The 144,179-nt window shown below is 36.0% G+C and overlaps 1 protein-coding gene across 1 annotated transcript; it reads right to left on the reverse strand.

Annotated features, from left to right (window-relative positions):
- Positions 1–58,671: 58,671 nt before the first annotated feature.
- LOC131037151 (26S proteasome regulatory subunit 8 homolog A) lies at positions 58,672–101,855 on the reverse strand. Its single transcript, XM_057969197.2, has 9 exons — positions 101,543–101,855; positions 87,979–88,076; positions 77,668–77,892; positions 77,451–77,513; positions 77,106–77,269; positions 60,545–60,701; positions 59,887–59,985; positions 59,238–59,348; positions 58,672–59,137 (listed from the first exon to the last, which is right to left on the reverse strand). The coding sequence occupies exons 1-9, from the start codon at positions 101,784–101,786 to the stop codon at positions 58,997–58,999; spliced, it is 1,302 nt and encodes a 433-aa protein (XP_057825180.1). The 5' UTR covers positions 101,787–101,855; the 3' UTR covers positions 58,672–58,996.
- Positions 101,856–144,179: the final 42,324 nt, after the last annotated feature.

Raw genomic sequence — 144,179 nt, forward strand, 5'->3', positions numbered from 1 at the left:
CAAATGACCAGGAACAAAGCTAGTCGGTTCTTCTGATATAATGTTGTCCATAAGAGGCTTCATTATGTTTGTCATGACTTTTAAAAGGATTTTGTAAATTGTGGTGCATAGAGAGATGGGTCTAAAATCTCCTAGGTTTGATGCTTTCTCCTTTTTTGGAATGAGGGCAATAAATGTGTTATTGATTTCTCTGAGTAGTTTACCTGATATTATTGTGCATTCTAAAGCTTTTGTAAGTCCTTGACCCAATATATGCCAACACTTCTTGAAAAAATCAGAGGGGAAGCCATCTGGAGCGGGAGCCTTTCTAGAGGGTAGCTGGTTTAAAGCTTGAGATGCTTCTTCCGAAGAGATTTTCTCATTTAGTTTCTAATTATGTTCATATGTAATGATCTTTGGGATCAGATCCAAAAACTTTTTTTGTTATGTCAGGTGAGAGCCTTCAACATTGTTTAAGAGGTTGGAGTAACAATTAATGATCTCTCTCTTAATCTCTTCACGGTCCTCTATGGTTTGATTTTGATTTGTCTCCAATTTAGAAATCCAGTTGTTACTCCTATGAATCTTTGTAACATTATGGAAGAACTTAGTGTTTTTATCTCCCATTCTAAGCCAATTCTCTCTAGACTTTTTCTTCCAAAAGATTTCTTCTTTTGAAAGGATATCCTCATATTCCATGAGTAAGTTCTTTTCTTGTTCAAAGAATTCTTGATCCATTCCCGTTGAGATAATCTTGTCATTTAGGACTGTCAATTGCCTCTCTAATGATTTTTTGGTTGAGAAAATGTTTTTAAAATGCTGAGCATTCCATTGTAGCAATTTTTGCTTCACTAATTTTAGCTTTGAAATAAAGCAAAAAAGTTTTGGTCCTTCAAATGATTTTTCCTTCCACCATTTTTCAATCATGATTAGAAAATTTGGATCTTTCATCCACATATTCTCAAATCTAAAGGGAGATCTAGAGGTATCTTGGGTTCCTTGGAGCCAAAGCATAATGGGAAAGTGGTCTAAACCTGAGCAGGGTAGTACTGAACAGTCGAAGGTAAAAGGAAAGGATCTAATGTCACCCTTCAGGAAGAAAAAATTATTTTTTTCTAAAATATTGCTAAAGCCTTTTCTTCTATTTATCCATGTGAAGGAATCCCCTGAATCTATTTCTAATAATTCATTCCTTTCAATCCAATCATTGAAATCCTGTTGAGATCCACCTAACTGAATGATGCCTCCCCTTTTGTCTGATGCATTCCTAATGGCATTGAAGTCACCTCCTCTGATGAGGTGTTTATCGGCCAATTGATATATGACTCCATCTAAAGAGAGCTTGAAAAGTCGCTTTTTGTGGGGAGTCACTGGGCCATAAGTATTGATAACAAAAAATGATGAATTTGGTTGAAAATGAGTGATTTTGGCTAACAGCCAATTTCTGGTTGAAGCAAACCCTCAACATGGACTTGAGAAGGCTTCCAAATTATCATTAGACTCCCAGAGGCCCCTTCTGAGGCAACTGTCATTTGCGGGGATGAATGGAACAAGGAGCTAATTCCAATATCAAATAAGACTACTTGTTGACAATCCAATTTGGTTTCTTGCAAGAGGGTGACATCTTCACTAACCAAAAGAATCCTTCTTTTGATCACCCTCTGTTTGTTAGGGGCATTGAGACCCCTAACATTCCAGGATAGGATTTTCATTGTTGTTCAGGAAGGGGATTTCCCTTCCCTACTTTCCAAAGATATATAATTTTTTATTGGTTATCCGCAGCCCCATCTTGAGCTCTAGCTTCAATGAGTGATATGCGGCCCTTCTTAGGGAGGGAAGATCCGAAGGCTGGTTTCTCCATGCCCTCTAGATTCTGTTGTAGACCTAGTTTCCTTTTCTCCTTAATCTAAGAATACAATACTGCTAGGGGAGTATCTAGAACTGAGTCCAAATCTTCATCGTCTTTCATGTAATCTTGGAAAATTTTCTAGGCGTTTTGTTCTATAGTCATTTCCATATCTTGTGGAATTAATGAGGGTGACAATAGGAGTGGATAAGGGAGCTCCACTGATAGATTAAAACATTTATTTGTTGTTAAGGGATCTGTAGAAAGGGGAATCTCACCTTCAAAGAAGAGAGGGTCGTCTACCTCCTCCATATCAACTTTAATATCTTTTACAATGACATCCTCCTCCTGTAAAATGTTAGCTAGATGCATGGGTTTACCTTTGCTTGATTCTATAAGTGTTGGAGCACCCCTTGGTCACTTTCTCCTAGGTTTATTCTTCCTTTTCAAGGCCTTTATGAGATGCTGGGAGAAAATTTTGAAGGCACCTCTACTCAGTGAAGGCGTTTTCTTTTCACCAAACAAGCTCCTAGCTGTTTTATGAGGTTGGATCTTAACAATCGGAGATAAAATGAGAGGAGGATAGCTTGAACTAGGGAGTGGGAGGGTTTGAGATTCCCTACCTGAAAGAGAATGAATTGAATTACCTGACTTATCACTTGGATGCCACTTAGTTCTTGGAGTGTGAAGGTGATGGGAATCTTCAGGAGCAGGAGATAAAGGCAGTAGAACCAAGCCTCTATTTTCCATCTGCATAGTAGTCTCCTTTATTGTAAGAGTGGCATCTAGTACAAGTGAGTTTGTTAGTCTTTCCATTCCCTTGTCCACCCTTCGAGGGTCAAGTCCATCAATGCTTGGATCTGTTGTTGGTTGGAGTGGATTCAAAGCTCCTCTAGCTGCTGCCAGTGAGCAATTTTTAACTATTTGGTTTCTGAGGACGTATTTACCAGGAGTCTCCTTTCCCAATCTCAGTACTTTCTGCTTCCATCTACCCACATCTAAAATAATTTCTATTTCACTGTAAAAACCTTGTTTTAGGTCAATCTCAACATAGATGTTGGATACATCCCCTTTGAGACCATTCAGGAAATCCTCCTCAATCCCCACTAAAGATCCTAATGCATCACCAATCTTCAAAAGAGCCTCCGAGCACCAAAACTCAGATGGAAGACCCACTAGAGAAAGCCAAAGTGGAGACTTCTCAAATCTATGGTTCACCGAATCAAAGCCTAGTTTCTAGTCCAGGAAGTGAAAAGTCGAGCCTTTAAAGAATAACGAGCAACCATTAATTATTGTGTTTTTCAGTGTTGAGTCCACACATTATAAGAAGAAAAAATCATTTTGTAGTAGTCTGACTGAGATCATTCCTGGAGAAGAAGTCCACCAGGATATTATCTCTTTGCTATCCCCTCTGCGGCCACACCATTATGCAAAAAAAGGCATTTTCTTTAAAGCGGTCAATTGTAGGATTTGAAGAGTCTGGAGCTAACACAAACAACTTACTCCCCATGGATTTGATGTTCCATTTTTTAGGCTTATGGTCAAAGGGAGGGATCTGCCAAGGAGGAAAAGGCTTTTTGAAACTCAACGCCCTTTGATCCCTACCTGAAGGCAACATTCTTGAAGTCGGGAGGCGAGCTTGCAAGCTCTGATGATGAATCTGATGTTGATATGAAGGAGCTTGTTTAGGTGGAGTGAATTTCATTTTCCTTAACGGTAGAGGGATGCTATTAGAGCTTGTAGCTACTTTCCTAGCCCAACAATCTAAGCTATGATACTTAAAAACCTCATTAATCATATGATTTTATTTGCAGGCTTGTTGATTAACATCAGAGCAACGATGAGAGGTTGAGCTTATTTGTGGGAGTTGTGAAGGGAATCCAGCCCAGTAATGGCTCTGATTATTCTAATTCCTATGAAGCCCTTGAACTATGTGTTGGTTCTGGAAGCGCGCAAATTTCTGGAAACTATGGTTTCTCTGGGTTTCTAAAATCTTGAGGAGTTTCTTTGAAGTGACAACTTACTCTGAATCCTCTGGTTTGTTCGTTGGAATGCATCTTAACGTATTGCATACCTCTCCATGATTTTTCCTTAATTTGGTCCCGACCTAAAAATTTATGGTTTGAACCAAGGATGTAAGCACTATAGGCAAGAAAAAAATTTCTGGTTTGAACCAAGGATGTAAGCACTACAGGCAAGAAGCCCCACTATTTCTCCAAGGTTCTCCCCAAGGTAAAGGTACTCCATTTTTAACACGGTAGAGATGAACCAATGGGGGTTTGAACCTAGGTTGTAGGCACTACAGGCAAGAAGCCCCACCATTTCACCAAAGGGTCATTCCCCTAGGTGAAAGATATTTTAAGAGCCCTAACTTTAAATAATTCTCAAGGAGAAATGGTTTTTGCCTCTTAACGCTAGATCAAGGTATTTTGAACCAATGGATATAAGACACAACTTACAAATGCAAGTGCATCAATAATCTATTATCTAGCAATAGATTATACAATTTTGGCTATGAATTATAAAATTGATGTACTTACAAGTTATGGCTATTATCTATTGAATTTTGGTAACTTTCATAAGCATGTCATTTAGAGGTTTTATAATTTATACAAAACTAGTAATGAATTTCCTAACAAAATTTATCTTTTCAAAAAATGATTTCATCTCCTTATTGCCAAGCATGCTCAATTTTAGAATAGCCTCAAATATATCTAGATCTATATAAATTCCTCTTTCAAATATTATATGACCTAATAGTCTTTCTTCTATCACTTTAAAATTGTACTTTTTTCAATTTGAGCAACATGTTATGATCTTTGTAATGTTGTAAGACCTTTTGTACATTAACGACATGACCATCCCTATTTTTTAGAAATGCTAATCAAGTCATCCAAATAAATAATTATATATTTTCCTACCAAATCTTTAATACCACTGTATACACATAAATTTGGCTTGGAGAATGTTATTAATTGGATGCAATGTCATTTAATATTATTCTATTATATAGTTAAATTCTTCAATTTAATTATATAATTCACTTTTTCAAATTTCTTCAAAACTTACCATATTTCATTTAATCCACATCCTCCTACCTTTCCACCTCATTGCCACCTCAGCATGTGACAAGTGAAATTAAATATTTTGCAAATTAAAAGGGAGATTTTCCACACTCAATTGAGTACTAGTGACCATGCCTTGGAGTACTTGTCTCTATGCTCATTTAATCCAGGTTGTCTCTTGAGCCCATAACTTGACCATGCTTAGCCATAAATATGAACAACCATTTTCAACCTTCATCTACTTGCACTTCTTCATAAATGGCAATTGCATCCTCATCATCCATTTCTCCAAATTAAATCTCAACCCTTGATTGTTGACACATCATCTTTTTCCTTGGAAAGTCTTTAAATAGAGGCATTTCCAGCATTTTTAGGATCCTTGAATTTTTGTATCCACATAATGCTAGTTTTTCATTTGAAGTTGTGCATCATTTAGCTTTGTTTTAGAAGCATTTTAGTAGCATTTTACTATATTTAGTAGACATTATGGCTTCATTTGTAACTTAATATTTGCATCTTAGTATCCATATTATCATTATAGCTACATCTTAACAATACCATCATTGTCATTTCCTTAGTTTTTAACTTGCATTGCTCTTATGTTAGTTTAGATATATCATCTCATTTTGTAAATCTCATTCTTCAAGTAGTCATCTATTTGAGTCATTGTGCATAATCTAAGAGCACTAACTCAAGACTAAATAGGTCCTTGGAGATAGAAAACAATGGGACACAATTGAGGGAGTTTTCTTGTGTTTTCATGTTTCTTGATTTCAACTGAATTCTCTCGATATAATGTTTCATTAGTACATTTAGATGTTGATTTTCTCTATGTACAACCACATCCACAATTCTCTTGAAGGTTTCACCTACATTGATAAGTATGAAAGGCATCCTCCTATATGCAAAAGTTCCCACTTGGTTGTGAAAATAGTCTTTAGCTTATTTGAATATTTCAAAGACCTAAATATAACCTGAATACCCATCTAAAAATGATATGATCTAATATCCACTAACTATTTGGAGAACTACACTAAGGGAAGATAATAGATAATTGTCCTTTTCAAACACTTGATACATATTTTTGAAGTCAACATTAATTTTGATTTCTCCTTCCTTTTCTCCAATAGCTATCAAATTGGAAACCCATGTGGAATGCCTTATTAGAAATATAGTGAACAATTTTTACCTTTCTTTAATACAAAAGGCTTTGTCGATAAAAAAAAAATTACTCAATTCTAAGGCTTAATATTATGTTGTACATAGTCAACCTTGGTGTGATGTGATAAAAAGAGAGAACTTATATATTGATGTAGACGAATCTCTATGCGTGCAAGTTAGTCTTCAAGAACATGAATTTCTCTCCTATCTCTAGTTCATTAAGATAAATAGAAAAAGAATGACAAAATTTAAGAGGTTGATTAGGAAACACTATTAATTATTTCTTACACCATAAAGTTTATATTCTAATAAAACTCAAAAAAATAAGAAGTAAGCATAGAGCTAAATATTTTATCTCAGTTACCACCAATTTTCCATACCATTATTCCCTATCCTCTATGTTCACCCTTCTCTTTCCTCTATTCCTCTACTTTTTTCCAAACTGAAAACTAATTCCCTAATTACCATACATCCAACTCTAAAAGCTAGTGTAGTTATTCAATTCCTACTTTAAGTCTTCATTCTAAAATTAGAAAATATTGACAGATGTTTAGCACTAATAAAACTATTTAACATTTTAGCTAAAAATAGAAAGAAGAAAACCTAAAACACTAAGTCAACCCAACTGACGACTAGTATAGATTTTAAGAAAGATGTATCACATCATCCTCCCCTCCACTCAAAAGATATGTGCTTCCTATTTCTATAGTTGCTCAAATATGATTCAACAAGTCGACTTTTATGATCTACAAGTTGTAAGATTCTAGTAGCCCTTCCCATTTAACAAAATACAACCTTTAAAAATTGGACCGAGTAGTCATTAGTTTAGTGTCCAATACTCATTCCATGTGCTCTTTGTTCTTCTTTAAAAAATGCTTGACCCAATTATCTGATAGTTCTAATACTTAATGAAATTACAGATCCAATAGCCAACAAGATGAGGGGGGGGGGTGTGAATCATACAAACTTAATCATCCATAAAAACATCAGATTCAACCTCGGTAACATATATATCAGTCATATAATCAAAACTATCAAACATGCAAACTCAAAAGCATATGAACGATATAAACCTCATAACACCAGATTTAATGTGGAAACCCAAATAGGGAAAAACCACTGTGGGATTTCGGACCCACTAAGAAATATACTCTTCTAGAGTATGCTCGGTTAAAAGCAAATCCTGTTAAAGATTACAAACACATTGCTAGATGTGACCCGGTTAAGAGATTTCCCTCGGATCTGGTAGGACCTTCACTTTGTTATAAGTGACCTTATCAAAGGATTTCAAACACTCAATCACAATGTCACCTTGCTAGAGGATTTACATATAAGACTGTTAAGTCCACTCGTTAAGAGATTTTCTGCTACTTCTCAAAATAACAGTAATAAAGATATGTCTGCAACTTCAGATCTAAAATGCTAAAGAAGATTCCTATTTGTTCAATACAATCTAGACATAGAACTAATCTTGTCTATCTATTGGGCATCTATACTCTGTTATTCTAATAGGTCTTCAAGCTTTTGTGCTCGGTGATCACTATGTAGCATCCATGTGCATACACTTGCCTGCATACATTGTTTATCAACAGTTTCCTATTTATAAACAATCTTCTAACCGCTTAATCTCATTGATCACATTTCCCATGATCAATCATAGCCATCAAATCTTCAATCTTGTCCAGGTTCAATGTATTATTCGATCTGAAAATGTTTTACCCCGCCTTGGAACTTGCATTGTCACCTTGGAAATTATGTTAGAGTATTGTGGTTCAATTTGAGCTGTAGATCTTCATGTCGACTTTCCATTGCCTTAGATTCGTTAACAAACTTCTTCCACGGCTTACCAATCATTGATCCGCTCTAGCTCATCAACTTCTTTCATTAAATACCACATGTAAACATTTAATGCATTCTGTTATAGCTCGGTTGTAACTCGGTAAACACTAAACTTCACTCAGTAGACATTTTGCCTTCATTAACTGATAGTGATAACCTTAGGGTTTACCGACTAGGTTCTTTGCTCGGTAACATAGTATAGTATTAATCTTTACATTTTACAATATATGTATGACGTTAAAACAATCTAAAACATCATGATCTCACCATTGTCTGACTCGGTAGTAGTTGCCCATTGAATACCTTATTCATCCCTTTATTCATGATATTCTTTCCTGTGTCTTTTACCGACTTCTTTATAACCTTCGTATCATACTTCTCAAGATATGGCAACATCATACTGAATTAGAAAATCAATTTCTTGACATCAATGACAAAATAATAATATCAAGATAGTAAAACATCTTTAATCAGTTATGTCCATAATCATCAACAACCTTCTCAATATCCTTATTGAAATGTCAACAATCTTTCATTGTCTGTTATACTGTAATATTGCCAACAATCTCCCCCTTTGGTATTGATGGCAAAACTAATTGATTTGACCTTTAAAAGATTCGGATTGTTGTGATTCTAAAATGTTGAAATGCTCTCCCCCATGCATTAGACTTCTCTTCTGTTTTCAGTCTTTATTTCAATCTGTAGTCTTCTCTCAGTTTTCTCCCATAATAATAGTCTTCTCCCCCTTTGGTAGATCTTCTCCCCCTTTGACAACAATGCCAAAAAGAAAAGAGCTAAAACATAATTTCTTTCGGTAAGAAGTTATTTCCTGCTGTTGTATATCAACTGAGTCTCGGTCAGAGCATTTGTCTTCAATTCATGTTCCCTGTATAATTCTCTGTATTATTCCAGTACAATTTTAGAAAACCTTCTAAAGTGTATAAATCAACATCAACTCCTAAAAGATATTCTGTAGAGTCATCGAATTGATGCTTTCACCGAACTCAGTTAGTGAATGGAAGATAGGGGTAGGACCCCTAACTGACTTCTGAGTTATTCAAAAGTGTCCTTTGGCAGTGGCTTGGTGAAGATATCTGCTATTTTCTCCTTTGTACTAACATATTCCAACACCACTTTCCTCTCGAATTTCTTCTCTAAGATAATGATATTTGATAGAGATGTGCTTTGTCTTAGAGTGCATAACAGGATTTTTTGAAATATTAATGGCACTAGTGTTATCATAGAATATAGTTACTGTCTTGGTAACTTGCTCATTTATACCTTCCAACAGTTGTTTGATCCATGCAATGTTGGTACAATTCAATGCTACAGCAACATATTCAGCTTCTGCTATTGACTGAGAAACACATCCTTGTTTCTTGCTAAGCCAACTCACTAGTCTTTCTCCTAAAAAGAAAGCTCCTCCACTTGTGCTTTTCCTGTCATCAATGTTACCTGCCCAATTAGCATCAGTATAAACTTTTAAATCAAAATCATTTCCTTTCTGATATACTAAGCCATAATCTTCAGTGCCTTTTAAGTATCTAAAAATTCTTTTGATTGTCATCATGTGTGTTTCCTTAGGATCTGTAGAAAATTTTGCAACAATACCTACTGCATGTGTTGTATCTGGCCTGCTATGAACAACATATTATAGTTTTCCAATCATGGATCGGTAGAGTGTCTCATCAACAAATGCAGATTCATCATTCTTTGATAGTTTACAGTTGGTAGTCATAGGAGTACTTACTGGTTTTGAATCCTCCATTCCAAATTTCTTCAAGGTTTCCTTTATGTACTTGGATTGAGCAGTATTTGTAAACCTATAAAATACTTTATCTCACCGATTAATGACATCTCAAATTCTTTGCTCATTTCATTTCCAAAGTTCTTGCATAGAGAGTCATTTCCACAAAATATAATATCATCAACAAATATGGCTAAGATTAGTATTCCATTTTCATCATTCTTCATGTACATGTTGTTGTTCTCACTTGTCCTTATAAAACCAATCTTAATCAAATAAGAGTGCAATCTTTCATACCATGCTCTTGGTGCTTGTTTCAAACCATATAAAGCTTTGTTCAACTTACATACCTGATCTTTATTATTGTCTTCAACAAATCCTTCAGGTTGTTCAATGAAAACTTCTTCTTCTAATATTCCATTCAGAAATGCAGATTTGACATCCATTTGATATACCTTGAAGTTCTTGAAAGTAGCATAGGCCAACAATGTTCTTACTCTTTCAAGTCTAGCAACAGGTGCAAAAGTTTCACCATAATCAATTCCTTCTTCTTGTGCATAACCTTTGCAAACTAGTCTTGCTTTGTTTCGAATGACCTCCCCTTTTTCATTTAGCTTGTTTCTAAAGATCCACTTTGTACCGATTACATTTTTGTCCTTCGGTCTTGGGACCAATGTCCATGTGTCATTCTTCTTGATTTGATCAATCTCTTCTGTCATAGCATTTATCCAATCTTCACTGTTAAATGCCTCTTTCACTATTCTCGGTTCAAATTCAGATATCAAACATGTGTTTTGTCTTAGTTTGTTCCTTGTCATCTCTAGATCATCCTTGTCTCCTATAATCTGACTTGGTACATGATGTCTGCTGACATACTTGGCTAATACAGGCTCGGTAGGCTCTGTATGATCTTCTTCATCACTCGGTAACTAGATATTTCTTTCATTTTCTTCAACAGTTATCTTGGTAGGACTTCTCGGTTGCACATAGACAAATCCTTCATAATCTTCTGGTTCTTTGGAATTACCTTCATCATTTCTTTCTACAAATTCATCAATTTTCACATTTGCACTTTCTACTATTTTGTTAGATGATTTGATCAGACATTTAAATGCTTTGCTTCTAGAAGAATAACCTAGAAACATTCCTTCTTCACTTTTCTGATCAAACTTGCCATTTCTATCATCTTTATGAACATAACATTTACTCCCAAAGATTTTAAAATAACTAACATTAGGTTTCTTATCATACCAGATCTCATAAGGTGTCTTCAAAGCACCTTTCTTCAATTGAACTCGGTTCAAGGTGTAAACAGTTGTGCTTATTGCTTCTCTCCAAAATGTTTGTGGCACCTTCTTCTCAATCATTAGTGTTCTAGCACAATCCACAATAGATCTGTTCCTTCTCTCATCTATCCCATTCTCTTGTGGAATTCTCAGTGCAGAGACTTGTCTTTTTATACCATGATCATTGCAAAATAGGTTGAACTCATCAGATGTAAGTTCTCCTCCTCTATTTGATCTAAGACATTTCAGTTGTCTTCCTGTTTCATTTTCAACTCTTGCCTTGTACCATTTAAACATTTGAAAAGCTTCTGATTTTTCTTTTAAAAACATTACTGACATCATCCTTGAGTAATCATCCACAAATAATATGAAATATTTATCACCATAATAACTCTGAACTTTCATAGGACCACAAAGATCAGTGTGCACAAGATCTAAAATTCCCTTAGAAGTGTAGGACTTACTTGTAAAGCTTGATCTTGTCATCTTACCCATCTAGCATCCTCGGCACATAGCATTCTCAGGTTTTTCAAGATTCGGTAGACCTCTTACTCGGTGCTTCTTACTTATTTTGATCAGATTATCAAAATTAACATGACAAAACATTTTATGCCATAACCAGGTATCATCTATCTTTGCATGCAAACACTTATTCCGAGTTGAGTCAAGGTGAAATGTGTTACCTTTTGTTTGTGTCCCGGTAGCAGCTAACTTTCCATTCTTGTCATGAACTTTGACAATTCCTTTCTGAAATTCTATTCGGTAACCTGTGTTGTTTAGTTGTGCTACACTCACCAAATTGTATTTCAAACCTTCAACCGAATAAACATCATTACATTTAGCATTTTCAAGAAGTGTAATGGATCCCTTACCTATTACTAGGCATGGTGCATCATTACCAAATCTAACATAGCCTCCATCATAATCTTCTAACATAACAAACTTGTGTTTATCTCCTGTCATATGATGTGAGCATCCACTATCTATAATCCAAGAATCATTAGTGTTTATGTGAGATATTAGGGCTTTTTCTTCACACCTTTCTTCATCTGATCCATCCTTGATAGCTGCATAAGCAACTTCCTCTGTATCAGTCTCATCTGATTTATCATCATTAGATTCCTCATCAACTATTAGGCATGTCTTTTTATCTCTTCTCCTGAAGTCTCGGTGTCCTCTGTAATGATTAACTTTCTGTCTGTCATCTCGGTAATCTCTCTTTTCAGTAAAATATTTGTTAGGACAGTTAGAAGCCATATGTCCAATCTTATCACAATTGAAACATTTCAAAGGTAGTTTTTCTTTATACTTACCTTTGCCTCTCGGTAACCTTTTGGCCAATAGTGCTTCAAACTCTTCTTGCTTTCTGATTTCTTCATACAGTTTGTGTACTTCTTCCATGTTCTTCCGAAATCTTTCACTTGCTCCACTGTGATCTCCTTCAGAGTACTTATACTTTCTTTCATTGTAATCATTAGATTCATTCAGATGAAAAGAACTAAATGCAGATTCAACTTTATTTACCGAAGATCCATTATTATCAAAATTACTTAATTCAAATGCATGTAGCTTACCAATAGTAGCATCCAAGGAAACTGGCAAATTAGGTACAGACCTCAATTCATTGATTGCAGAGACTCGGATTGCATAGGCAGGTAGAAGGGTTCTTAACAACTTACTTGCTACATCCTTTTCTTCAATAGTTCCTCCTGCTCCTTTGATTTGATTTACAATCTCCTTTAGTCTTGTACTGTACTGGGTTATGTTCTCACCTTCATTCATCCTCAAAGATTCAAGTTGTCCTCTTAGACTATCCACTTTTTCTCTTTGAACATGTTCATCTCCACCATATACTGATATGAGCTTAATCCACAATGCCTTTGCATCAGTACATCCTTCTAGATCATTAAACTCTGAATCGGTCAATGCAGATGTTCTTTCAATCATTGCTTGAATATGTTCTTGCTTTGCCTTTATCTCTTCCATTGTCAATGGATAGATGCTCAGTGTGATGAAATCATTCTCCAGATAATAGACAGCATATTCTCTAACTCCTGATAGATGTAGCTTCATCCTTTTCTGCCATGTAGAGAAACTTGACTTGTTCAGCTTCGGTGCATCCCTCTTATACATCTTTGGATCTTTAACTCAAGTGCCTTTAAACTTTCCTTCCGGAGTCCAAAGCTCTGATACCAATTGATAGTTCTGATACTTAATGAAAGTACAGATCCAATAGCCAACAAGATGAGAGGGCGGGGGGTGAATCATACAAACTTAATCATCCATAAAAACATCAAATTCAACCTCGGTAACATATATATCAGTCATATAATCAAAACTGTCAAACATGCAAACTCAAAAGCATATGAACAATATAAACCTCATAACACCAGATTTAACATGGAAACCCAAATAGGGAAAAACCACTGTGGGATTTCGGACCCACTAAGAAATATACTCTTCTAGAGTATGCTCGGTTAAAAGCAAATCCTGTTAAAGATTACAAACACATTGCTAGATGTGACCCGGTTAAGGGATTTCCCTCAGATCTGTTAGGATCTTCACTTTATTAGAAGTGACCTTATCAAAGGATTTCAAACACTCAATTAGAATGTCACCTTGCTAGAGGATTTACATATAAGACTATTAAGTCCACTCAGTTAAGAGATTTTCTGCTACTTCTCAAAATAATAGTAATAAAGATATGTCTGCAACTTCACATCTAAAATGCTAAAGAAGATTCCTATTTGTTCAATACAATCTAGACATAGAACTAATCTTGTCTATCTGTTGGGCATCTATACTCTATTATTCTAACAGGTCTTCAAGCTTATGTGCTTGGTGATCACTATGTAGCATCCCTGTGCATACACTTGCCCGCATACATTGTTTATCAACAGTTTCCTATTTATAAACAATCTTCTAACCACTTAATCTCATTGATCACATTTCCCATGATCAATCATAGCCATCAGATCTTCAATTTTGTCTAGGTTCAATGTATTCTTCGATCTGAAAATGTTTTACCCCACCTTGGAACTTGCATTGTCACCTTGGAACTTGTGTTTTGCGGTTCAATCTGAGCTATAGATCTTCATGTCGACTTTCCATTGCCTTAGATTCATTAACAAACTTCTTCCACGGCTTACCAATCATTGATCTGCTCCAGCTCATCAGCTTATTTCATTAAATACCACATGTAAACATTTAATGCATTCTGTTATAGCTCGGTTGTAAATCGGTAAATACTAAACTTCACTCGGTAGACATTTTGCCTTCATTAACCGATAGCAATAACCTTAGGGTTTACCGACTAGGTTATTTGCTCGGTAACATAGTATAGTATTAACCTTTACATTTTACAACATATGTATGATGTTAAAACAATCTAAAACATCATGATCTCATCATTGTCTAACTTGGTAGTAATTGCCCATTGAATACCTTATTCATCCCTTTATTCATCATATTCTTTCCTGTGTCTTTTATCGACTTCTTTATAATCTTCATATCATACTTCTCAAGATATGGCAACATCATACTGAATTAGAAAATCAATTTCTTGACATCAATGACAAAATAATAATATCAAGATAGTAAAACATCTTTAATCGGTTATGTCCATAATCATCAACAACCTTCTCAATATCCTTATTGAAATGTCAACAATCTTTCATTGTCTGTTATACTGTAATATTGCCAACATTATCAGCTTCCTACTCATGTCCTCCATCTGATCATCATTCTTTCTATCTGAATATGACTATAGTTCAACTATATTAAAGGTAGGACTAATATCCAACTCTTCAGGCAAATCTATTTGGTAGGCATTCTCATTTATCTTCTTTAAAAAATGTTGTGTCCCAATCTTCTTAGGTTTAAATTTGTTATAAGTCCCTTAGGGATACCTTTCCTTACGGAGATGTACCATGACCATGTCTCCTCCTTGAAATATTTTACTTCTTTGATGCGAATGTACACTCTTCTTATACTTCTCATTCATGCACTGCAATTTGTGCCTAACTTGCTTATGTATTTCTTAGATATTTTCCACAAAATCAGTAGCTTCTTGACTATTATGTGGGTTTTATGGAAGATCAACTAAGTCTACAGTTATTATAAGGTTTGTACCATAAATAATTTAAAATTCATACTTACATATAGACCTATTTATGTTGGAATTATAAGAAAATTTAACTTTGGGTAGTACCAAATCCCATATTTAGGATTGTCACCAACTAAACTCCCCAATAGATTGACTAGACTCTAATTCACCACTTTAGTTTAGTCATTAATTTGGTGGTGATATGTTGAACTTAATTGCAAGTTGTCCATTTTTTTCCACACAACTCTCCAAAAGTGGCTTAAAATTTACATGCCTCTATCATTGGTTATGGTTCTGGTGATGTCATGCAACCTCACAATTGGAACCTAAGGAATAGATGGGTCACTTGACTTGCATCATTTGTCTTCTTAGAAGGTATAAAATGGGCATTTTAGAAAAATGATCCACCACCACAAGAACTAAATCATAACCTCTTTGTGTTTGAGGCAACCCCAAGATAAAATCCATTGAAATATCATTCCATGGTCCCCTTGGCATAGGTAAGGGCATATATAGACCATTATTTTGGCATCCACCCTTTTTTATTTGATACACTCTGCAAAGAGTTGCAAACTTGTTCACGTCTCTCCACGTGTTAGGCCAAAACAATTTCTCTCACTAATATAAAGGTCTTATCTCTTCTAAAATGTCCACTCGAATGCAACTCTCTCACAAGATTTTATTTCCTTGAACCAAGGGGAATGCAAAGTCGAGATCCTTTAAACAAAAATCCATCAATTAACAAGAAGTTTTCAAAATGATATATACATGTATGGTCATGACCAAATAGAAATACATAGATGTTGCCATGACATTACAACTAATAAATGGCACGTCCTTCGTAAAGCATCAAACACTATGCTGGTTTTGCTACTCCTATGTTGCATAAAAAATGTGTAAACCTACATGAATGAATCCCACTTGGTATGCTTATGGGATAGTGTGGCGTCCTAAAATTGCGACACTTGCAATTTCAACTGCATTTGGGTCTTCATGATGGCGGCGCAACGTTGAACCTGAATGGAGACCCCGAAACCTGTTTGCGACATCAAAAAGCTGCATTTTTCTGAACCTTGGCCTGATCCTTCCTTGCACCCTGTTGTCCCGGGAGGTGGGACCATGGCGCCCAGCGCCCTAGTCCCTGGCCCTATTTTGGGCCCAGTCTCTTGTTGGGCAATGGGTCTTTAAGTTTGCAATTCAGAAAATAGTGTTCCTATGTCGGCCTAAGGTCGGAAAAATCAGTCTCTCAACCCTAATTGACAAGTATATAAACTACATTTCCCCTCCCAGAAAAGAGGAGGAAAAATATATGTGTGCAAGAGGCGGAAGCACTAGGCAAACATTCAAACATTCAAACATTCAAGCATTCAAGCATCCCTTCAAGCAATTGAGCATTCTAAGTCTCCATTCAAGGCTAAGTGTTGCATTCAAGACAAGGATTCAACCATTGAAGAGGAGATCACTTACAACATATAACATACAACATCATTACACCTTCGCATGTAAGAATACAAACATTCTTACAACAAGGTATCAGTACTTGTTTACATTACAAACATTTACATTTACAGCATTCTCAATTCTTGGTTAATTCCAAAACCGGGGTTTGACCTAAAGGCAAACCCCTAATCCCTAACCCCCCAATTGTCCTCTCTTTCCTGTGTGTAGGTTGCAGGTACGCGGCTGTAATTGAAGATCTGGAATCCTTGTGCAGAGACGAACAGATCCACCTTCGTTTCGTGGATTTTTCGGAGGACCGTGTGCACTCCGGGCGCCATCGTCCCATCAACTTTCGCTCAAATTTGCAGAACAACATCGTCTCGACATTTTACTACTAATTTCAGGTCCGTAGCTTCATCCTGTGTCCCTATCTCCGTCTACAAGCGAATCTTTCTTACTTTACATGCATTCCTAGTTCAATCATTCTATCTACATTCTTTACAAAAGAGGGTATCCTTGATGTCTTAACCCTTGAAACTCATTTAGAATCCAGTCTTGCGTTGTGTGGGATTGGATCTTGTGGGTTTCAACCCCTCTTTTGAATGTAAATTCTCTCCTAAGTGAAAACCGTCAACCCCAGTGACCTCCCTTCTCTCTCCTTGGGGGGGGGGAACACCTAGGGTTCGATTTTTCCACTTTACAGATAGTTTATATTGTGAATTTATGTATTTTAAGGCTTGATTGTCGATCATCAAGATGAACACTCTATGGAGAAGTTAGTGTAGATCCAATATTTCAACTCTTGTACAACAACACAGAATTCCTAAAGAATAGATGGGTCGCTTGACTTGTATAATTTGTATTCTTACAAGGTATAAATGGGCATTTTAGAAAAATGATCCACTACCACAAGAATCAAATCATGACCTATTTGTGTTTGACGCAAACCAAAGATAAAATCCATTGAAATCTCAGTCCATGGTTCCCTTAGCATAGGTAAGGGCATATATAGACCATTATTTTGGCATCCACCCTTTTCTATTTGACAAACACTACAAGTAGTCACAAACTTTTTCACATCTCTCCTCATGTTAGGCCAAAAAAAATTCTCTCCTTAATTCAAAGGTCTTATCTCTTCCAAAACAACTCTCTCACTGTTGGCATTTGCAGGAAGATTGCGTTAATGATATGTTATGTTGTCATTGATGTCAATTAACCGGTAATGATATTGTTGATATTGTTGATATTGTTGTTATTATTGATATTGTCTTGTAACCGGTAGGAAGAGCTTTGTGGAAGATATTGTAAATCAATATGTAAGTATGTGAGTTGAACCAATAACCAGTATAAGAGGATAAACCCTATCTAACCAGTAAACCCTACCAATTGTTTTTGTTAAACCCTAACCGATTGAGTTTGTTGAGTTGGCTATGTTGGTTTATGATCTGATGTTGAGCGGTAATGATGGTGACACGTATGGTCATTGTATGAAGACAATTTCAAATTGTTTTGGCACATTTGTTTGTTTGTTTGTCTAGGGAATGAGCAAAGTGCATTGCATATAATGAAAAGTGTGTGATGAGTTACAAAGTCCGATGAAGCAGTGCTCAAGGAGCAGTTGGAGTTTTCTTGAATAATGTGTATAGATTGCTATGTAAATCCAACGGTCATACTTGAACTGATTTGTTTGTAATCTCTATGAGAGAATTAGGTTTTTGTTGTGTAGCCAACCTAATTGATTTGTTATAAGGTTGATGAAGTTGTTTTGAAAAATTTGTTGGCAGAAATCAGTTGAGTGTGTGGTTTCCAAACCGGTTAATGAATCTGTAGTTTGAGTAAAGGCAGATTGAAGCTTAAAAGGATATAATGAAACAAGTGTAGTGCTATTCAGATAGATCAAGCAAATCTTGTTGTCTTCTAACAATTATAGCAGAATTAAAATCTCCTAATGAGTAAACTCTAACAAGCTTGGTTACTTCTTAAATCCTCTAACAAGGTGATCCATTAGATTGGATTTGCAAATCCTCTACCAAGGTTACTCCTAACAGGGTACTTGCTTTTATCAAGGCATTTGTTGTAAATCCCTTAACCGGGTGATTCCTAACATGATCAGTTCTTAATAGGACTTTTTGTAAAAGCTTTAACAGGCTTGGCTCCTAACAGGACGAACTTCAAAAGAGTTCAGATAGTTTTCTTGTGAGTCTCATCTCACCATGGTTTTTACCTATTTGGGTTTTCCACGTATAAATATTTGTGTCATGTGGTGAATGTTTTTGTGGTTATGATCTTATGGTTATTTTGATTAACCACATAACTATTTTGATTAGGCATGATAATTGGAAGCATTGAGAAATAAAGTATGCTGACATGTGATAAACCGTTTGGATGTTTACAAGTTTAAAGTTGTTTACTGTTAAGTTGCTATAACAGTCAACCGGTTTTTCTTGCGAGATATTATCTTGACAAAGTTATTTCATTGATAAGTTTAATTTGTGTGATTGAGATTGAGATTGGGAAGTTTGTATCAGTTTTTCAATTTACTGATTCACCCCCCCCCCCCTCTCAGTAGTCTATCGGTTACATATTCTTTCATCATACCATCAATTGGTATCAGAGCATCTCAGATCCTCTAAGATCTAAGCCTAACAGCTTGAGGAAAAGATCTTGTAGATAATAATGAAGAAGTAAGGTCTGAAGTTCAACAGAGAGAACTATAGGATATGGAGCAACCAGAATGAATATTTACATCAAGAGTTTGGGAAGTCACTATTGGGATCATGTAGATACTAAGTATATTGCACCTTTTGGGACTCTAACTGATGATCAGAAGAAAGAACAGCAAGAAAATGATCAAGCAGTAGAGGCTATTATCAGTTCCCTATCTGATGTTGAATATGTAGATGTTCATGGTCTTGAAATTACATATGAAGTATGGAAAAAACTTGAAGAGATTTATGGCGGTGATGAACATGTTAAGATAGCTAAAGAGGAGATTCTAAGAGGAAAGTTTGATGACATTTGAATGTCTAAAGGTGAGAATATCCAGCAGTATGGTCAAAGGATAAAAGAGATAGTCAGTCAAATAAAGAGTGCAGGAGGGAAAGTGGAAGATGCCACAGTGATCAGTAAGGTACTGAGAACCCTGCTACCGGTCTACGCTATTCGAGTTGCAACTATCCAGGAGCTGAATTCCATAGACAAAACTAAGGTAACTCTTGACTCTATCATTGGAAAACTTATTGCTTTTGAATCAAACGGTTATGATGGTAGTGTACAGAAATCAGAGTATGCATTCAAAGCTTCTGTCTCTAACCCATCTATGAGAAAACGTAGAGATACTAGTCATGGTTATGAATCCAAATCCAGCAGAGATGTTGATGATGAAGACAGTTTAGTGGAGCTTGAAGCATTGTTGGCAAAGCAGTTGTCTAGAGGCACTAGCAAATACAGAGGTAAACTACCTTTAAAATGTTTTGCATGCAACAAGACTAGTCATATAGTACCTGATGCTCTATGAAATGGACAAGGTTAGACTAAAACCTGTGGTGGAATAACACACAAAATACAAGAAACAAAGACAAACGTTAGTGTTAATCAACCAAAAACTAGTCTAAGCAGACATATCAAAAGAGACACTAAAAACATGATAAGATATTTAACTATTGAAGCAAATACAACAAGGCATCTCCAAATGCCTTCTACCATGCTCTTAGCTCCTTCTTCCTTGTTCCTCTCCTCTCCAAGTTCCAAATTAGTGTAGCTCTCAGCAGCTTTTTGCACTATGGATGCTTATGGAGGTTCAAGATTGTAGATGATTATGAAAAGTATGCAAATGCAAGCTTAATAACCAAATAAGGATGAGTTATCTAAATGTTATTTGTTAATTTTAACCAAAAGAGTGAATATGAGTAAAATATGCTAAATGCTCTCTAAAATTCTCTATAACTTAAATGCATACAAGTTTTCAGGATCTAGATTATGAAGGAATGGGCTCTATTTATAGGGAAAATGGAGAAATGGATGGTTGAGATTGAGTAATCTCAACAAGGGTCAGGATTGAATGATATTCAATTTATGTGAGGACTTTCAACTCAATCTCAGGATGACAAGTGTCAATATGAGATAGGTTGAGAGGAGAGGGAATAAGCATTAAATGCTTGACATGACCTAAGAGTTAACTTGGGAGTTAAGGTCAAGGTTGGGTTGAGTGAATAAATTCTTTATTCAAAGAATAAAGCTTTTATCCAATGGATAAACTCTTGTGCAAAAGTTAAAGGGATAACCATGGTCAAAGCAATAAATGCTTGAGGAGACACATGAGTCACATGAGGGTCGAGTTAGGGGTTAACCATAAATGGTCATGTAAGAGCCATAAGTGGTTTAGAAGACTTTAGAGGTTAAATTGTTGAACACACAAAGCATTAAATGTTTTTCAAAGACTTTGAAGTCTTTGAGAAGTGACTCCAAGTTGTTTAGGAATGTGACAATAATTAAGAGATGGATTAGGCTAATTAGGAAGGGTTTAGAAGAATCTAGAAGGGGGTTTAGGGGTGAAAGTGGATTTGGTGGGTGAGGGAAAATAGAATTTTAATTAAAATAAAATTAATTTATTTCAACTTGTGGTTGCAACTTGCATTTGTAGAAAAATGCAAGTTGGGGGGAAATAAATGATTTAAATAAATGTTTTATTTAATTTATTTAAAAGAGGAAAGGGGTTTAAATTGAATAAATAGGATTTATTCATTTAATTGATTGTGAATTTGGTTTAATGAATTAATTAAAATAAATTGAATAATTTATTTAATTAATAGGAGAATGTTTGAAGATGAATTAATTAAATATTGATTTAATTAACTGATGGCTAGTGGATTTTTAATCAAATAAATAGCAAATATTCATTTAATTAAAATGGACAAATTTATGTGACTACATTTGCCCCTCTTTGAGACGGTGTGGTTTATCATGTCGTTTCAAAGAAAGAAAAATAGGTGTGAAGAAATGCCCCATAAAATATTAATTTAATGGGTGGTATGCCCCCTTGAGAGACGGGCCGAAAAATTTCAAAAAATTTCGAAAAATCAGGTGATCTCTCGAAAAAAAATGAAAATTGGCAGGCTGGTAGAAGAGAATATTTTAGCAATGCTGGTGAAAAATAGAAGAAATCGGAGGTAAAATGGAGAAATGGGAGGCTCGGGAAGTTCACGGGGATCACGGCGGTGAGCGAGGGAAAAGTAGGGTTACGGCGAAGGGTATATATGGAGGGAAAAGGGTGAAAACAGGCTCATTTGTATTCACGTCCATAGTGAAATTTGAGCTCTGGTAGTGACTTTTTGGAGGAGCAAGCAGCAGTCAGGATGTTGGTTCCCATAGCAAAGTGCCGATTAGAGCGAGTCTATCAATTCCAGCGGCCAGACGACTACGAACCAGCGGTATGTGAATTTGAATTTTTGAATTTCATGCATTTTTTATATGTTTTTTGCTAAGTCCAAGTTGAGTCAACACAATAGCACTAAAATGATGTTTTGGCGCTGTTGTCAACTTAATTAGCGCTATTGTGCCGCTATAGTGCTATTGCATAGTGGTTTTAGCGTTTTTCCCAAGTTTAGCGCTATTGCATAGCTGTTTTAGCGCTTTCGTTTATTTAGCGCTATTGGGTAGTTGATTGAGCGTTGTTGTTGTGAGGTAGCGCTATGGTGTAGTCAATATAGCGCTATTGTTGTTTGAGCATTATTTCCTAGTTGATTGAGCGCTTTTGTTAGGATATTAGCATTGTTGTGTGCCAGATAGCACTTTTGTGAGGAAAATAGATGCCTCAGTTTGTTTGAACAAAAATCTCTCGATGCCAATGATGGATGGATGGAGAGATGAGGTGAGAGTTGTGTTGAACCATAGCAGCCCTAATGAGACTTAGGTCATTAGGATAAATGTTTGTTGAAGTCTAGGTGTGCCATGATTGCTAACCTGTTGAGACCTGAAGATACTTGTTCAAAGTATCTGTTGATAGTCTAGGTTTAAACTTAAGAAAGTTTGAAACAAAACAACTGATGATGATGGTTGATGCACTTGTGTAGGAAGATCTTCACGTCTTACAGTTGTGCGAGAGGCATCCTGCCACACAGGTGTTGCGCGATCGGTTGACAAAGGCCAAGGTGGATTGCATTGCAGCAATAGGCCTGTATGATGTGATGTATATGCCCGTGATTCGGATGAATCATGGTTTGATTACAGCATTGGTAGAGCGGTGGCATAGTGAGACATGTACGTTTCACTTAGCGTAGGGGGAGATGACAGTTACACTAGAGGATGTATGGTGCATCCTGCACATTCCCATTCGAAGAGAGCTGGTGACATATGACCGATCTTGGGGGATAGCAGCTATACAGTGGTTTTTTGAGGAGGATGTGTACATTGATGATGGGTCGATAGCCCGGGAGGACATAGCAGCCTTGTATGAGCCATTACCAGCAGTGCTATCAGGGATTGTTAGGGGACTGCTATGTCCAGATCGACGATCGCATGGACTTGTCATTGGTTGGGGGTAGGTGATCGAGCAGATGATTACAGAGGGGACTCAGTTTGCATGGGGACCGTGCGTGCTATCGCACTTATATTGGGATCTTCATGAGGTAGCATACAGAGGGAGGGGCTCATTGGGAGTGGGGATCACTCTACTACATATTTGGGCATGGGAACACTTACTAGTTACCCGACCAGTCAGTTTGAGATTCTAAGTAGTGGATCAGCCATATGTATACATGTATGGAGGGATGATGAGTCAGCCCCACCTGGGGAAGTTAGAGTGGTGGCGGCAAGCACTGGATGACTTGGATACAGTGATCTGGAGGTCGTATATTGAGTGTGAGCCGTGGGGGGATGATGCGGAGGCATTTCCATATGTGTTCATGACACGGTACCTCATTGGTAGGACAGCCTACAATGTGGAGAGATAGTTGTCGGGCAGGGTGTTGAGACAGTTTGGGCAGAGGTAGGAATTGCCTAGTGGTTCTGGAGAGTATGCACGAGTAGTACAAGAGAGGTACTTATGGGGGCCAGTGCTACCTTATGATCAGGAATTGGTAGAGTTTCGCACACTACAGGCGAGACCATGTCATATGAGGCCAAGGATGGTAGATGATGGGGTGTCAGAGGAGTATACGCAATATATTGCAGCACATCTGATTCCTCGAATATCAGATCCGATAGAGCCGATTCTAGATTTTGAGGAGGAGAGGGGACGGAGATGGAGGAGGAGAGGAGGTCGCGGAGTAGTAGGTGTACGAGGGAGAGGGGATGGAGGAGGGGGTGATGGAGGAGGGGGTGGGGGTTTTGGAGGAGGTGTTGCATTCGGAGGTGGAGCTGGGGGTGGTGGTCGATTACAATGGAGAGGGAGAGGTGGGCAGCCATTGCAGCTATCTCAGGGACCTTTTATGCAGGGAGGCATGAGATTAGGTGGTAGGGATACAGGTGAGGGACAGGCACCTATGGATACAGAGGAGGGAGCCACTAGAGAGGGAGCCACTGGGGAGGCACCTATGGATATGGGGGAGGGAGCTACAGGTGGAGATCTGCAAGATCATATGATACTATTTTTTTAGATGCGGCTAAAGGATATGCAGGAAGAGGTGACCGCTAGAGATGTGCAATTGTTTGCATGAGAGTCAGAGCTGACTATAGTGTTGCGGGAGAGAGATCGGGCCATGGAAAGGGTGATCCAGTTGCAGGAGAGAGTGAGGGTTTTGGAGGGAGTACAGGGACAGGGGCTATTTGTGGAGGCATTGGTGATGGAGGTACGGAGAGCAGGTGGAGAGGTTGATTACTGGTGGGGCCTATATGAGAAGGAGGTACCATCTAGTCGACGGGTACTAAGTTATTCACAGATGCATCGAGAGAGATCAGAGCGGTCTCAGAGGATGCAGAGCAGTGGTGGTGTGATGGGTCCTCCCCGGAGAGATAGATCAGGTGTGCAGGGGCTAGTGGGGGAGCAGGTGGAGATGGTGGTGCAGCCTCTGGTGAGAGTGGCATCTGAGAGAGCATTTTGTATGCATGTTTCTACATTGTTATTTTGGACTATGTCTTGGATGGCTCTTGGTAGCTGATTTATTAGACTTCATTGTACTCTGATACATGTATATTTGTGGCGATATGATATGATATATGAGGAGATCCCATATTTTGTGTTGATATGCATGTTGATGATATGTATGGATGCTTATGCAGGATGATGATCTTATGATTTTATGCTTAGATGGATACTTTATACTTGCTATATGTATGTGTTTTTATGAGATGATTCCTATATGCATGGTTTATGATGATTTATTCTTACACGATGTCTATATGCATTTTTTGTGATGGGATGATAACATGTGGATGCAGGTTGATATGCATGAGGCTAATGTAATGTATTGAATTAATTATTTATGTATGTAAATATGATGATGATTATGAGGGTACTTTGGATTTTGATAAGACAATGAGATAATGACATGCAATGATGTTTATGATATAATGCATTAAATGAATGATTTATTTATGTAAATGCATCTAGATGGTTTTTTAGATGAATGTAATATGGATAAACAAATACAAATGTGCAAATGATGATTTCTAAATGAATGCAAATGGATAATGTATGAACCAATGTTGAGGCAAATGATTTTGTTGATGATTCTAAATGGCGAAAAATATGATGAAGTGATAATGATAATGCAATTTATGAATAACTGCACCTTAATGCAATTTAAAAAGTAGAATAAATGCATTTTTGTAATGAATCCTAAATGAAAATTAAATGAATGAGTATAAAATTATACTAAATGGATAAATTCACTTAGCTAATGCATAGATAAATAAATGTATGCAACGATAAATGATGATAAATGATGATAAATGATGATTGGTAACTGACACTAAATGAATGCATAGTAATGGCTAATGCAATCAAGGACAATTTTATCATATGAATAAATCTAAATGTCATGTTTATGCAATGATGAAATCATATAATGAGACTAATGTTAATAAATGATAATGAACTATATGTAGTTTTATGCAACTAAATGATATGGAATGCACTTGAGGCAAATGCAACTAAATGTAATGATGATGATATGATCATGATAGATGAATGCAAGGTTGTTTAGACTTTGCATGATGCATTGATGATGTATCAGTGTACGCTATCGCATTCTATCCAAGACCAACTCAATTTTCACAGAACTACTCATATTAACTTCATTCATACTTGCACACAAAACTATGTATATAAATAATGAATGAGTAGATGGATGGGCGATATGCAATGGAATGCAATATAAATAGATGAGATGGAATGACGATCCATAGTGCTTTATTTTCATCATTGAGCTTTAAAAATGTTGTAAGAAAATACAAGCAACTTGACATAATGATTCAAGATGACCTGAGTATGCCTTACATGGATTTTGATATAGCAAGTTAATACAAGCAACTTGATATAATGGATCAAGTTGACCTGAGTATTGCTTGTGGAAAAGACAAGGATTATCTCCTTTCATGCATGACTTGGAACGTCCTCCTTGATCTTTTTGCCAATCAAATCCCGAGACAAGCTCATACCGTAGTAAGAGATAAACCATTATCGAGTTTGGATGAGGCTGTTAGGAACCAAAGATGGAGCATTGTATCTGTAGGTAAACGGCATAAATAAATAATAAAGAATATGGACCCTCGATAATGGTTCATGCTCATATGGTCAAGGTATACGCTGTAGTCAGCAAGTCGTAGTGATGTATGACTGTATTTTGCTTAAGATCACGTAGCTTAGTGAACTTCCCACGTAGACACCATTAGGACATGCCCCAGTACTTCATCGGAATAATTCACAGAAGACATACAAACAATTCTTAGGAACCATCCCGGCTACTCTAATCACTTGTGGATATCCCAGAGTAGCGTAGGAATCTGATATATATAAACGAATGAATAACCCACAAATCAACCAAGTTTTTGATAGCTTAAACAGAATTTTCTTGTCAAAGAAAAAGTCATCTTGTCTTTGTTTTGGTAAGGAAGGATGCATCCTTGTTAAGACAGTGTGTGTGGCGATGTTGATTGTTGAGCTGATGTGATAAGTGGTCATCGTTATTGCACAATGTTTGCTTGGTATCTGCTTGAAAAAATGTATGTACCAGGTGTTGCCATGTTTTTGCTTGTTTCATGTTTTCTGATGTTTTTGGATTTTGTGAGATAGTTTTCAAATGTTTTTGGTATTTGGATGATTGTTTTGAATGTTTTTGGAGTTTTTGTGAGACAATTTTCCATATTTTTTTTGGTATTTTGACGAGATAGTTTTCAATGAAGAACTCAGTGAATCACAAAACAATGTAGTATCCACTTCCATCAAACTAGATCAAGGGTACTGCCCCCAATTTAGACATGACTATGAAAAAGCGGGATGCCAGATGCATCAAGTACTTATCCTGGATTGTAGATCAATAACAAGCCATGGTTCGAACAGATGGATGAGTGGATGCAATGAATGTGATCGCAACAAGTCTGAAAGACAATGGAGACATAGCCTTTTTGAGTGGCACCTGTTTGCCAGGTTTTCACCATCGTACTTACCAAAGGTGCCAATGGAGTGGTTGTTCACCGTTTGGATGCATGATTTTTTCTATACTATTTTGATGTTTTTGTATTTTCTTCAAGACATATATCTGAATGTTCTTGGTGTTTTTCTGGTATGTATGGGAGCTTGATGTTTTGTGCAGCTTATATATAAAACCGTTTGAGGTGCATGTTGTTGATTGGATCTACTAGCGATTCTCCTTCAGACGTAGCCAACTGATATGCCCTGGACCCAAATACAGCAGTGATAACATATGAACCCAGCCAGTTTGATTCAAAATTTCCTTGATGTTCTTTGTTTGGTTGGTTATAGGGATTCTCTCAAAGAACAAGATCACCTACCTCAAATGTGCGATGTCTAACTTGATGATTATAGCTTCTGCTCATGCGCTACTAATAGGATTTGAGGTGGTTGTATGCAGCTTGTCATTTCTCATCAAGGAGCTCTAAGTCTTGGAGACGGGATACTCTGTATGCTTCATCATCGATGAGATTGTCCAATCAAACCCGTAGAGATGGTATCTCGACCTCAATAGGTAAGATAGATGCAGCACCATAGACCAGTGAGTAGGGAGTTGCGCCTATAGGGGTTCGAATGCTAGTTCGGTATGCCCATAGTGCTAGATTCAATTGAACGTGCCAATCATGACCGACATCATTGACTGTCTTCTTGAGGATTCTTAATATGTTCTTGTTTGATGCTTCGGCTTGACCATTGCCTTGTGGATAATAGGGAATGGAAAAGCAGTGTTGGATGTGAAACTTCTCACAAAGTTCACAAACATCCTGATTTTTGAAAGGAAGTCCATTATCTGTGATGATGGACATGAGTACACCATACCAGTAGATGATGTAATTAAGGATGAATGAGGCGATCTACTTGTCGATGACTTGGGTAAGTGGAACAGCTTTGATCCACTTTGTGAAGTATTCGGTAGCGGTAATGATGAACTTGTGGCCGTTGGATGAAGATGGATGAATTTTACCCACAAGGCCAAGTCCCCATTGGCAAAAGGGCCATGGTGTTGTGATTGGTTGCAATTCCTGTGCTGGTGCATGTATCAGGTCTCCATGAACTTGGCATTTTTTGCACTTTCTGACAAAGTAGTCGGAGTCTTTTTCCATGGATGGCCAATAGTATCCAGTGCGCAGGAGTTTCTTGGCTAGTGATAGACCACTTGCATGAGCTCCACAAATTCCTTCATGTACATCTTCCAAGGCCTTTTTTATCTCATCCTATTCCAGACATCGAAGGAGAGTACCATAAAGACTGCATCAATATAGGGTTTCAACAATAATGGTATATCGAGCGGTTTGGTGAATGAAGGATTTACATTGGTTATTCGATTGGTTGGAAGGAAGTGTGTGATCACGGAGGTAGGTGTAGAACTCACCATACCATGGGGATTCTAAATCGATAAGGAAACATATCATCTCATATTCGAGGATATCATAAGTGGGAATCCAAAGCTATTCGACCAAGAACTCGTAGCATGTGGAATTTTGTGGAAGATCTAGGAGAGATGCAATGGTAGCCATAGCGTCAGCAGCTCGATTATGATCTTTGGGTATCTACTCAAAGGTGATAGTAGTAAATGATGTCTTTAATTTGTCCACCATTTGTTTGTACGGCATGAGTTTGTCATCCTTGGTCTAATATTCATCTGTTGCTTGCCGAATGACCAGTTGGGAAACGCCATATACTTGTAGTTCTTGTAACTTCCATTGTAGGGCTAGTCGGAGTCCTATGATCAGGGCCTCATATTCAGCTATGTTGTTTGTGCATGGGAATGTGATCCTGTAAGACTTTAGGATGTTGTCACCTTGAGGTGTGATAAATAGAATGCCTGCCCCCAAGCCATGTCTAGTGTATGAACCATCAAAGTATAGTTTCCATGGTTGTGTTGTTGTGATCATGAATATCTCTTCATCTGGAAAATTGGAAATGAGAGGATGATCACCTATGAGTGGTGCATCGGCCAACTGATCTGCAATAACTTGTCCTTTGATAGCCTTATGGTCCACATACTTGATGTCAAATTCACTTAGAATCATCACCCATTTGGCCAAGTGACCTGTCAATGTGTCAATAGATAGTGCCTCAGTTTAGTCGCTGCCAAGATTACTACTAGGCAAGCTTGCTCAATAGGTGTGTAATTGAGTTCATAGCGAACCAGTGTGCGAGAGATGTAGTAAACAGCACACTCTTTCCCTTCTGCATTGTGTTGTGCCAGTAGTACACCCAATGTTGTACTTGTTACTGATATATACAGTAGTAGAGGTCTACTCGGATCTGGTGGGATCAGCAATGGTGTATTCATGAGATAGTCTTTAAGCATCTGGAATGCTTGCTGACATCTGGTATCCCATTGAAAGTAGATGTTCTTGTGTAACAAGTGTGTAAAGGGATGACACTTATCTACCAGTTGTGCAATGAATCTTTGGATGGATTGGAATCGCGCTTGTAATGTCCTTAGCTGACTAATATTCTTTGGAGGTGGCATGTCCATGATTGCTTTGACTTTTGCAGGATCAACCTCAATACCTTTGCTTGAGATAATGTATCCTAGAAGCTTCCCAGAGGTTACTCCAAAGACACACTTCTTTGGGTTGAGTCGAACATGATATTGTTCCAGTCTGTCAAAGATTTGCTCTAATATGTTCAGATGGTCTTCTCTTGTGAGTGAATTTGCCGGTAAGTCATCTACATAATCTTCCATTATGGTATGCATCATGTCATGGATGATGGTGGTCATTGCTCTTTGATAGGTCGCTCCTACATTCTTTAGACCAAAAGGCATTACATTCCAGCAGTATGTTCCCCATGGACATGTGAAGGTTGTCTTATGTTGATTCTCTGGTGCAATCTTTATCTGATTGTATCCTGAAAATCCATCCATCAGTGAAAGCATGGCATGTCCTATTGTTAGGTACACTATTATGTTGATGTTTGGTAGGGGGAAGTCATCTTTAGGACATGCCTTGTTCAGATCTCTGAAGTCAGTACAGATACGGATGCCCCCATTTGGTTTGCCGACAGGCACAATGTTGGATATCCAATCTGCATAATCAATTGGTCTAATGAAACCAACATCCAGGAGTTTCTTAAGTTCTTCTTTGACTAGTACTGCAATCTGAGGATGCACCTTACAAAGCTTCTATTTGACAGGTTTGGCTCCTTCTGCGACGGTGAGGTGATGCATGACTAAATCAGGATCAAGCCCAGTCATGTCTACATAGGACCATGCAAAGTTAATCTGGCACTTCTAGAAGAATTCTACAAACTTAGGTTGTTCCTCTGGAGTTAAAAGAGATGCTAGATGTATGTGGTGAGGAGTTTCAACAGTCCCCACGTTGTATTCTTTGGTTTCCTCGATGAGAATTGTTGACCGTTCCTATCGTGTACTAGAAAGGAGAATGTCAAACCTTTCATCCTTCGGTGCCTCAAAGAGGTTTTCACCATTGGATACGCTCTTTCTTTTTACTTTTGTGGGATCAAACAGTGCCATGGTGTGGTTTTCACTGGAAGATCCATGTTTTATTGTTATATTTTTGCAGCTGAAACGTTTGGCATCTGCCCCAAAGTATGTTGTACTATTAAGTTCAATGGCAAATCTAGCTTTGTGATCCCCGCTTGGTATGTTATCCCATAGTTCCAAAAAGTCAATGATCGCCTCATCGTTTTGGAAGTGGTCAAGGCATGGGGGATTAGGTTGGTTCCACTCGATGAGTTCAGGATGGATAATGGGCATTACTTCATCGATTAGGTTAAGTTCGTTAGATGTGTCAGTGAGGGTTAAGATGTTGTGGTGAAGGTCATTGATAGTACTCTCCCTGTCAGAATCAGGTGTAGGATGTGACGTAGGGTCTGTGGAAGAAGTTTCCAGCTCAGGAACCCAAGAAGTTTTTATCTATGCTTCTCCATAAATAGGGATGTCTTTGCGAGGTGGAGGTGGTGATGTGTCTTCCTCATTTGAAGTATTAAGTTGTATGGAATCGAATTCCCACTCATGTGAGTCAGTTTCTGAGTCACTTTCCAGTAACCGGTTACTATACCATACTAGGATATTCTTTGAGTTAAACACCACAGGTGTGATTGGTTGATGTACCATCGTAGATAAAATAATTGGTGTTGCAGGAAGAATTATGGGAATCAAAGAATCTGATACAGGGAGTGTTGGTAGTGTTGAATTTGCTGCTTCTACTGGAATTGCTAGTGTTGTCGATACTGTTGGGAATTCTGATATAGTTGTTGCTGCTAAGGGTGCTTTTGATGTTATTGTTGATGGGGTTGTTGGTTTGATTGGTGGGATGATTGGTTTTGTGGATGGTTTTGCTGGGATTTTCAGCCTCGATGGGGTAGTTGCCATGGTGTTTGATGCTGCTTTTATAATCAAAGGTGGCCTCTTTGTCATGGGTTGGTATAGAGGTTTGTTGGGTTTCCCTTTAAATTTGAGCTTAGGAAGGACCTCCTTTTTAAAGCCTAGGCCAGTGTTATCTTTGGGCTTCAATTCCGGTTGCAGCGGTTCATGTCTTCCTTGTTTGCAAGGTCCCAAAGCACTCTGACCATCATAACCCATTCTTTGCATAATGAGAAGGCCTTTTCCATACTGATCTGTGGGAAGCTTAGCTTGTGGGATTTCTGTGGTGATAAGTTCTTTATAGATCCATTCTGCTAAGTCCTCATATCTGGTCTCTTCCTCTTGACTCTTTCCAAGGATGAATGGCATCAAAGTACATGTTGGCTTGATCAATGGTTGTTGAAGTAACCATTGAAGTTTACCATGAGTTCTAGGAGAAGTAGGCATTTGTCCAACATAAAAGAGTTGGCTCAAATTGTACTCCCCATAACCTTCCTCTACTATTTTTATTTTGAGCTTCTCTTGCTTGTGTATAGTGGTGTTTGAACTGGAAAGAGAGGCTGGACTAATGTATGATGTGGAGGAGATGGCTTCTCTATTGTTGGGAACGGTAATCTCTGGTTGATGACTGATATTATGACAATATGCAAAGGGATTTGCATCTCCTAGGATTGTGATTTCCACACCATTATGCGGGAACTTGATACATTGATGGTAGGTGGATGGAACGGCTTGCATGGCATGTATCCAAGGTCTTCCTAACAATAAATTGTATGGTAGAGGAAGGTCCAGAACTTGACAGATGATGTGTTTCACCACAAGACCTACTCGAATTGGTAGCACAACAGCTCCTTTGGATGAACACTCTGCATCATCATAGGCTTTGATTGTGATCTTCTTGTGGGGATCCACTGATTCAATTGCATATCCCAATGTTGTGACTAATTATAGTGTACAGATATTCAGGCCTACTCCATTATCGATCAAGACTCACTTGATCCTGTGTTGGTTGATAAACCCTTCAGTGTGGAGTGAGGCGTTATGAGGTTGCTGGAAGGATGTGTTGTCACTTTCAGAGAAAGTGAGACAAGGTGATGACCTTAGATTTCCAACCATGGCTTGGAACTGATCTGTATTTAGGTTTGCAAGGACTGGTGCCTCTTGGAGAGCTTGAACCAAGATTGTTTTATGGGATGGAGATAGGCACAATATCTCTAAGACAGATATCAATGCAGGCATTTTTTCCAACTGTTCCACAAGGTTATACTGCTTTGGGATAGATGGGGTGCCTTGTGGAGCTACTTTTATGGTAATCTTGTTGCGACTTGTAACAACATTGCAAGTGGAGCTGCGATTTTTTATGGCAATACTTGCAATTTGTTCACTGACATCATATAGGTGATTCACAGTGTAATTATATGTAGCTTGCGTATAATTACTAGTGTCTGTGTTTCTCCCTAAAGTGGAAGGACCCCTTTGATCTTGTGATGGAAGTGGATTTTTGAACATGAGATGATCATTGTTTGTTGTTTTAGGGTCATGTCCTTTGATTTTGATTTCACCTCGATCAATAAGATCTTGAATAAGGTCTTTTAATCTGTGACAATTGCTTGTCTTATGCCCTTTCCCTTGATGGAAGCCGCAATGTTCAGTATCCCTCCACTATGAAGGTTTGACTTGAGGTTCATAATTTGATATTTTGGGCAAGGTCACCAGATTTTGAGAAACCAACTGATGTAACATTGTTTCGATGGGTTCCCCTAAGGGAGTATATGTCCGTTTTGGTTTAAAATTTTGTTGAGATGTCTGGGTTCCTCTTGAGGTACATTGCATCCTTTATTTGGAGGAGCAAATGTGGTATTCTTGGGTGGGGGGTTCTATCCTGCAAATCGGACTATAGGTTGTGCACTTTTGATAGTTCTTGCATCCACAACCCCGTCGTTGACGATGTTTTTGTTTTTGTTCCAGAAGTTAGGCTTGTCACTATTGAAGTGTGGGCGAGGGCCATCCTTTGGCTCATTATATATCTTGATAAGCCCTTTTTTCATGAGAGCTCATTCACATTTTAAGCCCTTGGTGATCATGTCATTGAAAGAGTTTGTGTCTTTTACGTCTAGGTGAAATTCTATTTCGTCATTTAAGTTGGAAATAAATATTTCCACTAGTTCTTGTTCAGGTAACTGAAGAGAACGTCTGCTAGACATTTGACGCCATCGTTGCAGAAAGACTGAAAATAGCTCACCTGGTTTTTGTTTAGTGTTACATAGATTAGCCATTGTGATATCACATTCAATATTGTGTGAGTAATGTGCCAAGAACTTCTGGAGTAGTTTTTCGAAGGTCCTAATGCCACCTGGTAATTGGGAAAACCATGATGTGGTTGTTCCTCCCAAGCTTTGGGGAAAAAGTCGCATTAGGTATGTATCCTCATATGCCACTTCGAGGCAAGCTGAATGGAATTCTCTAACATGATCAAGAGGATCTCCTTTTCCTCTATACTTTTCAAACTTGGGTGTTTCAAACCCTCGTGGAAAGGTGGCATATGAAGATTCCTATCAAAGGGATAGGGATAAATGTCATTAAGCGAAAACTGGTTAGTTTTCACACCACTATGAAGTTGTTGGACGAGATTCTCAACTTGTTGCCGCAACATTTCTATTTCATTTGGAGGAGGAGGATGTGGGGGATTACCTTGATGAAGGTTGTATCTGATGTGTTCTCGACCTCTTTCATCCTCATTACGACTTTGGCATTCTGATGCTTGTCTTAGTTGTGCAACATCAAAATCAGAGGATAGTTTGGCCCCTTCTTGAGCAAGTCTTAAAAAGTGAGCATCAGCATTGCTCCTGAGTATTTCATCAAAAAGTCTATTAAAGAGAGGGTTGTGTTGTGCCCTTTCTATTGTTGTTGGAGTAGGAGTGCCTGGATTTTCATCATTTACATTTCCTCCAAGGGCTTCTTGGAACTCATTGATATTTTCTTCCTCTTCCTCTTCAATTTCTTGTTGTCTAGATCTTGATCTGGTATGAGCCATTTTGTTTATAAGTTTCTGTTAAAGTTTGATGAAAATGATGATGAGTTGTTGATGGAATGAAAGATTGATGTGTGGTGAAATGCTTTGCATACGGATCCCTAGCACTAAAGGTAGATGCTACCAAAGTTCTCTCTTGAATTGCTTGTTGTGTTTTGATTGACAAAGTTTGATGTGATAAGGTTTAGAGAGATCTGAGATGTGTTACAGACTCAACTACCTAGTAATGAGAGGATTCACTCATAGACTAGTTTTAACCTACATAGAAATGCCTCTTAGGATGAGTTTATCCTAGATGTAGAGACAATCTAAAAGTGATGTGTTTGTGTTTGATTCAAGCAATATCGAAATAGAACTTAGGACAAAAACCTCTTGATGCTTTGAGAGTTGGAATGGATTGATGATGTGTGAATATGATAATGGATGAAAAGTGAACTTCAATAAAAGCTTTGTGTCACATAGGGGACAAACTCTTCTTCTTCCCTCTCGGGGGTTGGTGGTTCTTCCCGAGCTATGTTATATGTGATACAAATGTCTGGAAAGAAGTTAGGGTTGATCTTGCCTCCTTTGTTTTTGTGATAACTCAAAGCTCGATATTGCATAAGAACTCTGTGGTTCAATGACTCTTGATCAAATTCGTTTGATTTCCCTTAAAGATAAAGACACATGTGACGTAAGAAGGCTCTATGAGAGACAAAGATTTGTCTATTAAGATAGAAGAATTTCCTCCTTTTGATTAAAGCCTTTGAGCTCAATGGTCTTCTTTTCAAGGTGACATGTTGATGAAGATTCTTCTTTCTTAAGATGTGAAGAATGGTCATATAGTTTGATACTCTTTGTTGTTTTCCCTTTGTTTTTGATCTTTTATTTTTGAAAATATTTGTGTTGGATGAATACTTGTTTTGGATTTGGGTTTTATGATGTTTCTTTGACAAGAAAACAAAGCAAGCACACAAACACAAGAATGTTGCCTCAAAAGGCACAAGTATGGGTCTAGATCAACCCAATCTTTTGAACTTTTTATGACCCTTTCCTTCAAATGTATTTTAAGTGTTTTTTTTCCAAAGCCTGAAGTCGGCTCAATTTGCACTGGTCTTGACTCAAAAATGAAAATACGTCAAACGCTTTTTATCCCTAAGGTCAAATGGCCAGTTGCAATAATTTCAGCCCACATCTTGATATTTCTTCGACTTTGGTACTACATACCTTATGAATCCCGTTGTGGCAGGTAAGGATGTGATATACTAAGTCTTGCACGAGTATAACAAATAGATGATCCCTATGATGGGGGAGTCATCACTTTCATCAAGCCACAAGTGAATTTTCAAAAAGCTATGTTTCTACTCAAGGAAATATGTATGGTGAGTATCTTGGGAGAAAAACCATCTATGCTCTTGCACTGAATTTATCACAAATATCCTCAATCAATAGAACGAGTGGGCTACTACTTAAAGGTGTTTAGTAATTTTTGATGTTTTTGGACATAAGTTCATTCTACAGTGACTCACTTAAGAGCCGTGTAACTTGTGGTGGGGCCCATTTGTCCTTTCGGCAAGTTACACTTTAGGAACAGCTATACCCAAGGCTACAGCTTTTGCTCTCACTTGATTTCTATAGCAGCTCGAAGGATTTACCGCGCGAGGTCATTCCCAAGAGTGATCGATCTCTTGGCAGGCCTCTCTTAAAAAGATAAAACTTGAGTGTTACTAACACTTTTCTCTTGCACCTAGGACCACGAGAGCCAAGGGAGAGAATAGTGTGTGTTAGAAGTAGGACCACTCGACAAACTTTTTTGCACAAGTGTGCCATACACAAAATACACTTGTTCTTTTTCATTTGTCATTGCAATGATGTTTTATCTATTTGGAGATGTTGTCCAACAACCATGATGTTCTTTTTAACTTCAAAGGCAATATGTTTGAGTAAACTAGGAATTTTAAAATCCTGGTCAACTGAAATTGAAACATGTATGCATGAAGTAAATCATTTTTTTGCAAAATGAGACAAGTTGATTGTTCTTTTTATTTGCCCCAAAATTGACGTGTGGATTGTGATTTTTTTTACATTTGATACAAGAAATGAGATTTGTCTTGTCTTGTTTTAAGCACCAAATAAAAGTTACTCCTAACTTGCAAGAAATAAAGTTTGTTTTTGTGATTTTTAGAGCACCAAAGATGAAGTTTGAATCCTAACTTGCAAAGAAATGAAATTTGTTTGTAAGTTTTAGAGCACCAAAATGAAGTGGATCCTAACTTGCAAAGAAATGAAATTTGTTTGTAAGTTTTAGGGCACCAAATGAAGTGTTTTTTATTTTTAAGCCAAAAAAAGAGTTAGTTTAAAACCTGCACATGAAGCGAAAAGTTAGTGAAATCCGAAAATATGGTGGGCTTCCACAAGCCTAAAAAAAATTGTTTTATCGATTACATGGCCTTTTTTACAATGTTCTCTTACAATAGCAAAACAGAAGTGCTACTTACACAAACACGCTACAATATAGACAAAAGCACTAAAAGAAAAGATTTTACAATAATACAAAAGTGCTAATACATAAACACAAGTGCTAACTAATGAACAAAAGCGCCATACTACTAGCAAAAGCGCTAATTCTTGGACAATAGCGTTATTGTAAGAACAAAAGCACTAGAATACCAAAAATAATAGCGCTAAAGCATGAACAAAAGTGCCAAAGCGTGACCTATGTGTCAAGCTAAATAGTCAAAAAGTTAGTTTTGTAAACAAAAAAATTTGTTGGGTGCTCGATTCATGTCGAGTTCACCAAATAATGCTCTGCAAAATGGACAAGGTTAGACTAAAACCTGTGGTGGAATAACACACAAAAACACAAGAAAAAAAGACAAACGTTAATGTTAATCAACCAAAAACTAGTCTAAGCAAGCATATCAAAAGATACACTAACTATGGAAGCAAATACAACAAGGCATCTCCAAATGCCTTCTACCATGCTCTTAGCTCCTTCTCCCTTGTTCCTCTCCTCTCCAAGTTCCAAATTAGTGTAGCTCTCAGCAGCTTTTTGCACTATGGATGCTTATGGAGGTTCAAGATTGTAGATGATTATGAAAAGTATGCAAATGCAAGCTTAATAACCAAATAAGGATGAGTTATCTAAATGTTATTTGTTAATTTTAACCAAAAGAGTGAATATGAGTAAAATATGCTAAATGCTCTCTAAAATTCTCTATAACTTAAATGCATACAAGTTTTCAGGATCTAGATTATGAAGGAATGGGCTCTATTTATAGGGAAAATGGAGAAATGGATGGTTGAGATTGAGTAATCTCAACAAGGGTCAGGATTGAATGATATTCAATTCATGTGAGGACTTTCAACTCAATCTCAGGATGACAAGTGTCAATATGAGATAGGTTGAGAGGAGAGGGAATAAGCATTAAATGCTTGACATGACCTAAGAGTTAACTTGGGAGTTAAGGTCAAGGTTGGGTTGAGTGAATAAATTCTTTATTCAAAGAATAAAGCTTTTATCCAATGGATAAACTCTTGTGCAAAGGTTAAAGGGATAAAGGGATAACCATGGTCAAAGCAATAAATGCTTGAGGAGACACATGAGTCACATGAGGATTGAGTTAGGGTTAACCATAAATGGTCATGTAAGAGCCATAAGTGGTTTAGAAGACTTTAGAGGTTAAATTGTTGAACACACAAAGCATTAAATGCTTTTCAAAGACTTTGAAGTCTTTGAGAAGTGACTCCAAGTTGCTTAGGAATGTGACAATAATTAGGAGATGGATTAGGCTAATTAGGAAGGGTTTAGAAGAATCTAGAAGGAGGTTTACGGGTGCAAGTGGATTTGGTGGGTGAGGGAAAATAGAATTTTAATTAAAATAAAATTAATTTATTTCAACTTGTGGTTGCAACTTGCATTTGTAGGAAAATGCAAGTGGGGGGGAAATAAATGATTTAAATAAATGTTTTATTTAATTTATTTAAAAGAGGAAAGGGGATTAAATTGAATAAATAGGATTTATTCATTTAATTGATTGTGAATTTGGTTTAATGAATTAATTAAAATAAATTGAATAATTTATTTAATTAATAGGAGAATGTTTGAAGATGAATTAATTAAATATTGATTTAATTAACTGATGGCTAGTGGATTTTTAATCAAATAAATAGCAAATATTCATTTAATTAAAATGGACAGATTTATGTGACTACAGTAGCTAATTGTCCTAATGGTGAGAATGAACAAAAGAGAGATAAATTCAAAAAGTATAAGGGTAAAGGCAAGAGAGATTGTCTTATTGTTGTTGATAGTGGTATCACTCATGAAGAATCTGATGGTGATGCTAGTGAGGATATTGTGTTTGTAGCTATTAAGGAAGAGATATCAGACCAAATGGCATTAGTATCCAGGATGGATAACTCTGATGATTGGATCATTGATAGTGGTTGTTCGCATCATATGACTGGTGATCGGAGCAAATTTATTTCCTTGAATAAATTTGATGGCGGTGTTGTAAGATTTGGCAATGACTCACCCTGCATGGTTAAAGGTATGGGAGTTATTTCTCTTAATGGGAAGAGCAGTGTTGAGGATGTCTATTGGGTGGAATGTCTAAAGCACAATCTTCTGAGTGTGGCACAACTTAATGACAGAGGATACCAACTAGAATTTAAAAATGGTATGTGCAAAATCTTTGACAACAAAGGTGAATTGATTGCAAGAGGGAAACAAACTAGAGGTAATTTGTTTCATCTTAATTTGAAAGTTAGCAATTGTTTTATTGTAAAAATAGATGATAGCTGGCTTTGGCATAGGATATTTTGTCATATAAACTTTGATAACATTGTTAAAGTGAGTAAGTCAAAGACAGTGAGAGGTTTTCCTTAGTTAGACAAACCGGTTAATGCTCTTTGCAAAGAATGTCAGTTAGGAAAGATGACTTCTTCAACTTTCAAGAGCAAGTCTTTCTCAGCAGAGCATTTGTTAGATTTGGTTCATACAGATCTATATGGACCAATAAGAACAAGAAGCATTCAAGGTGACAGATATTTCATGATCCTCACTGATGATTGCTCAAGAGTGATGTGGGTCACATTCTTGAAGGATAAGACTGAAGCTTTTGGTAAGTTCATGGCATTTAGGGCCTTAGCTAAGAAAGAGAGTGGCAAGAAGATAAAATGTCTGAGAACAGATCAAGATGATGAATTTACTTCTGAGGAGTTCACTAAGTATTGTAAAGAGAACGGTATCAAACGGAAGCTTTCTACACCAAGGACACCACAACAGAATGGTATCATAGAGAGAAACAACCGGTCAGTGGTTGAAGCCGATAGGACAATGTTGATTCAAGGAGGTGAAAAAAAATTGGAGAGAAGTTGTCAGTATAGCTATTTACACAATGAACCGAGATCTGGTGAAAAGAGGTAAGGACGAGACCCCTTATGAATATTGGTATGGAAGATCACCTGATGTTAGCTATTTTAAGATATTTGGAAGCAAATGTTTTATTAAAAGAGGTGATTACATTAGCAAATTTGAAGCTAAGAGTGATGAAGGCATATTTCTTGGCTATTCCACCAAGAGTAAGGCCTACAAATGTTTTAACAACTGGGCACAGAGAATTATTGAGAGAGTTGATGTTCGAGTGGATGAATGTCCTGAAGTTTCAAAGGAAATCAGTTTGGAGAAGAAGAATAAAGATCCTTGCATTTTTCTTTTGGAACCAGAAACTTTTAAATCTGAAACTGGTAAAGCATATCCTGATGCACTTGCTCAACCGGAACAGATAAATTCAGAAGAAGAAGATGATAATGATGAAGCTGAACCTGAAGATAATGATCATGTTATTCCTAGATATGTGAGACTAAATCACAGTCCTGAACATATTATTGGGGATAAGGATGTTGGAGTACTAACCAGAAGGAGAATAAGAGAGAACTCTTGCATGATCTCCACCATTGAACCAAGAGCTGCTAAGGAGGCATTTAGTGATGATCATTGGGTTAAAGATATGGAGGAGGAATTGGATCAAATTGAGAAGAACAACACTTGAACCTTGGTACCCCGACCGGTAAATAAGAATGTTATAGGTACTAAATGGGTATTCAGGAACAAGTTGAATGAAGATGGTGTTGTAATTCGCAATAAGGCTAGATTAGTTTGCAAGGGTTATGCACAAGATGAAGGAGAAGATTATGGTGAAACTTTTGCGTAGCAAGACTGGAAGGTGTCAGAACTTTAATTGCATTTGCAACCCATAAGAAGTTCAAGGTATACCAAATGGATGTTAAGTCTGCATTTTTTAATGGGATATTGGAAGAAGAGGTATACATAGAGCAGCCAGATGGTTATGCTTTGAATGATGAGAAAGACATGGTATGCAGATTTCATAAGGCTTTATATGGATTAAAGCAGGCACCCAAAGCACAGTATGAAAGACTTCATACACATCTGATGAAAATAGGCTTTGTAAGAACCAGTGATGATAGTAACATTTATCTCAAGTCTGAAGGAGATGAAATACTGGTCAGTGAAGTATTTGTTAATGATATCATATTTGGAGGTAATGATGTCATGAGCAACAGTTTTGCAAATGAAATGAAAAATGAGTTTCAAATGTCTTTAGTAGGGGAAATAAACAATTTCATAGGCTTGCAGATACAGCAAATGAAGAATGGTATTTTCATTACACAATCTAAGTATGTGAAAGAGGTTTTGAAGACATTTGGCATGAGTGACTGTAAACCGGTTGGAACATCAATGGTTACAAGTTGTAAGTTGTCTAAGGAAGATGAGTCTAAGTCTATTGATGAAAAGGAATACAGATCAATGATTGGCAAACTACACTATGTTGTTCAAAGCAAATGGGATATAGCCCATGTGGTTGGCATAGTTACTAGATTCCAGAAGAATCCAAAGGAAACACATATGATAGCAACCAAGAGAAATTTTAGATATTTGAAAGGTACTGTTGACTATGGATTATGGTATCCATATGGAGGAAACTTTGATTTGAAGGTGTACACATATGCTAATTGGGCAGGAAATGTTGATGACAGGAAAAGAACAACCGGTGGAGCATTCTTTCTTGGAGGAAGGCTTGTTTCATGGAGTAGTAAGAAGAAGAGTTGCACTTCATAATCGATTGTTGAAGATAAGTATGTTGTAGCTTATATGAATTGCACACAAGCTATTTGGATGAGGCACATTTTGGAAGGTTTTAATATGAAGATCTCAGAACCTATAAATATTTTATGTGATAATAAAAGTGCCATAAATATTTCTAAGAATCTTGTTTTGCACACACGAACCAAGTACATTGAATTGAAGTATCATTTCTTCAGAGAAAAGGTGCAAAGAAAAGATGTTATCTTAGAGCATGTTTCTACCAAGGAGCAGCTTGCAGATATTTTTACCAAACCTCTACCTAAGACTACATTTGAGTGTCTTAGAATTCAACTAGAGGTTGTACCCCTTCATGAGGTTAGTTGAGCATGATGTTGATTGCATCAGTCCCTGAATCACTTGCATAATTTTACAGAAGGATTGGTGTAGTAGTGGAAGCTATTCCATAGGGGGAGCATTTAGTTGCAGTGAAAATTTGCAATTACATGATTTGATTTTCATTTTGCCATTGATGTCAAAGGGGGAGAAGTATTATGTGATTATGAGGAGAACCAGTATGAAGATGATAAGATGAAGAGCATGGTGAATACTTGGTAATGTAAACCAAGATTTCTATTCACTAATCACAACAACAATCATAGGCGTTGATATTGTATTGCCATCAATGCCGAAGGGGGAGATTGTTGGCATTTGCATGAAGATTGCATTAATGATATGTTTTGTTCTCATTGATGTTAATTAATTGGTAATGATATTTATTATATTGTTGATATTGTTGTTATTATTGATATTGTCTTGTAACTGATAGGAAGAGCTTTGTGGAAGATATTGTAAACTGGTAAGTATGTGAGTTGAACCGGTAACCTGTTGGCACTATGGATGAATTGATTATGTGTTGCATTGATGTTTTATCATTGATGTCAACACTAGTTGTTACCTGCAGACATGTTTACACTGGCTGATATGGATGGTTACCGGCAGACAGGCTACCGGTATAAGATCTAGTGTTACCGACAAAAGAGATTATCTGTTGGGCACTTCCGGCATGATTGGATTAGTGAAGTATATTGGATTTCATGTGTTATATGCTCCATGAGCATGTTTTGGTCAATTGGTATTGGTTTGGTAATTGGATGTTATCATACACACTGGTAAACCCTTACCGGCACTGGTTTAAGGCTTTATCGGTAGAGCTTTCAATAAGGAATTATGACAGGATGCATAAGTGGTGTTGGTGCAACTTCGAGATGGATCTCAAGATGTTGAAGATGTTCATTGATCGTGTTTCAATTGCTTGAAGATGTTGCTTTGGCGTGGTGGACCCAAAATAGGTCTAGTACCTATCTAGGTTATGGACCGATATCATGTTAGCGTGTACTATACACGTTACTTGGATGTTTTGAGATGTTTTATGGATTTTCTATTATTGTTTTGGTCTTAAGCCGACATGGCATATCATTGTAAAAAGGAATTATGTAATGATCTTATTGTAATATCTTTAGGTGGCCAACCTAATTGGTTTAGACCTTAGGGTTTGTATAAATAAGAGGTACAAACTCTTTGTAATGAATCATGGTTATTGAAAAGGTCATGGTCGAGGAATGTAATGTACAAATGTTGTAATATCACTCAGGAAAAGGAGTTGATCGATCATTGGTGATCGGATTGGATTCAGAAGAGGATTTAGTCCTCCGGCATAGAGCTTAATTGGGACTGTAATCAAGCATGGTAGATGCTATTTCTAGCAGTTCACTCTATTGGATTGTTGTCCATTTATCTTGAGAAGGTTGTAGCCTCTCTGTAATCAGTGAGACTCTTTTGTAATGAGCAGTACACTCTAGGCAGTGTGCCTTCCTGCAAGTGCAGGCCCCTCATTGTAACACATACTTTCTACAGAAGTATCATCAGATTGTGGGTAGGTTTCCCACCATGGTTTTTTCCTTTCCGGGTTTTCCACATACAAATCATGGTGTTATGTGGTATGGTTGCTTTACATTGATTATCAAGTTAATTGTTGAGTTGTATTGTTAACCGATATATGTTCCTACCGACATCTATTTGTGCTTTACCGATACTTGATTCATTTAAGGTTATATTGTGGATTAAAAGTTATATTAACAAATGATTCACCTCCCCCCCCTCTTAGTTGTTCATCGGTTATTCTAATAATTGGTATCATATATTTGGTCCTCTTTTGCAGAAGCTTAACCGCTTGAGGTAGACCTCATTGGAACTAACACAACTAATCCACAGGCAGCTATTTTCAGAAGAGAAATCCCTAAGCGTAATGGAACAAATTATGGGATATGGAAAATTTGAATGGAGACTCATCTTAGATGTCTTGGCAAGGATATTTGGGAGATCACTGAGAAAGGATACACACCTTATGATCCGGCATCTGGGAAACCTGCTCCTGCAGACTTGGATAAGAATATTGAAAATGATTGCAGAGCTAGAGAAGCCCTCTTGTGCGCACTTACTAATCAGTAGATCATGGGATTAACTGACAAATCATCGGCTAAGGTTATGTGGGACAAATTGAAAACTCTAAATGAAGGTGATCCTACTGTCAAAATTGCTAAACTTGATGGTTACCAGGTAAGATATGAAAACTTTAAAATGGAAGAAAATGAAAGAATTACTGTGTTTATGGAAAGAGTAAATGAGATTGTTATGGGAATTCAACATTGTGGAGGTTTCTAAGTGAAGATGAAATAGTTTCCAAAGTCTTGAGAGCCCTTCCACTGGCTTACAAGATGAAGGCAACTGGATATAATGAGCTAAGAACAATGGCAAACACTTTAGTTAATAGAGATATTCTGATTGGGAAATTATCTTCTTTTGAGTTTGAAGAATTTGGATCTCCTAGAGCTGTAAAGTCTGAACCTGCTTTTCATGCATCATCATCAACATCTATTGGCAAAAGTGATTGGAGAGCCTTATATGCAAAAGAAATGGAAGACATGAGGAAAGAAGATGAAGAGCTTGAGCAACTTGAAGCCTTATTTGCTAGAAGAGTACCTAAAGGACCTACTGGAAGTAAGTATGAAGGAAAAGCACCTTTTAAATGTTTTGCATGTAATAAGATTGGTCATTTTGCATCTAGATGTCCTGAGAGGATGGCTAGGTTTGAGGAAAGAGTAAAGAAAACTTTTAAGCTTAACCAGAACAGATATAGATTCAAGATAAGCAAACAATGATACATAGCGGATGAGGAAGGAGTAACAGATGACTCTGGAGATGAACCGGTAGAAGATTCTGCTTGTGGATCTGGCAATGGAAAAGAATGGGTGTTCTATGCTTTAAAGGAAGATGAACCGAAACCGGCTATCAGAAATGAAGAAAAGGCCTTGGCACCAAAATTTGAAGATAAAGATGAATGGGTAATTGACAGTGGATGCTCACACCATATAACTGGAGATAAAAGGAAATTGTTGTCCCTGCAAGAATACAATGGTGGTCAAGTCAGATTTGGAGATGACAAGGCATGTATGATCAAAGGTAGAGGTATAATTTCTTTGGATGGCAAGCATAATATTGATAATGTCTATTATGTAGAAGGTTTGAAGCATAATCTTTTGAGTGTTGGACAATTAGTTGATAAGGGTTTTCAACTTTAGTTTAAGGATAGAAAATACAAAATCATTAACAAGACTGGTTTGGAAATTGCAACTGGTATTCAGACAAGAAGTAATATCTTTCACTTGAACACTGGTAATAAGACATGTTTGATTGCTCATATTGATGAGAGTTGGCTATGGAATAAGAGGTTGTGTTATGTTAATTTTGATTGCATTTTTAAGATCAGTTCAACTAAGGCAGCTAGTGATATACCTAAGATTATGAAGCCTCGTAATGATAGGGAGATTGAGTGAGAAGTTACTCAATAAGCCTAAATTGGTTTAATTTGTTAAGTGGACCCAAGGATATGGTTTTTATTTTGTATTAAATTAGTGTTTGGAAACATAAAACTCCAACACCCATACCTCTCCTCAAACAACCACCCTATTGTGTGTTATGCAACATTGTTCTAGCTTGCTTCCTCAAAGTTACTCAAATCCTCCACCATAGGTCCACACCCCAAAATGTTGTCTTTGTTGTCATTATTGATTTAATTAGGCCCATTAGGTGTATTTAAACTATCCTTCAATAACTTGGAAGGTTCTAACATCAATGAGGCAATCAGGTTCACTTTTTAGCAAAATAGGGCTAAAAGGCTACTAGCTCGTGGAGGCCTAATTGGAGTGATTTTGCTTGTATAGTGAAACAATGGTTAAACCAACCTTGGAACCTGATTTGGAAGCTTTCTACAAGGTCCAAGATCAAATATTTTCATGGTTTTAGCTCCTGAGAAGATGGTATTATGACTGTCCACAATTTTAGGCAAGAAGAGAGGGTTTTAAGAGGGTTTTGCTCAAGTAACAAAGGATGTCTCCTCTAAACCACAAACCAAGCTTCTAAATTATTGTATAACCTCTGCCCCATCATTTATAACACTTCTTCAACACTGACCTGCATGACATTTCATCAAACACTTGCTATGCAAACTGAAACATGACTGTTTTATTCACTTTTACTGTCAAATTCACTGTTTTGCTGCACTTTGAAAGGGTTAGAACTTCAAGAAAAACTTCACCAAGGTTTGTAAAAATCTCCAAACACTTTTTCAACACTTACCACAAGATTCCAAAGCATGAACATGTTCATTAATCAACTTTAGATGCAAAAGACATTAAATTCCCCAAAACTGGGTACTTGCTACCAGCTATAACTCAACACACTTGCAAGGTGAAATAAGCATTGTTTAAAGATCCAAATGCTTGTAAAAATCCAAGGAAACTAGTTCAGACCTCTGTCTTAAATTTTTTCACTCAATTGACCTCTGAGCACAAACTTATTTGAGTCTTTTTCAAATTTACTAGCCAAGTTCATCTCCAACTTGCCTAGCATGAACTCAAAAACACTTCCTTTGCACAACCCTGACCAAAACATGAATTATATAAATTGTAAATGAGAAATAAAACTTTTCTAATTCCATCCATGGGAGCCCAAACTTGGAATTAGACAAGTTGATGCATTTTGGAGGCCAAAACCCTTGACAGGGTAGCAAAAGAGCCAAAAATGAAACTTTTTTGTACAACCCACTTCCAAACACAAAACCTACAATATAATTACATGAATAGAATTGAAAATACATTAAAATCACTTCCCAAAAGGTACAGCATGAAAATGAGAAGTCCCAGTACGGGTTACTATACAAATGGAGTGCAAAACATGAGAAAAAACATGAAAATTGTTGCTCTTTTGATTGATTATGATAGAAAGTACAAAAGCCAAACCTATACAAAGAAGAGGGAGGTGTATATATAGTATTTGGAGGTATTTATCAATTCATGTATGGACATAAGGCATTTTTATCTTCTTTTTACAAAAAAGTGTCTAAAATGACAACTTTTGTTGCTCCAAATGGCAATTTGAGCAACCTAACACAACCAACCTTCCAAAATCACCTAGAAATGATTAAAAACACTTTCTAAACATTTTTAAATTCTTTCCAAAGCATTCCTAAGCCTATAAGGCAATTTTCCACTTTTTAGCCCTTTTAGGTCTAGAAGCACAAAATTGACAATTCAAGCCTTAAGAAGCAAAAATTGATTTCTCAAGCACAAAATGAGATCAAACACTCATGAAATGACTAAAACCAACCTATGAAAACATTAAAAACCTATTACAAGACTTACAAACACTTAAACATGAAAATACTAAAAATGGAGAGTAAAGCATGACTAGGTGCTCCTACACCACATAATCTAGTATGTAAGGAATGTCAATTGGGTAAGAAAATTAGAAGTTATTTTAAGAGCATACATGATAAATCTAATCATGTACTTGATTTGATTCACACTGACTTATGTGGTCCAGCAAGGACTAGAAGATTTCAAGGTGATAGGTATTTCATGTTGATTATTGATGACTATTCTAAAATGATGTGGGTGACTTTTCTAAGGGAGAAGCTTGAAGCTTTTGATAAATTCAAGATCTTTAAAGCGAAGGTTGAAATATAAACTGGATTGAAAATTAAATGTCTTATATCAAATCATGGCGGTGAGTTCACTTCTCATGAATTCAACAATTATTGTGAGACAAATGGAATCAGGAGACAACTATCTGCCTCTAGGACTCCTCAGTAAAATGTAGTTGAAAGGAAGAACAGAACCATTTTGGATGCAGCTAGATCCATGATGATGGAACCCAAATTGTCTCATATCTACTGGAGAGAAGCAGTGAGTACAACAGTCTACACACCGAACAAAGTTCACATTAAAGGTGAAACCGGTCAAACCCCTTATGAATTATGGTTTGGACATACACCTACTGTTAAGTATTTTAGAATTTTTGGGAGTAAATGCTATATCAAAAGAGATGATTCAATTGGAAATTTTGATCCTAAATGTGATGAAGGAATATTTCTTGGTTATTCAATTCAAAGCAAAGCATATAGATGTTATAACAAAAGATTGCATAAAATTGTTGAGAGCGCTAATGTGAAAGTGGATGAACAGTACAGAAACCATTCTATGTCATATAACAGGGAACCGACAGTGGAAATGATCATAACAGAACCAGCAACACCTCAACCGGTATAGGAAGCTAAAATAGTTACACCGACACAATCAGAACATTCAACTGTGACTAATGATCAAAGCAGTGAACCTGAAGTTCAAAAGACACCAAGGTATGTAAGATTAAATCATTCTGAAGATCGAATTATTGAAGATAGAAACAAGGGAGTTATGACAAGAAGAAAACTAGCAAATGAAGAGGTATTTCTTATTTCTCAAGTTGAATAGGCAACTGTTATTGAAGCTTGTAAGGATAAACATTGGTTAAAGGCTATGGAAGATGAATTAGATTGGATAGAAAAGAAAGAAACTTGGTCTTTAGTTCCCCGACCTAAAGATAAGAATGTTATTGGAACTAAATGGGGTTTTAGGAATAAACTGAATGAGGATGGTCAAGTTATAAGAAACAAGGCGAGATTGGTTTGCAAAGGATGTTCTCAAATGGAAGGAATTGATTATGGTGAGATATTTGCACCTGTAGCCAGAATTGAATCTGTTAGACTATTTCTTGCCTATGCAGCTTATAAGAACTATAAGGTTTATCAAATGGATGTCAAATGTGCCTTTCTAAATGGTGAGCTTGAGGAAGAAGTTAACATTGATAAATCTAATGGATTTTCATTGACAGATGATAAAGATATGGTTTGTAGATTAAAGAAAGCTTTATATGGTTTGAAACAGGCTCCTAGAGCTTGGTATACAAGGTTGGATAAATATCTATACTAAAAGAAATGTTGATAGTAATCTATACTATAAGATCATTGACAATGATATTCTGATTATTGAAGTTTTTGTTGATGATATCATTTTTGGAGGAGAAGATAAATTGTGCAAATTTTTTGCTAACAACATGAAAAATGAATTTGAAATATCCATGATTGGTGAGATGAAATTTTTCTTAGGTTTGCAGATTACTCAAACTGACAAACGGATTTTTATCTATCAAACTAAGTATATGAGGGAATTGTTGAAAAAGTTTGGTATGGAGAACTCCAAACCGGTAAGTACTCCTATGACTACAAATGAGAAATTATCTATCAAGGATACTTCACCGGTAAATCCGACAAGGTATAAATCTATGATTGGTGGTTTGTTATATCTAACTCAAACTAGACCTGATATTATGAATGTAGTAAGTATTGTTTCAAGATATCAAAGTAATCCTAAAGAAAATCATGAATGTGCAGTAAAGAGAATATTTCGGTATTTGCAAGGAACAACAGAATATGGTTTATGGTATTCCAGAAATGATTATTTCACTTTATGTGCATATACTAACTCAGATTGGGCAGGTGATACTGATGGTAGGAAAAGCACTTATGTTGGAGCTTTCTTTCTTGGAAAGAAACTGGTTTCATGGATAAGCAAAAAATAGTAATGCATTTCTTTATCTACTGTAGAAGCTGAGTATGTTGCAGCAGCAACTAATTGCTCTCAAGTTTTGTGGATGAAGCAAATGTTGAAGGATATTAGGGTAAATTGTAGTGAGCCGGTAGTTATCTACTCTGATAGCTCTGTAGCTATTGACATGTCTAAGAATCTGGTATTTGACTCTAAGACTAAGCATATTTCAATAAAGTATAACTTTCTGAAGGACAAGGTAGAAGAAAAGGAAGTCAAATTGGTTTATATGAACACTAAAGAACAGATTGTAGATATATTCACTAAATCGTTGTCTAAGGAATCATTTGAATACTTGAGAGACAGGTTAGGGGTTTCTGCCCCTCCGGCAGAGACTTGATTGATGAATTTTGTCATCAGTTTGGTATGCATTATCAAGAACATTATTCATTCCAACACTGATGAATGGTGCTACCACTCAGGGGGAGTAGTCATCTTTGAGATTCAGAGGTTTATATCATTGCTCTAATATTTTTGTCAGATTTCTGGCATTAATGTCAAAGTGGGAGAGATATTGATGTGAAAATAAAAAGTGATATACATTGGGGAGAGAGATTTCTTCAGAGCCTTACAGAGATATCATTCACTAGGGGAGACCTATTGATTGTTGGTTGTCTTCCATAGAGGGAGACTTGTTTGGCATTTCTTGGTACTTAGATCTTTTTCACATCTAGTGTTGCCATCAATACCAAAGGGGGAGATTGTTGGCACTATGGATGAATTGATTATGTGTTGCATTGATGTTTTGTCATTGATGTCAACACTAGCTGTTACCGGCAGACAGGTTTACACTGGCTGATATGAATGTTTACCGGTAGACAGGCTACCAGTATAAGATCTAGTGCTACCAGCAGAAGAGATTATCTGTTGGGCACTTCCGGCATGATTGGATTAGTGAAGTATATTGGATTTCATGTGTTATATGCTCCATGAGCATGTTTTGGTCAGTTGGTATTGGTTTGGTAATTGGATGTTATCATACACACTGGTAAACCCTTACCGGCACTGGTCTAAGGCTTTATCGGTAGAGCTTTCAATAAAGAATTATGACAGGATGCATAAGTGGTGTTGGTGCGACTTCAAGATGGATCTCATGATGTTGAAGATGTTTGTTGATCATGTTTCAATTGCTTGAAGATGTTGCTTTGACGTGGTGGACCCAAAATAGGTCCGGTACCTATCTAGGTTATGGACCGGTATCATGTTAGCGTGTACTCTACATGTTACCTGGATGTTTCGAGATGTTTTATGGATTTTCTATTATTGTTTTCGTCTTAAGTCGACATGGCATATAATTGTAAAAAGGAATTATGTAATGATCTTATTGTAATATCTTTAGGTGGCCGACCTAATTGGTTTAGACCTTAGGGTTTGTATAAATAAGAGGTACAAACTCTTTGTAATGAATCATGGTTATTGAAAAGGCCATGGTCGAGGAATGTAATGTGTGAATATTGTAATATCACTCAAGCAAATGAGTTGATCGATCACTGGTGATCAGATTGGATTCAGAAGAGGATTTAGTCCTCTGGCATAGAGCTTAACTGGGACTGTAATCAGGCATGGTAGATGCTATTTCTAGCAGTTCACTCTATTGGATTGTTGTCCATTTATCTTGAGAAGGTTGTAGCCTCTTTGTAGTCAGTGAGACTCTTTTGTAATGAGCAATATGCTCTAGGCAGTGTGCCTTCCTGCAAGTGCAGGCCCCTCATTGTAGCACATACTTTCTGCAGAAGTATCATCAGACTGTGGGTAGGTTTCCCACCGTGGTTTTTCCCTTTCTAGGTTTTCCACGTACAAATCATGGTGTTATGTGGTATGGTTGCTTTACATTGATTATCAGGTTAATTTTTGAGTTGTATTGTTTACCAATATGTGTTCCTACTGGCATCTATTTTGCTTTACCGGTACTTGATCTATTTAAGGTTATATTGTGGATTAAAAGTTATAATCTGTTAACAACTGATTTACCCCCCCTCTCAGTTGTTCACTAGTTATTCTAACATAACCGGTATAAGAAGATAAACCCTATCTAACCAGTAAACCCTACCAGTTGTTTTTGTTAAACCCTAACTGATTAAGTTTGTTGTATTGGTTATGTTGGTTTATGATCTGATGTTGAGTGGTAATGATGGTGACACGTATGGTCATTGTATGAAGACAAGTTCAAATTGTTTTGGCGCATTTGTTTGTTTGTTTATCTAGGGAATGAGCAAAGTGAATTACATCTAATGCAAAGTGTGTGATGAGTTACAAAGTCCGATGAAGCAGTGATCAAGGAGCAGTTGGATTTTTCTTGAATAATGTGTACAGATTGCTATGTAAATCCAACGGTCATACTTGAACCGATTTGTTTGTAATCTCTATGAGAGAATTAGGTTTTTGTTGTGTAACCGATCTAATTGATTTGTTATAAGGTCGATGAAGTTGTTTTGAAAAATTTGTTGGCAGAAATCAGTTGAGTGTGTGGTTGCCGAACCGGTTAATGAATTTGTAGTTTGAGTAAAGGCAAATTGAAGCTTAAAAGGATCTAATCAAGCAAGTGTAGTGCTATTCATACAGATCAAGCAAATCCCGTTGTCTTCTAACAATTACAGCATAATTAAAATCCCCTAACCGAGTAAGCTCTAACAAGCTTGGTTACTTCTTAAATCCTCTAACAAGGTGATCCATTAGCTTGGATTCTCAAATCCTCTACCGAGGTTACTCCTAATAGGGTACTTGCTTTTATCAAGGCATTTGTTGTAAATCCCTTAACCGGGTGATTCCTAACAGGATCAGTTCTTAACAGGACTTTTTGTAAAAGCTTTAATAGGCTTGGCTCCTAACAAGGCGAACTTCAGAAGAGTTCAAATAGCTATCTTTTGAGTCTCATCTCGTCGTGGTTTCTACCTATTTGGGTTTTCCACGTATAAATATTTGTGTCATGTGGTGAATGTTTTTGTGGTTATGATCTTATGATTGTTTTGATTAACTACTTAACTATTCTTATAAGGCATGATAACCGGAAGCATTGAGAAATTAAGTTTTTTGACAAATGATAAAGCGTTTGGATGTTTACAAGTTTAAAGTTGTTTACTGTTAAGTTGCTATAACAGTCAACCGGTTTTTCTTGTGAGATATCATCTTGACAGAGTTATTTCATTGATAAGTTTACTTTGTGTGATTGAGATTGAGATTGGGAAGTTTGTATCAGTTTTTCAATTTACTAATTCACCCCCCTCCCCCTCTCAGTAGTCTACTGGATACTTATTCTTTCATCATACCATCATTCACAGTATTTTTTCTCCTTGAACCAAAGGGGAATGCAAAGATGAGATCCTTTAAACGAAAATCCATCAATTGAAATAAGAATTTTTGAAAGGGATATATACATGTGTGGTTGTGACCACTTAGAAATACATAGGTGTTGCCAAAATATGGATCAATGACATATTCACTCTTCATTTCTTCAAAATCAATCAACCTATGACTCATTACAACTAATAAATGACATCTCTTGCTTAAAGCATCAACCTTTACATTGGTTTTGTCACTCTTGTGTTGCATAACAAATGTGTAGACTTATAAGAATGAATCCCACTTGGTATGCTTGTGGGATAGTTTATACTATGAATTATTGTATTTTAAGGCTTGATTGTCAATCATCAAGATGAACTCTCTATGGAGAAGCTAGTGTCTCCAATATTTCAACTCTTATACCATAACATGGAGTTCCTTGTCATAAGTATTATGCTTCTTTTTAACCTCATTGAGCTTCTTATTGAAGAAATTTGCATGCTTCTCATCTTGGCTTAGCACTCCTCCAATAGCTACAGCTAAAGCATTACACTCCACTATTAAATTTTTCTTAAAATCAAGCAAAGAAAGAATAGGTGCTTCAAAGAATCTCTTTTTGAGTTTTTCAAAGCTCACATCAACTACTCTTGTCCAAGTAAAAACCTTTCCTTATTGATGCACTTATGCCACTAAAATTCCTAATGAATCTCTTATAGAAATTCACCAACACATGGAAACTCCTCACCTCAGTAGTAATTTGAGTAGGCCACTCAAGAATGACCTTGACCTTTTTTCAGATCTATGCTCAACCCATCAACTAAGATAATGTTGCCTATAAGCACCAACTAATCTTTGCAAAATTCATCCTTTTTAAGGTTAATAAACAATCTTTATACTCTAAGTATGTCAAGCATTATTCTCAATTGTTCTAAATGCTCCTCCATAATTTCACTAAAAAATCAAGATATCATCAAAATAAACTATGACGAATTTTCCAATGTGCAATCTAAATAGTCGGTTCATGTTTCACATGAAGTAGGGTAGGGCATTGGACAATCTAAAGTGTATCACCATCCACTCAAATAACCCATCCTTGGTTTTAAAGATAATCTTCCACTCATCACCCTCACGAATATGTATTTGATGGTGTTCACATTTGAGAGCAATCTTGGAGAATACCTTGGCACTCAGTAAGAAATCTAATTGATCATCCATTTTGGCAGCAGATATCAATACTTGACCGTGATTTTCTTGATGCCTCTAGATTCAACACACAATATCCATTTTCCTCTCTTAGGGGAGAGCAGGGCAAGTGTTGCACAAGGACTCATGATTTCTCTTACAAACCTATTTTCTAGAGGAGTCATCTTGTAAGCAACTTGGTTTAGAAGTTTGACTCCCAAAATTAGATCAAATTGATGAGTAACATTTCTAGGATACCCAGCTGGAAAACTGGATGGCATCAAATCAAAATAATTTTGCAATAATTTTTGCACCTCTAATGGAATTGTTTGCTTAGCCAATTTCTCCTTTTCTAGAGGACACGGATGATAGTAGACCTCCCTCTAAGATTCTTTAAAAAAAAAATCCAACCCATGGTAGACAAAGGCAAAGTTGTTATGTCAGTCCTTCCTTCATCTTTAAAAAGTTTCAAGATATGGATCTTACCATCATGTTGTATCTCTATAGGTGTTTTCTCTACCATAGTGAGTCACATTTATCATACAACCAAGGGCTACCTAATAACAAGTGACAATCATCCATTGGTGCTATATCACACATTACCTTATCTTCATATGACCAATTTTGAAGTCAACTAGATAAGATTGATTCACAAGCACATTATGATTCTTTGTCAGCCAACAAATTTTATAAGGATTCGATTTTGGAATACAAACCAGATGCAATATTTGCACCAATTTTGTACTTAATAGGTTATTGGTAGATCCACTATAACCACAATCATCTTGTACACTTTCCTTTACACATGTATTGTGTTCAAAACAAATTGTTTCTTCTCCAATCAGCAACAAGAACTTCTTTGTCTCTAACTACTAAGGTTCTATTCAACATCCAATTATGACCCATTTCTACTTCAAATTCTTCTATCAAGGGTTCTTCTTCTTGGGTCATCATTGTTCTCTTTAGGTTTTGAGGGCAATCTGTAGCCCTATGGGTTGCACTACAACTAAACACTTCAAAGATTTCCAACCTCCAAAGGTTTTTTGTCCGCAATCTTTTGCCTTTAAGCCACCTCTTCCTTGAAATTTTGGCTTCACATTATCCACTTGTTCTTCTTCATTGCTCGATTTGATGGAACTCACTCTTCCTTTATTTGAACTACTATTACCTCTTTTGCTGGCCACTTTTCTAACTTTATTCAAGTTTTCCTCTTCTTTTAAGGCTAGTTGATATGATTCATCCATAGTATTCACTTTGAGTAAAGCTAACTCATTTTGGAGTTGGACTCAGTCCATTAATGTGCATGGCCATTACATGCTCATTATCTTCTTACAAACTAGTTCTTATTCATAGCTTCATAAATTCTTCAATATAGGCAGATATGGAGGACTCCTTCAATATTAAGTTTTGAAATTTGTAAAGAGCTTATGTTGATAGTCTGAAGGCATGGATCTAGCCTTCAAATGCTAAACATCATTAGCAATAGTTTAATTTTCTCCTTTCCTTAACTCCCCCTAATGTTTTGGAGATTCTCCCACCATAGAGTTGCATGAGACTTCATCTTTTAAGCTACAATTTTGACCCTTCATGGATTAGCTTCCTCAATTCCTTCTATGGCATAACATTTTTCCAAAGCTTATATTATATCCACGAACACTGCTTAAATCATATCCACGAACACCTCAAGATTTAATTCACCCTTAAAATCACGAACCTTAATCTTGATTCTAGCTTATTATTTGTTGATTGCCTCAATAAGTCTTTCCATTGGATATATGGTTGTTGCTTGTTATCTTTGAACCTCTTGTTCTTCCTCAAAATATTCATGAGGAAACCTATCCTTGAGGACCTACAACCTTCTAAGTACTTCATCCATTGCATTACCTCTCCATCTAGCATTCTTTCCACCTCTTCTTCCCCGGACTGCATGAGCTCCCATTTGGGTCATTTTTCAGTTTTGCTTTGATATCAAAAAGATGCAAACAAATCTCTATACATGCAGGTTAGTCTTGAAGAACATGAATTTCTCTGCTATCTCTAGTTCATGAAGATAAACAAAAAAAATGTGACATAGAATTTAAGAGGTAGATTAGGAGACATTGTTAATTCTCTCTTGCACCATAAATTTTATATTCTAATAATACTTAGAAAAAAAAAGAAGTAAGCACAAAGTTGTGTATTTCATCTTAGTTACAACTAGTTCTCCGTCCCATTATTCCCTATCCTCTATGTTCTTCCTTCTCTTTTCTCTATTATTTTAATTCTATCCAAATTGAAAAACTAACTCCCTAATTACCATCCATTCAACTCTAGAATCCACTGTATTTATTCAATTCCTACTTTAATTCTTCAATCTAAAATTATAAAATACAGCTAGTTGGTCTTGAAAGGGACAACAAGTATATGGACAAGAAGGAAAAAAAGGAAGTAAATATACCAGGTGATGTGTTGCAATGTTCTTTAATTCTTTCTTTAGATATATTATTGATTCTTGGTTGTTGGACTTTGGAGCTTCATTTCATGTCACATCCCATAAAAAAGTATTTTACTATGTTCAAGTTGATTTTGGACAAGTTTATTTGAGTGATGATGAACCATGTAAGATTGTTAGAAAGGGTAAGATATAAATAAAATTGCCAAATGGAAATCAATGTTTGCTAAAATAGATGAGGGATATTTCTAATTTGAAAAAGTAATCTAATTTGAACATGACAACTAAGAAGTGAAGGCTGTACAAATATATTTATAGATAATTTCTAGAAGGTCACTAAATACTCATTGATAATAGAAAAAAGGGAGAAAAAGTGCGCACATTGTATTTATTTATTGGTCATTTTGAGTTTTCTATTTCCTTAGCTTCCATAGGAATACAAACAACATTATGGCTCCACAGGCTTGGACATGAGTGAGAAGGGGATGAGGATTCTCCATTTTAGGAATTTATTGCTAGGTTTGAAGTAGGTTGATTTCGAATTCTATGAAAATTGTGTTCATATAAAGCGAAGTGAGATTTCTTAGAGCTAGAAAAGAAAATTAAAAAAAAAAAACTTGTCCATTTAGATGTATGAGGATCGGCTTAAGTGTCATATCTTGGTGGCTCTTATTACTATGTTACTTTTATTGATGTTGCAACTAGAAAAACTTGGGCTTATTTCATTCCTTAAAAATCTAATGTATTTGATACTTTAAATAAATGAAAAGTTTGGGTTGAGAATGAGAGAAAATAAGCTTGAGTGTCTTAAGATCAAATAATAGAGGTAAATATTGTAACGTATTATTTGATATTTTACTATTCATATCATGATATTCTTAGATAGAAGACAGATCTAGAAAAAACCATTAAAAAATGGTGTGTCTGAAAGGATAAATAAAACAATCATAGAGTGTGCAAGGAGTATGAGATTGTATGAAAGGATAAATAAAACAATCATAGAGTATGCAAGGAGTATGAGATTGTATGTAGGACTGTCATTACAATTTTGGGAAGATGTTGTGGACATTATTGTTTATTCAATAAAAAGAGGCCCTTTAAGTCATTTAGATGGTGGCATTCTAGAGGAGACAAACACAAGTAAAATGGTGAACAACTCATTCTTCAAAACTTTGGGTTGTGAAGCATTTGCCCATATTGATATAGAAAAAAGAAAAAATCTTGAGGCAAAATCTAATTAGTGTGCTTCTTTTGGATATGGAGTAAATATTTTTGGTTATCATTTATGGAATTATGGGAATCACAAAAGCATTAGTTGTAGAGATGTCATATTCAATGAGATCATACACAAATATCAGTTGCATAACAAGAAACAAGGAAAAGAAACACAAAATATACCGTACTTGATGAAATCCCAGAAAAGGGTGAGCGCATGTTCATAGGGTTTTCCATGTCACGTCAGTTTTGCATTAAGAGAATTTGTAATATTGTAAATTTTAAACTTCCATTGTAAATATAATATTGTTAAATATCTTCAAACTTCCATTGTAAACACAATTTTGTTAAATATCTTCAGGCTTCCATATCATTTTATTTTAAATGATTCTCCACAAATTTGTTTCATGTTTTTTATCACGAAATATTAAATTTAAATCTTTGCAACCATCACAGCCATGGATTTCACGTCCCAATTACCTTCAAACTTTATCCAAGTCAATTTGGGTTTGCATTATGGCTAACGCCCATCAAAAGTTTAACCAATTCTCTTATAGCTTAAAATATTGTTCCAAGTTCGCATTTAAGATAACATAAGGGATCCTTGAAATCTTTTCTGCCACCTACTCACGTGTCTAGAGCTTAAGCTAGCCGGACTACATAAAGTTGTGGATTAATGACAAGACAAATGCTTAACAAAAACAAACCCAATCTTTAAGTACTTCAAATATAACTGGCCCTCTTGAATGCATCTCGAGTGCTTGATGCAATCAACAGTTAAACATGCATTATCTCCCCTTAACATTTTCATCCAAAAATAGATCCCTTCACAACAAAGTCGAAAGACTAAGGAATCCATTCAAGACGATGCTGCTGTTTTCTTTAGGCATGCTACACATCTTCATGTGGACAAAAATTTCATTTGAATTTCTGAATATACCATGCATGATACGCAAACAAAAAATAAAAAATACAACCTCGTGCTCTTTGGTAAATGTTATTCATATCAGAACTGTTATACAGATTTAATAAGTTTCCTTTTAGCATGAAAACATCCTCTGAAATAGCCAAATACATTTTCTTGCAGCACAGAAAGCATATTCAAAGCACTTAATTCCTTCAAGAATGAAAACTATCCAATAATTTCCATGTTGCCTGGAAAATAAGATAAATGACTCTGCGTGCTCAATGGTTTCACTGTTAATACATTTGTAACTTGAAATATGGAACCAATAACTGCAACATTGAACTGGAGTACTGGTAGCTGTGGAGATAAATGATTCTTCCACTCATTTCCATAATTTCCTCAAAGACATGTTCTTCTCTGTTTCCTTTTTCATAACCTTGGCAACAGCCATTTCAAAATCCTCCTGTGTCACATGCACCCGTCTTTCTCGCAGTGCAAACATTCCTGCTTCTGTGCAGACAGCCTGCCATAAAGCAAAACACATAATAACTGAACTTCTAGAACACGGAACAAGAAATATGATCAATCTGGTCTACAAATACACGTACAAGACCTGAGTATACCTTAAGCTCAGCACCAGATGCACCATTCATCTTTTCTGCAATTTTCTTTAGATCAATGCCACGCATCAGGTTCATCTTTCTTGAATGGATTTTCAAAATATCCCAACGAGACTGCAATGCACAACGAATGCTGCAATTAGTTAAGATAGTGCTTATTCAAAGGCCTGTGCCTAAAATTGATGCCTCTAACTGAACTCGGATTTGTATAGCTAATCAAACTCTACACAAAATCCATGCAATCAATTAATTGCCAGAGAATAATCCAAATGTAACTCAACATTAAGTTTAGATGAAAGCCTAGACAACATTCCAAGAATTTTCTAGTGAATGTTTAGCCAAACCAGATCCTGCAATCAAATTATAAGGGTGACCAAAATATTTTCCATAAATAATGACCATTTATAACGAGACAAGATTATTCAAAAATAGAGATCAGCTGCTTTAGGATAACTGGTCAGAAAATTTCATAGATTCATCAAAAAAGTTAGTAAGTTAATTTGAGTGACTAGGTTTCTTTCTTTTGTTATTTATGACAGTGTCACTCATACCAGGAGGTCATCAAACCAAAAACATTATATTATGTTTCATGACACTATTGTTTCTCATTACAACATTGCTGTTAGTTTTGATGAAAGTGCAGAGTATAAACCTCTTCATTAGGATTAGGAAACTCAATTTTCCTGTCAATTCGACCAGGTCGAAGAAGTGCTTGATCAAGAATGTCTATTCGGTTGGTAGCCATCAGAACCTGCCAATGATAGGACACGATAATCAATGACCTATACCAACAATTGCTGTTCTTGTATTTCTGTGACTACAAAACAAAAATGTGCATCATTTCCAACACAAAAACATGAAACAGATTAATCATAAAACATCTGTAAATTACTTGACCATAAAAAACGCCCACCACTGGCACAGTAGAGGATAACATATCTAAATTCGCATTAAACAAAATTAATTGCTGACATTTTAAAATAGAAAATAAGTAAATGACTAATATAATTTCAATAAACAAGTGCATTCTGTAGAGGACGTGTGTTAATCAAATAAACAAGCAAAGAATGAGTCTTGATACCATTGTCATCCCAAAAGATTAAGACTAAGTAACCAAATTTATATTAAATAGATAAGAGGCAAATACTCTCATATATAAACAATATTAGAAACAAAAAAGGAAACAACAGTTTGTACTGCCCTCAAATCAATTGATAACATATATAAGGTACTACCAAACAATAGATTAATTTCAAGTTCAACAGATATTTTACATGTAAGCTACCTTGTACTGATGTTAATAGCTGTACCTTAATCTTGTTAGATGCCTCAAACCCATCAAGCTGATTAAGTAGCTCAAGCATAGTTCTCTGGACTTCGCTGTCGCCATTGCCAGATCCAGACTCCATACGAGCAGACCCTATACTGTCAATCTCATCCATAAAGATTATGGATGGGGCATGTTCTCTGCAAAAGTTATGAGAAACAAGTGAGATTGTGACATCTCCAATCCTTACATTGCAATGTTCAGAAATCAAGTAAAATTCATAAAGATAACTCAGGATTCATGCATGCTTCTTCAAGCATCTTCATTCCTATTGTACCCCAAGGAGGTCCGTTGTAGAAAACAACAGAACCACAATATTGATCTGAAAATGATATTCTAGTCGAGTATAAGCTCATAAAGCACAAATAGAAAATTGATTTCAATAACCAGAGCTTAAAAGGATTGCAAACAAAACAAGAAGAAAAGAATGAAAACAACTAAAATATGATAGAAATTACTTATACAGGTACACCATACTTCCAATGCATAGAAGTTATCCTGCTACTGGGACTCCCATGCATAGTAGCAAAAGTCATTTGGGGAAAAAAATCGGCAAACTATAAGTATAAGATTTTTTTGAAAAAATCAGCAAAAAATCAGATTTAAAAAAAAACAAAAAAAATTGTAGAAAAGAGAAAAAAATTATTTTTTCAAATAACTTAAGGGCATTTCCATAGCATAGAGATATAAAGAGCAAATAAAATACAGTTTAACCCATGAATTGTAAAATATTTTCTTCTTGTTTATATTCATATTACTGATTCCATAGGCAAATATTCAGTTAACTTTTTAAGAGGGCAGACACAAAATACACCAAACAGTTGTCTAGGTCTGAGATCAAATATTGCAAATATTCAGTTAACTTTTTAAGAGGGCAGACACAAAATGCACCAAACAGTTGTCTAAGTCTGAATCAAATATTGCAAATATTCAGTTAACTTTTTAAGAGGGCAGACACAAAATATACCAAATAGTTGTCCAAGTCTGAGATCAAATATTAACTAAGTATGAAGTAACGGAGATCAAAAGTTAACAGACAAATAGTAAAAGGAAGCCATTTTGAAGTGAACCAAGAATTTCATTGTGATTGAGGCAAGGAGTTTTGTAGGGAATTCAATACGTTTAGAAAGCTTATCAAATCATATTCCTCAATTGCAATGCTTTATATCATAGTAACAAAAATGAGTAAAAAATTGGATTTTAAGAAATCATAAAAAATTGTAGAAAAATAGACAAACTACTTTTTTTTAAAACTTAAGGGCATTTCCATAGCATAGAGATATAGTAGAGAGTAATAAAATAAAGTTTAACCCATTAATTGTAGAAAATAGATTTTTATTGTTTATATTCATATTGCTGATTACATAGGCAAATATTCATTTAACTTAGATTTTTGTTGTCAAGTCTGAGATCAAAGATTAGCTAAAGTCTATGTAGTAGCTGAGATCAAAATTTATCAGACAGAGATCTAGCTATTGTTAGGAATTTAGTAAAAGTGGAAGCCATTTTGAAGTGATCCAAGACATTCATTGTGATTGAGGCAAGGAGTTTCTAGGGATAGTTCAATATTTCAGAAAGCTTATCAATCCTGATGGCAAATGGTAAGTCTTTTATATGGGGTACAATTCAACAAAAGGCATTTGTTTAGATGAAGTAAAAGATTAGCGAAACCAGTGGCTTGCCAATCTTTTACTTCAGCTAAACCAAGCCACACTGGATATTCAAACCTCTCAAACCAAACCACACTTATCTCTGCATGACAGGAATTGACATGCATTTCACAAGGTCTGCATCTCTCCTTTCTCTACAACAGCGGCAATAATTAAAGAATGGCTTCCAGATAAGCCTCATGACCTGGCTGGAATACTAAGTGCCTCCAGGCTAGAATTCAGCAGCATTGATATCTGAAAACTCGACTGATGTTTCAAACCATAGAACTTCCACAAACCGTCTAACATGAAGACCCGCATCTGACTAATGGCTATCAGGAAAGAAAACCAACGGCAGTAAAATCTCTTTAAAAAAGCCCTGACTCTCATTTCCATGCACACAGTCAACTCAGTTCGCCTTTGTCCAGTAATGAGAAGCAGCCACAAATTGTAAGCTCTATTCTGTGAACCACATAAACCTCACGCTCATCTTAAACCTCATGCCATGAATCCAGGTGCCACGATTTGCTGAAATAATAAGAAGCCACGCCAAATACAGAAGTGGAGCACTCAGAATGTACCAACCTTCCATGCTAATAGTGCTTCCAATAAATTAATCTTTCAGATTTTCAAATACTCCAAGTGCATATGTGCTGAAGCGCACGACATATTGAAGGCTTATATCTAAGGTTTCGATTAATCTTTTCAATCATTTTATTTTAAGCCAAGCTCCATTCCATAAACATAATGTAGCAAGTTTATTTTATTTTGATTCAAATGCCAAAAAATAATCCATGGCTTCAAAGTAAAGACAGTGCTGAGGAGAGTATGAGTCGGACCTGTTGTGAACTTTTCACACATCGCCCCATTGCAAAAAGGGACCCCCTCTTTCTTGCTTTCTACGTTGGTTAGTTTAGGGTTTTGGCAGCATAGTGGGCAATTTTGATTTCCCATGCCCGAGTCTCAGATTTTTTATCATGCCTAATTGTTGTTTAGGGTTTTTGTGGTTATAGGATCAAGCACGTAAAGTTGAGATTTTAAATGATCATAATTTTGTCTAAGTGTAGACCCTTTGAGTGTTAACGTGTTTTTGAACGTCTACGTCGGTGATTTTTTTTTAGTGCTAATTAGGACCTTTTGGAAGTTGTTTTCTCACTCCTAGGAAGTTATTCAAGTTGATTTTGCACTTTATCCCGATAGGTTTCCTTGTGTTTCGCTCAAATTTTTGGTTTCGATTAATCTTTTCAATCATTTTATTTTAAGCCAAGCTCCATTCCATAAATATAATGTAGCAAGTTTATTTTATTTTGATTCAAATGCCAAAAAATAATCCATGGCTTCAAAGTAAAGATAGTGCCGAGGAGAGTATGAGTCGGACCTGTTGTGAACTTTTCACACATCGCCCCATTGCAAACAGGGACCCCCTCTTTCTTGCTTTCTACATTGGTTAGTTTAGGGTTTTGGCAGCATAGTGGGCAATTTCGATTTCCCTTGCCCGAGTCTCAGATTTTTTATCATGCCTAATTGTCGTTTAGGGTTTTTGAGGTTATCGGATCAAGCACATAAAGTTGAGATTTTAAATGATCCTAATTTTGTCAAGTGTAGACCCTTTGAGTGTTAACGTGTTTTTGAACGTCTACATCGGTGATTTTTTTTCAGTGCTAAGGTGTTTTAGGACCTTTTGGAAGTTGTTTTCTCACTCCTAGGAAGTTATTCGGGTTGATTTTGCACTTTATCCTGATAGGTTTCTTGTGTTTCGCTCAAATTTTTGGTAAACTTGCCCAAGTCTAGATAAGTTTTATTGAGTTTTGAAGTTTCCTAGTGGTTTTGAGTGGAAAAATCATCATATTCCTTATGAAAATCCATATTCTAAGGGTCAAATGGTCAAAATTCCAGACTAGAGGTGCTCTTCCCCTCATATTCCTAACTACCCATGATTTTCCCCACTCAAAATCCAAACTGGACATGGATTTCCCTTGAAATCCAGACATGCCCTATTTTTCCCCAACTCAAAATCCAGACTAGGGGCAATTTTCCACCATGATGACTAATTTTTGTCAAGTGTTGGGAATTTTCCTGACGACCTTTGAATTTCCCCTAGGAAGTGTGGATGAACTTGTGGATGACTTAAGTGAGCATTCCTAATGACAATCAATTTTCCACCAGAGCTTTTCATGACGACTTTTTGTGGATTTTAGTGCAGATAGTGATTCCAGACTTGGTGCGAATTTCTACCAAGTGCAAATTGAAAATTTTTAAGTCCGGATTGCTATCCAGACTGGGGTCGATTTTCCCCCAAAAGTGTTTTTTGGCCAAAGTGATGATTTTAGTCGAGATTTTGACTCCCAACTTGGGTCGATTTTCCCTTGAAGGCAATTTTGTGCAATTTATGATGAAAATTTGTCTGGAATTTTATCCAGACATGGGTCGAATTTCCCCAATGTGCATTTTTGAAAAAAAATTAATTATTTTTATTTGGATTTTTCCCATGGGTCCAATTTTGGATAAAATTTTCCCCATGGGTCCAATTTTGGATAAAATTTTAAAATCTTTTTAATGATGTGACCCAAATTTAATTGTTTTTACAAAGTGTGATGATTATTTAAAAAAATAAAAACAACTAATAAATGATTTGCAATGAGCATTTAGTAATTTTCACCTTCTAGAAGCAAATCAATTTTCCCCAAGCAAGTATAAGTACAAATGTTTTATCCCACATTGCTTGTGTGGTGAAAACTCAAGGCAAAAGCAAGTTTACAAGGGGGGTAGCCAGCATTATAATATTATTATACTTGCCAAGTGTGTGTCAAACTCGAGCGATTTTTTTTCTCCAACTCGCGAATTTGGTGAAGTGTCAAGTTGACACCATCGGGCTGAAGATTATTCTCATTGCTTAATTTCCTTCATTCCCAGCCTTGGAGATTTGTTTTGGCTGCCACTAGAGAGCATTTGACATCATTTTCAGACTTAGACGACTTTTTGCAAGGGTGGCACCATCTTTGGAAAGGGACGATTTTTATTTTCGGGAGGTTTTTACCTCAATTTTGAGGTGCTTTCACCATTTGTGACGCCTTGGCTGGGAGGTTGCTAATTGACATTTTCAGACCTGATTTTCTCCTCCGTTCCTGAGATTTTTTAAATCCATTGTTGGCTGGGCACGTCATTTTCAGACATATATTTCATTGACAGATCATTTGTGCCTAAGGCGATTTTGTCTAAGGATTAATTGGAGGTGTTCTAAGACGATTTCCAGAGCTTCTAAGTGCTGTTGCAGGTCTACGACGCCATTGTTGCAGGCTGTCCTCAGAAAAATACCATTTCCAGCCACTTGTCAACATAGACGATTTTAATTTGGAAGCATTCTTGCTTCATTCCGGGCCCATTTTCTGAGTTTATCTTCATTCCTAAGGGTGTTGGTAAGTCTAGAGACTCCATTTCCAGCCCTACATACGTACTCAGATTTACCCATGTTTGCCTTGAGAAATTGATTTACATCATATATTTTGCATTTTGAGTGATTGCAATATGATTTTAACAGTGTTCCACGAGTGTTGGGGACACGGGGACACGGGGACGGGTTTCCAAGACGGGGGGACCTGTTGTGACGTTTTCACACATCACCCCATTGCAAATGGAGACCCCCTACTTTTTTAGGCCCTTCCAGTCTTTTGGCTTTGCTTTTCAGGTCTTTTCACAACAGTCTTAAATCTACTTTTCGTTTGAGCGAGTTTGGTGAAGTCTAGGGCATGTTTTGTCTTTTTGGGGGTTTATGCCTTTTGTTCTAGATTTTAGGGGTTTCTGATAGGGTTTTGAAGAAACTGAACATACGAATGGAATTAGGACCCTAAAAGGAACCTCCCAATAAAATTTGAGCCAAAACGGAGCAACTTTCTATTTTTAGAAAGTTCCTATTTTTTAGGGATTTTACTGAGTCCCGGATTGGTCTAATTTTGCCAAAAATCAAACTTACTATTTTTAGTAAGTGCTTTTCTGACCTATTTTGCCCAAACCTTGACATTTTGAAACACTTACTATTTGGGAAAATCTATTTTTGCCAGGATCTTCACAGGAAAACACTGAAAGCTGAATATCTCTAAAGACGCTGAAAACTGAACGTTCCTGAAGACAATTTCTAAATCCGGAAGAGTCAGAAGGCAGACAAGTTGGATCAAAAAATGGTTAAGTTTGGAACTCCTATTCCAAAAGAGGAAAGCATGCAAAATCATCCAAGTCTAGAAATTCACATCAATCCACCAATGTCATCCTAATCCAAAAATGGCTTGAAATTTGACTAAGTCTGAAAACTTGAAAGATCTTCCAAAATCCAGAATTTGCATTATGATTCCTATGGGCAAGAATCCATCACCTCTATGAAATTCCGCCCTAACACCTGGGAGGGCGCCAAATAGCAAGAGGCATGGAAAAGTGCAAAAGTAATGAATTCCTTACCAATGAAGAATCATTGCCCAAGTCCAAATGCAGGTGCCCAAGTCAAGGTACCAAGGAAGAGCATGGAAAGGATGAATTTCCTTTATCAAAGTCAAAATTCCAGGCCCAGTCAGGAAGTTGAGAATTTTCTAAGGCATGGAAATAATAAAATTCCTTACACCAAGTTGAATTCCACGTTCCACGCCTAAGTTTGAAAGTCCAAGATGGAAATTTCCAAGGCAAAGGAAAATTTCGAGGGTCAAGGAAGAATGGAAATGCAGAAACCCCCTTAGTGGAAATTTTGAAAAAATCTATTTTTAGACACCAGATCTCGTTGAAATCCAGAATTTTTTTGCAAATTTGCACTCGTGAGGGAATTCTCTCTCTCCTAGACCCGAGTCCTAAATTTTAGGAAAGTTCCTAAGAAATAGGAGATGGTGGAAAATCATTAAAAATCTCCTCCAGAACAAGGAAAGTTCGAGAATCTTCAAGAAAATTCTTCATGGATCAAATTCTTCCCAGATAAAGTTTTCTCTCTCCAAGGGTTTCTCGCCAAGTGGCAGATGGGTCAACGCATGAAGAATTAATGGAGCATCTTTTGCATGTAGCCGTCACATTTAAGGCATTATGGCAGATTCTTCTTTTTTTTTGGCATGCAGCCGTCACGTTTAGGAAATGATGGTGCATTTATGGCATTGTTGTGACGTTTTCACACATCGCCCCATTGCAAATGGGGACCCTTGCTTTTTTGCTTTTTAGGGTTTGTTCTTTAGTTTTTTTAGGGTTTTGTTAGCTAGCCTTTGCATTTTGAGTGTCGCCCAGGGGATCACATGGATAAGCAAGTCCGGCTTGAGTGAGGTCCTGATCCTGAAATTTGGCTAAGTCTGGAATGTCCTGATCCTGAAATTTGACTAAGTCTGGAAACTGAAAAAACCTCCAAAAACTAGATTTTGCAATATAACTCCTGGAGGTCTGAAACCACTCTCAAACATCCTGAAAGTATATATGGAATATAACTTAAAGTATAAGTCAAATTTCGCTCCTGTCCTTCACTGAGGATCCAGAGCGAATTTCGCTCCTGTCCCTCCCAGGAGGACCAAGGCGAAGCGCTCCTGTCCCTCACCAAGGGTCCAGAGCGATAATACTTATTTGAGCCATTCCTGACCTTGTTTGGACGAATCGAGACATCAAAGGCATGGTGAAGGACGAAATGAGCATGATAGAGCATCCAGACTTGATCAAAAACAATGAAACGATGAAGTTTTTGCCTAGAGGGTCAAATTCGCTCCTGTCCCTCACTGAAGGACCAGAGCGAAATTCTTCATAAGGTACGATCTGGGCAAAGATCAAGCAAGTTTTATGTTTGAAGGCAAGAAAGGAGATGAATTGAACCCATTGAAGACAAATTGAAGATTATCAAACATCAACAAGGGACTTAAAAATCTAAGTTCGCTCCTGTCCCTCAGGAAGGGACCAGAGCGATTTTTACTTTAGATGATTTTCTTGCCAAGTTACAATCAATCCCAGGGCATGGATGAATGAAAGGAGGTACAACGGATCCGTTGAAGATAATTTGCGAAGATGATAAAGTGAGATGAAGCCCACAAGAGCAAAATCGCTCCTGTCCCTCTCCAAGGGACCAGGGCGATATGATGATTATATTGCCTCTTCTTCAAATTCAAATCACTCCAAGGCAAAGAACAAGGTGCCAAGGACGTTTCGAAGCATCTCCATCAAGCACAAAGTTACAAGGATCGCCACATTGAGGGATTTGCTCTAAAATATCCTAATTCGCTCCTGTCCCTCAGGAAGGGACCAGAGCGAAAATTGCATAAAGGCATAGATTTCGAAAGTTAAACAAGCATCAAGCCACCAAGAAGAATCAAGGGACGTCATTTCACGCATTGAAGGTAATGGCAAGTTGAAGAACGCAAGAACAAACTCAAAACCTTGAGGATCGCTCCTGTCCCTCTCCAAGGGACCAGAGCGATGTTTATTATATTGGCCAATTCATGCAAAAATCACGTGAGGTCAAGGTTTTCCAAGGTCCTAAGAGGTCCAAGGCATGATTAGAAGGTGATATACAAAGACTTCAAACGTTAAATGATCATCAAATTAACACAGAGGCTATATCGCTCCTGTCCCTCTCCAAGGGACCAGGGCGATTTGCTTAGGATTCTTCATTTTCCTTCAAGTTCATGCCAAGTCAAGGTTTTTCGGGATCACACAAGGTATAAGGTGTCATTTGAAGATGATTTACAAAGGTTTCGAATGTCAAAATATTATCAAATGAGCTATAGAGCTTATATCGCTCCTGTCCTTTGGACAAGGACCAAAGCGATTTTTACAAAAACACTCATGCTCCTTCAAAATCAAGACAATGCAAGGATTGGCGAAGTAAAGGACGTCCTTTGGAAGACAATGAACGAAGAACGAAGATCAAGTGTTTGCAAATTTGAGCCAGGACATGGAGATCGCTCCTGTCCCTCTCCAAGGGACCAGGGCGATATTTGCCAAAACACTTATAATCCTTTGAAGACCATGTCAAAACAAGGTTGTACAAGGTTTTAAACATCATTTGGAAGGCGATACAAAGGGAGATGGACGTTAAATATTACCAATTTGTGCTTGAAATGGAGAAAACACATGGATCGCTCCTGTCCCTCTCTAAGGGACCAGGGCGATATCACCACAAAAGGACATTCAATCGCAAGGAAAAGTTAATCAAGCTCGAAGGACCTAACAAAAATGTCGATTTGAACGTGGAGATGAAGACTTTGGACGTCGAAATTGCAAGAATCAAGACCCAGTTGATGGATCGCTCCTGTCCCTCAGCCAGGGACCAGGGCGATGAGGTTTGTTTATTTCATTTTCAAATTTTGGCATTCAAACACATTTTTGAATTTATTTAAATGCTAGAAAATTCGATAAGATTGAAAATTTAATTAAAAATAGCATTTAAATATTGCATTTAAATATTAATTAATTTTTGCCTTGTAAAAAAAAAAAAAATCGAAGTTTATTAATTAAAAACGATGGCAAATTAATTAATTATTATAGAGCGCTTGGTATTTTATTGTTTTATGAAGGTCGGCCTTTATTATTTATTTAAAAATCGTTTAAATTGCTTTATTTTTACAAAAGTCGGCCTAAATGGTGGTGAGAGGTGTGAGCGCTATAAAGGGAGGAGTAGTTTATTTCATTTTCACATCATCATTTATCATCTCTCATATGCGACTTGGAGAAGGCAAAAGAGGAGCGAATTTCATACAAAGGAAGGGCGAAATTATCATTCAAGAGGAGGTGCGAATTGTGTTCAAGGTGCGAGTCTTATCAATAGGAAGACACAAGCATTATCAAAGGAGTTCGAGTTTCAAGTTAGGTGAACTTGCCAAGGACATTGAAGAACACATCAAAGACTCCAAGGGTGGCGAATTGATAAAGAGGACGTTCCTTATCCTTGAAGATCACGTTGAAGGCTTCTAACATTAATTTTGCCTAGGCAATCCTTGTTTTGCATTCTAAAGTTAGCTCTCAAGTGAGGTATGACGATATGGATTTATTGTTTTGATTTTGATCATTGATCGTTATAGCTTAAATTTTGAATTTTGAAATTTTGAATTCCAGTAGCTCAGTCTTTTTTAGGAAATGATTAATAAAGGACTTATCACTAAGTTTCCTAAAAAATTGCTCTCTAATTTATGTTATATATTGCAAAATCATGGTACTAATTTTGAAATGTTGTGTAGGCATCAAATGGAGATCTCTTCAAGGAAAATCAAGCCGGATCAAGGACGGTCTTCGCCAGGACGATCAAGCCAGGACAAGGGTGACCTATTTCAATCCAGCGTTCCAAGGCGAGGTACATCATCATCCTGCGCATCAAGGACACAAGGAGTTGGAACAAGGGCTCGTTGAAGAAGTAAATAGTTCCAGATGAATTAATTAAAGCAAGCTTCTCAACAACATCAAGTTGAATATCTACCAAGTTACAAGTGTCAAATGAGGTGGCGTCCTAGTCATCATTTCTCCAATCAGTGAGGTCCACCTCAGCATGTCCAGATTCAATGTACTTAACTCATGGAAGGTGGCACAAACTCCAGTGTACCTACCCCGGCTATTCATTGGTCGATTTTTCTAGAGAGGACATGTGTCCAAGCAATACAATTTTGTCATTGGTCAAGCATTAAATGTTATGTAATGGTTGTAACAAACCCTAATTAGGGTTTTCATTGTAAAATCTTGGCCATTGATCTTGAATTGATCTAAGCCATCAAATTGTATTGTGGGCACTATATAAGCCCAGGCATTTCATTTGTAAAGGCTAATTGGCAATAAGTTAGAGATAGCATGTAAATAGTTGGAAGAGTTAGAATATAGTTGATAGAATAGTAATTAGAGTAGAATAGGAGGACAAGGCAAGAAATTGTTGCCATTGATTGTAAACAAACTCCATTTTCATTGAAGTAATGGTGAAGTGTGTCGTTTCTTGCAATTTGCATGGTTTCTTGTTGAGTCTTCAATCCTAGATGGTAGATGATTAGATGAATGGAGGAAATGTGATTGATTAATGGTGGAATTCGTACATCCATACTAATAGCAGTTTGTTGATTGCAGACTTGCCTTGCGTAGTCAACTGGAATCATTCAGCCTAAGCTCAATTTCAATTTGTCGCTTTTTCATTGATATGCATCAACTTGATGGTGTCTATGCCTGTGGTGATGATTTGAACATCATAAAGCTTCCCTTAGAAGATCGCACTAGCCTTGTGTAGATGTTCCATTGATGTCAAAACAAGACCTAGTTGGAGTTTCATCAAAAAATCAAATCATTGCTCCTACATTCTTAGTATTAGGAATAGATCCTCTCTTCACCCCCTTCCTTTTTCCCTTTTTTTTAATCTAAGTTAGTGAGAGCTTGTGTTCTAGCAAAGTAGATCGGAAATTCAATCACCAAATGTAAGTCCCCTTGTGATTCCAGCAAATCACATCATACCACGGAGAGCTTATCCACATGTAGAGACCCTACCAAAAGGAACCTTGAAGTCATCCTAACTGATCCTTCATGCGAATCTTCAGCAGTTAGCGACTTTATTCAAGAGAGGATAAGATACCCTTAGGTATTTTATTCTGTGTATGATGGTGTACAAAATACACGTCAACAGGCATCATGGGGCGATTTTGCATGGAGGCATATTTATTGCATTTATGATTTATTGGGCGAGCTTGATGGATGATGGTGCATTCAAAGCACAATGGACACCATTTTTGGCAGGAATGTAATTAATTGTAATGGGATGGAATTAATTGTATATGGGCATGATGGGTTATTAATTGGAGATTCCCACCTTGTTGCATCTTGAGTGGAGAATTTTTTAGGGTAAACCCTAATTAGGGTTTGCATGTAATCATGGCTTGAGGCCTATATAAAGGGGTGACCCCCCTCATTTGAAAAAGGAGGGAGATTTGTATGAAATTGTTGCGATAGGTTTTGAGATAATAACAGTGAAACATTGTTCTCTGATGGTGTTCACTTAAGTTATTTTTTCAAGACTTGCATGGTTTCACCTCCCTCACTTAGAGTAGAAGTAGTATAGTGCTTTGATTTCAATGGAGAATGTAATGGTGTTTGATGAATTTCCATTGTTCATACTTTTTGCATCTTGCTGATTGTAAGTTGCAATGTAAAGTTAGCCTAAACCCCCTAAATTTGTGCTAAGTTCGATTGTAGATGGTTGTTTGGATTGCGTCGTTTTTGGGTATTCAAATATACTTTCTCAATTTTAAAATCCTCTAGCATCCCCAAAAGATTGCACCGGTTCCTGCGGAGTTGTAGTTGATCTTGGCGAAGCAGAGCTTGGTTTATTTGCAATTTGTCCACCAAAGCACTATTCATTGTTATCACTACCCTTAGGAGTAGATTTAGATCCTTCTAAACCCTTTCCCCTTTACTTTCAGTTCATTTTAGTTCGTTCGAAGCAACACAATCGCAGAAATTGTCATATTCGATGATGGAGTTCCAGCCACAACAAAGAAGTGAAAGAATGATGCAAACGTAAGGCCCCTTGGATTACGAGCAATCACATCAGCCAACTAAGTCATGTCCACGCATTGAAGGAACCTTGGAGTTGATTGTTTGAACTTCTTGCAATCTTAGCATGCAATCGCACTTTGATCAAGAGAGAGTGAAGTGATCGTTAGGCAACTTTATTTTGTGTTTGACGCTGTCATAAAAAACACGTCAACAAGACCAAGGGCCTAAGTTTGGGGACGGCGGGTGGATGGTGGCGGGGGGTGGGGGGGTGGTGGTGCTGATATAGTTATACATATACATATAGTACTTGAAAAACTAGTTTTGAAAATATGTATGATAGTATAGCAGTATAAGAATTAGATTTCAAATGAACCTATAGGAAATTTGAAATACTAAATATAAATACTAAGATTTCTTCAATGCTAATACAAATGAAAACATCAAATTGGAGATTTCTATTATATCGAAAAACGAAAACGAAAATGAAAATATGAATATCTGATGCCATTGCAAAGTCTATAATAATAAAGATGATTACATGATTCATCACTACAATGAGTAGCCAAATACAAATACATGTAGCAATAGCATTACAAAAGAGACTAGAGTCAAAGACAAAATGACAAAACTCAAAATGTGGCCAATGGAGGCCTCGAATCATCTGCAAACTCCTTCTCACTGGAACTCTTGGACTCTTGAAGATCAAGATCCCTCAAGCTCACACCAACTAGCCCTACATCTGAAGTGGTAGGATCATCCTCATCAATCTGTAAAGGCTCCTCTGGCTCTACATCCCATCGTGTCACTGGACTCTCCTTGTACACAAGTGTCTTGCGGTCCATGAGACGCAAAGCATTGTGTACAGCCACAAGCTTCTCTGCTCTCTTAGAGGTAAGTTTGTTCCTCTTAAGAGAGTGGATGAAGCTATATGTAGACCAGTTCCTCTCAGCAACTAAAGAACTAGAAACCTGGGATAGCAAACAGATGGCTAGAGTGGTGGTCAAAGATTTCGGGCCATGACAATTCCACCACAAAAGTGGGTCCTCCTGTGTCAGTGTCTATATCCATCTTTGCCGCATCTAAATAACCTCTAAGAGTGGCAAATCTTCCCCACTCAGTGTGAATTGTGTCGGCATCTCTAGAATCAAACATCTTCTCTACGCACATAAAGAAACCCGCCTTCACCTCATCATCCTAAATCGGTGTCACTCTACCCGATCTAGCCTTGTACCACTTAGGATTCAAGGCAAAGGCAGCCATATGCAAAGGAGTGTTCAACTTGTCCCATCTACGCTGAATGATAGGCCGGATTTTCTCATTGTAGAACGCTAGAGAGGGGTCCTTCACTCGCACAGTAGCCCTCATCTGGTCATGCATAGAGTCAATGCACTCATACACCTCTCCAAGGTTAGGTGCATCCCCATCCCCACATCTAATCACATGGGATACTAGAGAAATGATGGAGACAATGTATTTCCCATTAGTCCAAAACACATCACTCTTCACTATCTCCTTCACCCTTCTCTCCTCCTTTGTCTTGGCCTCAGCCCACCTATTCTACTCATTAGTCATAACCATGAGTTGCAATGCCTCTTGCAACTCAATAATTCTCTCCAAGAGAATGAAATAGGATGCATATCTGGTCTCAATTGGTTTCAAGAACTCCTTCGCGAAGATCCCAAAGGGTGCATGTGAAGTGTGGTGGTTGCAGATAAACATTTGCACATCTCTCGCATTGGTGACTCCTCTAATCCAGTCAATCTTCCCCATGTCCTTGAGTGCATTGTTCATGGCATGCACACAACATGGGGTCCACCAAATGTGTCTATAGGCTGCCTCAATGAGTCTCCATGCTGCTCTACACACATGGGCTGCATCTGTCAATACTTGGACCACATTTTGTGGCCCAACCTCCTCAAAAGCCTCCCTGAGGACCTGAAACTGGAAATCAGCATCTTTACGATGCCCTGTACAATCAACTGCTCTAAGTAAGTATGGGCCCTCTACACATGTGACCGTGACGTTGATGAGTGGACGATGACTAATGTTCGTCCACCCATCCATAACTATGCTGCACCCCGATGCCACCCAACATGCCTTCATCTTCTCCATCAAAATATTGTTCTTGGAATAGTATGCATCCAAGATCGAGGTCCTCGTTTTCATCTCCCCTGGTGGCACATAAGATGGTCCTCCCTTTGCCACCATAGCCATCATCTCCCTATAATAAGGAGACCGTGTAACATGAAATGGAATGCCATTAGCAAAGAAGAACTTGCCAATGGATTCATCTATCTCATCTCTTAGCTGCAAATTAAACATATCAGCAATGGGGTTGCTCTGTGGTGTTTGCAACCTACATTTCCCTGCCCCAGCAGCAGTAGAAGTGGAAGTGGATGGAGATCCAAACATCATTCCTCCCATCTGCGAAGCATGAGAATTATGTGGCAGATTCTGGCTGCGCTACAGGGCTGCCCTAGCAGACAAAGTAGTAGGCATTGAAATATTTGTGTCATATGGAACCCCCCAAGCCTATTAAACTCAATTTTGTACTGTATATTTTTAGCTTCCTCCAAAAACTTACAATGTTTCACGCCTTTTCCTCTCCAAAAAAGAAAGTGTGCATTCACCCTACTAATGCTACCAAACCATTCAGTGTCACAAATGTTGCACTTCCACTTCCTTGTTCCCCCACTTGAATGCGATGTGCCTTGTACTGATATTCTTGACGCAATCTGTTTGAGAGGAGACTTAGGATCAAAATGACCCCTAGCATAGCTGGTGCGCTCGCCATAGAACTAGATTGGGCTCCAGGATCAGCTAAATAGGATGATTCTAGTGATTTTAAATGCATTCCAAGAGACTATAGCTGTTTCACAAAATTATGAATCCAACTAAATGAATCAGCTAGTTAAACTCTACATACTTGCAGCCTTAAACATCAGATTTTTGCTGAGTACTTCACTGCTGATGATAAATAACAATATTTAGTACAAGTTCTACCTTAAAATATAGAGGACATATGCCAATAACAACAAAGCAAGATTTATGCCTTGAAGGCTAAATAGTCAAGTCATCGGGGTTCATTAAGGATAGCCACTAAATTTGTCAATGGAAGGAATTACTGATGCTTGTATGGGATAAGCAAAACTGAAACAAAACTAGAGCTCCAATAATAAAATAACAAGGTGTGAGAAAAGGGGTCCAAGTGGTCGAGACGCATCTAGACAGAACATTACATTTACTAAATACTCAAGCTGCAGACTCCATTCAGGTTAGTCCCTAAATTTGTAATGACTAGAGTTATTGGTGCTTTTATAAGATTAAGAAAATTTGAACATAATTATTGCTAACTAAAATGTGTACAAGGAGCATAAATTCACATCAAATGAGGCACGCAAAAAATAGTGCCAACATGTAGGGTTACTTTGTGAGCATAGAATGTCATGCTCCCTAGGATTCATAGCTTGAGATTGGACATCTTGCTATAAGTATAAACACATTACATCAAATGAGGATAGAATACAGTAGAGTACAGAGTATAGGCACAAACCTTTCATAACTACATATAACTAAAACTATCTCCTAGGAGATCTCCAATTAATGAAGTCCTGTGACATGAGATTTCGTGGAAGGCATTCTGAGGTTCTGCAACATGGTAGTGGTCTTCCCACAAGGGTAATAGGGATCTATTTGAAAAGGTAGGTGTGCTCTGCAGGTAATATATAGATTGTTGTTATTCATTTCACACAAATGAGTGGATAATTTATAGTGATATTGGGCTGGGCATCTCTGCATTGAAGTGTGTCAATTTGACACTTACACAAGGGAACGGACATGAGTCCTAGTGTTGGCCTGAACTTAGTGTGTCAATGATTCAACACAAAGGGCACTCTCTGAGATTGGTTGAACCTGATGGTCAATGATCAACCAATGAGCTTGGTATGTATTAGTGTTAGCATGGTTGTTTGTTGGTACACTTAAAACAATCCAATAAGCATGGTGCATCTGTTTTGGGATTTGGCATGTATTCAGGTTTAATATGTATTTGTATTTACAAGTATTGGTGTTGTCTTGCATTAATGTTTATCTTATATTGCTATTCCTTCTATTGTACTGACTACTATTGATGGATGTAGCATCTTGGGATGTTTCGTATGACACTTTAAGTTATCTTGTGAAGGTTTGTAATGTCTTGTGAGGTCTTTTGGTTGTACTTAAAAATCTATGGTGAATTGTAATATTCTTGTTATTGAAATAAGTTGGTAAAGTCAAACTGTTGTTCTACTTATTTCCTAAACTTTTGAAGTAAGAACACAAGCACATTACAGAGACCAGTACTATTAAAAATCTGATGATCTCAGATAAAATCATTAGAAGCACATACAGGTACAAAAACATGTTATTTAGTACATAAACTTAGTATATGAGCACCTTGCCATGACAAAAAGCTCACGAACCATCCTTGATCCTTCTCCTATGTATTTCTGAACCAATTCAGAACCAGAAACTCTGATAAAAGTGCAGTCTGTATGATGTGCAACTGCCCTTGCCAGCAAAGTCTTTCCTGTTCCAGGAGGTCCATACAGAAGTACACCCTAAGAAGAGCAAAGGAAAAAATACATCAAATCAATTCTGACACCAAAGCTTTGAATGGGTAATATAAAATTCATCCTGAGAAAACCAAGACAAATTACAGAACTTACAAGCTATACATTATAGATGAAGTAATGCCTCTGGCATGAAGGTATATGATAACTGCAAACTTGTAAAGCATACCTTTGGTTGTGCAATTCCAAGACTCTCAAATAGTTCTGGATGCTTGATGGGAAGTTCAATAACCTGTATTTGAATTCAAAATGTCACATATATGTAACCATCTTCAAAACACAATCAAGATAGCATCTCAAGATAGTCTTAACCAGCGCCCTACCACCCTGCTGTTGTGCACAAAAAGAGATGTCCAGAAGATAATTCATATATAAAAATATTGTACCTCTTTGATTTCCTTAATCTGTTGATCAAGACCTCCAATCATATCATAAGTGGAATCTGGCACTTTCTCCACCTTCATCAGATTCACTAAAGGATCTACTTTGCTAGGCAAAATCAAGTGAAGAACATAACTATCATTACGAAGAGCTACTCGTGTGGAAGGTGTGATTTTTGTTATGTCAATATTCTTGTCAATATCGACTACATATTTTCCTTCTGGATGTACCTGTCAATATCAATAACTGAAATTAATTTCCATGTCTCGTGTCTGTCCAAAAAGAATTACCAAGCCTATTGTCTGTTTTGTTGAATTCTTACATCATTAGTATGATATCAGTATATTAGTAAGTGAATTAATTAAGAATTAGTTTCTCGTTGGCTAGGTAAGTATTTTATACTAGGAAAATGGCTTTATAAAGCAATTCATTGAAATTTATTAACCATCTTTTGTGATACCTAGTATCTTAGAATTAATATATTACATTAATGATATCAGATTTCCACAATCCATATTACTGTGTGAGAATTTTTTGTATCAACATTTCGATCACACTCCGTGATCCATCATCAAGATAGAACAGAGCTTAGCTGTCTTCTATCTCAATGATGGGATTAAGCTCTCTTCTATCTTAATGATGGATCACAGAGTGTGATCCGAAACGTTGATACAAATAAATTTCAGAGAGTCTAATCCAGAAAGAACAACATTATGAAATTATTAATACATTATATCATATTCAATATAGGTTAAATAAATAAAAGTTAGTAATGTTAATAATTAGTTTGAAAGTAAACTGTTGGGAATAGCTCTACCTTTTTTCAATATGGAATCAGTGCATGTAAAGGTTTTGGTACATTCATTGTAATGAGGTAATCTTTTTGTGAAGAGTTCGCAGTAGAGAATTTATATCAGCAAGTTAGAGAGCCAAATGCAACCTAACAATACGCTAACACAGAGAATTGAATGTTGCAGAGCAGGCTGCCTTGCATTCACACTTTTTTGTTAGCATCCATATAACTATGCTTTTTCCTTGCATCCTGTTGACGTGTATTTTGTACACAATCATACACAGAATAAAATACCCAAAGGCATCTTATCCTCTCTTGAATAAAGTCTCTAACTGCTGAAGATATCACAAGAAGGATCAATTAGGGTGACTCCAATGTTCTTTTTAGTAGGGTCTCTACGTGTGGATAAGCACCAGTGGTCGTTGTGATTGTTGTGTCATCAAGGGGCCTTACGTTTCCGAAGTAGAATTTTCTAAACTAACAAGTTCTCAAAAATATCAAAAGAGTAGGGTTCACAAGAGATCTAGTCTAATCTAACCCTAAGAATGACTCAACGTGGACGAGACTTGGCAAGATTCTACCAACTTCAATATTGCCATAAAATAACAACTCAATTGAAATTGATGCGATCTTCTAAGGTAATAAATGATTTTTCAATTCATCAAGGATCAAGGACACTACCACAAAGGCACATATCAAAGATACAACAACGATTGAAGGTTTAAGCGATTCAAGTTTCTCCAGTTGACCACGCAAGGCGTTCCTACAATCAGCAAGAAGCTAGTGGTTTGGAAAGTGAATCTCGCCAAAGATCAAATCCAACACTTTGTCCTTCGAACTAAAATACTACCTTGATTGAGAATGATTCAAGAAAGTGAACAACCATGAAGATAACCACAAGAATTGCAATAAAACACCATAACTTCAATATTTTATTGATCTCAAAGCCATCATGTACAACAATTGTTTGAAATTCCTTCCTCAAAGCTCAATCTTGCTACAAAATAACTTGCTTCTAATCTCTAATATCTCTAATTTCTCCTTAATCTCTAGTTTTCTCTAGTTACAAAATGAAAAGAAATGAGGGTATAAATAGCATCCTCCATTACAATGAACGGTCCAGATCGAAAAGAAGATCAATGGCCAAGATTATGACACCTAAACCCTAATTAGGGTTTATTACAAATAGCCCCCTTTTTACTAAACAATATTAAATGCATAGCCAAATATTAAATTTGGCACAAAAATCTAGGAGACATAGACCAATGACAATTAAGGTGCAATGTCATCTATAACAACCTCTCATCTAGAATCTTATTCCCTTTCCAATGCTCCTTTTTAGCATATGCAATGAATCTAGATATGATTCCTTCGATTTCAGCAATTGGAATCTCGGGAAGATTCCTCATTCTTTCTTCCAAGTGGATGACCTGATCAAATGCCTTGAGAAGAGCAGCGTCCCATCCAGGTTCAAGTTCTTTGGTTTTTTCAATCAGGAGCATGGTAGCAAACATCTGGTCCCGTTGCTCATCTATGATAACATTAGCATCCTTGCAAAAGATGACCTTAACTCTTTCCTCCAATTCATGTAGATCCACATCTGTCTCAACTTTGATCCTCCTGCCAAGAATAGTCCTCCTGCCAAGAATAGTACGTAGTACTTCAAACACTCCGTCCTGGATCGGGTGGATAACCTCCTCAACATGATTACATCGGGCACTGATGTCCTCGAAGAGAACTTCCTTCATCTGGAGTAAGGTTGACCACTGAAGTAAACTATGAGGTCCTCCATCCATTATCTTTTCCTGTACTAGGACCTTCCTTGATGTTTGTCTGATTACTTGCAAGACATGAATGATAACATCTTTAGTATGAGCAAAGGCAGCTACCGTTATCATCAAGTTGTGGATGATCTCAAGAACCTGGATAGCCCTATGAATAGTCTACATCATCCTTGTTGCAAATTCCATGGCAACTGTATGAGACTTGTCAATCCAAGAGCTCATAAGCTGGACCAAACTCCTGACTCTCTCTGCCTCACCAATTGATTGAAGGGGAAGTGCCTGTACGGGTGATCTTGCTGGATCCTGACGTCCCAAAGGTTGATTGAGATGGCTGAAATATGTTCTCCATGCACCGACCTCTCTCTCAAGCTTTCTATTTTTCTCCATTTCTTCCCTAAGCTTGACTTTCAATGCCTCAAATGAATCGGTGGCCTCATCTAGTGTCTGCTCGGTTGTGAGTGGACCAAGCTCAAATGTCTCTACATCATATTCTTCTGCGAGGATCTCACCTTCATACTTGTCTACTACCAGTGTAGCTATCTGCAATTTCCTGGATCCAGTCTCATCTCGGATCATCTTGGACATCTTAGTGGCCTTCTTCTTCTCTGTCACTTCCTGGGAATTTCCAACAAGGCTCTCTAAATCAATCACATTGTCTTCATCCTCAATCACAATCACCCTTGTTAGTCTTTCCTTTAACCAATCTGGGATGGCAGATCTTGTTTCTCTAACCTGTATCTCCTTAGGCAATGTTTCTTCTTCTCTGGGAGAAGATGTTACTTCGTTATCTTCTTTATCTTCATGCAACTCATTATCTTGGAAAGATCCACCTGGTGACCTTCGAGGTGCCTGTCCTTCTTTATCGTTCTGTACCATTGATTCCATAGACTCCTCTATCTCAAATGTCCTCTTCTCTTGTCGAGAAGATGTGCCAGATGAACGATCTCGGTTGGCCTCTTGCTTCTTCTTGGAAGATTCTCTTTTCTCGGGTCTCTCTTTCCTCTTCGAGCCTCTTAGATGGAGATTGCCTTCACTTACGCTTCGAAGGTTGCCTTCACTTACACTTGCTCCACCTTCAGCTGGTCTCTCCTCCAAGGTGAAAGTCATAGCTATGCCCTGCTCTCTCAACTTCTGATGCTGCACATCAACCCATCCGCGAGTACAAGACAAGACTGGAGCCATCAAAGCATCTAGATCCACATTCCAATCTAACCTTACTGATTTGCTTTCTCGATCACAGGATGATTGGAGATGTCTGCCATTGTCCTGAGCTTGGTCGGCCACTCTGTAAATCTTGCATTTCTTGATGAAATCCAAAGGCAATCTAGAATGCATCTTTCTTTTCACTTCAAGATCATCTAAGAGATTCATCATAAAATCTTCTATCTGAAACTCATGCTTATATTTTCTACCAACTGTCTCCTCTATATACCCATATGGATCAAAGCTCTCTCTCAAGGCAAAGAATGAAAAAGAATACAAAGCTAACTCCTTCTCTGCGTCATCCATGGCTAGAGCATTAGGACATACCTCAACTGAATTGCCTAATATGATAGGTACAGGAACTCCATTCCCATGTCTGTGTCCGAATGCCTTCGCATAAGCTGCCAACTGTCTAGTTACCTCAAGTAACACTATTCTGTCTGTCGGATATCTCGGCAACATGTATGGAGGTGAAGGACATCCATGAACTCTAATATAAGTAAATTTCGGAAATTGGATAAACCAAGCACCGTACCTCTTTACTAGCTCTTGTGCATCCTATGATAGCCTATTGTGAATCCCGCCTTGCAACGTCCTGGTGACGTTCATCGTGAAGGTATCATTGACTAACTTGTAGTTACTTCCTGGCGGATGATACAAGTGAACATAGGAATCACAAACTCTGACCTCGCCGGGTCCTCTTCCAATCACTCCTCTGTGAGGTAGTCCTGCATACTCAAAGCTCCTGATCAAGGCATATATGACGTATGAACTCATGTGGAAGGACTTGGTAGCCTTCAATCTCCTTAACTGTACGTCCAAGCAATGGTTAATCATTCTAGCCCAATGAATTGTTCCTTTTCCCTGAACTATCACTTGGATGAAGTAGAACATCCACTTCTCAAAATAGAAGGCTTGAGGGGCCCCTGTGACTCGGTTAAGTAGTGTTATCAAATCTCTGTACTCCTCCTGGAAGTCGATCCTATGTGGTGTATTTGGAATCTTGCTCAGGCGAGGACGACTCTTGAGTAGCCAATTCTTGTTGATGATGCTTAGGCAAGCATCTGGATCATCTTCGTACATGGACCTGGCTCCTTCTATGCTTTTGTAGACCATATCTCTGTGCTCTGGAAGATGGAAAGCCTCACTTATAGCTTCCTCTGAAAGGTAAGCCAAAGTGTTTCCTCCTTGGACACGATCGTTCTGGACTGTGGATCATAATGGCGAGCACACTCGATCATCAACTCATGGCACTGGACTGCTGGAGGGAAGCCGGCTGCCTTAATGATGCCACTTTCAATTATCCTCCTGGCGACAGGTGATGGCTTGCCAATGTAAGGGACCTCTCGAAACTTCTTCGTACTGAAGTTGCCCAAGTTGGTATCTCCAATGTTGCTCCACTTAGACACAATCTTGGTCTCCAATTCTTCGTTCTTTTGATCTTCCTTCATGAGAGCTGGACGACTGGTGGATGCTCCCGCCTTTGGGGTCGCCATTGTAACACCTACACAACATTTCATAATAAGAAATAGATATTGCAATGTATAACATAGATTAAAGATTAAATTTAGGAAACTTCATGATAAGTCTTTGAGTTATCATTTCCTAAATGCGATTGAGCTACTGAAATTCAAATTTTCAAAATTCAAAATTTAAAATCAAGACCATGATGATCAAAATTCAAAAATTCAAGACAAAAGAAGACTTCGCCATACCTCTCTTGAGAGCTAACTCTAAAAAGATGCAAAATTATGAAAATCGCCTAGGCAAAATCGAAATCTGAAGTTTTCAACGTGATCCTCCTCTAGCAAAGGCGTCTTCCTTGTCAATTCCACCACCTTGGGGTCTTCAACGTGATGATGGCAAATTCGCTCCACTTCAAACCAAGTTCGCACTACCTTTGATGAAATTTCGCACCTCCTTGATGAAATTCGCACTTCTCCTTGTCTTCCAAAATCGCATGTGAAAAGATGATAAAATGATGATTAAAAATGCAATAACTCACCTCTCCTTTATAGGCGCTCACCTCCTTAATCTCCCATAGGCCGACTTTTTTAAAATAAGGCAATTAAAAACAAATTTTAAATAAAAATCAAGGCCGACTTTGTTAAAATATGGAAAATAAAATCCAAGCGCCCCAATTTATTTATTTAAAATAATAATTAATTAATTTAATGCCTTCGTTTTTAATAGTTTCGATTTTTTAAAGGCAAAATTAATTAATTAAATGCCTTGTGCGCACTTATTAAATGCCCATTTTTATCGAAATTTAGCATTTAAAATAATTTGAAAATGATGTTAGCGCCAAAACATGGGAGATGTAAGGGGTACAAACCTCATCGCCCTGGTCCCTGACTGAGGGACAGGAGCGAACTTGACATTCTAGCTCAAATTTGTCACCTTTTAACCTTAACTTCTTGTTCGTTACCTTTCAAATGACGTGTTCAACCTTGTGTAACTTTGATTTGATGTGATCTTTGGAAAGAATGATTGATTTTATGAATATCGCCCTGGTCCTTGGCTGAAGGACAGGAGCGAACTTGCCTCTTTGCTCAAGTTGGTCACCTTTTGACGTTTGGTTCCTTGCTTATTATCTTCTCAAAAGACATTTTCGACCTTGTGCGACCTTGTGCGACGTGGTTTTTGAAAGAAATGACCAATCCAGTGAATATCGCCCTGGTCCTTGACTGAAGGACAAGAGCGAACTTTAGTCCATGGTGCAAATCCTCCATTATATTGATATCAAATAGTCTTCAAGGCGTAGAATGATGTCCTTTATTCCTTCTTGAACGTATGAAATGGGAGTGATATTCAAAATTTAAGCACTCTTAGACATTTCGCTCTGGTCCCTAAGAGAGGGACAGGAGCGAACTTGGGCATTTCCATCACTTTTGGCGGTCTTTGCAACTTCATTTCTCTCGAAGCACCTTCAAAACATCATTGCCCCCTTGTACCTTGGTTTGGAGTGGTTTAAACTTGGAGGGAATATTAAATAACCTTGATTTCGCCCTGGTCCCTGGCTGAGGGACAAGAGCGAACTTGCACTTGTAGGCTCAATCACTTTTTGCCAATGCTTAAAACTATCTCCAACAGACTCGTCATGCTCCCTTTCACTTATCTTTGACATGAAATTTACCTCATCTTGGCAAGAAATTTGTCTAAGGAAGAAATCGCTCTGGTCCCTTGGAGAGGGACAGGAGCGCCTAGGACAATATGAGCTTCACTTGGCGTCTTGCAATCTTCAAATTATCTTCAATGGATTCGTTACGCCTCCTTTGCTTGCCTCAAACTTAACACTCACTTGATCTTCGCCCAAAATTTGTTTTATAAGGAAAATCACTCTGGTCCCTGGGAGAGGGACGGGAGCTACCACTAAAATTCACCCTGGTCCCTGGCAGAGGGACGAGCGATTTTGCTTCTAGGGCCAATTTTCCTCATGATGGCGCTTTCAAATTATATTCAACTGATAAAATGTACCTCCTTTGATCTTCTCAAATCGCGAAATCATTCAAATCTTTCAAGGATAAGGCAATTTTGGATTTCAAGCTCCGGTCCTTCAGTGAGGGACAGGAGCGATTTTGTCTTTGAGGGCAAATATTCAACTTTTCTTCGCAAACGACTAAGTCTGGACACTCTATCATGTTGATTTCACCTTTCATCATGTCCTTAACGCTTTAGTTTTGATCAAAATGAGGCCAAAATGATCCAAGCAAGACATTTCGCCCTGGTCCCTGACTGAGGGACAGGAGCGATTTGGCCTAAAAACTCCAAAAAATTTGCCATTTTCGAATCTCAAAATCTTCAAAGCTTTCAATTTACGTTCAACCGCATCTCCTGGCGACCCTGCACAAGACAAATGAAACAAATTAATAACCAGGATGCATAAAATATCATTTTCGCCCTGGTCCCTGGCTGAGGGACAGGAGCGAACTTGCTTCCCTAGGCCAATATATCATGATTTTAAGGCCTCAATCACTTCACAAGGCAAAAATAAGCCATCTCCAATGCCTAGGATCAATTATTAAGATTTTCAAAATTTGGTCAAAAATCACCCGGACAAAAGTTCACAATTCCATTATTAACACTTAGGCAAAATTTGGACTTGCATTCAAAATTCCGACTGAACCTAGACAGACTCACTTGATCCCTGACAAATTCACCTTATTTCAAAATTGCATCTTACGGGAGGAAGCTCAACAATTCCTTCAAAATGGACTGGACTCTGGCCTGAAAACATCAGAACGGAAACCCTAAGGCTTGACCCTAGTCCAGATGACTGACTCACTAACCCAAAACCCTAAAAAAAGCAGAGAGAAGGACGAGCAAAAAGAGAGGGTCCCCATTTTAATGGGGCGATGTGTGAAATGGTCACAACACATCCACAACTGAGTTGAATGTTGTATTGCATTAAACGTGGTAAGTATTGGAATGTTACTCATTATTATATTTCCTGATGCTTGCTTGGAGTCTTCACTGTGGAACATCTTAATTCCTAGATTCAAACCCTAGTGTATATTTGAAAGATTCACGTGGTAAAACAACTTCTCACTCGCAGCCCAACAAAAAAAACTAAATGAAAATGAAGTGCTGTATAACATGCATGCAGCAATGTCTTCAAGTTTTGGAAAGCAGCTATACCAGGCAAAGAAAAACATTGGAAGGTTGGAAGTCTACCAAGGTGTTGGCTCTAAAAGTTGAACCTCAACTCCCTAAAGACAAACTATGTCCCAGATATGCCAATTTAAGATAGATAGCTTGCAGCTCATGATTGGGCAGTGAAAACAATTGGCCAAGTATTGAGGATGGCTAACTTCTTCTACTTCAGGCTCTGCTTGACCAAGAGGGGTGTTTTTGAGGTCTTTAAATAGAAAATGTCTTGAAGCAGAGAAAACGGCAAAAAATAGCTACTGTAGATGATATCACCTCAAGAGGTTAGGCAACAAAAAGGGACGCAAATGGCCTTTCAAAAGGAGAAAACGATGGGGAAAATTGGATAAAGGGTGAAAAACAGAGATGGATAGAAGAAAAACAAAGCAAAACGGAGCTAGGATAAAGAAATGGGAGCAGAATACATGATTAGGGAGGTAAATAAATAGTAATCAGGAGTAAATTACTACTCATTGTAGCCCTAGTAATAAGTGATTTGGTGAGAAGCCGTGTAATTTCAGGCATGTCTTGTGTCTGTTCAAAAAGAATTACCAAGCCTGTTGTCTGTTCTGTTGAACTATTACATCATTTGTATGATATCAGTATATTAGTAAGTGAAATAATCAATTAAAAATTAGTTTCTAGTTGGTCAGTTAAGTATTCTGTACCAGTAAAAATTACATGAAGGGTTTATTGATTCAGGATCTGAACATGGCTTTTCCTGTTTGTTGTAGTAGCAATGACTGAACTTTATCATTTTCAATCAATTGGAATGCCTGTTCCAAGAAGCTGTTTGACTGAAGTTTCCTGATAGTACCAAGACTTCTCTTCTCTTGTTACCATCTCCGTAATTGTCAGCATGCTACTTTTGCCAATTTCGCTGTTTTTCACTCATCTAAGCTAGATTTGGAAGTCTTCCAGTTTCATTGTTTCTTTTAGAAATATAAAGCCGGTAATCTTTTCTCATTATTTTTATGGCTTTCACAAGTATATTCCTCTTTGATAATGAGGATTCAATCAAGTTCATAATCTGATGAACTAAAAAAGGCAATCAAGTTTTCCATGTCCACCAAACATGTTCACCTACCTTTGACCAACTTCTTACCAATTTAAAAAAAAAGAGAGAATTCAACCAAGAAATATTGAACTCTGCAAGCCCAGTCACTCCATTTTGCAAAAGCACTACATGAAGTGTTGTGAAGCTGTCATTCTGCACATCGTAAATGCACATTGATGACTGTGCAAAAATTGCAAAAAGTGTATGGCAGGCGGTCAGACCATCATCCCCTTTATTTGTGGTGAAATGTCATCCATGACTCAAAGCTATTTCTCATCTCCAATAAATGGAAATCATAACACTGCATGCAGTCATAATTTGTTTCATCTCCAATAATGATTCATTGTCCTTCTGCAGAATCTTTGAACATATTTGCATAGGTAGATTGACTAAGATAGCAGGGAGGTTGGAGATAGACGTTCATCTCCTTCAAGAAAATGCCATGTGCATACCATTTAACTTAAATAAAATATTCAGTTAATTCTATATCTTGATTCTTTCTCAGTTAACTTAAATTATACCTCTGATCATTCTAAAATAGCTTTCTTATGTTTATTATACACCTGGATTCCACCAATTTAGAGAAAAAAAAAGTTAAAACTTGTATCAAACCTAAACTAATGTTGCAGAAAATGTTGACTTGTATATGATTGAAGTAAAGTATGTGTGATATTATTGGTGCAAGTTTCCAATAAACCAATCTCTAATTCAAAATTTACTAGTGAAATTATTAATTTGATCTCGTTATTCATCAACTTTAACATTATCATAAACATGTCATTGTAATTGCATGTATCAAAATCAAGATTAATGAAATCACAGATTGTATTACCTTCACCAAAACTTTAGACTTTCCCATAACTTTAACAACTTCACCTACATATGATCCCGGCTCCTGTAGCAACTGCAACTCTTCCCTCAGCGCCCTTACTGCTCAAAAAAATCAAGAATTTGAGAAATTATATATACTTCCAAATCTAAACTATGAAAAAACAAGGTGACCAAATGTATGAAACTTCTAGAAATAGGAAAAATAAAACATAAATTCATTACAGAAAAATTAGACTCATAACATAATAAGCTCAAGACCAGCAACTTTACATTTCCACTCACAAAATTACAGTGCTATAAAAACAGCTATAAAGCAATTACAGATAAAATTTGTATATGAGATGCTGCTAAATAATATGAGAATACAGAGCTGGACAAAAGGCACAATTTTTAAATAAAGAAATAACCCCAACTTCAATAAAATGATTTCATGTTTACACATTCAAATTTTAAAACCATAAATTTTCTGTAATGTCCCCTTATGTTATTATTTACGAAGTAGGAACATTCAACTTACAAGAATCAATTGCAAGAGACTTCTTTCCTTAATTTCACTAAAAAATAATAATAATAATAATAATAATAAACATAAGAATGAATTGATACACAATGATTTCTACTTGATACGAAGTCAATCTCACTGCTATTTCTGAATAAACAATTAGGTGTATGCAAATGATCTTGATCAATATAGGCCGGCATTAAGTATAAGGCCACTTATGACATCTATAGATGGATTATCTCTGCTTTTCCTGATATGTTCGATGATGAGTATGCAATGATCCATCTTATGAAGATAGCTGTAAAGCTATATAAACTGCTGTCTCAGATATTCCAATGACGTGCAGATGTAAATATTAGTATCACCTTGCTCTGATACGTTGCTGTTTCTGGTGTTAAGTTATATGCTTGCAACAATTATATGATATGATGCTCCTGATTTTGGCAGTGAATATTTGCAATAATGATGGGGCTGTCTCTGATATACATCTGGTTGGTGTATGCACCCGATTATTGGGCCTTCGGCCTGGCTCTCCTTGAGCTCTTCCAAACTGGAATAAGAAACAATATATAAAACAATCGACCCTCCTTCCTTCCATGAAATGATTGCAAATATATATCTACGCAACCAATTGGTTGTGTCTATTGGTGGATACAGACATGTTCATTTTTTAAGTCATAATCGCACCACCTCAAGATATTAACCGATTGTGTTGATTAATGTGATTATTAAGGAATCGGTTTATCTCCTTAATCAAGCTCGATATCTTTATTATATCAATATTGTAAAGGGATCAATAATTAATGGTTCAATGGTATTAAGGTTATCGTATTCTCCTTGTCTGATAGTTGGAAAGGATACAAGCCTTAGCCCGCATCATGATTGATCTTATTTCATTGGATTCCTTGATCATATAGCTGGAATGTCTACAATCTGATTTGCATAAGGAGTCAGATATTCATATGGGAAGTTTATCACAGACTGATCAGTAATAATGGTCATCAACTTTGTCAGGTATAGTTGGAACTGTGGATCGATTGGATGGCCATATGTTTGTCCTTATGATGATGTGATTCTTCCATGGATGATCTGCTCATGACCTTATCATCTTATGCATTGTTCTTTTGGAATTTACGTATGGAATGGTATGATTGTGAGCAGGTGTGCGGATGGTTTTGGTCATCATGCTTGGCAACTATAGAGAATGTGTATTTCATCTTTTGATGGAAGATCAACTGCTTATTTCAAGGATGCTTGCAAGTCTTTATTGTTTATGGTATGATTCTAACAAATTCATTGCAGGAATACAACGAAGGATCAGTGAGGCTCCTCTCCTTGGAGGTAATTAATGCTAACATTCTTCTTGCCTTTATTTTGTTCCAATGGATAAGGAGGATAATGCTAAGGAAACTGTCATATTTATAAGACTTCACAGTTTCTAATCTTTATTAAACTAGAACTACTTAAGGTTTCAAGACTGCCACACCTGAACATATACTTATTGAAGGTTAGCTTATATTAAGATGGGGACACCACAATTTCACAATAAAATTTTACAGCTACGTTGCCCGAATTCAACTAGAGCTACAGATACAGCACATTCCAGGAGCTTCCCCAATACATATATAGACAAAAATACTAGAATGTTTTTACAAAAGAGATTCAAGTGAGAGTATTGATATTTTACATGTAGATATGCTGTAACTTAAAAACTTTGAAAGAAAAAAACATTAGCTTAAAAGTTCAAAATGCATATTAGTTTACAATCTATAATAAGTCACTTTTTTTTCATTTGAGTGAGCTGCCAGATGCTAACCTTGACAGGGATTTTCATCTTATAGCTTAGAGGGATACCTCTACCACCTAGCAGCTAGCCTTTTTTTTGGCAGTATATCAAACCCAATATTGGATGCAATATATCAAAGAAGCAATAATGGTTTGGGGAATTAATCGGCAAAATATAAGTATAGGATTTTTTCAAAAAATCGGGAAAAAATCAGCAAAAAATCGGATTTACAAAAAAACATAAAAAATTCCAGAAAAACAATCAAAAACTACTTTTTTTTTATATTTTAGGGCATTTCCATAGCATAGAGATATTGTAGGCAAATGAAATAGAAACTTGAACACATTTATATTAAATTTTCATTTTTTTGAATATTAAATGTTAATAACTTCAGAGATAATGACATTTAAATTTTCTGTAATTTAAATTTAAATAACAGTAAATTAAATTACAGTAATACAGTGAATTAAATTACAGTAAATTACAGTAATACAGTAACACAATTGCTAATAATTATTAACAGTAAATTTACAGAAATACAGTAATATTACTGTTAATAATTAAATTTACAAAAAATACAGTAATATTACTGTTAATAATTAAATTTACAGTAATACGACAATAATTAAATTTACAATAATACACTTAATATTTACAATATTACAGTAATATTACTGTTAATTTACTGTTATTATACTGTATTACTGTAAATATCATATACAATATATATAGTATATACTGTTAATATACTGTATTACTGTAATATTAACAGTAAATAAAGTATAGATATTGTATATTAACTGTTAACAAATTAACAGTATATTGTATAACAGTACATGTTAACAGTTAATATACTGTTAATATACAATCAATAAATTAACAGTAAGTTAACAGTTAACAGTAATATTGTATATTAACTATGTTACCGGGTTCGCCCCTGGGACGCCCTGGTACAGGTCCGGGTTCAACCGGGTCCGTGGTACGGGTCCGGTTCGACCAGGGTTCAAAAAACCCAGGGTGGGTTCGACCCGGGTCGAACCCAGTCGAACCCGGGCGGACCCAGTCGAACCCAGTCGGCTAGGCGGCCCAAAAGGTTAAAAAACAAACCAAATTTTTTTTTTTTTTCAATTCCGCCTTCTAAAAAGCGAAAATTATAACCTAAAAAACACTTCTAAAACATCTTATTGACACATTTCACCTCATTTGTGTTGCAAACAAATTTTTTATGAGAGCAGGTTGAAGAGAGGTTGAACAAAATTTGGCTTCCAAGATCAAAGAGGAGGAGTTGAAGACTGATTTTAGAAGCTTCAACAAGTGTTGCAGCATCATTTCCATACATTTTTAAGCTTCCATTGGCTGCAAGAGGTAGGTTTTTAAACATTTTTTTCCAACTATTTTTGTTTCACAAATTGTCAAACATGAAACTTGAATTTTTTTTCATTATTTAGTTTTTGTTTTTGAATATGTTTATTTTATTTCTTGCCATAGGAACTAGAATGGCATCTACATCTTCCTCCATTGGCAATGAACAAATAATTGCAAAACAAAGAAATGATCCAAATTCTCCCTTATGGAAATATGTGGACATTATAAAACAACTTCCGGGAGGTGGGGGATTCCGTTGGAAATGCCATGGATGTGATATTGAACGTAATAGTTCATATTATCGAGTGGTAGGCCATTTGTGTGGAATAAAAGGAAGAGGCATCAAAAAATGCCCTGGAAAAAATGGTAAACCTATACCAGATGAGATAGTGATGAAATATATTAGGGAGCATGAGGCGGCAGAAGAGAGGGAAGCCCGTAGATTGAACCAAACCGCATCAAAGGAAACAAGGGGAATGCAAGGCCATTCTAATCCCAGTATTGTAGTAGAAGACCACCCCTTCTTTGCCACAAATGAACCTCAAAGTGAACCACCCTTGACACGTAAAAGAACAAAGGGGCCTTTAGAAACCGCATTCCAAAATGAGAGTAGAGACAATGCTGATCAAGATATAGTAAGGTGCATTTATGCAAATGGGTTGTCATTCAATGTTGTTCGCTCCCCATATTGGAAGCAAATGATAAAAAGTGTTAATGAGGCACCAAGAGGGTATAAGGGCCCCGGTTATGAGAAGGTACGTGGAACATTATTGGAGAAAGAGGTGAAGAGAGTTGAAGATGCATTGAAACCCATAAGGGATTCATGGGTTGAGACAGGTGTAACAATTGTTTCAGATGGGTGGAAAAATGCTAAAAACCGTCCCTTGATCAATGTCATAGCGGTGTCCCCTAAAGGGGCAATGTTTTTGAGAGCTGTGGATTGTGAGGGCCAAATAAAAGATGGCGAATTTATTGCAGAAATTCTCATCTCTGCCATTGAGTCTGTGGGACCCTGCAATGTTGTCCAAGTCATAACGGACAATGCAAAAAATTGTAGAGCTGCTGGTTTGTTGGTTGAGCAACGCTATGATCACATCTTTTGGACACCTTGTGCGGTACATTCACTCAATCTTATGCTACAAAGGATTGGGCAAAAAATAAAATGGATCAAAGATGTGTATGCAGAGGCTGAGGACATCCAGATGTTCATCACAAACCACCACATGTCTCAAGGGATTTTTAGAACCTATTCGAATTTGGAGCTATTGAAGGTAAGTGAAATAGTAATTTAATTTTACATTTTCTGATTTTTTTGAATTTTCAATGTTAATAATATCATTGTGTAAGCTATATTGTGTATTCTTCTTTAAAGTTTGGCTTTTTTTTTTAATCATTTGGCATTAATTTGTGTTATAGGTTGCTGAGACCCGTTTTGCATCAAACACAATCGTCTTAAGACGACTTGTGAAAGTTAGAGTGGCACTATGCAATATGGTGATCAGCACCAATTGGACTGTATGGAAGCAAAGTAGCACTGAGAGGGCAGGAAAAATTAGGGATAGAATATTGGATGAGAAATGGTGGGATCTTGTTACATATCTCCTAAGTATCACTGAGCCCATCATGAGCATGATTCGCTATACAGACATGGATAGGCCTTGCATAGGTGAGATTTATGATGGCATTGATTCAATGCTTGAAAAAATGAAGTTCACTATAAATGAAAAAGAGAATGATCCTCAGGAGAAATTCTTCAAAGAACTGGAATTAATTATTGTAGAGAGGTGGAATAAGATGACCACTCCTTTGCACCTTCTTGCCTATGCCTTGACACCTAAGTACTATAGCAATCAGTTTCTTGATAAATCAGGAAGGATTCCACCATGGAGAGATCTAGAAGTATCTGATGGGTATAAGGCAGCATTTCTTAGACTATATCCCGATGATGATTTGCGAGATGTTGTTACAAATGAGTTCATAAAATTCGCAAATGGGAATGGTCTAAGTGTTGATGCACTTCGTCATAGATCCAAGAAAGATGCTCATAGCTGGTGGTACTTCCATGGCACATGCTTCCAACACCTACAACCCCTCGCTATAAAAGTTTTATCACAAGTAAGTTTAATTAATTAAAATTTTTAATTTACAAGTTTTAGTTTATTTATAGTTTACTTTGTCTTCATAGGTTGCTAGTAATTTTATTTTTATTAATGTATAACTTTAATTGTTTACTTTGTCTTCATAGGTTGCTAGTTCATCTGCTTCAGAAAGAAATTGGAGCACATACTCTTTCATCCACTCAGTAAAGCGCAATAGGCTGCTATCAAAAAGAGCGGAGAATTTAGTATATGTGCATTCCAACCTACGTCTTCTTTCACACAAACAACATGACTACACACAAGGGGAAACAAAGATGTGGGATATAGAGCCAGAGCATACTGATTTGGATGCTCCTGCTTCTCAGCTTCTTGCATTGACACTTGATGACTCGGAAATTGAGCCAACTTATAGTGCAAGTGCAAGTGGCATTGGCTCATGTAATGTCAATGTCAATGAGGATGAGGAGGAGGAGGAGGAGGAGGATGAAGAATTAGATGATCCATTTGATGATTAAACTTTAAGTTTATATTGTTGAAAGTTGAAACAATGACACTTGAATATTTTGTCATTTTGATATTAAACATGATGTATATGATGCTATTATCAATTATGGTATGATCATGATGCTATGATTACAAGTTTATGTTTGTTTTGTTGTTCATATGATGCTATGTGACATGCATATTTTAATTCATGCTTATAGGCTTTGATATATATATATATATATATAAAAAATTTACATGTTTTTGTACTAACGAACCCAAACCCCTTTTCAAAATTTTGCCGTACCGGGTTCTTCGAACCCGAACCGGAACCCGAACCCGAAACGGCAACTTAGTATATTAACTAGATTCACAGTATATTGTATATTAACTATTAATATGTATATACTGTATATAAACATGAAATTCACAAATTAAAAAAATCACAAATATGTTCATAACAAAGCTCAATAATATGCAATTTCCAAAAAAATATTCTAACATTTGCAAAAAAAATTTCAAATGATATTAAATTTGCAGTTGGTGATGGCGTAGCATTAATACTTGGCTAATGGTGGGCTGTTCTTGTCGCGTAGAATAAATACCTGGCTGCGGGACGGGATTTATGGAGTTCTCACGACATTTTTTTTCATTTTCGCGGCTTTTCTTTCCTGCTTTTCGTGCCACATCATCGGGTTTAGGGTTCGTGATTTTTTCTCAACTAAATCGCGTTTTAATCACGACTTTTTCAGTGAAAAACTCGTTGAAAAATGTTGACCAGGAAAACGCGATTTTTTCGGGGAATTAATCGGCGTGGATGCCAATTCCCGATTAATCGGGTATAATCGGGTTTTTTTCCCGACTCTTGCTTATAATATTACACTTTCAACAAGTTCAGGAAGTTGAACCTCACTGGTTTACAATCTGGGCTCATCCCAATCAACAAAATGTTAGCATAAATATTTTGCAAATGCTCATAGATAAGGTCCATGATATAGATAGTGAAATAAACCTGAGCCCTATATAATTATGATACTTAAATTCATTCAAAAAATAAATTGTTGCAGAGATTTCTTTCATTCATGGTTGATGCTTACAAGGACATGACATGTATATATCAAATAAATAATCTGCTACACTAAATTAAAACTGAGAATGAATAATTAATTCAGAGGTTGCAACGAACATAAGAATATTCTGACCACATACATATGCAATATTGATTATAAGAAAATAACAACTGATCCTCAATTACATAATGACCCTCCGGTGCCCTTCCAGGTACCTGCAAGTTGCAACAACTTTCTGAGTACTGCTGTAACATATTCAAGACTGCCAACAAGTTCTGAGTGTTGATTGAATTTCAATATAACGGTCAGTCTTGTAATGATTAGATTCTGACCAATAGACATTGTTCACAACATATTAGCATGGAAAGTGCACTCCACATTCTGTCCTGAAGGTTCTATGCCATTATTCTTGCTTAGTTACAAAGTTCGAGCAATTCTTGGACTGATGCATGCATGTATACCTCAGTAAATACAGGTAGAGTTTTCGTTCTACCTATAAAGACTAGTGCTGAGTTTTTCATCTCAGACTAGTGGATAAACAAGCTCAATTCCATTATGCCTTTAAAATGGAATTGCCTCCTTCCTTTATAGGAATTAGCCAAACAAGGTCAGCCCAGGCAAAAAAGAAATACGCCTTGCAAGTCGACCTCATACAATACTATATTATTAATTAAATATAAATTCATCATAGTTCGCCTTAGGTCAGGTCAGCCCAACTGACTTATTCAATTATTTAATAATTAACATTTATTAATAGTTGTATTTTTTATTTATTTAATAATTTATTTATATAATTAATTAAAATATTGGCAGATAAGGCTAGCTGACCCAGCTATTACACAGGGACATTACAGATAGGCCCAACCTGTACCTATAGATGTGCCCATTACCATCCTAAGGAACCCACACATAGGAATGGATTACTCGCTTGCATTGTGAAAGTCTCCATTGCCCATCATTTTATTAGAGTAATTAATGTTTATTTAATGGTCATTATGTACTATTTAGTTGGTTTTAGTTATTTAGTTTCTTTCTATTTCTGCATTCAATTCACAATTGTTTCTTATAGAAACATCATTATGTATTTTATTATTTAAGGAGTCTTTCGTCTCCTTGTTTAATACACAGAATTACCATATTAATGTTTTCTGGCGAATTTTTCAGTAAAAATTCATGGCTAGTCCTGAAAGAATTTTTATTTTCAGAAGTCCTTGTTTGAATTTTTTATTAAAAATCAAAGGCTTGTTATCCGAGTTTTTGCAGTCTTCTCTCTAAAAAATATTGAGGGTTTTTTGGTGTCAGATGTGCTGTTTGTAGCTGCACTTGGTCTGTGAGACGGTTTTTATTTAGCCACGTCGTATCTGAAATCATGATGTGAAGAAGCCTTTATCCCATGTCATGTCTCTGTTCAGAAGTCAATCGCACACTTTCCTTCTCCATGATCGTGGCCTGTTCAACCCTTGAAATCGCGCCTGTTCAACCCTTGAAATCGTGATTTTGATCAACTTAAATTCGTGCGATAAGTTTTCAGCAGTTTTTTGGACAATTTTTTATTAAAATCATGGCATTTTTTTCAATCTGCTTCTGGTTTGTGTACACCTTCTGGTTTGTTCGTGACATCTGATTTGTTCCACGCGTTTTGATCCATTCATGGGTATTTCCGTGATCTGAATCTATTCTTTCTACGTGACCAGGCAAAATCTGTGTCAGCTTCTCTGCATTTCACGAAGAAGGTTTTCTTCTGCACGTTCTTTATCCAGCACGAGGGTTTCTAGCAAAGCTTTTGACAATTTTAAAACAAATTGAGGGTTCTCTTTATTCCATGGTTACAATTTTTGTGGGCCTACAATTTTTTTTCCCTAAACCCTTTATTACTGTAACGGGTTTCTTCTGCTCCAACCCTGCGGCTAGGGTTTCTGATTTTACAGTGTTACAAACTTACAACTAGAGTCTCAGAGCCCTGGTTCTTGAAACATCAAATTTGAAAATTTGCACACCTTAGGATTTGGGCCAGCAAGTGTTTTTCACTGATTTTTATTTTTATCTACAATCATTGCCTTGGGATTTGTGCCTCCAGTTTTGTGTCAGAGTTTTGACTGATTTTGACCAGTCAATCAGACTTTTGCAACAGCTTCTCTTTTTACCTTGTTTTTCATGCATTGGAAAACAAGATGGATGGCATCGTAGACCAGCATTATGTTTGAAAATAATCAACACTCCAACAGCAAGAATTACAACACATGGAAACAATGCATGCTCACAACCTTTGAATACTGGTGTCTAGACCAGATTGTTCTAGGTAAGATTGTGTGTCCCTTGGTGGCAAGAAAAGACCGGGACAAGTTCGATGAGCGCAATCAGGAAGCGGTTATGCTCATTAAGTTGTCACTCACCAATGACATGCTTCCACAAGTGTCATCTAGCAAGACAACTTCGAAGATTTGGATGCATTTGAAGGATCTCCATGAAACATCAGACACGAGCTAAGCATTCTTTCTAAAGAATTGGCAGTTGTCAATCATGATGGACGATAAGATGACTTTGCAATAATGTATAAAGAAGAATCCGTTTTGAATTGGAAGACAAGGATAAGAATTGCAGCCTTAGAAGATAAAAGGCAGTGAATATATCAAGAAGAAGAACAGTGAATATGTTAAGTAGAAAAGCCGAAGAGGAGAAGCAGAAATACATATAGAAACAATATTACATGCAGCAATCTCAATCATACTGTATGCAGTTACAAATCGTGCAGTGATTAATAAAGAATAAGAGAATTAGGAAGGTAATAACTAAGGGCTGCAATCCTTAATGGAAACGTGCTTCTTTTAGGAAGAATGCACCATTATGAAAAGGTATCTCTTTTCAGTTAGAGATAAGGATATTCATGGAGATAGGGAAGGATGGTGTGAGGGGGAGAAAAAATAAGAAAAACATAATATCTGATAAGCGTTACAGATCAAACCAATTGAATACAAACAGCTGTCCTTAGACACGTACAACAGTATATTACATCAGCATCAAAGGGATAGAGATTGGATGATTACTAAAATATTGACACTCAGTTGTGCGATCATATGTTCTGGTTGTAGGTCTCCATCAAAGTGAAAGGTATCTCTAACCCTATCTTGTTTCAGTTGAAATTTGTGATCTACGGCAGAATTTGGGTATTTATAAATTGGGGACATTACATACTCCCAGTGGGGGACATTACAAGAGGAGAATGACTCTATTAGGTGACCTGTGGCTTGCGATTAGAAACTCCAAGGAATCAAATCTTGGTTAGCTCCTGCTGTAAATGAATTAGCAAGGTTTTGTTTACTCTCGAGATTGGTCATGAGGTCAAAACTCAAGAATATAAAATTCAAACAATAATAATTAAATAAAGTAAATAGAAAGAAATCCCCTGTGGGTACCACATGCAAAATTGGCATGTGGCTAGGCCGTGAACCCAAAAATAACCCTTTATCTTTATAAACCAAACATCTTGCCAGCCATTCTTTACCCCTTCCGATTACTTCAGGAGTTTATTCCAAGGAATCATTCAAAAGGAAGCAATCTAGGCCATGTCCCTAAGTGGAATAACTATGAGAAAACTTAAAATGTGTTTCCTGGAGAACATATTTTGTCATTGATGGTTGTTTTGGATATCTTTCTGCTAAGTGTTGTTTTATGTCAGCTTTATCTAGCTGTCTGTGTTTCACACTCTACTTGATCTGAGCCTTTTGTTCAGCTTGTTCTCTGAGTTCGTATGACTCCAAGTGCCAATATTATTTTCAGTATATTTTTGTTTGTTTGTAATGGCAGAGATGTCTGAAATCTTCTGCATTTTCAGTGTGTTCTGAACAGTTAGATTTCATCTTCTCAGGGCAGTTACACTGCATTTTCAGTGTGTTCAGAAGAGGTACATTTCATCTTGCAACAGCAGTTACATTATCTGTGAAAACCCAGGTGGAATCGTGTTTTCAAATTTTTCAGTGTGACTGAGACAAAGCATTTTATATTATGCGGGTGGAATCAATGCTTGCCAGTTGCTCAGTTTAAATTGTAACTGTTCTGATGTTCGCAGGTTTCCGCTTATTCTTTTTCAGTTACTGTCCAACCCTGCTGATGGTTTTTTCTGCAGAAATTTTGGGAGATACGTGGTGTGTGGGTTGCTGATGTTTTTGTCTATTTGCTTAAAAATTATACATCAGATGATATACAAAGATGTGCTGAAGATGGTTATGTAGTTGGTGGCTATTTTCAAGTATTGAGTATTGTGTGGTGGTCTTGCATCGATTTTCTTTCATGGAGTTCTTTTACGTTATAAAAGGTTGAAGAAAAATAGATGGTCAATGATAATATTGAAATACTGAAATACTGAAATATTGAAAAATAGATAGTCAATGATAATATTGAAATACTGATGTCCTTGTGCTGAGTTCGAACTTCATGACAATATGGAATGTGCATTGATAAATCAGTGATATTTTACAGCTGCCTCAGACTGAAAACTTTATTTCAGTATGAAAGTGTGAAATTCCTTGTATTGGCTCGAGAGGAAAATATTTGAAGACCTAAATGAAAGTCTTATTACTCTATGTAGTGCAACATACTTCAGCGTTTTGCAGTCAAGTATACAGAGAATTTTACAGATTAAAAGGAGCTGAATCGTAATATCAATTAGTATGACTTTATAGGGGGTTTACTCATTTCAGAGTAAAACTAAGAGCTTGCATGTGCATTCAAATTTCTGAACTTGTACTTGGTGTGAATGAGTAGGTGCTCATTAAGGTTGTAGCCTCTGTTTTGAGTTGGTGCTCATAGCGTGAGTTGTAGCTCACCTTTGTATCAGGGTCAGTGCCCATTTTTAATAGATGATTTTCAGGGCCGTAATTTTTTTACCCAAAAGGGTTTTCCACGTGATAAATCTTGTGTCTCTGTCCTTGTGCTTTCTTCTTCAGTTTAGTTCTTAAGTGGTTTAATCTTTGAAAATACTGTTCACCCCCCCTCCCTCTCAGTATTACTATTTTCTGGTTTCTTTTCATTTCCATACTTATAGAAGAAAACAAAATTTCTTTACATTTTACAATGATATAAGTTATTATACCTTAACAAAACCTCCCAAGAATTAGCCCCAAGACAAATAATGCCCTATCTGTGGAAGACAGGATATTCCCATGCATAAGACTGAGATCCAAACCTGAAGCCTCATGCGTTAACACTACAACTTAGAATATTATAAAAAACCCATATCTCTTCTCCGATGGAACTTAAATTAAAAAGGCATACACTAATTCTTTTAAAAAAACGGACTAACATCCTCCTTCAAGGAATGTCAACTAAATAAGGTGTTTGTAAAAGGCTTGTTGAAGATGAAGAACCTAAGCGGCTAAGATATTTGACATTTCGTAACAGAGCTCGTATTCAATTTCAGGATCATGAAAAAATGTTGAAATTGGCTAAAATACGACATCAAACTTGCTGGGGTTAGCATACACCAATATACGAGGCAAGTGGATTTAAAAAAAAAGAGCTACCCCTTGGCATCGAGGCCAAATGCATACCATTGTTAAATTCAACAGAAGGGGAACCAAAATACCCGTCTAATGAGGCTGGGTGCAAATCCTAAGAGAATGTCGAGGAGAATACCTCAGCAATCCTAACATACAAGCCCAAGTGCATTTGACAGAAAACTTACTCCTAAGTCTATCACACAGACAAGGCTAGTGAATTAGAAGAGAGACACCCCTCTGTATAACCGCCTGGTTTAGGCCAGGTTGGTGTCCCGATGTATTTGATAGATAGCATATCCCTAGGTATATCACAGAGGAAAAACTTCTCAGAATACCTTGAACAAGGCTAAGTGCAAACCCCACGTGAGTTTTAAAGAAATGCCACTAAGTGTACTCAAATGACGCGACCAGATAATTTGACAAAAGAAATACTGCCCACATACCCAAGGCCAAGGAAAGGTGGGAATTCCTTGCATATTTGACAGAATTCATATCCTATACCCAAGCAACGAGACCTGTGTTATTTCCAGGTGAGTAACGGAAATTATACCGCTCTTTATACTTAACAGATAGGTTTAGGTACGAATACTGGGTGAATTTGACAGAAGAGATATGACGTACAAATCCAAACTGAAATTGAAGGAAAAAATTAAAATTTCTTTAAAAAATAAAAAATTTAACCAAATGCAAAATAAACAGAAAATGCAGATGCCCCGTTAAAATATATAGCTGGCAAAGATCATTGAAGCGTATCGTTTTAGTTACCTTTGGAATTAAGATCATTGCGCTGAGCCTCGAGGCGATTGAGATTGTGCGTCTTTTGCCGAACCTGAAGTTGAAGGTCGTGAATATGCTGCATATAATATTGACGCAAACCCTCGCCCTGCTTTACCATTTTCTTGTTTTTTATTTGCTCCTGCTGTTTTTCCTTCAGGGTTCCCATCGAATTTATTGCACCGGTGCTGTCTGTGTTCGGAAATGCCGCTCCCAGTTCTTCGTCCACCCGCATGGCTGCCGAGTAGTATTGCAGGCTAAGCCCTCATCAAATAAATTCACCAACAAATGTAACGTGAATTTGAAGTTTTATTAGGTTCAAGTAAAATGCCACTTTTTCTTTTCTTTTTCTTTTCTTTTTTAATTTTGTATTGTTTTGAGACGACGACTCTTAACGTTCTTTTAAGTTTGAAATATAATAAAATGAATCCTTGAGTTATTCAAGTATAATATTTTTTTAATAACAAAGTAAATTGCATTAGGGTAAAAAAAGGTTGTGAACATAAAATTACTACATTTTCATCAGTGTTAGCATTAGGATTAAATTGGTGGTGTAAGGATTTGTTAGAGCTACACAAAGAGGATTTATTGTTAACAAATTTATTTTTGATAATATTATGAATGAGCAGGGAGACTTATGAATGAGCCCAACAAACAAGTCAAAATGTTATTTCGATCAAATTTGATTTTGATAAGGCTTATGATAGAATTCACTAGAGCTTTATTTTTTAAATGCTTCTATGGTTGGACTTTGGTCCTAAATTTGGAGTCCATGTTCAAATGTTGTTTCAAGATGCTAATACTTGAATTATTATTAATAATATGATGACAGGGCCATTTCCTTTACAAAGATTTATTTGGCAAGGTTATCCCTTAGCTCCATATCTCAATGTTCTTATGGCTAATGATTTGGGATATTTGTTTCAGAGTGCCAATAACATGAAGTTGATTTTAGGAATATCCATTCCTTATGATGTTATAGTACAAAGTGCCAGTAACATGAAGCTGATTTTAGGAATATTTATTCCTTATGATGTTGTTGTAATTAACTCTCATTATGTTGATGACAATTTGTTGTTTTTTAAAAAATTCTAAAAAGAGATATTTCTAACACGATGGATATATTGGAGTTGTACTATGTTGTTTTAGGATCTAAACTTGCACATGATAAAATTGAATTCTTGATGGCTCAAATTGGTCTTGTTCCCTAGTGGATACCTCAAGAACGAAAACAAATCAAACATGGGCAAATTATAAGGTACTTTGGTACACCATTTAGCATTGGGATTTCTCTCTCTAATATGTGAAATTGGTATCTTAATAGAGTTAAGAATAAACTTTTCAAATGGGGAATAAATTCCTTTCTTTGGTTGACAAAATACAAGTAGTCATTAAAATATTTCTTGTAACACATGTTTATTATTCTTCATGTTCGATGCCTTCTAAAAAGTGGCATGAGGATATAAGAAAAATTATTCAACAATTTCTTTGAGCTAAATGGGGTGGTAATAGGGGACTTATATCCACACAATTTGGACTCGTTGCATTCAAACTAAATGTAAAGGTGGTTTGGGGCTAATAGATCCAAGAACACAAAGATTTTGTTTGGCCACCGAATAGATTATTAGAGTAGCCCATGGGGATGAATCGTGGAAGATACTCCTACAAAATTGTATTAATCTTGTCTCTATCAAAGATAAATGTTAGTATGTGGGGAGGTTAGATAAAATTATTAATGCCTCTTTTCTCTCAATCAAGGCTTCACCTCACCTTAAATCTATATGGAAGGCCTAGCAACATATTTTTCATCTTCTAAAATGGAGAGAAAACTCACTCTAACATGGATTTGGCTTCTCCACCTCATCTATTTGGTGGAACAAACGCATTATTTATCAAGACCGAGCTCTTGTAACATGTTTTCCAAAATAATCCTACTTTTGATTTAAAAAAAAAAAAAATTAAAATGTTTGAGATCTTTGGAATTTTCTTACGATGAGTTGGTTACCATGGTATGTTGTTAAAACTCAATTTAGTCCGAGCAACAAAAGCAAAGTTTTTTTATTTTATTTTTGTGTAGTCTCTAGTGTTATTGGAACTATCTATGAAATAATGTACCCCTATCCAATGTAAATTCTTCAAAGGTTGGTTATGGATGTCATCTATCCTTTTTCTATTTTTTTTCCTTTAAAGAAGGTATACTTTTAGTTTTTTCCAAATTTTCTCTTGAAGTCTCGATTGAACTTCAAATGGAATTGCAAGTTCAATGAAAAAAATTGGTCAAAACTATCTACTCAATTTTGGAGATCAAAAGTTAATTCAAATGCTCAATTGATTGCTTGGAAGATTCTACATTGTGAATTTCCTATTGCAGACAAGCTAAAATGTATGATGGTCATAAAATGTTGTATAAATGGATCATTTGCCTAGAAATGAAAACTACAAACTTACTCATTCATCATTTCTAGTGAAGGATCATTTCATTGAAGGAGCAATCAATAAGGTCCAACTTCAGTCCTCAAGGAGAGCTAGAATGTTTTTAATGGTTCCCCTTTTTTATTTGATTTGATTATGATAATGTGAAATCTAGGTGAAATGATAGGAAATTGGCAAGATTCATCAAATGAGCATATACAAAATTGGAAACAAACGCATAATTATAGATCTAGAAATGAGATGTAGAGAACCTGTAATTGAAATCTAGAGCTAAAAGTATCAATCAATGGAGATAGGCATCCTAGACCTATCTTTATGTTGAATCTTGTCAATTTATTATCATTTCACTTAGATCTCATGTAATCATAATCAAATCATATACAATCAAATGAAGAACCCGTAGCTAAAATTTGGAGATAAAAGTGTCAATCTATGAGATAGATGTCTTTGTCAGTTGAGGCTTCAAATTCTACATCAAGATTATCTATAGATATTTCCCTTCGAAATTCAACCTAAAAGTGTTGGTCATGTGAGCTAATTGACTAAGGCAAACTTCATGTTGGTGTTTCCACCTTCACAACAACAATGATGATGAAAACTAGAGCTTACCTCAGGTAGAGCAGAGGCTAAAACCTTAAAGGAAATGTTCGAATTGACAAGATTATACCTTAAATTTGATTATAATGGTGATTAAATGCTATTTAGATAAGTCCTTCAAGTGTTGATGTAATAACATGACATTGAGACATAACAAAATCAATCATGAAACATACTTGCAAGTAGGTTATTATAGCTTGTTACTCCATAATGCTTAAATTTGAAGACACTTGCTCGATGATTAGGAATAAGATGTGTTGGGATTACTGATGAATGAGAAATGATTACTTTATATAGGGTTAAGAAATTATTTCCTAATTTAGGTCGACTTCCAATGCTCGTGAAAATATCAAGATTGGATCACAAATTGTGGGAACTAACACTTGCACACATTTGAATTTAGGCCCCTTTTAGAGAGACTAGGGTACATTAGGCATCATAGTCCACTTAGAAAGAGGCAAAAGAAAGGTGGTTGCAAAGTATCAGGTTTTAGGACATCGAATCTTATCACAACATTAGCAAATGATGATAATTTGGGTGGCATAAGACCAAAAATAGGCTTCAAATGAGGTATGAGAGAGTACACTAAAGCAAGGGTCCAAAATAGAGTGAAACCATAAAGGGTTACAATTTATGACACTACTTTTAGCCCCCACTAAATTGCAGTGTGAATGTATACTAGTACTTGCGATAAAGTAGAGAGAGTAACTGGATGCAAGACTAACAAAAGATAATACATCACTACATCAAGGGAATCAAGACCCCAATCTTACAATTTCAACTCACACACCTACATCTAAAATAGGATTCACAAAACACAAAACAAAAGGTAAAACAAAAGGACAAACAAGGCACACAAAAAGAGGTAAAAAGGGGTTTGTACCAAAAACAAAGGCTCTAAGTCAAGTAGTTGAAGAGACCTCAACATAAAAAAATGTCTCTATTGCTAATATCATTCTTGGAATGTTATTGTAAGAGTACAAGCAAAATTCTATAAAAAACAAGAGCATACACAAATTGATGAGGCAAGAATCTATGGTCCAACAAATAGCTTGAGATATGCTATGCCAGGGGTTTGTGGGAAAACCATGAATTGTATTGGCCAACAAGGTGTGTTATATCAAATGATTTGTGTTAAATGTGTGGATTCTATAGGCTAACAAATCGTGTTATGTTAGGTGATCATAGAAAGAGGCACAAATTTTATTAGACAATAAGTTGCATTGTGTTACATGTGATTATGCTAGGTGATCATAGAAAGAGGCACAAATTCCATTGGACAATAAGGTGCATTTTGTTACACATGATTTGTGTAGTGCAACAAACATTTATACTAGAAAACTTTGTTACGCTAGATAACCAATAAGGATGATCATACTAACATATTAGCTTAGATGATTAATGCTCAAGGAGTGCAAAATAATAACAACAATAAAAGTAGTAAGCCTTGTTATACTAGTTGACCAATTATTTGGTGGCATGCTCATGTTTTGCTAAGGTATCAAGCTAGCAGGTTGCATTATGCTAGAAGATCGAGATGATTCATATGGATGCCACATAGGTCTAGTAATTTATGTTATGCTAGGTGATCCATAGAGCATCAATGATTCAAGAGATCACATTAGTGAGACACACTATGCTAGATGATCAAGACAAAGGTTAAATGTAATACAAGTTGCTAGAGATAGATTATTAATCATGCCTCAAGGGGTGTTATGAAACACATCATCACCACTTCAAGGGTACAATAATGAATACATCAGCAATGAGGAGGCCTAATCTGACCCCTTTAAGACATTGATATCTTAAGGTACATATAGATCTACATCAAGGGTAAAACACCTTCAACGCCAAGGAGATATCCTCAACAAAAATAAATATGTTCCAAGCTAAGAAGAAGATCCTTATAAAGGATGAAAATATTGAAGCAAGGAAGAGATAGTTGTAAAGTAGACATCTTGTGTCAAGTATAAAGGGATCCTTTTTAAGGATACATAACTATCAAAGGGGGAGGAAAATATATTTGCCTAAAGATATCCATTTTTGTAAAGAGAGGAGATCTTCAAACAAATATGGATTTTGAACATTAAGAAAGGGGGAGGAGATAAAGAATACACACCTTCCCTATTGTTAGGAGAGGGGATTCTTGGTGAAAGATTACACACTTTCAACACTAAGGAGAGATCACTTATAAAAGGTATACACTTTCTTGCAAGGAAGAGGTCCTAAACAAGGATACAACTCTCCAATAAATTAGAAAATCCTCATAAAGGACAAGCAATTCTATGAAAGAAAGGATTTATAAAAGATACAACTCAACAAAGGGAAAGTGGATCCTTGTGAAGGATAAATTTTAAAACTATTCTTCCCCCCCAATATAGAGATAAAAATAATTATGCTATCATATTTCTAACCAAGTATGGTTGTGCATGGAAGTGTGCCAGCATGAATGACAATGAGCCCCCAAAAGGTAAGCTACTATTATCATGTAGTGAGGAGAAACATAGTAGGTCTAAACATGTTATTTTATTACATGGGAACCTAAATTTATGAGAATATCATTATCAAATGTTATAGGAATACTAACATTATGAACTTAATTATGTTACACACTTATTGAATGCTCTATAATCAATGGTAATATAACCATACATGCAATGATAAACACAAAAGAATGAATATGTGAAATGAATAAAGGGTGATCCAATTGAATTTTAAGAGTCTCGTAAAGATTTTATCCTCTCTAGATAAGTGATTAGGTGCAGTTAAAAGTCCTCTCTTTTTAGGGAGGGGATGGTTAAGTGTTGGTGAAATAATTGGTAAGGAAGAAATAGGAAATCACATGCCTTCTCTATTGCACTAAGATGTGGGTTTTATAGGGATCGTAATTCCTTGTTCTATGCATCCAAGACCTTGTCCATTATATTCTTGTTTTAAAAAGAATGTTAAAAGAAAAAAATTAATATGTTTGCAACTTTAATGGGGAAGGAATTTCATTATAGACCTCATTAAAATTGGTAGTGTAAGAATATTTTGAAGCACCAAATCCTAATTAATAGATGAATAAGTACTGATACTTGTAGGAGGATGCACATCTTTATTAGCGTCATTTGTGTCCTTTTGGGAGGTAAGAGAGTCCTTTTCCATTAAGTTGTTTGGATGAGAGGAATTCTTTTCACCATTCAATGTTTCATTTATACTCAATGTAATGTAAGGTGACACATCATTAAGGAAACAAGTAACATCATCTTGCATTAAAATGTGTTGATGATTAAGGTAAGCTCTCAAAAAATAATAGGCATCTAGTTTCATATATGTGTTGAGATTTGGCTTATCAATGTTTAAAGCATGTTCCTCTTGCACCAAATAATCCTTAAGGGAAGAGGACTCATCATTAGTCTTCAAATAGTAGAGATATCATTGATGAAATTATTAATTATTTCCTCGTGAATAAGGTAAACTTTGGGAGAGGAACAAGTATGATTTATCTCAATGTCATTTGTAGGGTGTTATCAAAGGTGCAACATGAAACATCTACTAAATATTTTATGAAAATAAAATGTGCCATGAACATCTTTGAAAATCTCACCATATTACAATGTGAAATGCTTATGAAAGCTTTTATAAATAAAGTAAATGCCATTAACATTCTTGAAATACTCACAATGCAATACATTAAGATGTAAATAATTAATGCAAGTAACATGAAATTGGTTTTGATAAATGTAGTTGATTAGCAATCTAATCAAATGTGAAAGGGTAGACCAATCAAACTTTGTGGGATCCATAAATGAAAATAAGATCTGAAAACTCCAAATCATAATTATGCAAAATGTCAGTAGTGTTGGGTTCACCAAAATGAAATGTTGTGAAAATAGATCCTTTGCCTAGAAATGAAAACTAGGAACTTATTCATTCACCATTTCCAATTAGGGATTATTTCATTGAGGGAACAATCAATTAGGTCCAACTTTAGTCCTCAAAGAGAGTTGGACATTAAATTGTTAATTGTTCCCTTTATTATTTGATTTCATTGAGTATAGTTTAATTATGATTATGTGAGATCTAGGTGAAAGGAAATTGAAATGATTATTTGATTTCATTGTGTATAATTTAATTATGATTAAATAGACAAATATAGAACTAGAAGCAAACACTAAAGTACAATTTTGGAAATGAGATGCAAAGAAGAATCTATAACTGAAATATGGAGTTGAAAGTGTTGGTCTATAGAGGTAGGCACCCTAGATCTTGAGGTGTCTTTGTTAGATAAGGCTTTGAACTCCATATCAGGATGCTCTGCATGTTTTTCTCTCCAATGTTTAGCCTAAAAGTGTCAGTCAAGTGAGTTAATCGACATAGTCTAGAGGTTTTTGTCTCTTCAAAGTCTGAGACTATGTACCTCATTTTTCTCTACACAATTTTACAACTTTCAATTGTTGTATTTGTAACATGTACACATAAAAGAGGGAAAAATGTTATGCTACATAGGGGCTTGCCTGAGTCAAAACCCATGTTGGTATTTTCACCTCCACAAGAACAATGATAATGAAAAAGGGAACTTACCCAATGTAGGATAGAGGCTAAAAACCTTAAATGAAATGCTTGAATTGATAATATCATACCTTGAGATTGATAATTATGGTGATGAAATACTCTTTAGGAAAGTCCTTAAAGTGTCAATTCAATAACATGAAATGGCAAGACATAACAAGATCAATCATGAAAACATACACATGCATGCCAGTTGTTGTAGCTTGTTGCTCCATAAGGCTTGAATATGAAGACACTTTCTCAATAAAATTTGCTCAATGATTAGGAGTAAGATGTGCTAGGATTGCTTATCAATGATAAATGGTTCTTCTATATAGGGTTCATATGGTATTTTATACTTTAGGTTGACTTCTAATGATTGAGTGAAAATATTATAATTAGATCACAAATGGCAGGAACCAACACTTGCACATGTTTAAATTTGAGCCCCTTTTGGAGGTACTAGGGTTCTAGGCACCATAGTCCACCTAGAAAGAGACAAAAGAAAGGTGGTTTCTAAGTATAAGGTCCCAGGATATAAGATCTAGTCACAACATTAACATATGACGATAGTTTGAGTAGGATAATGCTAAAAATAGGCTTAAGATGAGCTATGAGATAGCACGTTGAAGAAAGGGACCAAAATAGAGTGTGAAATTGTAAATGGTTACAATTTATGTCATTATATATCAAACTTATGAATTGCCCATTTTGTTATAGGAATGAAAGAATAAGGTATATCTTTTGGAGATGTTGATTAATTTTTTTAATAGATGAATATGAGAATTTCAGCATAACCCACACCAAGTGAAGCCACAATTCAAGGACCTTGTCCTTGCAAATAACAACCCTTGTATGCATTAAATAAGAACTCATAAATGGGATATGAAATACCACCAAAATAAGTTGCAATACTAAAAAAAATTCTTTACTTTTAGTGTAGGAGAGTAGACGCATAGTAAAAATAATCTCATTTTTCTTCCTTTTCCTTTGCATCATTGTCCAATTTTTCTTTGATCCCTCAACACTCATCATCTCATATAACTTCCTTGGGGGAGGTTCCTTCCCCTAAGAGACATAATAATTAAGTTATTTATCTGAACTCCCAAATCCTTATTTAGAAAAGGTTCCTTGATAATCTTAACATTATCTGTCCCCATAGGAGGAGAGTCATTATAGCCATCAGTGTAGCCTAGATTTTATTTGGAAAGTCCTTATGATTTTAATCCCCAAAGGATTATTATGGGGAAATGACAAGGGTTTTTTTATCTTGACAAAAATCATCTTTCTTCACAAAATAATGGTGGGGGGAGACATATCTCCACCAAGTGGTCTAGCTATCAATTTTATGCTTTGAACAATGAGAAAACATATGGTTAGTGGTAAAATATCTATGGAAATGAAAAGGTAAACCCTCATAAGCTAGCAGTTAACCAACACATGCCTACAATTTTCAAAGAGATATCCTAATGCAGAGAGTCTTGGAGCCTTGTTTGTTTCACCTTCTTGAGTGACTTGTCCTACTCAACCCTACAACTACTCAAGTCCTTCCTATGGCACTTGGTAAGGGTTATGAAAATTAGACCTCCAAGGTCTGAACCTTCTTGACTTGCCTCCTAGGTATAGCCAATGGTTTATGGACAATCACCTCCTCCACTCGAGGTTGTCACCTCAGTTACTCACACTCACCTCTCTTGGGCTCCAACCATTCTTGCTAGGATCTTAATACACCAACTCTTCTTATGGTTTCCCAATGCATTAATAAGGCGTCTTCATTTTTTTTTGAAGTTTAAGACTCACCAATTCCATCACCATGGTTTCTCAAGCCTCCTAGGTCTCTACCGACACCTAAATAGGCCTAATTGCATTAGCCCTCCTTAAGTGGTTTTGGGGATTTAATTTGAAAAAGTCCCAAACAAGCCTAGGAATAAATCATGGATTCGGATACCCTTTGGAAGTTGTAGACAATAATGGAAAAGTGCATCTAGGTTATCCATACAGGTGTGGTTTCTAATGTTGCACTATTTTGTGGGGTTTTAGGCTTAACCGGTGGATTGACAAACTTGGTCTAGAACCTTTCACTAGTCAAAAATCTTTCTCTAAACACCTTGGGAACCTTCAAGGACACTCTGAGGGATTTCCATACATATGCCACTTGGGCCTGCATCAATCTACAAGTGCTCACAAATCACACTTTGCTTATTGTCCTAACTCACCTACTCCCAGCGGTGAGCCTAGGTCTTCATTGTTTCTCCTCTTCCTGGGCCTACAACATCACACAACCTATTAAAAAACTATGTATAGAACCTAACCTAGCATTATTAATTATTTCAACAAGTTCCATCAAATAATGTCTAGGCTAGAGCCATTTCTTGCTCTTAAACCCTACTTGCAAGGGTTTTGCTCCTAGTTGCAAAGAATGAGAAAAATCTCTACAACCTAGAACAATCAAACCTACAAACCAACATGATTGAAAACAAATACAATGAACATACAAATATGGAAATGATTTTATAACATCTAGTCCGTACTGGACCATACAAGCAATGAAAACAAGACAAAACTGTCAAAAATCGGTGAAAACAAGATTGTCTCACAAACCAAAAACTTGCTCTTCCATTTCCAATCCTCCAACCTGTACAATGAAGTGAAATCTGGATTATATCCACTAGTTTAGTTGGTTCAACCAACTACCTAACGCCCATAACCAAAAATGCAACTTTCGCAAGAAATTACAAAATGTTGCTCAACAACTTTTGACAACTTTTTCTCGAGGATGCAATTTTGCATTCTATTGCATTCTAAGACTCTTGAAGGTCCTCAAACACCTTACAAGACCTAAACACAACTCAATTGACTCCTAGTTCATGAATATATTTATCTGGAGTATTTTGTCTGTGAACTACCTAAGCATCTCACTTCTCAAGTTAACAACATCCTGAGCACAATTGACTCAAACCAAAATTTGGACAACTCAACCATGGCTCTATTGAGTCCTTAATAGTTGGTCCATTATTACATCACACATTAACACACAAACTAAAAGAAAATCAAAGCTTACATTCTTGGAGTGCTAGGTGCCCTACACCATATCCATTGGAAGATATTTGGTTATATCCATTTCTACTATGATACATGCATATGAGGTATGTGAATAATTTGATAAACCCTTGAATCCACCCCTAAAAAATTCCCCAATGAATTACCCATGGCTTTGAAACAAGATTCAAACTAAATTTGTAGTGGAAGATTTGGGAGTTTACAAGTAACGTAAAATTGTGTGTTTATCCTAAATATAATTGAAAACCAACAAAAAATCCCTTATGCATAAGGGTGAATCTAAATGTCGCCATCAAGAAGGGGTTGGCAAATGATTACAATCCATTGGTGCAACTCAAAGAGGCTTGCCCAAAACACTTTGAATCTTCCAATTAGGCCCAACACTTCATTCTCTACCACTTCTCTTCTTATCTCCTCTCTTGAATGCATTGGTGGGAAATTACTATTTGCAAAGGAGAGGTTGAGACATATGATCTAAACTAGAAGCCCCTACATTATACCTTTTTTTCATGCCATATTTACGTATAACTACTAGCTCAATATCCCACATGATGGTCAAACATTAGGTATTTGACCTACAACATTATACAACAACATGCACCATATGGCTCTACTGAAAACAAAACCAAAAATACTGAGAGAGCGGGGGGGGCGTTAATTAGTGTTTCACAAACATAAAATAGACTAAATTAGATAAATGATAAATAAGACAAGAATAAACCTTAATACAAGATTTTCTCATGGAAAACCCTCTCGGGTAAAAAACCACGCATTAAAGTTTTCATTTAAAATCAAGGGCACCAACCCATACATGAGTAAGAGCTTCAAATCTTCAAAAATAGAGGCACCAACCTCAGCTTACAAAATTTACAAGGGCATCAACTTTAAACAATAAAGGCACCAACCTCTGAATTATTGTAATTTACAAAGAAGCAAAGAGACTTGAGAATGCACCAATAGTTATACTCCATACAACTTCAAGCAATGATATAAATCCGAGACAGGAACTTCAAGCTACAAGTGACTGAAACTTTTAGATATTTCCATACAACTGTAGCGTCGTAAATTGTTCGCACTTGCTAGGGTGGTACAATTTCACACCTAGTTTAGCACCCGCCTTGGCGCATTTTGCATTTTGCATTGCGTTTCCCCTTTAGCACTTAATTAATTAAATTAATTAGGTCTAGGGTTCTATTTTATCATCTCCCACATCATAAAGTTGGGCCCTTTCATTAAAGTGTGCCCCTTTCATTTTATTCTTCCAATACATCATTTAATCAAAAACCCTAATTAGGTCCTATTTTGAACTTGGGGGCTTGATTTCGGGGGTCAAAACATCTCGAAATCACCTGTAACTTCGGGATTCTCTCTAAAATCATCATATCTGACGGCCCTGAAAATTTGGTGAAAAGTTGTCGGGACCATGGCGCCCATGCAACATGGTCCCGGACATTTTTCCCGAAATTTTGGGAGCATGATCCAATCATAAAATAAAGCTTAACCCCAAGAAATTGGCGGGATATTCAATCTCTAGGTCGGCCAAAATACGAATTTACAACCTAGGGTTTCATACATAAGAGCTCTCTTTCTTCATTTGAAAGGATCCGGATTTTTGGCTTTCAAGGACCTTCTATGCAGCGAAAGAGCAGATCTTTGAAGACTTCAACAACATTCAACATTCCTCTATCAAGAACTTATCAAATTCATTCATCCACTTAGGGCTTGGAAGACATTGAAGAACAATAGGAAATTACCGACTGAAGATTGACTTGTACTCCTCCCTTGAGGGTTGGGTATGATTTCATGTTGTTTTCATGTCTTTGCATAAGCTTCAATATATCCTTTATTCATGCTTTAGATCACTTTGCATCTTGATTTAGAGCATTTACATTATCATTTACAAGCAATTAGGGTTTACTTTCTAGGTTGCTCTAGTTCGCTTTCTTGCATTTTGGACCTTGCACACACACTAGGTCTGCACACACAATACATTTTACAAAACAACTTGGCTATTCGTGGAGGTGGAAATCACCGAAGCGGGGGTTTGACTAAGGCAAAACCCTATATAGCCGCCCCTTCCCCTTTTCAGATATTATTGCAGGTTTCGGGACTCGGACGACGCCGCAGGTTGCAGATCCGGAAGAAGCAGACTGAGACCGGCCTTCCCACCAAATTTTAGAACAAAAGACCAGGACAGGGGCGTGGGGCGCCCTGGTCCTGCCAGGACAGGGGCGCTGGGCGCCCTGGTCCCTTCTGGGCGCCCTGGTCCCTGGGACAGGGGCGCTGGGCGCCCTGGTCCGACAGCATTTTCAGCAACTTTGACAGCTTTTTCCAAAGTGCAAAAACAGCAGTTTTCGGAGCAGTTTCAGGGTCAGAATCAGGACAGTGGCGCCCGCGCCCCCGTCCCGAACATTTTCAGTCAGATTTTAACTCCGGGTACGCATTTTCATTCTTATTTCATCCTTGTATTTATAGCTTTCCATTGTTTAAGTTCAATTCTGCAATCTTGTCATTAGTTCCTACTTGCATTTTGAGGTTAGGGATTGAACTTGCATCATTTTATCTTTCAATTTCAACAAGGGAATAGAAATCCTAATAGATATCCCGTGGCTCTCTCTTTCACAAAAAGAAGTAGCCAATTGTGCGATATCTCTAGGCTCTTTCGTATTCCGTAATGTGTGTCAAAAGGTAGGATTAGGGCATGTTAACCTAGTCTCGCTTTTTCCCCTACACAACAACATACAGTCCATAATAACTCTAAATATGCATTCTCAGAAAATTCTTCAAGACTCACCCTAAATGAGTTTACAAAAGAAACCTTTTTGCATACACCTTACAGTCAAAACATCTCTTCATCATAAATATTCGATATACACCTCACTTCTTTTTATCTTACCCTCTGAAAACAATCTCTTTTCATACCAATAAAACTAACAATGTATTTTAACCATAGTTCTTTGTATTTATAAAATAACCCAACACATCATCACTTAAGCACACACATTGTTACATAAACTTTAGTTCGTACCCAATCCAATACAAAAACAACAATGCTCTTCTTTAAAAAAAAAAACTCACCTCAAACTTCAAATTTTAAGTCATACACTGTCGCCCAACACTATCTCTTCAATATCAACTTAGCAATATGAAGAAAAAATAAAAAGTCACACGTAGAATACTTAGTGCTGTCAGATGCCAAGTGTGCCCAGCCAAAAAAAATGTATCCAGCCACTTTTATTAAAAATGTCATTTGCTCCAATAAAGACGTTTGTAGGAAACACTCATTTTGTATTTGTCATTCCAAAATGACAAACACTTTTCCAAAACTTCAAGTTAGGACAAAACGACATCTCTCATAATGCAATCAGAAAAAAAAAATGCATTCTCCTTCAGCTTGACACACACACACACACACCAAGTCAACAAGATGCAGAAGACAGGTATGCCACAATGGCTTTCACTAACACCACTTGGAATAATTCTAGCAGATGTTTTTTTTTTAAAATTACACCTTGCATCGCAATATTATTTTTCAGTTGCTCTAACAATTTTTAAAAAAACGATACCCTACACCAAACCATAATCATCCCAAAAAAATTTGGGAATTGTTAAAAATGAAAGAACACAATCATGTGATTCTATGTAGAGGTTCGACTTCCACTGTCCACCTAAAATAGTGCAGAAGCATTTTCCATGAACACAAATATTCAAATGTTGGACCCTTAACAACATTCACCACATGCAAAGAAACTAACAAGTGAACCAAACACATTCTAGATCACAAAGTCAATCTAAAAAAGGTACAATATTTGAACAAAGACTTTAGATTAGCAACAAAATTTTCACACATACCTACACAATCACTACCAAAGATTAGATCATCTACGTAAACCACTACAACCAAAATATTTTTACCTTCCTTTTTCACCTAAAGATTGTTGTTTGCTACTCCTTTTCTAAACCCTTGTTGCTAAAAGTATTTATCCAACCTATCATACCAAGCATGTGGGGATTGTTTAAGGCCATGTAGCGCCTTTTTTTGGCTTACAAACATAGTTAAGCTTCTATGCAAAAACAAATCCATCAGGTTGTTTAATGTATATACATCTTCATTTAAATCTCCATTAAGAAAGGCGGATTTTACATCCATCTGAAACACTTTAAAACCTTTGAAAGAAGAAAAAGAAAAAAATAATCTAATTGCTTCAAGACATGCAACAAGAGCAAAAGTCTCATCATAATCTATACCTTCCACCTGAGCATACCCTTTGCACACTAATTGTGCTTTGTTTCTCACAACTTGACCTTCTTCATTCACTTTATTCCTAAGAACCCATTTTGTGCCTATTACATTCTTGTCCTTGGGTCTAGGCAAAAATTATCATGTCTCACTCTTCTGAATTTGATCGAGCTCTTCTTTCATGGCTACTATCCAATGCTTATCTTCAACTGCTTCTTCAAAACACTTAGGTTCAAACATAGACAACAAGGAAACATCTTCATCTTCAAAATAATTAACATTCCTTCTAGTAGCTCTAATTCTATTTTCAAGTAAGATTTGATCAACAAGTTGATTTGTTTGCACAAACTTAGGAGTCTTAAAAGTAGTCTTTCCATGATCATTTTTTGATTCATTTTTAGAATGTATATCTATTGTCCCAAACTACAAACTAGAAGAAGGAGAAGTGCTTGTTACCTATGTTTGAATATTTTTAGAGCTGTTATGAACCACTTATGAACATTATTACTTATTGTCCCAACTTGTGTATTTGAAGAAGAAGGTTGAGCAACACCTTATTCTTCCTCCTTCTTAGCACTGCATCCACCATTTCCATCGTGATTATAAATGTTAGTAATCTCATGAACTTTAATAGTAACACTTTCTACAATTTTATGCAATATTTTATTAAAGCATCTGTAAGCTTTAATTTTAGAAGAGTAGCCTGAAAATATGCTTTCATTAGATCTAGGATCAAACTTACCTAGATTATCATCATCTCTTTTTATAAAGCAACGACTACCAAAATTTTTGAAATACTTAATTGTAGTTGGCTTACCTTTCCAAATCTCATAAGGAGTTTTGTTATGCTTTGCTCTCAACAAACCTCTAAACTGAATATAAACTGTTGTATGAACAACCTCTCTCTAGAAAATGTCATTAATTTTAGCCTCATTTATCATGCTTCTAGCCATTTCTTGAACAATTTTATTTTTTCCTCTGAACAACTCCATTTTGTTGAGGTGTTCTAGGTGCTAAAACCTGTCTCTTAATCTTATTTTTGCAACAGAAACTAACAAAATCATTAGAAGTAAATTCTCCTCCATTATCAAAATGTAAACACTTGATTTTCAAATATTTTTCATTCTCAACTAAAGCCTTGAATGATTTAAAATTTTCAAGAGATTCAAATTTATCTTTCAAAAAAGTCACCGAGGTCATGCGAGAAAAATTATCTATCAAAAGCATGAAATAGTTTTTCACCTTATAAACTTGTTGTCCTAGTAGGTCCACACGGGTCATTATGAACAAATTCAAGTGGTTTAATGCTAGATAAGTCTTTAAATTTAAAACTTGTTATAGTTTTCTTACCCATTTGATAATCCTTGCAAACAATATATGTTGATTTCTCAAGATGTGTCATGTCTCTAACAACTTCTTTCTTGTCGATTTGAAGTAGATTGTCAAAATTCATATGCCCAAGCCTCCTATGCCACAACCAAGTTTCATCAAGCTGACTCAAACATATGAATTATTTGTTGCTCTAGTTGCATTAGCAATATGATTTCCACTTCTACTTATGACACAACAGTCTGAATTAAAAACAAGATCTTATCCTTGATTATATAATTGATTGACACTCAACAAGTTTTGTTTCAAACCTTTAACATACAAGACATTCTTAACTTTACTTTCTCCATCATTTAAGACAAGAGTACCTATACCTCCAAATCTTGTTGAAGATTTACCTCCAAATATAACTTTACCTCCATTCATTCTTCTAAGAGTAAAAAAATTGCTCTTGTCACCAATCATATGCTTGGAACAACCACTATCAACATACCATATGTATTTCTCAATTTGTGCTGAGAAAGCAGTTAGCACAACTAAAGACAATTTTGAACTTGGCTTTTCCTTTTCCCTCAAAGGTCTAACATTCTTCTTTACTTTTCCTTTTGCATCCACCTTTTTAGATGAATTTGTCAAGACACTTTTACAAAACTTTGCAGAATGACCAAAGTTATTGCATTTATAACAAATAAAATTGTAATTCCTTAGAGGATCAAAAGGATTTTGATTCACAAAACTAAAATTTATTCTAGAAAATATTATGCAATTTATAGCTTTGTGACCAAAATAGTTACAAGAAAAATAGTAACCATAAAAAATAAGCATTGTTAGATCTAGCCATATGAGTTTGTCCAGCATTGGAAATATTATTGAAATTACCCTTTCTATTTTTAGAATTTGAAGCAACATTAGGATTCTATTGTTCACCTTCAAAATATTTAGAACATTGACCTTCATCAAGGCCAACTGCACTTTTGTCAAATGTTTGTTTTTGAGAATTCAACAAACCATCTAGAGTCATAATACCTTTTTGAAAAGTGTTCTTATTATAAAATTGTTGTGAGGATTTTTCAAACTTTCTCAACGAGACAACTTCATTTTCAAGGTTTTCACAATCAAGCTCCTTGTCCTTGAGTTGTTTTCTAAGACCTTCTTCAATCTTTTTGACTTCTTTATTCTGCACTTTAAGATCTTCAATTTATTTTTCAACAACCTCTAATGCAAGAATTTTTTCAGAAACCTTGTTACCTTCCTCTTTTAGTAGCATTTTTAGACTTTGTTTCTTCTTTCTAAGCTTCTTAATTTCATTGAGTGCACAAATAAGTTCTTGTTCCAAATCAATTTCAACTTCTTCATCATTTTCAAACAAAGTTTCTTCTAAAGCCATGAATAAGACTTCATCATTTAATGAGTCTCCTTCACTCGCTTATGATGAGAAACTTTCCTCTTTCGAATAGAGACTTCTTGTGGAATGATGAATGTTTTTGCCTTTCTTTAGGAATTTCTTCTCGATGTTCTTGTATTCATTTCCACAATTGTTGTCCTCTTCCTTATCATAAGGATATTTTGAAGCAAAGTGTCCTTTCTTCTCGCAGTTAAAACATGTTAAGGACAACTCTCCCTTATACTTACCAGAACTCTTCTTAGATTTTCTTACAAAATGAGCTTCTTCGCCATCACTTCTTCCTCAGAACTTTCACTGGATGCAGGACTCTTATCTTTTCCCTTCTTTGAAACTTTAAAAGCAGTCTTCCTTTTTGAAGATGCTTCAGCATTAGTTCTCATTTCATAAGTTGTCAAGATCCCATGCAACTTATCAATTGTAAGCTTATCAAGTTCAACCATTTCTTCAATAGCTGAAACTTTAGTATCAAATCTTAGAGGCAACGACCTTAAGATTTTTGGAACAACAATTTTATCATCCAATTTCTCTCCCAATCCTTTCAGGGAATTAGTCACTTCATCAACTGTCAAGAAATATGCTACTATACTTTTCTCCTCTTGCATTTTGAGACCTTCAAATAGCATCCTATGTGTTTGAAATTTTTCATTTTTAACCTTCTTGTCTCCTTCATAAGCATTCTAAAGTTTTTCCCACATAGCCTAAGTTGACTCACAATGTAGGACTTTAATAAACTCTGACTCAAACAACCCACATAAAATCGTATTCATGGCTTTAACATTATTTTTAAAGGCCTTCTTTCCATCAACATCTGTGGGTGGGTTAGAAGGAGGTCTGTAGCCATTAACAAGACTCATCCTGGAGACATCAAAACATAGAGACGTAATGTATGTTTTCACACGAACACTCTAGAAGGCATAGTTTGAGCCATCAAACAAGGGAGCTCTATTGGTTGCAGGACCTTCGAGGGCACTCATCCTAGACTACCAGGAAATGACCTTCAAGCTTTTAAGCTTTAAAAATAAGGTGTTTGGCTCTAATACCAATTGAAAACAAAACCAGAAATACTGGGGGGGGTGAATATCAATATTTACAACCTTAAAACAAACTAAATCAGATAAATGATAGAGAAGACAAGAATACAACATAGCACAAGATTTTTCCCATGGAAAACCCTCTCAGGTAAAAAATGACGACATTAAAGTTTTCATTTAAAATAAAGAGCACCAACCTATACACAAGTAAGAGCTTCAACTCATCAAAGACAAAGGCACCAACCTCAACTTACAAAATTTACAAGGGCATCAACCTTAAACAATAGAAACACCAACCTCTGAATTACTATAATTTACAAAGAAACAAAGAGACATAAGAATGTATCAATAGTTATACTCTACACAACTTCAATCTTTCAAAATTTCAAACAGTGATATAAATTTGAGACAAGAACTTCAAGTTGCAAGTGACTACAACTTTTAGATATTTCCACACATCATACCTATAATAACTCTAAATCTGCATTTTCAGAAAATTCTTCAAAACTCACCCTAAACTAGTTTACAAAAGAAACCTTTTTGTACACACCTTATAGTCAAAACATCTCTTCATCATAAAAATTCGATATACACCTCACTTCTTTTTCTCTTACCCCCCAAAAATAATCTATTTTCATACCAACAAAACTAATAATGTCTTTTACCCACAGGTCTTCATATTTATAGAATAGCCCAACACATCATCACTTAAGCACACACACTATCGCATAAACTTCAGTTCGTACCCAATGCAAAATGAAAACAACAATGCTCTTCTTTAAAAAAAAAAATTCACTGCAAGCTTCAATTTTTAAGTCATACACTATCACCCAGCTCTACCTCTTCAATATCAACTTAACGCTATGAAAAAAAATGAAAACTCACACACAACAAACTTAGTGATGTAAGATACCAAGTCTTCCCAACAAAAAAAAATGTATCCATCCACTTTTATTAAAAATGCTATCTATTCCAATAAAGACATTTGTAGAAAACATTCATTTTGTATTTGTCACTTCCAAAATGATAGATGTTTTTCAAAACTTCAAGTTAGGATAAAACGACATCTCTCAGAATGCAATAAAAAACGGCCATCTCCTTTAGCTTAACACACACACACACACTAAGTCGACAAGATGCAAAAGATAGGTATGTCACAACGGATTTCACCAACACCACTTGGAATAATTCTAGTAGACATTTTTTTTTTTAAATGACACCTCGCATCACAATAATATTTTTCAATTGATCTGACAATTAAAAGAAAATGACAATTAAAAAAAAAATGATACATTGCACCAAACTAGAATCATCCCAAAAATTTTTGGGAATTATTAGACAATGAAAGAACACAGTTGTGCGATTCTATGTAGAGGTTCAACTTCCACTGTCCACTTAAAATAATGCAAAAGTGTATTCCATGAACAAGAATATTTGAATCTTAGATTCTTAACAACATTCAACATTGCAAAGCAACCAACAAGTGAACCAGATGCATTCTAGATCACAAAGTCAATCTGACAAGGGCACAATATCTTAACAAAGACTTTAGATTAATTCTTGAAACAACATGTGAAAAACATCGAGCACAAGAAACTGAGTGAATTCACTCAAAGCATAAAGTAACATAAGTCAATAGGATGAGAAAGAAAACACATAGATAGCTCAAATAGATAATAAACCAACAACATTACACAATATCAGTTCAAGAATCCTTTGTCATCAATGACAAATTGTCCAGCATCTACCATTTGAGTGTTGTCACCTCAAACCACCATCTCCATCTAAGTGTCATGGCCCAAAAACTCTATCAAGAACCCTAGCCTTAGAAAGATATTACAACATTTGCATATCAAGAGTATTCTAAAATATTTATTAAATAATTTGATTCTATTGCAAGTCCTCCATCTTGTTCTCCTTATCTTGATGGGGGATGCTAACTTGTGAGTAGAATGTTGTTTTTAGCACTATTTTTGAACATGAAATAGCAATTAAATAATGTCAATTAAATAGAAAGTAGAAAATTTGTAAAATAGATTGGGTGTGTATAGATTGCATCAAATTAAATAATTGATCAACTTACTCAAAGATGCTCAATTGGAATATACAAAATCAAGTAGTCAAAAATATTGTACAGTAGGATAGAAAACTCCATTTGTATCATATCTCTTTGGCATGGAATCTTCTCACAAAGAAATCCACTAAAATGCTTAATAACTAACCTCAATCATTTCAAGTCAGTTTGTAGTTATTTCAAGTTTAATAGAATTATAGTACAACATTATTGCATTATTGTATACACATTTCATTGTCTATAAAGATTAAATATGAAATCTTAAATTTCACATGATAGATGCATTGAAATATTCCATTCAGTAGTACAATAAGCTCCAATCAATTGTAATGTGATAGATTTCCCTAGAAAGAGAAGTGGGTTACAAATTCATGGGTTTTATTAGTCTTCAGCAATATTAATATAAAGAAAATGGACAATTTGAGGGGACTTAGTTATAAATAAAGTAATAAAAACTATTTTCAAATATAAAATTTTAAATTTTCCTAGACTTTTCAAGCCATGTATAGACTAGTTAAATTTCCTTTATAAATTGGTCACTGGTATATTACTGAGTGTATGTATAGATATGCATTTACACCATAAATAAGTCATTTCGTGTCTTCATTTCATGGTTTATAAAAATTGCAATGGGTTATATGAATTATTATTTGTCTTCCTCTAACCACATACACTACCCCATGACGCATGATAGTTTATATATTCTTTAGAAATGAAGTTCTAAAGTAATTGGATAAAATCTAGATATGCTTAATTATCCACTGACTCAACCCTAACCTTTTGCACCTATTTTTGTCCACCCAATTAAATGAATTTTATAATTGTTTAATTATTATCCATCTAGCTATTAATTAAATTCACATTTAATTAATCTATTGAATTCATTTTCCAACTATTAATTAAATTAATATTTAATTAATTTCCCCCCTTCTTCTATTAATTAAATAGATTATTCAATTTATTTGATTAAAAATATCCCTTTCATATTTAATTAAATTCATTAAATACCCTTCCCACATTTAAATAAATTAAATATTTATTTAAAAATCTATCCAATGCAAGTTGTGCCATAAATTGAAATAAATGAATTTTATTCCAATTAAAATCCTAAAAATCCCCCTCACTTGCATTTTCCTACAAATCCACTTTCATACTTAAACCTCTTCTAGATTCTTCTAAATCTTTCCAACTTAGCCTAATCCCCCTCCTAATCATTTGCATGTTCCTTAAGAAGGGATCACTTCTCAAAAACATGCAAAGTCTTCATAAACTATTAAAGGCTTTATCCCTTCTACAAGTTAACCTCCAAAGTATTCTCAAACCATAAATGGTTAACCCACTTGTAACCCTTGGTTAGATACTTTCTCTCTAACTTAACCATCCATTTAACTCATGGGTTTATTCAAGCATTCATTGCTTTGACCATGGTTATTCCTTAACCCTTGCACAAGAGTTTATCCCTTGGATAAAAGGATTATCTATTGACTCAACCCTAACAAAACCCCCTAGGGTAACCACCATGTCTCTTCTCTCCCCTCTCAAGCCTTCTCATATTGACAATGTCAACATGGGATTGGGTTGAAAGTATCACATGGATTGAGGATCATTCAATCCTAGCCCCTATTAAGATAATTCAATTTTTAATTATCCAATTGCCCATTTCTTCTATAAATAGGCCTCATTCCCTCATTATCAGGATGCAAGTTTTATATATCCAGGTTATTCTCTATCAAAAACCCCTAGTCTTAATCTTATTATCCAGATTTTGCCTCTCTTTGTTTCAATAACAAGTTAAAAAATTTAGGAGCATTTTTATCATTAGCATAGCATATATCATGTTAGTATATCATTAGTATATCATGTTAGCATAACATAATATCAATATCATGGCATGTTTAGTTTCATTATCATATCATAATCTTCATCTTAGCAAGTTATGTTATCATCGTACATGCTTTGCATATAGATCATTTTCATCACATATCACTTGTTCTTGGAGTTGTCATTCTAAAGGTCAGTGGCTCAATGATCTGAGAGGAAGCATGAATTTAAGAATCCTATGAGATAGAGAACAATGGGATGTCTTCAAGGGATTTTTTATTTACCTTGTTTTATTTTATTAAATCCTTTACATATAATGTCTCATTGGTGTACAAGTGTTATTCTACTCTTAATTGACCTTGACCATCTTTCAGGTATACAACAGTTTGCCCAAAACTTCAAACTCAAGTTCAAACAAAAATTAGGATAGCCCTTAAGGCTACCATGGGACAACAAAAGACTTACAAACTTTGACATTGTTGAACCAAAAATGAAGTTCAAAGAAATATCATAAATGGATGGAAAGAAGAATGCAAATAAAGTCAAGACCAAGATCCATAAAATAAAATACAAGAACCAAGATTTACAATCAAGTATAGTTGGAATTATGTTAATCTTTAACCTAGGGAGCTTATCCACATACCATGGAGATGCTAAAGGCGTGATATAAATCAAAACACCAATTAAAAAATGAGATGCAATAGACTAAAACTCTAAACAAGACCAAAATTACCAAATGATGAGACGCTTAAGACTACAAACATAAAAAGAAACAACAACAACATGAGAGACATATCTACAAACTGCACACATTATGCATTATTCTACGAAGATGATAACAATTTAAACATTATGGTCAAAGCATAGAACACACTTTAAATGTTTTACCTTTTAGTTTTGAATGTTTCTAATGAATCCATGTGAGGGATCTAAATAATTTGTTGTTTTATTATATTGGGCCATCCATGAACGAAAAAATAGTACAAGGAGAAAAGCTATAATGAAAATGTGGAGGATAATTGTCATTTTTATATTGTCATTTTTATCTAGAGATGATGTTGTTATCATCAAAAAAATTTCTTCTCTTTTTATTTTTTCATCCTATAGTGAGGTGACACTCAAAATTGAACTGATGTAGAGGGTTTATAGTACACTGCCTTACAACTTGGTCATGTCTCCAAACCAAAATCAATATGGGTATTTCCATACTGTAGCATAAGAGCTAGAGGCAAGCGACTTATTTTCATGCATTGTACGGTCAAATATTTTACTTAAACAAAGTACCAAAGTGTAAAAACCAAAATTTTAACCAAATCTCGAGAATAAGATAAAAATTGTTTATTAACTCACAGCGGGAACACAATATACAAAGATGAGACACCAATAAAAACATATGAAACATAGATTTGTAAATTCAACGGAGGTATGAAATAAAGCTAAGGAATTTTAATGTGATAGCCAAGACAAGCTAAAAAATTCTCAAACAAGGTAGTTACTTTTGCTAGGCCTTTTTTTTTAATCATACCCATGTCAGAATATGTTGAAACGTCATAGAAAAATTGTAATTATTTAGGATTGAAATTGAGACGATTCACAAAGAAACAAGGAACCAAGACTATGAAATATATTAGACATATAATAGAATTTAGCCATTTGAAGTAATAATTTTGATCATCTTTCACCTAAAGTCGAGATAAGGAACATTCAAGGATACCTCAACCACAAAAATTGATCTCTTATCATAGGACAATTATGTTCTATTCTAGTTTGCATAGTTGATAGTTGATTGTTACACTATATAGACAAAGAAGATTCTTGTCATTTTGATTTTAGAGCTCATATATTGGCAGAAGTGGTGGGTATTGGTGATGTGTGTTGTCATTGATGTCAAAGTAGAGCCTGACAATATATGTTGTCTTTTACTATTATTGTTATTGATGATATGGTGATTGGTTGTTGAGGTAGTGATAATGAAGTTGCATGTTCATGATTGTTAGGGTATTGTTGGTAGTCGATTGTTAGTTGGTGTAATTATGATTTATAGGATTGGTATGAAGAATAGATGGATATTGATTGCAGATGCTTTACGCATTGGATGCCCACCTTCTTGGTGTCTAATATCTATATTCGTATGATATATTGATACAACTCATGATGCTGACAATGTGGTTAATAGAAAAGATAGCAAAATGAGGATTAGATGGTTTGAGATATTAATATGGGGATTACATGCATAGCAATAAAATGTAGATGTTGTACTAGGTGAAAACATGATCTTTTTGAGCTATTTCGGTCCTTTAAAGTTTGATGAAGTATGTTGTCACAAAATGTATGTTGATGTCTATCTAGAAGAATGCTCCACATTCCTCTACATTTTATGATATGGCCTTGCAAGCTTGAACATAATTCTTAGGCTTTCTAGACATTGCATTCCTATCTCTTCAGGTCCTTGGTGTTGTAGTTGATCTGGTTGGTGATTGCAGTTGGCTAATAGTCTGGTTCTCTGTTAGAATTGGTATAGAAAGTACTCCGCATTGTTGTTTTAGGTGTTTCATCTTGGAGGACATGTTTATAACATTTGTGTTATGTCTCAATTCAATTTTCATAAGTTGATGTTATCTGCAAGCAATGATATTAGTGTTTTATGTATGACCAAATCTCTAGATTAATAAAGTGTTTTATATAAGTTGTCTTGTGCCAATTTGATCTTGATGTGGAAAGAAGAAAGAAGGATTTGAGAATACTTTTGAATATTCAAGGAATTTCCTAGTGTTCTCTGCGTACTTTTAGATAGTTTGTTTGTTGGTGCATTATGTTTGGAATATGTGGTTCAAGGTAATTTCTCTAGTTTAGTCGATAGAATTTGTTCTTTTACTTGTGGTGAATCCTTGGGAGTCTCCTCTTGCTTTGAATGGTGTTGCAATGATTTTTGGTTCTACTTTTGTGTTTGAGGATCCGATTTGGACTTGTTCATCTAAATTTATGTTTTGGGTCAACTAGTGACGTGTTGCTTGATTTATCTATATGTCACCTTGTTGTCAACCTAAGAGGATGTGTGATAGTGTGTGAAGTATTTTTAAATACTTATAAAGAAGTGATATGGTATCTTAGGTCCTCTCTATCTCCTGGATTGGACCAAATTCACCACATTTATGCTTTGATGCCCGACTTGATAGGACCTATGTTTATCCTATGCTCTAGCTGACCTAATTGATATTTGCAATAAAGAAGATAACATATATAGAAGATAAAATCAATGATGATGGTGTGGACATGTGTGTGAGTTATTTTGTGTGTTGCACTTACATGATCATATCATTTACAAAGTTAGTGATGTGAAGTTGTGACAGAAAGAAGTGAGTGCTGTAAAGTTGGTTATTTGAGACAAAGATTCAAGGATAACTTCATACTTGGACAATGTCGGAGGCAATGTTGCTAAAGGTCTATTAATTTTGATGAATATATTGATATACCTTTTTTGGAGATAGTGAGTCTTCTTAGCAAGTTTTGTATTTTGTCTTGAGGCAACATGTCTCAGCCTACAAGTCCCTTGTATCTTGCCTTGGGATAGTGCATATCAACTTGCAAGTCCTTCAAGGAGCAATGTGCTTACTTTGTAGTGAGTGTAAAATAACATTGTAATCTTATTCATATATTTTGAGTTAACTCTCACCATGGATTTTCCCAGTTTGGATTTTCCACATACGTCTGGCATTCTTTTATGCATGGTGATTCATTATTTTATCTTTCTTTGCTATTGTTAAGGTTAAGGTTAAATTGATAGTGAATTGTGAAATAAATTTTAAGAATTTGATCAGGACTGATTCACCCCCTTCTCAATTAGTCTTAAGGTGTATCAAAACAATTGGTATTAGAGCTGAGTTCTTCTAGAAGAATCTTAATTGCTTGAGGTATGTTTGGGGTAGCACAATATGGATCTTACAAGATTCCCAAGTTTGATGGCACAAACCACTCCTTTTGGAAGATCATGATGAAATCATATTTGAATTATATGAGATTTATAATTTGGAAATCTATTTTAGATGGCTCTACTCCTCCCTCTACTCTGCCTCCTATGCCATATGAGATTAGAATGCGTGAGAATAATGGGAAGGTAAGGAATACAATCATAAGTGGTTTGACTGATACATAAATATTGAAGGTGATGGACTGCAAATCTACCAACGATATTTGGGAGAAACTTAACAATATATATGGAGACAAGAAGGTAAAGCAAGTCAAGTCGTAGAACCTCAAAATAAATTTTGAGAAGTTAAGGATGTTAGAGGATCAAAATATTGATAGCTATATACACTAAGTAACATAAGTGGTTAGTGAAATCAAAGGTGTTGTTGGAAAATTGGATTAAGATGAAGTAGTAAAGAAGGTACTCAAAACTCTTCTTGAAGCTTTTATTCCTAAGGTGTTTGTTATTGAAGAAAGTAGAGATCTAGATACATATACATGGATCAACTCTATGGAGCACTCACTACCTTTGAGATGAGAAATATTGAACTGAACGATTCCAAGAAGGAAGATGCATTCAAAGCTAGTAAGATGATGAAAGAAAATGTTGATCTTGATGATGAATTTGATAATATAGAAGCTAATTTTGTATGAAGATTAAAAAAAGGCATCAAAAATTATAAATGTAAGTTACCCTTCAAATGCTTTAATTATATAAGAATTGATCACTATGCATCCAATGTACTTTTAGAGAAGATAACAATAGAAGAGGAGATGATAAAAACAAATAGAACAAATCTAAGAGAAGTTTTTATTTCAAAGAAAGTAACCATTCATCTGAAGAAGAAGGTTGTGATGATTCAAATGATGAAACTTTGTTCATGGCTATAAAATTTGATAATGGTGGTATATTTGAAAAGTCTGATACTCTATCTAATAATAAGAACAATGAAAGATCTTTGATTGTGTGGGTTGCCTTTCATGTAAAAGAAGAACCAAATGCATGGGTGATTAATAGTGGTTTCTCTAATCACATGACTAGTGATAGAAGAAAGTTCATCAATCTTGAAAAATGGAATGTTGGTTCAATTGACTTTGGTGGTGAAGAGTCGCTCAGATTGTGACAAAATAACCATAACCATTGATGGAAAGAGAAAAACATATGATATTATCTATATTAAGGAACTGAGACATAATCTTCTCAATGTTAGTCAGTTGTGCAACAAAGGATACAAGATTACATTTCATGAACATGGATGTATAATCAAGAAAAGAAGCTAAGAAAGACTAATTGTAGAAGGTGATGGAAATATCTACCATCTAAAGGAAGCCAAAGGAGAAAATTATCTGATAGACCAAATTAGTGAATGTTGGGTTTGACATAAATAGATGAGACACATCTACTTTGATAACATGGTAAAGATTAGTGCTACACATGCAGTAAGAGATATGCCCAAGGTTGTCAAGCCTACCACTACACTATGCAAGGAATGTTAGATGGGGAAGCATACAAAGAGAAGATTCAAAAGAAAGGAATATTTTACTTCAAAAACCTTGGAGTTGATACATACGGACCTATGCGGAACTGCCAAGGAAAGAGGACTAAATGGTGAAAGGTACTTTATGATATTAGTTGATGCTTACTCTAGAATGACATGGGTCACTTTTCTAAGAAATAAATTTGAAGCATTAGATAAATTTAAGGCCTTTAAATCCATGGTTGAGAATGAAATAGACACTAAGATTAAATGCTTAAGGTTTGATAGAGGAGGTGAATTTACCTTGAATGAGTTTAATAAGTTTTGTGAAGATCATGGTATTAGAAGACATCTATATGCTCCTAGGAGCCCTCAACAATAATGGGGTATTAGAAATGAAAAATAGAATAGTTCAAGAAATGACCAAGATAATGTTGAAAGATGCTAACTTGCTTGATGTTTACTAGAAAGAGGTTGTGCATACCATTGTTTACATTCTTAATAGAGTGCATGTGAGGGTAAATAATTCAAAGAACCCTTATGAGCTATGGTACAAAAGGACTGCCATTGTTAGGTACTTTAGAGTCTTTGGAAGTGAGTGCTACATCAGAAGAGATAAAGAAGATCTTGGAAAGTTTGATTCAAGAATTGATGAAGAAGTCTTCCTTAGTTATTTAATAAGAAGAAAGGCCTACAGATGCCACACCAAGAGACTCAAGAAGATAGTTGAGAACACAAATGTTAGAGTGGATGAGAATTGGAACTAGACCATAGAAGAACATGAGGATTATGGAATAGAAAGTGTTCCCTACTTTGTAGAAGAAGAGGAAGAAAAGGAAGAAAAAGAAACAAAGGAAAAGGAATAAAAAAAGATCCCTAAGACTCTGATATGATATGTTTAAAAGAATCGCTCTAAAGATCAGATTATTTGTGATAAGAATGAAGGTGTGCAAATTAGAAGAAGACTTGCCAAGGCAAGTGAATAAGTAAATATTTGTCTCCTATAAAAAGTTGAGCATGCGACCTCTTTTAATGCAAAAAAGTGTAGCATCATAAATTGTAACCAGTACAATTCACACCTTGATGTCACCTATTGACATTGTTGCCCCATCTTGGAGTTTCCTTCCCCTGATTTCTAAGTTGCTAGTCCTATTTTTCAAGGTCTAGGGTGTGGATCACTTTGGTCATAGACTAGGGTGCCCCAAATCGCCCCGATCCCCCTTAAATAGGACCCAATTTGAATTCGGGTGGGCTCTCTCCCTCCCTGATGAATTTCAGTCCCCATTGCTTCGCTTACTGTTGGAGGTTGGCCTAATCAATAATTTACCTAGGGAAACCTGTATAAAGACATCTTATCAATTAATTTTAACATCCAATACCTATCTATAATATTCGTGCATCCATCAAGAAATAATCATCCAACATTCTCAAGCAATATGAAGAAAAGTTACATCAATCTTCATGCAAGCATTTGTGTTTGATTAATTATTTCACGTTCATGTATTTGTCATACCATTACATCTAACATTTCTAATCATATCTAAAGAGCATTGTATCATCAATATTTCTATCAACTATTACAGACTTGAAGTATATATTTGTAGCATCCTAAATTGTACTCACTTACAATTCTTTCCTCACTTGGAACCTACTTTGGTGCTTCGACTTCCATGGCCTAATTGAAGTGTTGATTCTGCTCATACAACCTACCAAACATGTTTTTCACCATCTCCATAATCTCCCCCAAACTTGGAGCCCTGATTTTTAGGACCATGGCGTTGGCCACCCTAGTCAATCAGTGCCATGGCATTCCTCTCAAAAAGGGCCCAATTTGGGCCCTCATAACATTCACATAATTTTAGAAGGGACCTAGATCCCATGTCAACTTGTGTTAAAAATTCAATTTGTTTTTCAACAAGCAAGTATAAAAGAAGGTCTACGCATCTCATTTTAAACGTAATGAACCTAATTTAGGATCTCAATTACACTCTAGAAAATTCAAGTGAGCAAGCAATTAGTCTTTCATCAAGCTTTGAAGCAGAAGTGAAGTCAAGTTTATGACATTGAAGATGACATCCATGATCTATGTTTTATGAAGACAACATACATGAAACCCTAATTCCTTTGTGGAGGTCAAATAAAAGCTCATTAAGGTATATCATTAGTGTTACAATCATTTTCAAACTTTCCCTCAAAAGGAAAGTATTTTATTGCAGTCTTTCATCTACATACATCAATTCAATCTCATGGTTTATTCCAAAACTAGAGTTTGACCTAAAGTAAACCCCTATTCCCATTTTTTCCCCCCCTCTCTCTCTATATGTAGGAACATGTATAGAGTTGCTCGGGAGGATTGATAGAGTTCACAAAGATGAATAGATTCAACTTTCGACAATAAAATTTTTGGAGGACCATGGCAAATTGGTACTACCTTGTTCAAAAAAATCAGGTCGAACTTCTGAGAGCTAATCCAGACATCTTAATTTTCCTAGGTCTAGGTAGGTGGCTCTGTGGGACATCTATAGCTTACTATTTTTGTTACATCACTTCAATTATCACCTATTTTGCCCTTATTATCAAACAATTAAGTCAATTCAATCTTGGAAGGAGAAAGGCCCTACCAAAAGGAGCTGGAATCTGATTAGAATCTCAGTCTTTTGAGGCTAGATCTATTAGATTCCCTCCCCTTCCAAATGTAATGGTTAATCAGGTAATTGATTTGTTTTATTATCTTAATTTAATCCTAACCATAATTTTCACCATTATAATCTCCTAGCATTTACTTTAGTATTTGCATTATTCAATTCAAGAATAATTCCTAAACTAGGGGTTGACCCGAGGCAAACTCCTATCCACAACACATTCTTCTCTCTTTCTATGTGCAAGGAATTGACTCATGAACTATACTAAGAGATTCTGATAGTGTTGATGACAATGAAGTGGTTTAGATTTCGACGGATCACAAATCAAAGGACTAGGGCGAATCTTTGCTACTTGGTCCCAAAAATCAGCATGAACTTTCAAGAATAGGTTTTGATTCTCTTATGGATCTATTGGATACTCGTAAGTAGACTGTTTTCACTATTTCTCTTCAATTATTTGCTGTCTTGTCCTAGTTGTTAGGTCCTGGAGGCAACTGAGTGGGGGGGGGGGGGGGGGGGGCGGTGAATCCGTTGTCAAATAAATTTAAATCAAAACAACTTAACCAACTTACTGCTTAATATCGTTGAACCAGTCTTTTATACCGGTGGACAGTTTTATTAGATAATTGCAATACCGGTAAAGATTAATGCATGAAATAAAAGGAAAAAGTCATCCACAACACATAACACCAATATTTGTACGTGGAAACCCTGTAAGGGAAAAAAACCACGGTGGGAAACCTTACCCACAATCAGATGATACTACTGCAGATAGTAAGTGTATACAAATGGGGTCTGCACATGCAGAAAGGCCAAGCATCTAGAGCTCACTGCTCAAACACAAAATAGGAGTCACACTAACTACAATTGGATGGTTAAATCCAATAAGGATGTACTGCTCAAAATATAATCTTCATATGCTAGATTCAGTACCGGTGTAGTTATGATATGCTTTCACAAAAACTTTGCTTCACCTTCAAATGATGTCTGCGTGTATAGCTCTGCTTATTTTTGCATATACCTTCACACATTTCTTTTCCACATTCCACACTTGATATTACAAATAAGATCTTACATTTATATCATAACCTAAGACCAATTTTAGTAGGTCGTCTCTACAAGATATTATAATAAAATCATTTTACAAACAAAACAATATTTGATGTAATAACCGATTCAACATGTCAGCTTGATGCATTTACAACAATAATAAATCATCTCCATAGCATGCCATGCTAATCTGGAGAAGATAAACTTGCTGGTATATAACTTGGACCTATTTGCCGGTAACAACAAATATGCAAATACAAATATGCCAATAAACAAATCTCCAAGACAAGGTGTCCAAACGATGTCTTCGACATAACCAAGTGTATTTCAAGTGCCGGTGATCATTATATCCTACCGGTGTACCATATACCAGTGACTGTGCATAAGTCACTTGCTTGCCGGTGAATATTGCTGATTCTCCAAAGTGCTAGAGTTGATAAAGTTTAGTAGGTTGTGACATCAATGACAAAATCATACCAAAATACCAACAATTGCCCCTTTTGGCATTGATGGCAACAAAAGATGGAAAAACCATCAAAGTGCCAAAACAGAAATGCCAAATACCAAAGTACCAACAATTACCAAAATATAAGTAAACTCTCCCAAAGTAACAATCTCTCCCCCTAAGAGTAACATTTGTTTCCTTGTGTTTTTCCATACCAATCTCTCCCCCTTTGACATCAAATGCCAAAGTAATAGAAACATTTCCAGATACAAAATACCAACTAATACAGTATACCAACTACTCCCCCTGAGAAGTAGCTTCCACATCAAGGACCAGAGTAAAAGTTTTCTCTTGTTAATTCTGTCGGTTGATGATAGTTATCAACTTCCTAAGTCTCTACCGGTGGGGGTTATGACCCCAAGCTGGTCTCTGAGATATTCAAAAGTCTCCTTAGGTAGAGGTTTAGTAAAAATATCTGCAATCTGCTCTTTTGTATTCACATAAACTAGTTTTATTTCTTTTGCTTCAACATTTTCCCTTAGAAAATTCAGTTTTATAGAAACATGTTTTGTTTTAGAGTGTAATACCAGGTTCTTAGATATGTCAATTTCTGCAGTGTTATCACAATAGATAGTTATAGGTTCCTTTCATTTTACCTTTATGTCTTTCAACATTTTTTTAAGCCATAGTACCTATGTAGAGTTAGTTGCTGTTGCAACATATTTTGATTTTGCTGTTGACAAGGATGTACAACTTTGTTTCTTACTCAACCAAGAAACTAGCCTGCTTCCAAGAAAAAATGCTCCGTCGGTGGTGCTTTTTCTATCATCCACATCTCCTACCCAATTTGCATCTGTGTATGCTCATAATTCGAAGTTTTCATCTCTAGGATACCATAATCCAAGATTTGTAGTGCCTTGTAAGTACCAGAAAATCCTTTTTACTGCCGATTCATGATTTTCTCTAAGATTACTCTAAAATCTTGAAACAATACATACTGCATTCATGATATCAGGTCTGGTTTGTGTCAAATACAGTAAACCTCCTATCATAGATTTGTACCTGGTAGGATTAATAGGTGTAGACTCATCCCTTAGTGATAGTTTGTCATTTGTAGTCATAGGTGTGCTTACCGGTTTAGAGTTCTCCATCCCAAATTTCTTTAGTAACTCCTTCAAGTATTTGGATTGACTTAAGAGTATACCTTTGTCAGTCTGTGAAATTTGCAATCCTAAAAAGAATCTTATTTCACCGATCATAGACATTTCAAATTCTTGTTGCATTTCAATAGAAAAGTCTTTACATAATCCATCTTCTCCTCCAAAGATTATATCATCAACAAAAAATTCTATAGCCAAGATGTCATCATTAGTTATTTTATAATATAAGTTGCTATCAATATTACCTTTAGAAAAACCAATCTTCAAAAGATACTTATGCAATCTTGCATACCAAGCTCTTGGAGCTTGCTTCAATCCATACAAAGCTTTCCTTAACCTACAAACCATATCTTTGTCATTTGTCAAAGAAAATCCATCAGGTTGTTCAATGTAAACTTCTTCTTCAAGATCTCCATTTAGGAATGCACATTTAATATCCATTTGATAAACTTTGTAGTTCTTGTGTGCTGCAAAAGCCAAGAATAATCTGACTACCTCTATTCTGGCTACCGGTGCAAAGGTCTCATTATAATCAATTCCTTCTTTCTGATAATATCCCTTACACACTAGTCTTGCTTTATTTCTGATAACCTTACCATCTTCATTAAGTTTGTTTCTGAAAACCCATTTGGTTCTAATTACATTTTTATCTTTAGGCCGGGGAACTAATGTCCAAGTGTTATTCTTCTCAATTTGTTCTAATTCTTCTTCCATAGCTTTAGTCCAGTATTTATCTTCACATGCCTCATTAACTGATGATGGTTCAATTTGAGAAATAATACATACCTCTTCATTTGCCAATCTTTCTCTTGTCATAACTCCTTTATGCTTGTTTCCAATTATCTGATCTTCAGAATGATTTAGTCTTACATACCGGGGTGTCTTTGTTTGCTGCAGATCCTCAGTCACAGTGGAATTTTCAGATGGTACCGGTGTAACTCGATCTTCATTCTGTACCGGTGGGTTCAATGTAGGTTCATTTGTTAGAATTTCTGTTGCTAGTTCAGAATCTATATACCTTGAAGTTCCTCTGAATTGTTCATCAATCTTCACATTTGTACTCTCAACAATTTTCTGCAATCTTTTGTTAAAACATCTATATGCTTTACTCTTAGATGAATAACCAAGAAATTTTCCTTCATCACTTCTAGGATCAAATTTCCCAATATACTCATCTCTTCTAATATAGCATTTACTTCCAAATATTCTGAAATATTTAAGGGTAGGAGTAATACCAAACCATAGCTCATGAGGGGTCTTATTAGTTTCACCTTTGATGTGAACTTTGTTGAATGTATAGACCGTTGTACTTACTGCCTCTCTCCAATACACATGTGGTAGGTTTTCTTTTGATAACATACTTCTAGCTACATCCAACTGTTTTTCTTTTCAACAACTCTATTTTGTTGTGGTGTCCGAGGTGTTGATAGCTATCTTCTGATTCCATTTACTTCACAAAATGCATTAAATTTGATAGTTCTGATACTAAATGTTAAGTACAGATGCCAAGCTAACAAGAAAAGGTGGGGGGGGTGAATCATACAAACTTAATCTTCCATAAATGCAACAGATTCAACCTCGGTAGCTTAAACAGATATATGTAACCAAAAATGGAAAACATGCAACCTTAAGAACACATAATCATAACAACACTCATAACACCAGATTTAACGTGGAAACCCAAATAGGGAAAAACTACTGTGGGATTTTAGACCCACTAAGAAATATACTCTTCTAGAGTATGCTTGGTTAAAAGCAAATCCTGTTAAAGATTACAAACACATTGCTAGATGTGACCCGGTTAAGGGATTTCCCTCAGATTTGTTAGGATCTTAACCTTGTTAGAAGTGACCTTGTTAAAGGATTTCAAACACTCAATCAAAATGTCACCTTGCTATAGGGTTTTACAAATAAGATTGTTAAGTCCACTCGGTTAAGAGATTTTCTGTCACTTTACAAAATAACAGTAATAAAATATATCTGCAACTTCGCATGTAAAATTCTAAAACAGATTCTTATTTGCTCAATACAATCTAGTCATAGGACTTATCTTGTCCCTCTGCGAGGCTCTATACTCTGTTAATCAAATAGGTCTTCAAGCTTCTGTGCTCGGTAATCACTATGTAGCATCCCTATGCATACACTTGCTCGCATGCATTGTTTATCAACAGTTCCTTATTTATAAACAATTGCTAACCACTTAATCTCCTTGATCACATATCCCATGATCAATCATAGCCATAAGATCTTTAAACTTGACTAGGTTCAATGTATCCTTCCGATCTGAAAATGTTTTACCTCGCCTTGGAACTTGCATACATTTCTTGGAACTCGTGCTAAGGTATTGCAGTTCAATCTGCGCTGTAGATCTTCCTGCCAATTTTCCTTTGCCATATATTCTTTAACAAACTTCATGCACGACATACCAATCATTTAATCTATTCCAGCTCATCAACTTCCTTCATTAAATAACGCTTCTAATCATTTAATGCATTCTGTTACAGCTTGGTTGCAACTTGGTAAATACTAAACTTCACTCGATAGACATTTTGCCTTCATTAACCGATAGCGATAACCTTAGGGTTTACCGACTAGGTTCTTTGCTCGGTAACATAGTATAGTATTAACCTTACAATCAACAACATATGTAGGATATCAAAATAATCTAAACATCATGATCTCATCATTGTCTAACTCGGTAATAGTTGCCCATTGAATAACTTATTTCTCCCCTTATTCATCACAATCTTTTTGTGTCTTTTACCGACATCTTTATACTCATCAAATCATACTTCTTAAGATATGGCAACATCATACTGAATTAGAAAATCAATTTCTTGACATCAATGACAAAATACTAATATTAAGATAGTAAACATCCTTAATCAGTTATATCCATAATCATCAACAACCTTCTCAATATCCTTATTGAAATGCCAACAATCTCCCCTTGTCTGTTATAATGCCAACAATCTCCCCCTTTGGCATTGATGGCAAAACCAATTGATTTGACCTAATTGATTCGGATTCAGATTGCTGTGAGATTCTGAAATGCTCTCCCCCTATCATCAGACTTCTCCCCCATACAATAGTCTTCTCCCCCTTTGACAACAATGCCAAAAAGTAAAGAACTAAAACATGATTTCTTCCGCCGAGAAGTGAATTCCTTGTTGTTATGTAGCAACTCAGTCTCGGTCAGAGCATTATGTCTTCAATTCCTGTTCCCTATATTTGTTTCTTGCACACCTTTAGAAAACATCCTAAAGTGTGTAAATAAGTATCAATCCGTACATAATATTCTGTAGATTCATCAAATTGATGCTTTCACCGAACTCGGTCAGTGAGTAGAAGATAGGGGTAGGACCCCTAACTTACTTCTAAGATACTCAAAAGTGTCCCTTGGCAATGGCTTTGTGAAGATATCTGCTATTTTTTCCTTTGTGCTAACATACTCCAACACCACTTTCTTCTCTTGAGCTTCTTCTGTAAGATAATGATATTTGATAGAGATGTGCTTTGTCTTAGAGTGCATAACATGATTCTTTGAAATGTTAATGGCACTAGTATTGTCATAGAATATAGTTACTGGCTCAGTAACTTTCTCATTTATACCTTCCAACAGTTGTTTGACCCATGCTATATTAGTACAATTCAATGCTGCAGCAACATATTCAACTTCTACTGTTGACTGTGAAACACATCCTTGTTTCTTGCTAAGCCAACTCACTAGTCTTTCTCCTAAAAAGAAAGCTACTCCACTTGTGCTTTTTCTGTCATCAATGTTGCCTACCCAATCAGCATCAGTATACACTTTTAAATAAAAATAATTTCTCTTGTTATATACTAAGCCATAATCTTCATTGCCTTTCAAGTATCTGAAAATTCTCTTGATTGCTGTCATGTGTGTTTCCTTGGGATCTGCAGAAAATCTTGCAACTATACCTACTGCATGTGCTATGTCTGGTCTACTGTGAACAACATATTGTAGCTTTCCAATCATGGATCGGTAAAGTGTCTCATCAACAGATGCAGATTCATCATTCTTTGATAATTTACAATTGGTAGTCATAGGAGCACTTACTGGTTTTGAATCCTCCATTCCAAATTTCTTCAAGATTTCCTTTATGTACTTGCATTGAGTAATGAAAATCTCATTTTTCATTTGCAGTATCTGTAAACCTATAAAATACTTTATCTCACTAATTAGTGACATCTCAAATTCTTTGCACATTTCATTACCAAAGTTTTTGCATAGAGAATCATTCCCACAAAAGATAATATCATCAACAAATATGGCTAAGATCAGTATTCCATTTTCATCATTCTTCATGTACATATTGTTGTTTTCACTTGTCCCTATAAAACCAATCTTGATTAAATAAGAGTGCAATCTCTCATACCATGCTCTAAGTGCTTGTTTCAGACCATATAAAGCTTTGTTCAATTTACATACTTGATCTTTATTCTCTCCTTCAACAAATGCTTCAGGTTGTTCAATATAAACTTCTTCTTCTAATATACCATTTAGAAATGCAGATTTGACATCCATTTGATATACCTTGAAATTTTTGAAAGCAACATATGCCAACAATGTTCTTACTCCTTCAAGTCTTGCCACAGGTGCAAAAGTCTCACCATAATCAATTCCTTCTTCTTGAGCATAACCTTTGCAAACTAGTCTTGCTTTATTTCGAATGACCTCACCTTTTCATTCAGCTTGTTTCTGAAAATCCACTTTGTACCGATTACATTTTTGTCCTTTGGTCTTGGGACCAATGTCCATGTGTCATTCTTCTTGATTTGATCAATCTCTTCTGTCATAGCATTTATCCAATCTTCACTATTAAATGCCTCTTTCACTATTCTTGGTTCAAATTCAAATATCAGACATGTGTTCTGTCTCAGTTTGTTCCTTGTCATCACTGGATCATCTTTATCTCCTATAATTTGACTTGATGCATGATTCCTTCTGACATACTTGGCTAATACAGGCTCGGTAGGCTCTCTATGATCTTCTTCATCACTTGGTAACTGAATATCTTCTTTATTTTCTTCAGTAACTCTCTCGGTAGGACTTGTCAGTTGAACATATACAAATCCTTCATAATCTTTTGGTTCTTTGGAGTTTCCTTCATCATTTCTTTCTGCAAATTCATCAATTTCCACATTTGCACTTTCTACTATTTTGTTAGATGATTTGATCAGACTTTTAAATGCTTTACTTCTAGAAGAATAACCGAAAAATGTTCCTTCTTCACTTTTCTGATCAAACTTTCCATTTCTACCATCTTTGTGTACATAGCATCTACTTCCAAAGATTTTGAAGTAACTTACATTAGGTTTCTTGTCATACTGGAGATTTCATATGGTGTCTTCAAAGTTCCTTTCTTCAGTTGTACTCGGTGCAGGGTGTAAACTGCTGTGCTTATTGCTTCTCTCCAAAATGTTTGTGGCACTTTCTTTTCAATCATCAGGGTTCTAGCACAATCCACAATAGATCTGTTTCTTCTCTTAGCTATCCCATTTTGCTATGGAGTTCTCAGTGCAGATACTTGTCTTTTATACCATGATCATTGCAAAATAAGTTGAACTCATTAGAGGTAAACTCTCCTCCTCTATCTGATCTAAGACATTTCAGTTGTCTTCCTGTTTCATTTTCAACTCTTGCCTTGTACCATTTAAACATTTGAAAAGCTTCTGATTTTTCTTTTAAAAACATTACTGACATCATCCTTGAATAATCATCCACAAATAATATGAAATATTTATCACCATAATAACTTTGAACTTTCATAGGACCACAAAGATTAGTGTGCACAAGATCTAAAATTCCCTTAGAAGTGTAGGACTTACTTGTAAAGCTTGATCTTGTCATCTTACCCATCTGGCATCCTCAACACATAGCATTCTCAGGTTTTTCTAAACTCAGTAGACCTCGTACTCGGTGCTTCTTACTTATTCTGATCAGATTATCAAAATTTACATGACAAAATCTTTTATGCCATAACCAGGTATCATCTATCTTTGCATAAAGACAATTATTCTAAGTTGAGTCAAGGTGAAATGTGTTACCTTTTGTTTGAGTCTCGGTAGCAGCTAACTTTCCATGCCTGTCATGAACTTTGACAATTCCTTTCTGAAATTCTATTCGGTAACCTGTGTTGTTTAGTTGTGCTACACTCAACAAATTATATTTCAAACTTTCAACCCAATAAACATCATTACATTTAGCATTGTCAAGAAGTGTTATGGATCCTTTACCTTTTACCAGACATGGTGCATCATTACCAAATCTTACATAACCTCCATCATAATCTTCTAATTTAATAAACTTGAGTTTATCACATGTCATGTGATGTGAGCATCCACTATCTATGATCCAAGAATCATTAGTATTTATGTGAGATATTAGGGCTTTTTCTTCATACCTTTCTTCATTTGATCCATCTTTGATAGCCACATAAACTACTTCCTCTGTATCAGTTTCATCTGATTTATCACCATTTGATTCCTCATCGGCTATTAGGCATGACTTTCTATCTCTTCTTCTGAAGTCTCGGTGTCCTCTGTATTGATTATTTTTCTATCTATCATCTTGGTAATCTCTCTTTTCAGTAGAATCTTTGTCAGGACAGTTAGAAGCCATATGTCCTATCTTATCACAATTGAAACATTTCAAAGGTAGTTTTCCTTTATACTTACCTTTGCCTCTCGGTAACCTTCTGGCTAATAATGCTTCAAACTCTTCTTGCTTTCTGATTTCCTCATATAGTTTGTGTACTTCTTCCATGTTCTTACAAAATCTTTCACTTGCTCCACTGTGATTCCCTTTGGAGTACTTATACTTTCTATCATTGTAATCATCAGATTCATCAAGATGAAAAGAACTGAATGCAGATTCAACTTTATTTACTGAAGACCCACTGTTATCAAAATTACTTAACTCAAATGCATGTAGCTTACCAATAGTAGCATCCAAAGAAACTGGCATATTGGGTACAGACCTCAATTCATTGATTGCAGAGACTCGGATTGCATAAGCAGGTAGAAGGGTTCTCAATAACTTGCTTGTGACATCCTTTTCTTCAATGGTTCCTCCTACTCCTTTGATTTGAGTGACAATCTCCTTTAATCTTGTACTGTACTGGGTTATGTTCTCACCTTCATTCATTCTCATGGATTCAAGTTGTCCTCTTAGACTATCCACTTTTTCTCTTTGAACATGTTCATCACCTCCATACACAGATATGAGCTTGTCCCACATTGCCTTGGCATCATTCAGCCTTCTAGATCATTAAAATTTGAGTCAGTCAATGCAAATGTTATTTCAATCATTGCTTTAATATGTTCTTGCTTTGCCTTTATCTCTTCCATTGTCAATGGATAGGTTCTAGGTGTAATGGAATCATTCTCCAGATAATATACAACATATTCTCCAACTCTTGATAGGTCCAGCTTCATCCTTTTCTGCCATGTAGAGAAACTAGACTTGTTCAGCTTCAGTGCATCCCTCTTATACATCTTTGGATCTTTTCCTCAAGTACCTTTAAACTTTTTCTTCCAGAGTCCAAAGCTCTAATAGCAATTGATAGTTTTGATACTTAATGTTAAGTATAAATGCCAAGCTAACAAGGAAAGGCGGGGGGGGGGGGTGAATCATACAAACTTAATCTTCCATAAATGCAACAGATTCAACCTCGGTAGCTTAAACAGATATGTGTAACCAAAACTGGGAAACATGCAACCTTAAGAACACATAATCATAACAACACTCATAACACCAGATTTAACGTGGAAACCCAAATAGGGAAAAACCACTGTGGGATTTCGAACCCACTAAGAAATATACTCTTCTAGAGTATGCTCAGTTAAAAGAAAATCCTTTTAAAGATTACAAACACATTGCTATATGTGACCCGGTTAAGGGATTTCCCTCAGATCTGTTAGGATCTTCACCTTGTTAGAAGTGACATGTTAAAGGATTTCAAACACTCAATTAGAATGTCACCTTGCTAGAGGGTTTTACAAATAAGATTGTTAAGTCCACTCGATTAAGAGATTTTCCGTCACTTTACAAAATAACAGTAATAAAATACATCTGCAACTTCGCATCTAAAATGCTAAAGTAGATTCTTATTTGCTCAATACAATCTAGTCATAGGACTTATCTTGTCCCTCTGCTGGGCTCTATACTCTATTAATCAAACAGGTCTTCAAGCTTCTATGCTCGGTAATCACTATGTAGCATCCCTGTGCATACACTTGCCCACATGCATTATTTATCAATAGTTCCTTATTTATAAACAATTGCTAACTGCTTAATCTCCTTGATCACATATCCCATGACCAATCATAGCCATCAGATCTTTAAACTTGACCAGGTTCAATGTATCCTTCCGATCTGAAAATGTTTTACCTCGCCTTGGAACTTGCGTACACTTCTTGGAACTTGTGCTAAGGTATTGCGGTTCAATCTGCATTGTAGATCTTCCTGCCGATTTTCCTTTGCCATAGATTCTTTAACAAACTTCATGCATGACATACCAATCATTTAATCTATTCTAGCTCATCAGCTTCCTTCATTAAATAACACTTCTAATCATTTAATGCATTCTGTTACAACTTGGTTGCAACTCGGTAAATACTAAACTTCACTTGGTAGACATTCCGCCTTCATTAACCGATAGCGATAACCTTAGGGTTTACCAACTAGGTTCCTTAGGGTTTACCAACTAGGTTCTTTGCTCGTTAACATAGTATAGTATTAACCTTACAATCAACAACATATGTAGGATATCAAAACAATCTAAACATCATGATCTCATCATTGTCTAACTTGATAATAGTTGCTCATTGAATAACTTATTTCTCCCCTTATTCATCACAATCTTTTTGTGTCTTTTACCGACATCTTTATACTCATCAAATCATACTTCTTAAGATATGGCAACATCATACTGAATTAGAAAATCAATTTCTTGACATCAATGACAAAATAATAATATTAAGACAGTAAACATCCTTAATCAGTTATATCCATAATCATCAACAACCTTCTCAATATCCTTATTGAAATGCCAACAATCTCCCCTTGTCTGTTATAATGCCAACAAAATTCCTTAGATGTAAACTCTCCTCCTTGATCTGATCTTAGACATTTGATTTTTTTACCAGTTTCATTTTCTACCATTACTTTGAACAGTTTGAACTTTCCAAGTGCTTCTGATTTCTCTTTAAGAAAAGTAACCCAACACATTCTAGAATAGTCATCAATGATTAACATGAAATATCTATCACCTTGTAAGCTTTTAGTTCTAGTTGGACCACATAAATTAGTGTGAATTAAGTCAAGAGCATTATTGGA

The sequence above is a fragment of the Cryptomeria japonica genome, chromosome 7 (genome assembly GCF_030272615.1).
Source record: "Cryptomeria japonica chromosome 7, Sugi_1.0, whole genome shotgun sequence".
Lineage (NCBI taxonomy): Eukaryota > Viridiplantae > Streptophyta > Pinopsida > Cupressales > Cupressaceae > Cryptomeria > Cryptomeria japonica.

Coding starts and splice junctions, on each gene's coding strand:
- LOC131037151 (XM_057969197.2), bottom strand. CDS start 101,786: ATGCGGGTGGACGAAGAACTGGGAGCGGCATTTCCGAACACAGACAGC. Junction 59,986..60,544: donor AGGCATCTAACAAGATTAAG/GTACAGCTATTA, acceptor TATCATTGGCAG/GTTCTGATGGCTACCAACCG. Junction 59,138..59,237: donor CATCTGGTGCTGAGCTTAAG/GTATACTCAGGT, acceptor GCTTTATGGCAG/GCTGTCTGCACAGAAGCAGG.